Here is a 144,179-nt window from a genome sequence, read left to right as displayed (position 1 = left end):
TAACCAACAAAAATACACTTGAAAGACTTATCATTTAATTTTCTACATTGTGTTTGTGGCACCAAAGCACATGCCAAACAACCAAAAACACGCATGTGCTCAATAGAAGGCTTTCTATCATGTCGTGCTTCATATGGAGTATAGACTGCAAAGCTTTTGTAGGACACCTGTTAAGTACATAAGTTGCACACATGATGGCCTCAAGCCAAAAAGAATGTGGCAAAGCTTGACTTTTGACAATACATCGTGTCATTTCTATAAGTGACCTGTTTTTCCTCTCAGAAACACCATTTTGTTGAGGTGTATAAGGCATTGTACATTGGTGTTTTATCCGCTACTAGCCAAAAATTCATTAAATTCATGAGACATATACTCCCCCCCTCGATCAAAATGGATATTACATTTTGAGACATTTTTAGCCATAGCCAGAAATTGTTTGAAGCACATAAAAACTTAGGACTTTATTTTAAGCGGAAATACCCATGCATGCTTGTAGTAATCATCAATGAAAGTATTGAAGTAAAGGTAATTGCCCAAGAACAGAGTTTGCATGGGCCCACAAACATCACTACGCACAAGGTACAACCTACATGTGGCCCTAATTGAACCATTCTTTGGAAACTTTTAACGTTGCATCTTACCCACAATACACCATTCAAAAACATGTTTGACAGGTTCTTCAAGAGGCGGCAAAGAAGCAACCATATCAGATTTCTGCAAATACAGCAAACTGAAAAATTCAGATGACCAAAACATGCATGCCAAAGTTTGCATCTTAAATATCCCTTGAATCTGCAATTGCATTTGCAAAATTTTGTCGATACTTGTCATACAAAGTGAGCTTATAGAGTCCAGTACACAAAAGGCCAGATGCAACAATTTCATCACTAAAACTGAGATCATGAACTGTACATCTATCATCCACAAATTTGACTACAAGTCCAATTCTAGCAAGTGCAGGTACATAGAAAAGATTCTTCTTGATCCCATGTACATAGAGTGCATCAACAAGTGTGAAAGAACAACCATTTGCAGCAATAATCACAATCTTTCCAACTCCCTAAACCGGATAAGAGGCATTGTTGGCACAAGTGACTAAATCCCCATGAGGGACAGACTCGAGAGAGGTGAAAAAATCATGATGTGAGGTAATGTGCTTTGTAGAACCAGTATCGAAATACCACACATGTGAATCTGTAGCAACTGCCATGATGTATCATGAACAACAAGATTGTAAGTGCACTCTGCACTAAAAACACATTCTGCATCAACATCAACATCACAGTCTTCTTTCACAGTAGACTCAACAATGGCTGCATTTGTAGTGGAACCAAAATTTGCAGTGGAATCACCCTCTTTCTTTTTAGCCTCTTTGGCCTTCAACTTAGGACACTGCTTGATCAAGTGAACATTAGATTTACAATAATGGCAACGCATCTTTTTTTTGCCCTTATTACCAAAATTTCCAAAAAAATTGCTACCAGCAGAAGCATTAGGAACATATGATTTTCCACTCACAGAAAAACCCTAAGAAGTGACTGCATTACTGTTACCACCCTTTCTTTGAGAAGCAATAAAAGCCTGTTGAGCTGCACGCTACCTAGTCTTGTTTTTTCTATAAAGGGACTCTTGCAACAGCAATGTGCACAATGCATCAAACTTGACAACTTCAGGATTTCCTTGGGTCATATGTCTCCGAGTACTAGCAAAAGTTTGGTAAGAATCTCGTAAAGCATCAAGAACAGTCTACACAGGGAAACTGTCTGAAATGACTTCACCTGCAGAAAGAAGTTGCTCATTGATATCCTTGACAACAGTAAGAAAAGTGTCCATATCATCTTCCTCATGCATAATCTTTGATTCCAGCTCTTTATGCAGCAATGCAATTTTTTCCTCATTGCAGCTTGCATAAGGCTAGCTAGAATATCCCAATCCTATTTTGCAGATCTCGCTGAACGAATGTGAGGAGTAATGGTGCGATTCAGAGATGACACAATCAATGCATGAGCTTGTGCATCTTTTACATCCCAATGAGTTTGTTCTGCTGTAGGCAAAACAACTCTAACAGCAGCAATCCTTGCAACAAGACCTACCACATCCGCAACATCGGCTACTCCTCAGAACCAAGATGCACATCAATGTCCTGCACAATATTCCAAATGCCCTTTGACACAAGAACATGTTGCATCATGTAAGCCCACAGAGGATAATTTTCCCCATCCAATCTGTCCTTAGTAGCAAACATCTTGAATACATCTGTGTTGTTGTCATCCAGGGAAAATGCTTGCACTTGATGTGAAAACTGCCGGAAATGAGGAGACACTGAGTGAGACCAGTACGTGCTATACAGCACAACCTGCAGTAGATTGTATGGGACCTGTTATGAGGTATTTGACACTGACAAAAATTTTGCACAAAATGACGAAATTGCTTGTGCAAACCTAGCTGTAGTGAAAACCAAGGCCGAAATGAGTCAGAATTAGAAATCTAAGCAGACTAAGCTTTACGAGGTCTTTCAAAAATTTTGTCGACCTGCGAACGCTAGCCAAAGCTCACTAAAATCAAAGAAAATGAGCAGGCGTGTATTGGCACGGTTGGCGACTAAGCCCGAGAGGACAAATCCTGCTCTAATACCAATTGTTGGAATTAGGGTTGCACAAAAACACACACGGCTTGGAGAATATGAAGGAAGCTCAAGGCACACAACCAAGAGTGTATTAATTAGTGTGCAATGGAAAGACAGATATCCCTAGAGTGATGGCCGTATATACAATGCACGGGGGAAAAACCTTCTAAGGAGGAAAAAAATGCCCCGGTGGTCCTAGTGTGTTCACACACATCACTACCACATGTATATGGTAACATTTTTTGCCAAGATAATGATACAAATAGGTAAAGCAACTCAACTTAAGCTCTCTAGCAAAGTTTCACAAAGTTTGGATAAACACTACTCAATTTGTCAGCAATTTTGTATTTGTAGACTGTCTTTACAAAACTGGACACAATTTTCCACTTTAAAGATCCAAATCTTACCAAATTGATGTGAGTGCTCAATACAACATGATAGAACTTGTGGTATGCTTGGTTGGCCAAAAATAAGGACAAAAGTAAATTATCGTGATTATTTACTTTTGACAAATATTAGCATATTTTTTATCATCTGAGCATACACAAATGTTAAACACTTTAAACTAAGCCCCTCAGTCAAGTTTCACCAAATTTGAACAAGATTTATCAAGTCAAACTCATTTTCTCGGACAATCAGTACAAATTCCAATTTTTATCAAGTTTTTGGTTTGTTTGTGATTCAAATTCTATGAGCCTTCACAAAATATGTCTATAATCATGAACAGAGTCTCTGGTATCAACCTTTATCAATTTTGAGCTAAAAGTAAACAATCATGATTATTTACTTTTTGCCTAAAATGAATACTTTTTGTAAATTTTTCAATGATCAATCTTTTTGTGGCATGTTTTAAGCCTCTGAGTCAAGTCAAAACTTAATTAGGCCTAAATTCTCAAGAAAATGTAAATAATCTGAGTTTTTGAAAACTCCTGAAAATTTAGCTCAAATGTATCCTTATGCTTACCCACTAGTTCATACAACTTTTATGAGCATAATCTTCAACTGGGTTCAATGGTTGACAGTCTTTTGATGTTGTTTCAAGCCGTAGACCTAGAATTCTGCGACTTCACATAAACAACTCACAGATGATTCCTTTGGAGTGAGCAATGATTTGAGATCACACCTTGGATTCTACTTACCCTACTTCTAGGTTCTGTTGTAATTGGGTTGTGGAAGGTGTCCACAAACATTTGTTTTCTTGTTTTTCATGGTTTCCTGAGCATTGATCTTAAGACTTGTCCATCATCATTCTCAAAATCCCAACCTAATCCTACAATCCTTCAAGGTCAAGTACAATCTACTCCCAAGCTTCCTCTACATAGCAAAAGACGACATTCTTAAGCTATGAGGTTTTGAAGAGAAAGTTTAACTCTAGGTGATCCTAGAGGAAGTTAAATGACAACTACACTTTTAGGAAATAAGACGTAGCTAAATAGATAATTGAGCAGATTACTTAATGGAGAGAGACAAATTTACATACACGAGATTATAGAGCAAAGAGAGAGAGAGAGAGAGAGAGAGAGAGAGAGAGAGAGAGATTACACACGATATACGTGGTTCACCCAATGTGGGCTACGTCCACGGGAAAGCAGCCACTCAATGACTTTAGTACTTCAAAACAAGAAGTAGTTTACAAAGGGATTATACCCTTAATGGAGCTCCCGCCTTGCTTCACTCTCACCACCTCACACTCACCTTGTTGCATCAACTTTACACTATGAAATGTGTGTAGAAATGGCCTACTTTTATAGGCCAAAAGGGCTGCCCTCTCTTATGAGAGGCAGCCATGTGTAGCCGCCCTTGTGTGAATAAGTCCAAATTGGACCCTCCAATCCGTCCATGTGTGGCCGTCCTTGTGTAGACAAATCCGCTTTGAATTCGGCCACCGGCCATTGAATTCAGCCACCGGCCACCGGCCATTGACTTCTTTCGACCACCGGCCACCGCCAATGACTACCGGCCAACCGACCGCTTTCCAGCCGTCGTCCAGCCATAATATTCCGGCGAAAAAGAAATATTTCGGCGAAGCAAAAAAAAAAGTCTCAAGGGCTTCCATTCCCGAGGCCCCTAAAGTTGCCCTTGATTCTTGGCCGTGAAAATTTTGGTTTCCAGTGAGTGATTTTCCTTCACGCACGATGGCTTCTCCTCATAATGGGGGCCTTACAAATGTGCGCTTTTACCACAGAAAATTACAAGGGGTAAATCAGGCTCCATACTTAACAATCTCCCACTTGGAGACTGATCTCCAAACCAAACCTGTGACTGCTTTCCATCCTGGCTTCTTATCCTTGAATGCCGATTGAAGATGAGCAAAAGCTCAACTTCTCCTTGTTGACCACCTTTGTAAACATGTCTGCAGGATTTTCACTTGTATGCACCTTTCCTAGCTTTAGCTATCCCTCTTCCAAAAGAGTGAGTATGAAGTGATATCTCACCTCAATGTGCTTTGTCCTTGAATGAAAGGCTGAGTTATTTGCAAGATGGATAGCGCTTTGGCTATCACTGTACAAGACACAAATGTCTTGTTTGAATCCAAGCTCTTCTAACAATTTGTGAAGCCACAAAATTTCTTTGCTTGCCTCCGTCATTGCTACATACTCTGCTTCTGTGGTAGAAAGTGAAACCACTTTCTGCAGCTTTGAAGCCCAGCTTATTGCTGTTCCTCCAACCGTGAACACATAGCCAGTAGTGTTCCTTCGAGTATCTTTGTCACCTGCCATATCTGCATCAGCATACCCTTCTAGAAAAATATCAGTTCCTCCAAAATACAAAGCATTTATTGTTGTCCCTTTTAGATACCTAAGTATCCACTTCACAGTTTTTCAGTGTTCTTTACCTGGGTTGTCCATGAACCTACTTACAACTCCCACTGCATGTGCAATGTCTGGCCTTGTCCAGACCATAGCATACATAAGAGAACCTACCGCTGCAGCATATGGAACTTTAGACATATAGGCTATTTCCTCTTGTGTCTTTGGACACATATCCTTCGTTAATTTAAAGTGACCAGCCAAAGGTGTAGAAACTGGTTTTGCATTTTGCATTGCAAACCTTTCTAGTACCTTCTTGATGTAATCCTCTTGAGATAGCTTTATTGTCTTCTTCATCCTGTCCCTTGATATTTTCAAACCAAGTATCCTCTTTGCAGCACCTAAATCTTTCATTGCAAAAGATTTAGACAGCTTCTCTTTTAGGTCTTTGATGTCCTTCATGTTAGCACTTGCAATCAACATGTCATCAACATACAACATTAGGATGATGAATTTCCCATCTTCGTGTAGACGCAGTGATCCGAGTTGCGTCTTGTGAATCCATGATCCAACATCCATCGATCAAACTTCAAGTACCATTGTCTTGATGCTTGCTTTAAACCATACAAGCTCTTCTTTAATCTGCAAACCATTTTCTCCTTACCTTTTACTTCATACCCCTTTGGTTGAAGCATATAGATTTCCTCCTCTAAGTCACCGTGAGGGAATGCCGTGTTTACATCCATTTGCTCGAGATTTAGATCATGAGCAGCCACGAAGCTTAAGACAAGACTAATTGAGTTCATTTTTACAATAGGAGAAAATATTTCATTGAAGTCAATACCTTTCTTTTGAGAAAACCCTTTTACCACAAGCCTAGACTTGTACCTTTTCTTCCCACCGTCTTCTTCCTTCACCTTGTACACCCATTTGTTTTGAAGTGCCCGCTTACCTTTAGGCAACTCAACCAATTCCCATGTTTGGTTGCGATGTAGTGAGTCCATCTCCACTTGCATGCTCTTCGTCCATTCTTCTTTGGATTCATGTTGCATAGCTTCTTCGTATGATTCCGGCTCTCCAGAATCTGAGATCAAGAGATGGTTGAAGGAAGGAACAAATATTTTTGGAGGTCTACTTGCTCTTATGGATCTTCAAGGAATAGGTTGAGGCTCCTCATTTGGTTGACGTTGTTGCACATTGTCACCATTTGCAGTCCTTGAGTCTTCACCGTCCTCAAGCTCCATGTACACATCACCTCTTTCTTTTGTTTGTTTTCTTTCCAAGTAATCTTTGTACATATTTTGTTCGTTAAAAATTACATCCCTACTCCTTGAGATTTTATCATCTTCAGGATTCCATAGGCGATACCCAAAGTCACCTTCTCCATAGCCAATGAAAAAACACTTTTTGGACTTTGCATCTAGCTTTGATCTTAGGCTTCTATCTATGTGCATGAAAGCCTCACACCCAAACACTTTGAGAAATGCATAATTCACCGGTTTACCTATCCATGCCTCTTCTGGAACTCCCCCATCCAATGCCGTTGAGGGTGACCGATTGATTAAGTACACTGACGTACTTACAGCTTCCGCCCAAAGCTCAAGCGGTAGGCCAGCATGTAGCCGCATGCTTCGTGCTCTCTCCAAGATTTTTACAAAGCGTACTAAGGCTAGGTAGAGAGCGAAGTGAAGAAATGATCTTCATACCTCACAAGAGAAACACAATCCGATCACACCAAAGAAAAAAAAAAACCTACTTAAGTAAGATCACATTCAACAATTAAAGTAACCCCGAGTCATTAAGACTTCTTTATGATTAAGACTTTTGAGACAACGCTAAAAAATAGGTCCATACCAGATTCATTGTCCTTTAATCTAGATATCCTAAGTTACTGACCATCTTCAATCATAAGTTGACCAAAGATGGAGTATGTCTACTCTCTAAAGCATGTCCCGAGCTAAGGAAAGCTCTTTCTTTTTGTTGGAGAGTTTGTAAGGTCCCTCCCTAAACCCTAGAGCCATTCAGAACATTTTTCAGCCTAGAAAATAATTTAGAAAAAGCAAGACCGACAAAGAAGTCATGCGGACAACGAGACTTTACTCCATAATGAAAAGACAAGGATATTTTGGATAAGAAATTACGTCATCCGTATATTTTTCCAAAAAGATTAAGATTATTTTTATACTTCTTTGCGAAAATCCGTGTGGGAACTGATCTAGATCGAGAACTAGGAGAAAAAGGGACTAACTTGATTGAAAGATAAAGTTAAGAGATAAGAACTAAGAAGAAAATTGGGGTCCAATAGGAATTAAAGAAGAGAATTGAGGTCGAATAGCATTTGAGAAGAGAAATAGGGTCCAATAGCATTTGAGAAGAGAATTTGGGGTCCAATAGGAATTGAGAAGAGAATTCCACCTACCGTTTCCTATATAAACACCCCCTCTCCTTTGTATTTGGACACACACATATTGCTAAGCTACTTGCATATTTGCCATGCTCAAGATTATGCTTAAGTAAATAAAGGTTTCCATTAAACCTTGCTCTTGCTCTCTCCCTCTCTTAAAGGCCAAATCCTCAACTCTCTTCCACTCTTGAAGGCCAAACCCTTGACGGTTTTGTGAAGAAACTCCTCTCTCCTTCCTCTTCATCCTAAATCCCTTTCCTTCCTCCTTGAGCCTCACATCTCTTCAAGAAGGACTTCAAACCCACTCCCCTCTTGCTTAGAGGAGATAATCTTCATTTCTAGTAGGATTAATTAATCCATGTGTTTTAATACTAGGAAGGTTTACGTGCATCATTTTAGGTTTAAGCTTTAATGGTAACCTTGGAATTATGGTTAAGTATTAATGGTAGCTATGCATCATTAAATTACGCTTCAAAGATAGATTTGCACTCATAAGCTAAGCTTCAATCGTAACTTTGCACTTAGATGTAAGCTTTAGTGACTACCTTGTATTTTTAGGTTTTAAGCTTTAATGAAAACCTTGCAATTAGGGTTAAGCGATAAGAGTATCTATGCAACATAAAGTTAAGCTTCAAAGGTAGATTTGCACTCGTAAGCTAAGCTTTAATGGTAACTTTGCACTTAGATGTAAGATTTAGTGACTACCTTGCATTTTTAGGTTTTAAGCTTTAATGAAAACCTCGCAATTAGGGTCAAGTGATAAGAGTATCTACGCATCATAAAAATAAAGCTTCAAAGGTAGATTTGTACTCTTAAACTAAGTATTAATGGTAACTTTGCACTTAGGTGTAAGCTTTAGTGACTACCTTGTATTTTAGGTTTAAGATTTAATTGAAACCTCGCAATTAGGGTTAAGTGCTAAGAGTATCTATACATCATTAAGTTAAGTTTCAAAGGTAGATTTGTACTCTTAAGCTAAACATTAATGGTAACTTTACAATTAGGTGTAAGCTTTAGTCACTACCTTGTATTTTAGGTTTAAGCTTTAATAGAAAGCTCGAAAACTCATAATTATAGGACGGACCTTCTAGATTCTTAAATGGAAAGCTAGGCACCATAAGAAAAGAGTAGTTTAAGCTCAATAGAAGTAGTTCAATTTTTGGTATTGAAGAGTATTTCAAAAAGTTGTCAATTTCAAGTTTGTTTGCAATACGGAATGAGGGAAATAGGGGATAACTTCGCGGAATTGATCTCCGTGTTGTTTGAACTGAAAACTCTACAAGCTTCCATGGAGATGCCCCATGGATGGCAAAGGATTGCAAAAACCTGGGAATCGACAAAACGGAAATTGAACTTAAAAAGTTGCCATTTTCGTACGGACATTAACCATCAAATGCCTATGGCAAAAACTCGCTTGTATTTTCTAAATAAACTTGGCTGGTAGATAATTAATGAAAGTAGGAATTAATGTTGATAAATGAATGAACTTGGAAATTACTAACTAGGAGTTAAAAAGGAATCTCGAGAGATGATAAGGATCTAGTGAGCTTATCTCTTGCACTTGTTAAGTATGGAGCCTGATTTACCCTTGTAATTTTCTGTGGTAAAAGCGTACATTTGTAAGGCCCCCATTATGAGGAGAAGCCATCGTGCGTGAAGGAAAATCACTCACCGGAAACCAAAATTTTCACGGACAAGAATTAGGGGCAACTTTAAAGGCCTCGGGGGCGGAGGCCCCCGAGACTTTTTTTTTTCGCCAGAATATTATGGCTGGACGGCGGCCGGAAAGTGGTCGGAAAACAACCGGTCGGTTGGCTGGTGGCCGGTAGTCAATGGTCGATGGCCGGTGGTCGGAAGTCAATGGCCGGTGGCCGGTGGCCGAATTCAAAAGCGGACTTGTCTTCTCAAGGGCGGCCACACATGGGCGGATTGGAGGGTCCGATTTGGACTTATTCGCACAAGGGCGGCTACACATGGTTGTCTCTCATAAGAGAGGGCAACCCTTTTGGTCTATAAAAAGAGGCCATTTCTACACACATTTCATTGTGTGAAGTTGATGCAACAAGGTGAGTGTGAGGTGGTGAGAGTGAAGCAAGGCGGGAGCCCCATTAAGGGTATAATCCCTTTGTAAACTACTTCTTGTTTTGAAGTACTAAAGCTATTGAGTGGCTGCTTTCCCGTGGACATAGCCCACATTGGGTGAACCACGTATATCGTGTGTACTCTCTCTCTCTCTCTCTACTCTATAATCTCGTGTATATAAATCTGTCTCTCTCCATTAAGTAATCTACTCAATTATCTATTTAGCTACGTCTTATTTCCTAACAACTGGTATCAGAGCAAGGTTTGCTCGTAGCTAAATTATCTTAAGGAAAGGATTCCTTGAATTGAGTGGGAGTTATGGCGGAGGAAGGGAAGCTCAAGATTGAGAAGTTCAACGGCAAAAACTACCAACATTGGAAGATGCAGATTGAAGACTATCTCTACCAGAAGAACCTCTATTTGCCACTAGGCGGTCTTGCGAAGAAGCCCGCAACAATGGCAAATGAAGCATGGATTGTCCTTGATCGAAAGGCATTGGGAACAATCCGGTTAAGCTTGGCGTCAACGGTGGCCTTCAATGTTTCGGAGATGAAGACCACGGAGGACTTGATGAAGTCACTTGACGACTTCTACAAGAAACCATCGGCATCCAATAAGGTATTTCTTATGAAGCGCTTGTTCAATCTAAAGATAGCAGAGAATGGTTCAGTTGCAGAACACCTAAATGACTTTAACGCAAACATAAGTCAACTTCGATCAGTGAAAATCAATTTCGATGATGAAGTGCAAGCTCTCCTTATACTATCATCTCTACCGGATAGTTGGGACAGCCTTGTGATGGCTGTAAGTAATTTTATCTCTGGCACAAATACTCTTAAGTTTGATGATGTTGTGGGTGTTCTCCTAAGCAAGGAAATGCGAAGGAGAAGCACAGGAGAATCATCAAGTGCTACACTATCAGTGGAAACAAGAGGAAGGCTTAAGGAGAGGTTCAAAAACCAAAAGGGTCGTGATCGCTCAAGACGGAGCAAGTCACGCACAAAGTCAGTTCTTGAATGTTGGAACTGCGGCAAGAAGAAGGAGACAGAGTCTCAAGACAACAAGCCAACATCGGAGGCCAATGTGGCAGGCAAAGTAGAGCAAGATGCTCTAATTCTTTCATTAGACAATGTGTCTAATTCTTGGATAGTAGATTCCGGGGCTTCATTCCATGCGACACCACACAAGCAACATTTCCAAGACTACACCAAAGGTAATTTTGGGTATATATACTTGGGAGATGATGAAGCTTGTGAGATTGTCGGAAAAGGTACAGTTTCTGTCAAAACTGCTAACGGAAATGAATGGAAGCTTAAAGATGTTAGGCATGTTCCTTCTCTTTGCACAAATTTGATCTCTACAGGACAATTGGACGATGAAGGTCACAACATTGCATTCGGAAACAAACGGTGGAAGATCTCAAAGGGATCTTTGGTGGTTGCCAAGGGTGAAAAAGTCCGTACACTTTACTTGTGTACTGTTAGCACGCAACCTTCAGCTTGTGCAGCAACTACAGAAGTTGACAGTGCGGTGTGGCACTACCGACTTGGGCATATGAGTGCCAAAGGAATACAAATCCTTCAAACAAAGAAGCTTCTACCAGGTTTGCAAGAAGTGGACTTAGAGTTCTGTGAAGATTGTGTTTATGGTAAACAAAAGAGGGTAAAATTTCAAAAATCAGGAAATGAAAGAAAAAATAAAAAAACTTGAGTTGGTTCATTCTGATGTTTGGGGTCCTGCAACACCATCACTTGGTGGCTCATTGTACTATGTAACATTCATAGACGATGCGACTTGAAAAACATGGGTTTATGTCATTATGAATAAATCCGATGTATTTTCCATATTTCAAAGGTGGAAAGCCTTTGTGAAGAATGAAACAGGTACCAAGGTTAAATGCCTCAGATCCGACAATGGAGGCGAATATTGCAGCCAAGCTTTTGAAAGCTTTTGTGCTAGCAATGGCATTCGGAGGCAAAGGACAACCCCAAGGACACCTATACAAAATGGGATTTCGGAAAGGATGAGCAGGACAATCATGGAACGAGCACGAAGCATGCGGCTACATGAAGGCCTACCGCTTGAGCTTTGGGCGGAAGCTGTAAGTACGTCTGTGTACTTAATCAATCGGTCACCCTCAACGACATTGGATGGGGGAGTTCCAGAAGAGGCATGGACAGGTAAACCGGTGAATTATGCATTTCTCAAAGTGTTTGGGTGTGAGGCTTTCATGCACATAGATAGAAGCCTAAGATCAAAGTTAAATGCAAAGTCCAAAAAGTGTTTCTTCATTGGCTATGGAGAAGGAGACTTTGGGTATCGCCTATGGAATCCTGAAGATGGTAAAATCTTAAGGAGTAGGGATGTAATTTTTAACGAACAAAATATGTACAAAGATTACTTGGAAAGAAAACAAACAAAAGAAACAGGTGATGAGTACATGGAGCTTGAGGACGGTGAAGACTCAAGGACTGCAAACGGTGACAATGTGCAACAACGTCAATCAAATGAGGAGCCTCAACCTATTCCCCGAAGATCTACAAGAGCAAGTAGACCTCCAGAAAGGTTTGTTCCTTCCTTCAACCATCTCTTGATCTCAGATTCTGGAGAGCCGGAATCATATGAAGAAGTTATGCAACATGAATCCAAAGAAGAATGGACGAAGAGCATGCATGTGGAGATGGACTCACTACATCGCAACCAAACATGGGAGTTAGTTGAGTTGCCTAAAGGTAAGCGGGCACTTCAAAACAAATGGGTGTACAAGCTAAAGGAAGAAGAAGGTGGGAAGAAAAGGTACAAGTCTAGGCTTGTGGTAAAAGGTTTTTCTCAAAAGAAAGGTATTGACTTCAATGAAATATTTTCTCCTGTTGTAAAAATGAACTCAATTAGACTTGTCTTAAGCCTTGTGGCTGCTCATGATCTAAATCTCGAGCAAATGGATGTAAACACGGCATTCCCTCACGGTGACTTAGAGGAGGAAATCTACATACTTCAACCAAAGGGGTATGAAGTAAAAGGTAAGGAGAAAATGGTTTGCAGATTAAAGAAGAGCTTGTATGGTTTAAAGCAAGCATCAAGACAATGGTACTTGAAGTTTGATCGATGGATGTTGGATCATGGATTCACAAGATGCAACTCGGATCACTGCGTCTACACGAAGAATTTGGGAGATGGGAAATTCATCATCCTAATGTTGTATGTTGATGACATGTTGATTGCAAGTGCTAACATGCAGGACATCAAAGACCTAAAAGAGGAGCTGTCCAAATCTTTTTCAATGAAAGATTTAGGTGCTGCAAAGAGGATACTTGGTATGAAAATATCAAGGGACATGACGAAGAAGACAATAAAGCTATCTCAAGAAGATTACATCAAGAAGGTACTAGAAAGGTTTGCAATGCAAAATGCAAAACCAGTTTCTACACCTTTGGTTGGTCATTTTAAACTAACGAAGGATATGTGTCCAAAGACACAAGAGGAGATAGCCTATATGTCTAAAGTTCCGTATGCTACAGCGGTAGGTTCTCTAATGTATGCTATGGTCTGGACAAGGCCAGACATTGCACATGCAGTGGGAGTTGTGAGTAGGTTCATGGACAACCCAGGTAAAGAGCATTGGCAAGCTGTGAAGTTGATACTTAGGTATCTAAAAGGGACAACAACAAATGCTTTGTATTTTGGAGGAACTGATATTTTTCTAGAAGGGTATGCTGATGCAGATATGGCAGGTGACAAAGATACTCGAAGGAGCACTACTAGCTATGTGTTCACGGTTGGAGGCACAGCAGTAAGCTGGGCTTCAAAGCTGCAAAAAGTGGTTTCACTTTCTACCACGGAAGCAGAGTATGTAGCAATGACGGAGGCAAGCAAAGAAATTATGTGGCTTCACAGATTCTTAGAAGAGCTTGGATTCAAACAAGACAATTGTGTCTTGTATAGTGATAGCCAAAGGCTATCCATCTTGCGAAGAACTCAGCCTTTCATTCAAGGACAAAGCACATTGAGGTGAGATATCACTTCATACGCTCTCTTTTGGAAGAGGGACAATTAAAGCTAGGAAAGGTGCATACAAGTGAAAATCCTGCAGACATGTTTACAAAGGTGGTCAACAAGGAGAAGTTGAGCTTTTGCTCATCTTCAATCGGCATTCAAGGATAAGAAGCCAGAATGGAAAGCAGTCACAGGTTTGGTTTGGAGATCAGTCTCCAAGTGGGAGATTGTTAAGTATGGAGCCTGATTTACCCTTGTAATTTTCTGTGGTAAAAGCGCACATTTGTAAGGCCCCCATTATGAGGAGAAGCCATCGTGCGTGAAGGAAAATCACTCACCGGAAACCAAAATTTTCACGGACAAGAATTAGGGGCAACTTTAAAGGCTTCGGGGGCGGAGGCCCACGAGACTTTTTTTTTTCGCCGGAATATTCTTTTTCGCCGGAATATTATGGCTGGACGGCGGCCGAAAAGTGGTCGGAAAACAACCGGTCAGTTGGCTGGTGGCCGGTAGTCAATGGTCGATGGCCAGTGGTCGGAAGTCAATGGCCGGTGGCCGGTGGCCGAATTCAAAAGCGGACTTGTCTTCTCAAGGGCGGCCACACATGGGCGGATTGGAGGGTCCGATTTGGACTTATTCGCACAAGGGCGTCTACACATGGTTGTCTCTCATAAGAGAGGGCAACCCTTTTGGCCTATAAAAGGAGGCAATTTCTACACACATTTCATTGTGTGAAGTTGATGCAACAAGGTGAGTGTGAGGTGGTGAGAGTGAAGCAAGGCGGGAGCTCCATTAAGGGTATAATCCCTTTGTAAACTACTTCTTGTTTTGAAGTACTAAAGCTATTGAGTGGCTGCTTTCCCGTGGACATAGCCCACATTGGGTGAACCACGTATATCATGTGTACTCTCTCTCTCTCTCTACTCTATAATCTCGTGTATATAAATCTGTCTCTCTCCATTAAGTAATCTACTCAATTATCTATTTAGCTACGTCTTATTTCCTAACAGCACTCTCCCATCTTTAAGGGATTTCTTTTGGTCGGACTTTAAAAAAACACTTGGTCATCACTTGCACTCTTAAGATTCTTTCTTATGACTTGCAATTTGGAAATCCAATTCTTCACTTGATTAAAAAAAAAACCCTTCTGTCTGAAGGTTATCTTGGTACGATTTACAGTAATCTTGGATTCTCATGAAGTCCCAACAATAGAAAACTTGGAAAATCCGCAACTCTTGCGCTCAACAAGACTTCTTTAATTCAGTGGTGGATAAGTACTCAATTTTTCCTTGTATTGATGTAAACAAAAATGCCATCCTTGCCATTCCATGTAATCTTCCAATCCTTATAAATTCCAACCTTCATAAATCTCTCATTTATGAGCTTCCTAAAATGTTCCAGCATAGCGAGCCTTCGCTCTAGCATCGCAATTTCCATCCTCTCATGGATAATCCGTTGAATTTCTTTTGACAAATCCCAAGCCTTCTTGAAAATTTTTGAATAATTTATTGGAACATCAAGACTTCATTTGGTAATATAATTGAAATTTGGGTGCTAGACTAAGTTGTTTTTCTCTCATGCATTAATCTTAAATCCAAAATTCTAGATTCCAAGGTCCAAGATTCAAATTAGGCTTTGATACCACTTGTGAGGGCCATACCCAGACTCGAATCTACTCACCTCCCTCAGTCCTCCAGACCGTTCCAGGGAATGACGTAGATCTATCTGCAGGTATCCCTCCCACTTGGGACCGACACTCAGACAGGACTCTAGTCTATTTCGAATGCCAACCCAAGGGGGTACATCCCTTACTTCAATGATTCTATTCGCTTCTCATAATCAATCTGTCCTTGATAGCTTTTCGCGCCCAACATCGTTGTCCTTAGTCTTGATTGTCTTGATCTTTAACTTGAGGATCTGCTCTTGCTTTCTTGTTCTCCCTTGGTTCATGGTGATAATCCCTTTTTCCTGATAAGAAGACACGGCAGTTTTCACTTTCCCCTAAGAAGAGGGATCTTGCAATCCTATCTGGTCTCGCTCGTCCCCGATTACCCATTTTTATCCCACCTAGTCCTAGCGTTTAACATAAAATTTTAAAATCAACATTCAGCCATCTGACCCTCCGGATCCGCCCACCCACCAAACCATTTCATGAAAATCCCTTCCCAAGGTAGTACTTAACTACTACAAAATGAGGGAAGATAGTCTATCAGACATTGTCAGACAACAAGCAGTATGTAAACTATTGCATACCCTCGTTCAGGGAAATTCATCTGGTTGTTCCCATCAGATCTTTATTTAGAAACTTTTAAATTCATTTCCTTTCCTTTATCTGCTATAATTGGCTTGTAACTAGTTTTATTACTAATCATGCAACACATTTAGTTTCAACCAATTCATCTTGCCTCCCCATTCATGCCAAGATAATCGGTTACAAGCCATCAAAATGGCAGCACCTTCACAATATTTCGTAGAATTAAGTGTTTGGGAAAGGCTCATCAAGTAATTTAATCATTCCTTCCTAAGCATTTTATTTCGAGAGGTATAGCACCATCTAGTGACAGATGCACAGGATAGCCCCTATATTCCTAGCCTTTCCAGTTCCTTTTTAAGCAACCAAGTCGAACAAATTTCCTTAATTAAATTCACATCATCCTCCCTGAGTATAACCTTCTCATCCAACTATTGGCATCAGGCCATACCCGGATTATGGCCGATTTCCAATAAGATACCGCGAATACTTCACCCGGCCGGGCAAAAATAAAACAAACCCATTCATCCCTTATCCCTCGGGCATGAATGACCTAGGTATAACAACTTGCCGGTTACGCTGCCCTAGCCGAAAAGGGCCAATCTCTGACAAGTTCCCGAAGAGAATCCTCTCAATGGGCCGACCTTTCAATCAAATTGACCCCAAGAAGATCCATCTTGGTTTCCGGTCATTTCCAGGCAATCTTCAAAACTCCTAGTTAAATCTATGTTTTGCAATGGGCTATCCCTATCATCTCTCGAGATTCCTTTTTAATTCTTAGTTGGTAATTTCCAGGTTCATTCATTTATCAACATTAATTCCTACTTTCATTAATTATCTATCAACCAAGTTTATTTAGAAAATACAAGCGAGTTTTTGCCATGGGCATTTGATGGTTAATGTCTCTTTGAAAATGGCAACTTTTTAAGTTCAATCTCCGTTTTGTCGATTACCAAGTTTTTGCAATCCTTTGCCATCCATGGGGCATCTCCATGGAAGCTTGTAGAGTTTTCAGTTCAAACAACACGGAGATCAATTCCGCGAAGTTATCCCCTATCTCCCCCATTCCGTATTGCAAACAAATTTGAAATTGATAACTTTTTGAAATACTCTTCAATACCAAAAATTGAACTACTTCTATCGAGCTTAGACAACTACTCTTTTCTTATGGTGCTTAGCTTTCCATTTAAGAATCTAGAAGGTCATCCTATAATTTATGAGTTTTCGAGCTTTCCATTAAAGCTTAAACCTAAAATACAAGGTAGTCACTAAAGCTTACACCTAAGTGTAAAGTTACCATTAATGCTTAGCTTAAGAGTGCTAATCTACCTTTGAAACTTAACTTAATGATGCACCTCGCAATTAGGGTCAAGTGATAAGAGTATCAATGCATCATAAAGTTAAGCTTCAAAGGTAGATTTGCTCTCGTAAGCTAAGCTTTAATGGTAACTTTGCACTTAGATGTAAGCTTTAGTGACTACCTTGCATTTTTAGGTTTTAAGCTTTAATGGAAACCTCGCAATTAGGGTCAAGTGATAAGAGTATCTACGCATCATAAAATTAAGCTTCAAAGGTAGATTTGCACTCGTAAGCTAAGCATTAACGGTAACTTTGCACTTAGGTGTAAGGTTTAGTGACTACCTTGTATTTTAGGTTTAAGCTTTAATGGAAACCTCGCAATTAGGGTTAAGTGCAGTCTCGTTGTCCGTATGACTTTTTTGTCAGTCTTGCTTTTTTTAAATTATTTTCTAGGCTGAAAAATGTTCTGAATGGCGCTAGGGTTTAGGGAGGGACCTTACATTATTGCTTTGATTACCATTTTTAGCAAGAAAAGCTCTCTCTCTCTATATATATATATACATATATATACATATATATATATATATATATATATATATATATATATATATATATATATATATTCTCTCTCTCTAGAGATAGAGAGAGGGACACACACACACACAAACACACACAAAGAGGGGAGGTAGAGGAAGAGAGAGAGAGAGAGAGAGAGAGAAGAGAGAGAGAGAGAGAGAAAGAAAAAGATAAAATAGCTCACTCCAAAAGCTCTTGAAGCGAGCTTTTTTGTTAAACAGGAAATCTTGTAGAGAGAAATAGAGAGAGGAAGATGTAGAGGGCTACAGAAGGGACGGGACGGGGAGAGAGAGAGAGAGAGAGAGAGAGAGAGAGAGAGAGAGAGAGAGAGAGAGAAAAATATATATATCACTCATAAAGCTCTTGGAGCAAGCTTTTTTTGTTAAATATGGAATCTAAGGAAATACAAGAAAAAGACTCACTCCAAAGCTCGCTACCTTCCAATTCCCTAAATAGGTTACATCACCTCAATTTTGGTTTTTCCCATAGAAAGTTAAGTTTCTTAGTATGAAAAGATGGAGACATCACCATGTTATAGTGGTGGAACAATTACTCTTCAATCTAAAGATAACCATATCCAAAAGTTATCTTGAAATTTATTAATCAACAATCCAAGCCTTTGAATTGATTTTTCTCCATGAAAATTGGAAAGGTATCAAGAAGAGTAGTGGTGCTATGACCACATCTTGACACGTTTCCAAACATAGCGTTCACCATATGCTACAAAAAAAACGGTCTCACTAGTTCATCCATACCTCCACTAGTACTCGCAGAGTGATTTTGCTACATTATTTGTGTATAGTCAGTTACTCTCAAAGATGTCCAACATCCAATGCCATCATTTAGCACAATGTTTCTATGGAAGTTTCCACGACCTCTTTGACTCCATTTTCCTCAGAAGTTTCCTCTATCATCTATGTTCTACCTTTGATTGTCAGCATTGATTTCCTTGATTTAGGTTTTGACGACCATGACCACCTATTTGAATCTTTGAAAGTTCTCACTTGTTGAGGACTAGAATTCTCCTCGGGCAACAATGGTGTGTCTTCACGTTCACATTCAACATACTCCTATTAACTTTTATCTATTAGGAAATTGATCATTGAAAACTTCCAAGCATGTAAGTTATTTTTGTTTAGCCTCTCACTGACAATCATTGATTCCATCATTGCTAGACATGTTCACAGAAAATCAAAATAGTGCACAAAGCCTATAGTAGCTGACCCAAAATAGCATGTGTTTGTTTAAACATGTGACTACAATATGCATACATATACACAATACGACACTTTACATTACTATATTGTAGTTGTGAAAACTACAACACCCACTGATATTCTTGCTACACCAAAATATGTAATTTGCAAAACTCCGAATCTTTATGTTCTTGCACATGAACACACTCCAACTAAAAAATGGAGGCCAAAAAATTCTCAAAACTAGAATATGGCTAAAAAAATGTACTCCTAGAGAATACACAAATTTCTAAGCCATACAGTCTCCTATAGAAATTGCCCAAATCAAAGGCTGCTCTGCTGCCGACACCTCTTGAAAATTCATGTAGTACTAATGCATAAGAGAGGAGAATGGAGAAACCCTTACTCTCAACTTCTTCTTTTCTTGCTTTTTCTTGCTATTTTTGAGTGCGTGATGCATGCATACGTGGTACAAGAAGGGGAAGAGGAGAGACACTTTGTGTGGACAGAGAATAAAGCAGTAAGCTCTATCTCCTTATTCTTTGTATATTGAAGAATAAAGTAGGTTAGTGCAATTAGTAGGCAACCGGACACCGGACGTTTAGCTTAGAGCAAAGGGCCCATCTGCCTTGAAAACTCCCACTTAAAGGTGAATGTGCCGATAAGTAGGTCCTACTAGCTAAACTACTAGTATGTACAAGAAAATAGGTGAGAGACTCTCTCAGCCTACACCCAATGGATTGCTCACTCGATCTCCATGCATCTGTATTGGCTCTAGTGATAGGCAAGTGTGAGAATCCATGTAGACATCTTCGACTTCCAATTGACTCCAATTGGCAATCAAAGCACAACTCCCCTCTTCTCATTGGGGGCACCGATTTATGTTAAGGATTAAGGAGCTGATCTCTACAACACCATAAACCACCACAATGCAAAGAGGATGAAGAGAATAGCTTAGTCAAAAGGATATGGTATGATCTCTACTCACAAATTTCCTCACCCCTATTTACATGTAACTTTGACTAGCTTCGACAAACTTTCCTCTAAACCATAACAAATCCTATTATACTCTATTGCATTCAAGGAATCAAAGGATTAGTTATATCAAAGGAAAAAATGTGAAAAAAAGAGTCAATACCTTTACTTGTGATGACACAAGCCAAGGACTTCACTCTATTTCTCAATTCCCCTTCCATGTGCTATTAGGGACTCCGTATGCACTCACATATATACCATAATTTGATGAAAATGCATACTGATCATACCCAATTCAAAAACAAAATAGGTTTAGCAAAATAGCTCAGACAAAGTAAGAAAAGAAATGGGGGATTCCTTGCTCTCTCATATGTGTATAAGCAAGGTAATGAAGGCAAACACTACCCTCGTAATACACAACATAGGTTTGGTACCTTTAAGAAAAACGTTCGTGCACCGGAGTCCAACGAGAGCCTCTCTCGTGATGCAGTCACCTACGCAAGCATCTTTAAGGCATGCGGCTATGTCGCGCAGAATCCAGTGAGAGCCTCTCTCCAAATGTAATCACCTACGCAGGCATCTTGAAGGCATGCGGCTGTGTCACGCTTTTTTAATTGTCGCATGCAGAATCTTGATGCGAAGCAAGGGCCTCTCTCAAGATGCAATCACGTTTGTTAGCATGTAGTGGGATTTAAAAATCTGGCAAGACGTTCGTGCACCTGAGTCCAGCGAGGGCCTCTCTTGTGATGCAGTCACCTACACAAGCATCTTTAAGGCATGCGGCTATGTCGCGCAGAATCCACTGAGAGCCTCTCTCCAAATGAGATCACCTACGCAGGCATCTTGAAGGCATGCGGCTGTGTCACGCTTTTTTAATTGTCGCACGCAAAATCCTGATGCGAAGCGAGGGCCTCCCTCAAGATGCAATCACCTACGCAGGCATTTTGAAGGCATGTGGCTCTACGCAAGATACTGATATGGGCAATTCTGGCTCCACGTTAACCCACGTGGCTGCTCTGATCGCTATTTTTACTTTGTTAGCATGTAGCGGGATTTAAAAATCTGGCAAGACATTCGTGCACCTGAGTCCAGCAAGAGCCTCTCTCCTGATGCAGTCACCTACGCAAGCATCTTTAAGGCATGCGGCTATGTTGCGCAGAATCCAGTGATAGCCTCTCTCCAAATGTAATCACCTACACAGGAATCTTGAAGGCATGCGACTGTGTCACGCTTTTTTAATTGTCGCACGTAGAATTCTGATGCGAAGCCAGGGCCTCTCTCAAGATGCAATCACCTACGCAGGCATTTTGAAGGCATGTGGCTCTACGCAAGATACTAGTATGGGCACAAAAATTCATAGTTTGTTGGTAGTGAGATTCCATCTTGTGACATGGAATACCATGATTGGAGACTATGTCGAACATGGGCATGGAGAGGAAGCTATTGGTTGCTTTGAATGCATGCAACGGCAGGGAATCTTTCTAGATGGGATCACCTTCACGTTTCCTTTGAAAGCATGCGGCATCTCTGGAGTAGTAGGCAAAGACAACAACTTCAATCATAAGTTATCAAGAATGGACTTTTAAAACAAGACAACTTTGTAGATATCGTACTGTTAGATATGCATGCAAAGTGTGACATGTTTGGAAAAGCTCGAGAAGCCTTTGGCCAGGTCACAACTCAAAAAGGGGTCTCATGGACAGCCCTAAGCGATGTGAGGGCCTCTTTCCAATTGCAATCACCTACGTATGCATCTCGAAGGCATGTGGCTCTGCGCAAGGTGTTGATATGGGCACAAAACTTCCCAATTAGTAAGAGGCTATTGAAAAAAGATGTCATGCTCGGGATTGTGTTGGTCAATATGTATGCCAAATGTGGTGTGCTTGAGAAAGCACAAAAAGTGCTTGAGGAGCTTCCTGTCCGGAATGTCGCCTCTTGGAATGCACTGGTTGCGGGATTATATTGTTAGTCCGAGTATGTTGAAAAAGATGTCGTCCTTGGCACTGTCTTAGACTATATGTATACAAATTATGGTAGGCAGAGCAATGTACCCAAAAGCATGGCAACCACCTGCCATGTGAATCCATCTCAAGCTTCGACAACTCGGTAGTGGCGATGGAAAACGCTAGTTCATGTTGGATTTGAAAAGGGTACATTGGGGTCTTCTCCTCTCTTCAACCGATGGACTTGTTTACACTGGTGAAATAGTTGCAAAGAAAACTTACAACAGGGCACCAAAGAAAGACGAGGAGGGAGAGGAGCTCCACTTTGAGAGCAGTGACAAACTTTACTTAGTTGAAGGATGGAAGCACAATCAGGACTTTTTTTTCTCCTTGTTAAAGGAATGTGCAAAAAAAAGGGATTTGCACAGAGACAGTCTCATGCATACACAACTTGTCACCAGAAGTTTGCTATTGAAGCACATTTTTGTTGGAGAGCTAGTCAACATATATGTGAAATGCGGTGAACCATCGAAAGCTCAAGAAGTGTTTGGTGAGCTTCCATCTTCGAATCTTGTAAAATGGAATCCCATGATTGGAGACTATGTCCAACATGGGCGACGAGCGTGGAGAGAAAGCTATTGGTTGCTTTGAAGGCATGCAAAAATATGGAATCTCTCCAGATGGGCTCACTTTCACCTTTCCTTTGAAAGCATGTGGTATTCTGGAGAAGTAGGCAAAGCCAACAACTTCATGCAAAAATTATCAAATAAGAACTTTTAAAACAAGATAATTTTGTTGGTACCGCACTATTAGATATGTATGCAAAGTGCGACATGATTGGAAAAGCTCAAGAAGACTTTGGCCAACTCACTATTCTATATGTGGTCTCATAGACATCCCTAATTGCAGGATATGCTGAACAAGGGTATTGTCAAGAAGCTTTGATGCATTTTGAAGAGATGCAATGAGGAGGCCTTTTTTCCAAATGCAACCACCGTTTTATTTGCTTTGAAAGTTTGTGGCAGCGTGGGAGACTCAAAAAAGGGTCAAGAACTACATGCTCAGATTGTAGATAAGGGACTGCTCGATCAAAATATCATTGTTGGAACTGCATTGGTGGACATGTATTGCAAGTGTGACCTTCTTGACAAGGCACAAGAGTATTTCAATTTGCTTTCAGAATGCAATGTAGTTGCATGGAATGCTCTTATTTTAGTGGGGTACCCTCAACATGAGGGTGATGAGGATACATTCAATTGTTTCTATAGGATGCGATCTCGGAGTGTCCCTCCAAATGTTGTCAGAGGCTGTTGGAAAAAGATGCAGTGCTTGGCACAGTCTTGGTCGATATGTACGCCAAATGTGGTGCACTTGAGAAAGCACAAAAAGTCCTTGAGGAGATTCTTATCCAGAATGTCGCCTCTTCAAATGCATTGATTGCGGGATGTGCACAACGAGAACATAGCCAAAAAGATCTAGACTATTTCCAGCAGATGCGAAATGTAGTGTCATCGCGATAGCACGAGAATTTTTTGATGGGTATCCTCTCTAAGCTGTCATCTCACTCCAGAAGCATTGCAGGCAAAGCAACATACCCAAAAGCGTGATATCCACTTGCCATGTGCATCCATCTCAAGCTTCGACAACTCGATAGTGGCGATGGCAAATGCCAGTTCATGTTGGATTCAAAAAGAGCACGCTGGGGTCTTCTCCTCTCCTTAACCAATGGACTCGTTTAAGCAGGTGCTAGAGTTGCAAAGAAACTTACATCAGGGAGTTGCAAGGAAACTTACAGCAGGGCAAAAAAGAAATATGATGAGAAAGAGAAGGGAGAGCAGCTTCACTTTGAGAGTAGTGACAAACTTTACTTAGTTGAAGGACGGAAGCACAATCAGAACTTTGCTTTCTCCTCAGTGGGTTGAAGAATCCGATGCTAGACAATGGCGTGCCGGTTGGGTTGCAGACTTGCACGTCAACCACTAGATTTTCCTCGCTCTAAGAGGCTGTCTTCTCACCATCCCCAATCGGAATGAGGCACAAGCGTGCTGCGTGTGCGCTTCTACCGGCGACAAGCCGTTGCGCATTGTAGATTAATTTTCTGGGTCAAAATTGAGCATCCTCCTTTTTTTTAATAGTAAAGATAGATAAATAGGTAAATTGAATTTTTTGAAGGTTCCGAAATTTACTTTAATCTTGAAAGCAACACTCAATCGCCGCGAATAGCAGAATAACAACAGACGGACACAAGACCATTAATGCAGCAATGGCGGAGGGCAGCTGGTGGGGGCCTCTCCTCGATTGGCTCAAATCGTTCCTGTGGAAGGAAGACATGGACGTTCCCCTAGTGGGTCTTGACGGAGCAGGCAAAACGACGCTCATTCACACGCTTGTGAACGGCTATGGTTACTCCACAGAAGTGACACCCACACAGGCCGGTCCGAACATGAAGAGCTTCACCAAAGGCAAGTTTAGAATCAAGCTGTGGGATGTCGGGGGCCAGCCATGCTTCCGCAGCACGTGGGAACGCCACTGCTGCGGCACATCTGTCATCATCTATGTCGTCGATGCTGCCGACCGCTGCTTTATCTGCCCTTCCACAGAAGAGCTCCATGCCCTCCTTGACTGCAGATCGCTTCAGGGCATCCCCCTTCTCATCATTGGCAACAAGATTGACCTCCCCCATGCTCTCACCCGAGAAGAGCTTATTGAATTCATGAACCTTGAGGCTCTTGGTAGTGACAGGGAGGTGTATTGCTTCATGATCTCCTGCAGGAAGCACACCAACATCAATACAGTCATCGACTTCCTTATCAACCGCCCCAGACTGACTGTCCGCTAAAGTTGATTTCATGAGGTCAAGCAAGGGCAGCATAAGAATATGGTCCCCCTTGTCCCTTGGCTGAACACTTGTTGTCTAAAGGAACACTATTACAAAGATTAAAGTATTTCATGTATTCAATCCTGTTCTTCCAAATTCCTAAGCTGATGTTTGCTCATCTCTCTTGTTGGTCCTCTCTTGTTTTTTAAGAAGTTTTCTCCAAATCCCCATTGTAATTCCCCGCTTGTGGATCACAACAATGTTGTGAACTACTAGAAGGCAGAGACTGCAGGCTTAGCTACGTACACGCAGATGGGGGCTCGGGATTGCCCCTGCTGAGGGTCCACAATCATTTGCTCCCAACCCCAACAAGAATGGAGTCCCTCCCCATCAGTTTCGCTCACGATCGCAATACCTCGTGTGATCATGGCCTTTTGCATGATTGTAGTAAACTCTATGCCTAAACAACCTCTCAACATATAATGGATACACCTGCGATAAGTTTTTGATATAATGAATACATCCACAGATTATTGACACATTCCCTCTGTAGTGGTTTACGACAGATCATGTGCTACTACGAGGAAGAGACAACATACTTGGCAAGTGTGTGGGGGCCAGCAGTCTGCTGCCCCCAGCTGCACCTAGCTGGACATGTGCTCCCTTCTATGCAGCAGCTCATAGTAGCTCAAGCTCTTGATACTAGACTGAGGGAAAAATTGGGGACAGAGCCCTTACATGGGAAAATGTCCAACACTTCCCTTTACCCAAGATTTTCATTTTCTGTAGGTCTCTTATTCAAGATGTCCTTCTGTGATCCTTGTGATAAGACATAAATTGGTGGATGACAAAAGGGATTGTCGATTTCTTTTGACACATTTTCATCAGATTTATAACATGATCGCATTGTGGCAATCAGCACAGATTCTGCGATTCTTACTTACATGAAGGGTCGTTCTACTCAGCGTGCAAATAAGCCAAAAATGCGACAGCAAGCTTCTCATAATTCCACACAGTGATTTCTCATTGTCATCACCCTCGTTCAAAACCAACTCCACAAGTGCTTCATACCCCTCCTCGTTCATCTTGTCTTAGCTCTTCAATGCTTCACGGATGACTTTCCACCCACAGAAAATTGATGAGCTTCTATGTCTAGCTCCATGACAGTTTTGGCTGGCTTCCAAGCATTTCCATACCTTTTGAATAGCTCTACTTCCTCAGCGTCAGCATACATGCCTGCATGTGCATAGATTTCAGACACGAGGGCATAACCAGAGGCATTTGCAAAGTCCATAGTGTGAAAACAATGAATGCAAGGTCTGCATCTGGCATGAACTAAGCAAGGATGTCCACGCTGTGAGATTCAGTGCAAAACGAAGTGTCTCAAGTAGATTTTCGACCTCCTCTAGCCATTCACCATGTCCAAAGAGGTCTATCATGGAGTCGTAAATATTCAAAAGTAGGCATAAGATGACAGTTATCCCTCATTGATTTGAAGTGATGACATCGAGAAAACACAAACAAAAGTGGCATGATTTGGACTCGTGCTGACATCCTCAAGGCACTTGCTAGCTGGTAATCATTATGTTGGGCACATGCTGCAATCAAGGCATTCCATGACACATGAGCATCAGATTTAGAAATATAATCCTGTTGATCTCCTGTAAGCATCATTTAAACTTCTTGACTGGCAATTATGAACAAATGACATTTGAATGAATCGCTGATTACGTTTGAATGTATGTCTATGCCAAACTAGAACATGCTTTCAGGAGGCACTCACACATGTAGCTTCATCTGCTCCCATTGAATTTTCTCCATGTTATACATATCGTGAGATCATTGCATCCTGTAACTCGCACTTGCTGATTCTAGACCACACATATTTATGCATCTGTTTTTGCCCTCGTCAGGGCCGCTTGCATGGAGCACGCCTTCAAGATGAGTACAAATGAAGTGGTCCGGTTGGTATGGTCTGCTTGCATTTGCATGAGAAGCTTGACAGCTTGCGGAATCAACACACTCCATCAGAGCGCATAGGCACCCCAATACTGACTTTCACCTGTTCCATACTCGTCAATAAGGGTGTTTCCAAGTGACAAATCTGCTTGCGACAATGTCACCACGTGCAAATGTGACCTTGCGCAGTCTAGCCAGACTAGCCCCACCAATAGGGTAAAGGGGCCAGTTTAAGTACACTTAAGGAAAGCGATGGCGCGTTCTTCCTGTGCTGCTCCTTTTTCACCATAGAGGGGCACATTCGAATGGCATGTTCAAGCGCTAAATGCAGCATAAACATCGAGGCATTCCCTGCCTGAGACAGCTCCATACCGTGTAACAAAACGTGGGTTCAAAAGCGCGACCACGCGGGCCCAATCCAACGGAAAATCAGCCAGCACGGATCGAACTCAGATTCAACCGTTGAGACGTCGCCTCAGCTGCGCTAATAGCTTGAGTGTTGGTTGCATGATGGCCTACATCTGGTTCTTACATTGCTTATAATTTGAGGGGCGACGGGTCCTTCAAGAGGGACCTGTCCCATTATTGGAGCAAGATGGGTTCCATATGACATCCCCGGTAATCGCCCTCGTCACTAATTGATACGCCCCCACGGAGGTGGGATCAATGCCCGCTTATCGGACGTCACTAAGGCTCGCCCAAGTTTTTGGTAGACCCGGAAGTCGCCTTCTCTTTTTGGTCCTCTCCATGACGGCCACGTCTCAACAGCTCCCCTTCCAAACTTTTTGTTGCCATCCCGTTTGAACCCAACCTAATTGATACGCCCCTAGGGAGATGAGATCACTCAGGAGGTTTGTGCAACACACCATATTTGGTGTGAACTCGATGTGAACTAAGTGTGAACTTGGGAGGATATGTACACCACTAATGGTGTGAACTAATCTGCGACGACATGATCTATAAACTTAACACACACACACACACCTTTCGACGAGTACCCGATAGTTTGATTGTATTGTACCAAGTCGCTCTTGATGGGAGAATCTATAATACAAATGCCTTTTGGAGAGGGGACCGGCTCCAAGTAAATCCAATCCTCAACTATTGTCATGTTCACCAATACTCTCTCTTGCAAAAGTATTGTTCATGCCAAGTTAATTAAGTACTATGTTTATATTGCTACCATCAATTAAGTTCACCTTCTATGCTCTCAAAGTAATCCCACAAAAATGCTCACTCTAATTCTCTTAATTCCGCTATTCTCAAAGTTCATAGGCCATTTCCATTACATTGGTATCATAGCATTTGGGTTCTCTTTTTTTGCTTAAGAAGAGAGGTCCTTAAGTAGCCTATTAATGGTTGATTTTGTTAATTATATTAGGGTAAATGGGACTGGGATCTATTATCGATTTTGTTGAGTCCATTATGTGGGATATGGTGCACACCTCGGGAGCTTTGGTTTTAATAATGGGGTCTTTTTAGACTTGCCTACGGCTTTACCATTATTGAGCCATAAGAAGTCCGAAAGGTGCTAGCCCTTGACAATTCTGCATATTAGACCCACTCCACTACTCTCTATAATAACCAATTCGAGCCGTGGATGTAGATACTTAAGTGTTGTTTTTCAAAGGCTAAGAGGAGTAGCAACTAAGGTTTTGAATTGCCAAAGAATACACTAAGTAAACACATAAGTATAATGAGAATGACTGACAATAACCAAGACAGTAGAATGAATATTGATAACTTTGATGCTGCACATGAAGGTGCTAATGATGATGCCCCATGTTTGTCAATTATCTTGTTACTAGGTTGCAGAAAGCTATGGGCAACCTTGCTTTGCAAGCCGAAGTTACTCAACAACTTCGCGCTTATGGGATTTCCCTTCCTCTCCAAGAGGAAGAGAGCTTAGGAGGTCTCTTGAGATGAAACCCCCAAAAGAAGACTCTCCCATACAAGAGGAGGAATCAAAAGAACAAGAAACTGAGTAATGAATCCCTAAGTTCCTTTGAAGATGTGGCTCCACGAAGACGACGGTCTAAACGATCGCCAACTCCTTCCAAGAGGAAACGGTCAACACACAATCCTTCTCCTCGTCACTTGAAAAGGGAAGTGAGGAAACAAAGGAAGAAAAGGTCACCCTCTTCTCCTTCTTCTTCACCTTCCTCCTCTTTTGATGAAAGCTATGACTATTCTCCTAGAGAATACAAGAGGGGAGGACATCACAAATCATACCCTGCATGGCGAAGGTCACAGAAGCTCAAGAATTTCAAAGAGGAAGGAAAGAGTATCTCTTTTCTCACCTATGATGGCACCTTTGGTGCCACCGACAAAGTACTGGCCTTCATCCAACAATTTGATGCGGCGTTTGGAGACGAGGGCTTCACGGAGTCCTCCAAGCTATGCCATGTAGCTATACACTTCCAGAAATCGGCCTGTCAATGGTGGGCTAGCCTTCGGGGCGATGGCGAAGCCCCAAAGACATGGAAAACTCTACGAGTTTACATCATGAAGCAGTTCCTTGCAAGCGATGCAAAGAACAAAGTACTTACCGAATGGCGCAGTTTGAAGCTTCTCTCCCATGAGTCTATTCACAAATATGTGGACAAATTTTGGGATTTACATCTCAAGGCTACTATCTTTCAAAAGATAGATGTCGCCAAGCAAAAGCAACAATTTTGTGCGGGATTACCTGAAGAAATGACCGAGTATGTCAACTCCCAATGGCCTGGTTCTATCATCGAAGTAATCCACCACACCATGGTTGCTTCCTGCATCAATTTCCAACAAGGGGCTAGAAGGAATGTCAAGCCCATGGAAAACAAAGACAAAAGTGATGCAAAGGGAAAAACCAATGCCCAAAATACTTCCCAAGGAAATTCCAATAACAACAACAACAACAATCGGTCCAAGGAGAAGGGAATTAACAAAGGTAAAAACAAACTCTCTCCTGAAGAGCTTGAAGCTTTTTGCAAAAACCATAAGTGTTTTAAGTGTGGGGAGATTTCATAAAATCTAATATCTAGCTTACCCAAATGATTTTCTCATGTTAAATTGATCATTTAATGTGGGACAATAAACGGGAACAAGAGTTAGAATTGAGACATGTGCTTCTAGACCTACCTCAGCAAGGGACCAAAAGGAGAGATGGTTGCATCTCAATACAGATCCAAAAGGAGACAGTCTACCAAAGAGAAATGTGCAATAAGTGCTTCTAGACTTATCTCAACAGGGGATGTGGGATGGGTGTCTATCCTCACTCCTATTTTATTGCAGATTTAGCGAGAACCATGATTAAATTGTCAATCCATGGGACGAAGCTGACTCGACTAGTGCATAGAGGCTACAAGAGGTTGTCAATCTCTCGGAAAACAACAAACAAATCGCATCTAACTCAAGCTACACTCAAGTGACTGAAATCACCAAAAGACAATCGCTCATCGGAAAACAAATCACATCAGTTATAGCATCAAATGACATCCAAACGTAACGAAACTTCTAAGACATGTTTATAAGACGTAAGCACATATGCTTATGGTTTCAAATCCCACTTTAGGTCAAGTGCAAAAATCGTGATTATTAACAGCAGTGGATTTTTGAACAGCTGTTTTTGGCCCAAAATGCATCTAAATGCTTAGCAATGATGTCCCAATACCCCGTCTATGCTTAGTTTTTTATTTTGAAGTGTAAATTCCTACTTATGATGAAATAAAGCCGCGGATCGGCGACGCCAACAACTACAAAATACTGTGAAATGCTTACGTCAATGTGCAAAGCTCTTACCTGCGGTTGCAATGCAATAAATGGGACTGCAATGTGACAACCGGGGAGGGAGTAGGAAGCGCGAGAAGGAGAGAAGTGAGCGCCGTTACCTCACACTCTGTATTTCATTATCCAAAACTTAAAAATAACTTACAAAAATTGGCTTTTATACCTTACCTAAGGTGTCTGGTGTTCAAAACCAATAATCTGGGAGCTCTAACTAAAGATGGGTAATGACAGGTTGATACAATCTGGAAGCTTGTAGCCCTGGCCCATCAATTACAAAGTTTATCCAAAAAATAAGAGTTACAATATTTTTTATTTTTCAAAATAATAAGTGTTTTTATAATGAGAGCCAACAAATGGTATCCGAGTTAGCTTGCTGCTAACATTCCCCCCCTCCTTGCCTGTGTCGTCCCTTGACACAACTTTATGGGCTGAAATAGTCTTCGGAATTGACGGCTGGCGAGGTGATCTTTAAGTGCATGCAAAGCCTTTTTGTATCTGATCTTTCTCTCTTTGTCTAGCACTTGCAAAAACTGCATAGTGACTTTGTTTTTCAGCTTGACGGCGGAGTAGCAGACGAATCTTGAAGTCAGGTTGCTGATCATTGGCCCAAAAATCTTCATACGCTGAGTGAAGAACCCTCTGTAGAACGCTTTCTCAAACACCAACATATTATGAGAAGGTAAGAACATGCATCGGACGTAGAAGCCATAGAGGACTTCTTCGGAAGGTTGACCGCTGAGATCGTAGCATAAACCTTCATTACCCTCGAGGAATGACATCCACGGGGCTCCTGCTTGCTTTGGCTCATGAAATACTTGAATGCAGATGAGCAGCATTCGTCAAATTTTATAAAGCATCGCATATGATAGATCGGGAAGACTTTTGAAGAATGACATGGCGCCCGTTAGGGATTTCACCATGTATTCTTCTATCGGAGATCCCTTTTCTGGAGCTGGCAATCTGGGGCAATTCAACTATGTTGGTCGCTTCTTTGTTATTGCCTCATGTGCCTGGCATGTCCTTACTCTTGGTACATGACAAAAAGTTGGATCCTTTTGAAGTGCTACAGGTGCTCTTGTGAACAGAATCCGGTATCTTGGATTCTTGTTTAGCCAGATCTGCGCCTTCTACTTGCTTGTCTTTATAAAGTTGTTCTTTGATCTGGAGCAACTCCATCTTTATCAAGGGATATGGAAGGATTGCTGATGCCATTGTGCATTGATTTGATTGGGAGTGAGTTGAGTAACATTGACAGAGTGAAGAACTCTTAACTCCCAATCTATCGCTGCTTTCGACTGCTCATCTGTCTCTTGTGTAACCTTTTCTTTGAGTGCATCTTCCTTAGCTTTTGACAGTTGGACCATTGGCACTTCATCTGCTTCGGTTAATGGTACTCGGAAATCCTCTTTGCCACCTAGCCCTTCTGCTGGCTGTGTTTCCATCTCAATAAAAGATACTGGGGAAATATCTATATGTGGCTGTTCTGAAGTTCTTGCTTCTTCATGAGTTCTTGCCCTCCATCTCTCAACAGCTGGTTGACTCTTTTTAGCTCGGCTATTTCTTTGAGCAGCTCTTCTTCTCGTTGCATCCGCATTAATGCCAGGTCTTGACGTTGAGACTGCTCCTGCTTTAGCTCTAGCTCGAGGGCTTTGTTCTTTTTCTCTAGTGATTTGTACACTTTGTTTGTTCCTTTGATCGAGGCAACTGCGGGATTTTCTGTATCTGTCGCAAAAGATTGCCTGATCATTTATTCTCTGATCTGAATATTGCAGGGAGGCATTCGCTACATCTAACTGCACTTGAATCTTCTGATCTGACAGAGTTGTAGTTAGAAGTTTGTTAGTAGCCTCTTTCATCTACTCTTTTGCAAGCATCGATTAACTTCATGAGAAGTTCACCCAACTCCTCCATCTCCTTTTGCTTTTTATCTCTTGCTAGCTGATGTTGTTCAGCTTCAGCTTTCAATTCCTGAACTTGTCCTTGCAAATCTGTGATGACATTGAGTCTGTCTTCTAACTCTCCTTGGAGAGCGTCGATCACCATTTCTAGTTCTTTAGCCTTTGTGCTGCGGCTAAGCACTGTTGATCGAAGTTTTTCAGTCATATCCTGCATTTGCTTTGAATATTCATTGACTTGCAAAATTACCTCTTTGTTTGTCTGCCAATCTTCATTTCTCGTGAGCTGCCTATATGTTTCGGCAGTCTCTTGTGACTCTCTTGGTGGAGTTGTGGCGGCTGGTTGTTCTTGCCCTTGAGGCTGTGGTTGGCTCTTCTGCTCTGTCATCTTGAGGCTTCGTGGATGCCTCTATAGTTTCGTGTTGTGTGGAGGTATAAGGGGTTGCCTTTTTTGTTTCCTGTTCTTTTGTCTGCTCAAACTTGGTTGACTCATCTTGTGCATGACTTGCGTCTCTTTTCGGCTCTGGTTCTTTTGCTTTAACTTGCTCCTGAGTATTGACTGCCTGTTGTGTAGTTTCTGCCGCTTCTTTTTGATCTGGCTTTGTTTCCTTAGTGGCCTCAGTTTGTGTGGTTCTATCTAATGGTAATGGTGGTGGGCTTGGCATGGGGTGGTCATGTTGTTCTGTAGCAGGTGAAGAAGGTGTGGGAGACATGTCACCTTGTTCATGCTGGGCTTCTCCTTGTGCGGTTGGTTCTTCTGCTTGTTTTTGCTGCTCCGCCATCTCTTTAGCTTTTTGTTCTACTTCTTGGGCTTCTTTCAGCTTCAATGCTTTTGCCTCCTGATACATTCTTTCCAATAGATCCTTGGGATCTTCGGCCTCTTTCCTAACATGGTGCTTTGTTCTTGGTCCTTTCACTTCAATGGGTACCCATTTTGCAGGGTCCTTTCCTTGAGCTTGGTGCTTTGTTCATAGGAGTGATTTCTCTCTCAAATCTTGCCTGCTTCTATTGTGGATCCTCTTGATGTGCTGCCACGGCTTTTCTTTTCATCTCTTCCCTTCGGACTCTTTTTTTCTCATTGTCGAAGCTTTCACTGCTATGCTGTTTTGGAGAGCTCTCGACAGATTCTTCATCGGATTTATAAGTTCTCTTGGTTGATCTTGTGGCTCGAGGGGATGGTTGTGCAGACATGATCCATGTGTTCTGATCTGGGGCAGGCGGCAAGTTGTCTACGATGCCGATAGCATGGTAGGCAATTCGTGTAAGTACCTCAGGTGCTCCCAGATATGTTATTTTACCCTCTTTCTTTGTCCCCTTTAATGTGGACAACACATAATGTGCATGGTCAATGGGTTGCCTGGTTGTCGACTTTAAAACTTGTGTAAATGTGGTCGCAATTGCATGATTGGGTGTCGTGTACCTTGGCGGTCTCTCTGCGAGGAAGTGGAAGTGTTGGTGGTATAACCTTGCCGGTTCCTCCACTTGCTTCTGGATAACATCAGCAACTGTCATAGCAACAGTTTCCTTGGTGAAAGTGCCTGCTGTTTTTTTGTTTCTTGCTCTCATTGTCATTTCTTCTGTTTGCAGTTTGAGAGCTTCGGCCATGATCTCTTTTGTAATTACTACTTCGACTTTGTTCCCTTGCTGGTCAGAGATTTGGGTTGTCCCATCTTCCTTGATTGTGGACAGGAGCTCATAAGCTTTTTGGAAATCTACTCTACATGGCTCTTGTTCATAGAAATCTCTGAGCCCCAGCCTTCCGTTAGCTTCTTTTGTCTCGGGCTTTGCTGCGACATCATAGAATTCTTGGGTAGAAGTTGTAGTTCTACCTGATGTCCATCTTTGCTTTTAAATCTACCTGTGAATACTGTCGTGTTATTCTCTTCAAGCTGTTCTTTTGACAGGTAGGTTGCTTTAGCTGTTTTTACTGAAATGGGGTCCAGTTGGTATGGTGGTAGCTCTTGCAACTTCTCCTTTTGAGAGACCCTCTTCTTGGCCTTCTCTGCTGCCTGCATGGCTCCTGTTAAGTGAATAGAGTGTCAAAGTTAGTAAATTTGGCAGATTCTTTTCTGAAATGTCCTTCAGTCTGAATTGCTAATAAATTGAGTCCAGTTTACTTCAAAACAATTTTTGAACATGCATAAATGCATAAAAACATGTGAATGTCAAATTCATGAAGTCAAAACAAAAATTACAACAAAAGTAAATAATCGTGATTATTTACAACTGAGTTTTTTTTTCAACTTTTTGCAAATTTGACATTATAAGCTTGAAGTATATACCAAATAGATACTCTGAGTGAAATATGGGCTCATTTGAGTGCACAGGATGAAAATGGTGCCAGATTTAAGCTTTAGGTCTCTGAAACAGTAGATGTGAAGGAATTTTGAGATTTTGAGCTCCAAATTTGTTCAAACTTGGCTAGTGGGCTTAGGACATCATGTACTTTGGTCCCATGATGGCAAAGTTGTAATTTTTTCCCATCTTGGCCAAAAAGTAAATAATCACGATTATTAACTTTTTCATCAAAATGAATATTTTATGGTACAACTTGGTTCTAGGCATGGTGTAGACCCTGTGTATGTGATATGAGGTTGTTTGGATCCAAAAATGTGACTCATAATTCAGAAATTGGTTTGCAAGGAATTCATTGCGTTTTTTGGCAATTTTCCAAGTTATAATTGATCATTTTTGCTCATACTTGAAATTTGGCATGTAATAGGTGTGTACAAATGATAGGTGAGGTGATGATATAATTTTCAAGCCAAAATATTGCAAAAGTAAATAATCATGATTATTTTTTTCTTGCAAAACTTGAAAATTTTGACCTAAACACATTCTATTTACCAAAAAATAGTCCTAAATTGAATTTGGTACAATTTGGTCTTGTTGGCATCACTTCGTACTTTGTCGAGTCTGAAATCACCGATTTTTGTGACTACATGGCATGTAGAGTTGGTTAGTCACTTTTGAGGCTATGGACTTGTCTGCAACATAGTTCTAAAGCAGCTCATCCAATTTTGGCTCATTTGGAGTCAATTTGACTCCGTATGTCAAATTTAACGCTTTGTAGCCTTCAAGCCGTTTTTTGCTTTTCGAGGGCTTGGCTTGATTGATTTTATGAAACCAATCATATACATTGTGTATAGACCTCATACGTAAGTTGTCTATGGAGTCAGAATCCAATTCTGGCATCTGCCAAAAACCTAGCTTTTCTACTTGGGACCCCCTCGACCCTTGCCGAATGGTCATCTGGTGTTATAGAAGTGTTCTATTATATTGGGGCATGCTACAATTCAAGTCTCATCTAATTTGGCTGAGTTGACAGGCTGCTATGGTCGATTTTTGGTCGTAGGTCTTCGTGCACTGCTCGGATTCTAGGGTTTTTTCCAGGGGTTTTAGAATGGATCATTGATAAGTATAGAACTTACCCCTCATGTCTCGTGTGAGACAACGCTGAAAACAGGCAACTGTGGACTCCAGAAAATGCGCGAGAAGAAGGACGAAGAGCTCTCTCTCCAAAGGCGACAAGTGGAAATGAGGTGATTTTAGCCTACCTTGGGTATCTATACTCGGACTTCCCGAACCATTTTTCCCAAATTCCCCCGTTAGTCCTACTAGGCCGTGAAATCTATGTTAGACTCAACAATTTTCCCAATCGGATTCCTGTAGCTCATTCTGCAAGAATTCTGCAAAAGTAGGTCCGGTCGCCTAATTTAGGCTTCTCGCTTCCATCTATCAATTTGATTGAATTTTTTGTGCATGTCCGCCTTGTCTTTCTGATCATCAACGTATCTTCAATTTTTCCATCTGAGCTCATTTGGTATTTATTATTAATCAAAGACAATAACAAAATGTGCTAAAAAAGCAAAGGAAAATCCATTGAAAAACGTAGCTTTATCGTTTTTGCTGGATTCCTCCATTTTTAAGTCTCAATATCAAGAAAAATGATGAAAAATAATCAAAAAGGACTATTTTTTATGATTTTCTGATAGTATATATACTATTTACACTAAGCGGGGAGATATTATTAGTTAAATTTTCTCTTGTTGATGATTTATAAGGGCATTAGGTAATTTTGCAAAAAATCACACGTTAGCATCAAACTTTTTCCTCTCTCTTCAAACATTGCCCTTAATTACTTAGTGCCTTTCCACCCCTCTTAGATGGCATACTCCGGGACGACTCTGTGCATGGATTGAACAATTGTGTCTATGCATAGCCTTGGTTCTCTCTACCATGCTTTGAAGATCAATGCAGTTCAAACCAATATGCTGGCAAGAGTTGGGTCTTGAGTAATTAACTCAAGGGTTTCTGATGTCGAGGCTTTTGGATGTTGTCTTCCAAAGAGAAAATCTTGTAGCTTGTGTGCTCTCTGCTTGATTGTACAATCAGGATGCTTTAGCATGCTAATTGCCCAAGCTGTTGGTATCAATAATGATTGTTGTCGAGCTTTTACTCGCCATTGGTATCTTGGTTCGTCTTGGTAATTAGAATGGTGTGGTTGTGTTTTATGAGACTTAACTTTCCATTGCTTGATTGGTTTCACGGTTTACGGAGAAGATAAGTGCTCCTTTTTCTTCCAAATCCATTTCGTGTTAGGTTCCTTGCTTGAAGATGCTCGTCTCTATGTTTTGAACCTTGGAACCATCTTTGGTACTGTCGATGATGTTTTGGGCACCCAGATTTAAATCGGCTTGTCCTTAACCTGTGCTTTTGGTACCCAAATTTGTCCGACTCCTTGCATGCTACTTGTAGCATTTGCTTGTCGATAGGATGGAGAAGATTGACTTCTTCATGGTTTGCTCTGCTGGTAACTTCCTTTTCATTCCTCCTTGCTTGGTGCAATTGGAACAATGAGTTACCCGCCTTTAGGTAATAGCTTGAGCTAATTTATATCCCAATCTGGTACTGCCTTGTACGTCCGCATCCATGAGATTCCAAGAATCATTGTCTCATTCATGTGTTCATCTGGTAAGCATACAAACTAAAGAGGACATGAACATCCATGTACTATCACATTTAAGTTGCATCCTTTGATAGTCGCTATTCCTGCCGCCGTCAAAGACTGACTTATTGCTTTCTTGTACGTGGGATAACTGATTGCATTTACTCGAGCTCCTGTGTCGACCAATGCATTTGTGCTGTGATTGTTGAGATTTACTTTGATGTGAAGGTCCACTCCATCTAACCATTCATTATCTGTTGACATTGCATCTTTCTGCAATTCCCATTGTCGGTCATCTATTTCCAGGGTGTTGATGGGAATAGGTATTTGTTGATTCTTGAGAACAGCTTTTCTTTTGAGTATCCGAAGCCGAGATTCTTCTTGGGCTTCATTAATAACCTGCTGTCGTTTTATCTTCCTTTGCTTAGCTGCATGCATTCTTTCTAGCAATTCATTGGTTAGTGGCGAATTGTACTTCTTTAAATGACATCCACCAATCCAATTAGCCATCGGTTCACCATGTAGGGTGAACAACTTAAATACTCCAGTTGGAGATACATCTTCAATGATAAATGGTCCGTTTTCCTTTTTCTTAAACTTGGGAATGTGTTGCTTAAGGGAATAGACTAAAACTAAGTCCCCTTTTTGGAAGATTTTTGTAATTAGATGGGAATCAAAAAATTGTTTTTGTTTTCGTTTTTGTGCATAGATATGAGCTACAACAGTTAACCTTTGCGCATCTAGCTTCTCTAAATCTTCAAGTCTCTCTGACAATTCATGTCCAGTCCACTCAAGATCTTTCGCTACCCTTAGTGTCGGCAATAGAAACTCTATTGGCAATATGGCATCCAGAACATAAACAAGGTTAAAGGTTGTATCATTTAAAGCTGTTTTGAATGAAAATCGATAAGCCCATAGAGCAGCATGGAGATTCATTTCCCAGTTTGTCCTTCCTGAACTCACCACTTTGGTCAATACCGAGCTAAGAATTTTATTTGTATGCTCAGCTTGTCCGTTTGCTTGTGGGTGATAGGGAGTTGATTTGTTATGGATGATCATAAGTTCATTAAGTAGATACTCTATTACCTCATTGAGGAAATGAGTTTCCTTACGGCTGACAATTTACATTGGTACTCTATATCTTGTGAATACATACTCATATAAGAATGCGGCAGTGGTTCTGGCATCATTATTTTGCGTTGCTTTAGCCTCGGCCCACTTGGTCAAATAGTCCGTAGCTACAATGATATATTGAGCTTGGGTTCTATAAGCAGGTGGCTGTATTGGCTCAACAAAATCTATACTCCATTTTGCGAAAGCTCTAGCCCTCATCATTGGTCTTAAGGGCATGCTATCTACACTTGTAGGCATTTTTGTTCGTTGATAAGAATCACATCTCCGAACATATTCTTTGGCATCTACAAAAAGTGTTAGATACCATATGCCTGCCATTAAGATTGCTCTTGCGGTGGTCTCACTAGAAAAGTGACCTCCAGCTAATCTAGCATGTGCTTGTTCCAGAATTGGAATATACTTGTCTTCATTTGCACAAAGACGCAAATGTTGATCCTTACCTCTTTGATACAATTGGTTTCCAATAAGAGCATAATCTCTTGCTTCAGTTTCAATTTCTCTCTGACGACGTTTATTCATATCCTCAAGAAATGTTTGACTCGATAAGTAGGTAACTAGATAGTTACTCCACTTAGGAACATGCGACATTTGGAGCAATGTTACAAGAGGTATGAGTGTTTTTTTTTTACATTGAGGATAATTTTTTACAAAAGAGCGAACATCATTCCTCATAGTTGGCCAAAATACTTCAAGTATCAAGATTCGTCACATAGTTTGATCTTTCGCAGACTTAGGTATTGGGTTTTCTCCTCAGGATTGATACATAAGAGAATTATTCCATCCCGGTTTCTTTTGTATACCTTCTAGCTAATAATTGATACATAGCCGATTGCTCAATTTATCCGATTGTAATATGAAGTGGTATTTGCGAATCCACTTGAGCTATGGTCATCAATGATACTATATTTTTGAACCAACAAGATATCATTTCCACGCAGAGCAAATAGGCATCTGGTAGATCATTGTCTACTCCTTTAGGTGATTCTCTTGAAACAATCCTTGACAAATGATCTGCTCTTTGGTGTGTAGTGCCCTTTTTTACAGCCGCAGTGAAATCAAATTCTAGAAGAATGATGAACCATCTCACTATTCTTCCTCTACTGCATGGCTTGTTGACCAAGTACAATAAGGCTTGGTGGTCCACAAAGAACACAAACTAGTTTGATAATAGGTAATGCCTATACTTTTTTACGACATAGATCGTTCCTAAACCTTCCCTTTCAGTGGTGGTGTAATTCTTTTCCGCCATGTTTAACTGGCGGCTAACATAAGAAATAGGAAAATCAAATTTTCCGTCTCCTGGTTGAGCTAGTATTATACAACCGATGGCAAAATTCAAAGCATCTACCTGTATGTTGAATATCTTATTCCAATCTGGTGCTTTCAATATTGGAGCTGAGGTGAGAGCTTGCTTAAGCTTCATGAAGGATTCTTCACATGCATCAATCCACTCAAAGTGTATAATCAAGATATACATGGGTTTTGCAATTATAGCGTACATATAAATGAACCGTCTGTAATATCCACAATGTCCCATGAAGGCTTGAACCCCCTTGGCTATTGTTGGTCTAGGAAAATCAACAATGACATGAATTTTATCTACATCAATAGCTATGCCATTTTTAGACACTATATGTCCAATAACTTTTCCTTGTCTACCCATGAATGTACACTTTTCAGGATTTAAGTAAACCTATAAAGTCTACATTTTTCGAATACCTTTTTGAGGTGTTCAAAAATGATCAGCCCAGATTGATGAATGTACGCATAGATCATCCATATTTACTTCGAAGAATTTTCTAAGACATTCTTTAAAAGCATGGCTCATCAATCTTTGAAAGGTGGCAAGAGTATTAAAAGTTAACCCAAAAGGCATAACCTGATAGACAAAAATACCCCTTTCCGTTGCAAAAGCAGTTTTATGACGATCTTTTGGGTCAACCAAAAGATGATTGTATTTCGAAAAGCCATCTAAGAAGCTGTAAGCTTCTTTTCCTGCAACTCGTTCTAAAACATGCTCAGTGATTGGAAGAGGAAAGTTTTCTCTAATGGTAGCTACATTCACTTTCTTGAGGTTGACACACACTCGTAATTTTTCATTTTTCTTGGGTACTACCACAATTGGAGACACCCAATCTGTGTGTTCAATTTCATAAATGAATTCGGCTTCCTTTAGTTTTTTCAATCCCTTCTTTGATTTTTTGGCAAATGTCTCATTATATGTATATGGCCTTTGTCTACTTGGTTTCGCATCATCTCTCATGGGTATGGTATGTTGACAGATTTTTGGATCAACACCCTTGAGATCCTTGTAAGACCAAGCAAAGATATCTCTGTATTCTTTCAGTAAGCTTAACAAAAGCTCTTCTTCTTCTTCTGTTAGGTCATTTGAATTGTAAGCAGGTCTAGGCTCTTCTCCTGGTTCAACCAGATCTATCTTTTTTGCGTTTTTCGATCCTTCGTAGGACTCGTCCTATTTTTGTAGTTCTCTAATAGGTTGTTCGACTATGATTTTCCGATCTTGGAGAGTATATTTCTTGTAATGGGATGAAACACTCATTACATCTTTACCATCCTCTTCTGTGGTTTCCATTTCAGTTGTATATATCTCCTTTAGAGCTTTTTTCAACACTTGATATTTCTTTTTCCGCTCAACTCGTGTCATGGTTGACTCCTTGTCCTGTTTTTTTGGCTTCGCTTGAGTTTCTTTTCTCGTTTTTCTCGACGTTTTTGTCATTTCATGTTCTTCATTTAAAGGATATCTACCAGTGATTTTATCCTTGACACAATCATGTGCATCTATCTACATCAGGAACTGTGTTCTACTGGAGACTGATGGCATATGTCTAGCTTTCAAATTTCTAGTGTCTCTTTTTTTTCTATACCATTTTTGTCTTCTCGATTTTTCTGGTTAGGACAGTCAAAAAACTTTTCCTCCCCTCTTTTCATGAGTAGCTTAGCTCTCACTTGTTCTTTTTCTGACCCCGAATCTTTTGAGGTAGCTGAGTGTTCTTCTAACTCATCTGCTGCATCGTAGTAGAGGTCTGAAAGGACTTGTTGAGCTTTCATCAAGTCCTTGGTTTCGTGAATTTCATCTTCAATGTGTAGGGTTGAGATCATTTGTATGGGAATTATGTCATAGCCGTCCTCATTGCAAAATTGAGTAGGCATAGACGTTGTGAGCGGGATGAAAACACACACAACGCCTCTATAACGACCCGACACACACTCTTGGAAGGATATACACACACTCTATGGGGCACCACTCGGCCTACACAACACACCTGGCCGAGACAGGGAACACACCTCTAGAGTGAGAGGAGAGAGACTATCCACTTGCCCACTCCACACACACACACACACACCCAAAAAACTCAGCTCAAAAGAGGAGAATTTCTGATGTTTAGATACAATTGAGCTTGGGCCAACACCAATGGGGCAAATAGCTCACACAATATTGAAGAAATACACCAGATACAACCACAAAGTTAAGCAGAGGCTTCACTCACCGGAGAAGATTACACAGAAAAACAGCAGAAAAAGAATGAGGAATTTGGAAAAATGGACAGCCCCAAATCCTAGTCTACAATGTCAAAGTGCTCAAATCCGACCTCGGATGAGCAGTTTACGGCCAAAACAGGCTCCGAAAACCCCAAAAACAGACCTGCGGCTGTTCCTCCTCTCTTCTCCACGTTTTTTCTGGTCTTCTCTCTTTTTTTTCATTTCCCACACTTATCTTTATTATTTGGGCACCCGTGGCCTTTTAGATGACCTCAAACGGACCCCGAACGGGCCAAAAACTGACCTCGCAGTGCATAGTTGTCACCTTTTTGCATTATCCGCACACCTGGCACTCAGTTTTTCCAAATAATGCATCCCGCAACCATGTGAAGTGGCCCCAAAAGGTGGTCCTCATGATGACCTTTCTGCATAAGTATCACAAGAAAACACCCACATCGTGTCCGTACTTCTCCGCGTACAAGTATTGACCCCGTTCGACCTCCTGACGCCACTCAATGCCATATGACGCACCTGCTTACCTCATGTCATCGGCCCGCGGATAGCTTCCTCGAGAAGTTTTACACGCTACCAACTCCTCCTTATTGTAGAAAAAACACAGCGGTACTGGTAATAGTGAAAATCGATGCACTATGTACACCCTGTCCTACCTGTACACATGTGGGCCCCACGTAACCACCTGGCTCTGAAAAATGGGTAATTATTTATTTGATGCACCATGCATGGGTATGTACATATGCGCAATCCCTTTCTCCAAAAAACTCCTGACAACATATTCATACATACATCCATTGTCGCTAAAATTTTGAGTCCACTAAAATGGCTCAAACAAATACGTTGGAAAGGGTTCAGGTACATAAGCTTTATTTGTGCAGTCCCTTTCTAAGATACATTCTTCTCTTTAAGCTCCCGTTTTCTGAAGCTCCGCACATCCAAATAGGAGTGTCTTTGTTCAACCAAGATGGAAGTTTAGTTTCAACAGAAGAGATTGAATCCAACTCTTGTATGAGCGTTTTCATGACGTCTCTATAAGTGTGATCTTTTAGATTAACCCTTGTTATTGATCCCACTTGCTTCAAGTACAGATAATTTTTTCGCAGTCTCTTGGATGAGTTGTACTTGTCGCATGAAAGGTCTTCTCAAAATGATTTCGTAATTGAGTTTCTTCCCAAAGTCTACTATGGCAAAAGTGTGTTGATATTCAATTCCAGAAAATTAACTATCACTTTTTCAAGTAATCCTAATGGTCTTTCAATGTGTCCATCAGGCAATTGCAACTTCATTCAAATTTGTCTAATGGCTGGCTGTCCCGAGGATTCCCATACTGCTTTTGTGGCTATGGTTATGCCTGCCCCACTATCCAGTATTGCCATGGTTTCTATGTCATTATATCTCACTGGAAGGGTTGTGTTTCCTTCTTCCCCTTCGTAGTATTCTCCGACTTTGTTCATTGGAATAGATTGAATCTCTTTGTTGTCCATTTCGTGCTTCAATTTTTCCAAATTTTTTACGATTAGCCCCATTATTCCCACCTTCTCTAGGGTTTTCTGTAGATCATTCCATAAATATGGTCTAATTTTTAACAGTTCTCCTAAAGTAAGTGTACATTGGATGGGTGTAGACATGATTGAATGAATGTTGTCTACTTCTAGGGTCTGTTCTTCTCTTTTTACCTGAGTGGTTTTATACACTATGGATTCATCTTTGTTATCTCCCAAGTAAGAGGGAAATGTTTTCAAGGTCAATGGTTTAGACATTCTTGAATCTTTAGATCAGCAATCCCTTTACAAGGATTGTACATCCATGTCCATATCAAGAGGTAGATTGTCTAACCAAACTTTCTCTATAGGAGCTGACTTTAGAGTTAGGATCCCATCATTGATCTCTCTAACTTTTTCCCATAAGTGTCCTGGCCAATCTTCTTCTACGAATGGAACTCCGTCTAAGGCATCTTCGCTGTCTGGCACTATCTTTTTTTTCAAGGTGGGGTTCTACCACCACTTTGGATTTTTCTTTATTGTCTCTTGCCACAAGCTCTTCAGGTTTTGTCATACTTTCAAGCTTGGGTTTTTGTTTTTTTAGCATCTCTTGCGTGATTCTTACCAAATTTTGATAAGCTTCAAGCTTAGCTGCTTCCATGTTTGGAGAAGGATATTTTTTCCATTTTTTTTCATGTATTGGCCTGCTTTAAGTCCCGCTTGGTAGGCTTCCAAGGCTGCATTAATATGCTCAAAAATTTTGTCAACCAAAATTGATCCTCCAGATTTCATGGTGGTTTCCTTGATTTTGCTTCCAGTTTCTTTCACCTTTTCCTGGAGTAGCTACTTTGCTTTCTCCTTGATTTCAGCCTTTTGTTTTTTCTTTCTCATTTCATACCATATGTTTCTGCTCAGTTTGGTCTTTTGAGAGGCAATTTTGGTATTCTCTGAATCATCAGAGGAGTTATGTTTCTTTTTCTTAGCCTAGGCTGGTGATTACCTTGATTGGAACAATCGGTTCACTCTCAGATGAGCTACTAGGTATCAAATGGACTACATTCACTACTATTTTACCCTTGTTTAAAGGATTTTCACGACAATATTCTGGGAAGTGTCCTCCCTTTTTGCAACATTGTATGCAATAAGCTTCAACTAGATTGAGGTTCTTGTCAGGCTCTGGGCATTCATTTTTTCAATGATCATCTGCACCACAGTTATGTCAATTTCTCGTTCTTGGCTTAATCATTGGTCTTACCATAGGAGGTATGACACCTTGATTAGCCACATAATACATTGGTGCAAGATTTGGTGGAGCATAAATCACAGGTTCTTCCATTGGTGGTGGATGTGAATTATATCAATCTCCTTCTACCATTACTGTAGATGGACTAGGATCAACATAGGGTGTAACAAGCACTAGTGCTTGTTCATCTATGACTCCCTCTGGGTGCATGTACTTTACAAGCACTGCATTATGTCCTGGATATGGAGGTTGTTGACCCAACACGGGTTGAGGTCTTTCCATACCCATAGGTGGTCTTTGAGCTAGGGCCATATTAAGCTGATATATGTACATGGGTTGTCCTTGTGGCCTCATAGGCACATAGTGAATATTCCCATCATACTTTGGTCGGTAGTATCACTCATTGGTCTCATGGTTGGTCCATTTACCTTCAATTGCACACCATTTTTGCGGCCTAATTGGTTGTCCCTGCTGAGGTTTTCCTTGTTTTGGTCCTCTCATAGGTGCTTTTTGCATGTTATTCATCATGTCATTCATCCTTTTAAGCATGTCTTCTATGGCTGAAAGTGGTGCTGCAGCAGTCATTCCCACTTGTGCTAGTTTTGTGGATGCTGTTTTCTTGCTTTGGTTATATTTAGGGACATCTTCTTTGTTGAAAATATCACAATTGTCTCCTAAGTCAATAGCATCTGACATACACTCTTCTAGGTTTGTATGCTTCTTGCTATACAATATAGCATGAAGTTCCTTGTTTAGCAGTCCCTCTAGAAACAATGATACTAGTCGTTCTTCTGCCGGTATCTCTAGCTATGAGCATCTGGCAATGTATTGCTTCATTCGAGTTGCACAATCCCTAATAGACTCACCTTGTTTCTATTTAAAGCTGTAGATTGAGCTACCGTATTGTGTTTGATTCTCGTTTTGGAACAAGCAGCTACAAATCCTTGAGCTAATGTGTTCATGTCCATGATTGGCCTTGGTGGAATGTTTTGGAACCATGTCAATGCTTTTCCTTCTAATGTCATTCCAAATGCCTGGAATTGAGTATGGAAATCAAATATGCGTTCTGCTCTTAGCAATTGCTTAAAGCTTGCTAAGTGGTCGTATGGATCCCCTGATCCACTGTATTTTCTGATCCATTTTTGAAAATCAGCTGTTCTGACACATCTATTTGGTTCAACTCCTGGTTTCTTGGCAGTTGGTCCTGTTCCGAGTCCTTCAAACTAGTTTGTTGAAAATAGTGACTCATATAGCCCTGGAATGGCTTTATTGTCATCCGATTTTCTTTGTAATGAGGTGGTTTTTCATTTCTTAATATTACTCTCATAAGATCTCTCACAGTGTTCATCTCTTGGAATAGTTTATGGTCCTTGGCCCAATATCTAGTCCCTTATGGAGTACCCTTGGTATTTGGTTTGTTCCACCTCCTCATAAGTCATCATAACAAAGTTGTTGTTATAACAATCCCTAAATAGGTACGTTGGTAGATCTGTTGATCCCTTGTCTTTGATCTTGAAGATATAGATGATCTTCGTGGGGGTGTTAGTTGTCCTGATTTGGCATGCAAAGTCCACAGAAGATCCTTGACGTTTCAATCCTCCCAACAATAGACTATGTCTGTACCAAGCTGTTTCAAAGGCTTCAAATCAAATTGATCATATCCCTTGAGTTCTAAAGTTGGTCGTCCTTCTTTTGCTTCCAAATCTGGAATTATGGTGTTTACTTCTAGCCCCCATTCATCTATCACGTCACGGTTTTTGACTTGTAAATACTGAGTTCCATTTCTATCCATGTACGTTTTTCCCTGTTTGTTTGCCCTTATCTCCTCTTCGAACTCAATACCGTGGTCGTCAATGCAAATAGCATACTCTTTGTTAGGATCCACGTAAACCTTAGCTCCATGGTGATTAGTCTTATAAAATGAGAGTATATGCTTGCAGCGCATTGTCATTCCGGTTTCTGAGTGAGTCGAGTAGAACGACATTTCAGATGTTGAATTTGAAAAAGTGTATGAGACTTCTTCAAGGATAGTGTGCAAGGGGTTGCCTTGATTCACACTTTCTTCAATGGATACTCTATTGGAGGTTTCTCCAAGTATGCCTTGATTTCCCAGTACACGACCAGATCTAAGGTTCATAAAGACTTGTGAAGCTCTGGATAGAGTACTTACCTTTGGATTGACTTCTTGTCAATTTCTTCCACTTGACTTGATAGCAACTTCTGTCAAGCTGCCGATTCCTTGTCTGCAACCTGATTCCTGTATCAATTTTGATCAAGTTAGCTATTCTTTCACAAAGACTGTATAGTTTTTGCTAACTGTTGTGATTGGTCTATGTATCTCACTTCAAATCGAGCTAATTGAGTCAGTATTTGAGACTTTCAGATTTGACTTTGGCAAAAAATCAAAGGACTAATCTGCAACCTGGAAACTGAGTGAGCATGTACCAATTTGGATCCGATTGAACCCAAAATTTTCCGGTGGCCTTGTATTATGTTGGTCTAACATTGTACAAGTTCAAAAGTCAAAATTGGTGTCTCTGTGTAGCAGTAGTAAATAATCGCGATTATTTACTTTTGTCAGTTTTTTGCACTTTCTGGCTTGATTTTCCAAGTGTACAACCTGTTAAGGTCCCTGGACAATTTTCATCAAGTTTGGACAGTTTTTGTCAAGTTTATCAACTGTTTCGTGTTCGTAGACTCGGTTTTCAAGAATCTGGCTTAAGTCTCACTTTTGTGATCCAAATTTCACCAAAATTGATTTGTATGGTCTACTTGATATGCTTGACCTTGTGGTATACTCAAATGTGCAAGATTGTCAATTTTTGAAGCAGATGTACATAATCGCGATTATTTACTCTAGCTAATGTTTTGCAAGTTTTTTTCCCAATCTTGACACAGATCTGTTAAGCACTTCAACTTAAGGTTTCTAGCCAAGTTTCATCAAGTTTGGACAATTTTTGGTCAAATGGTCATCAGTTTTCTATCCGCAGACTGACTTTCCAAATTTGGTCACACTTTTCAATCCAATGATCCAAATCTTACCAAATTTGGTTTGTGGGCTTATTACAACATGGTAAAACTAGTGGTATGCTAACTTAGTCAAAAAAGTTGAAAATTGGAGCAGATGTAAACCCAAACATTTTGAGATATATCTATGTTTTCAACATAACATGTCTTTGTCATTATGATGCAACTACTAGTTGTTCCTTGTCTTGTCCATTAACACAAGGATAGCGACCTGATGTTTTCATAAGCGAGATGTATGAGTTCCATGCCCCGATGATGTTGATCCTTCTTCTCTCTTGTAAAATCTACCTGGCCTTCAATTAAAAAATGTTGATTCCAAGTTGTTATAAGTTCTCGTCTTGCATAAAATGTCGGTCATGTTCACTCAGTTTCCATGTTGCAAATTAGCCCTTTGGCTTTTTGCAAAAGTAGAATCTGAAAGTCTCAATTGCTTACTCACTTAGCTCAATTTGAAGTGATATAGATAGACCAGTCACAATAGTTAACAAAAATTGTACAGTCTTTGTGAATGAATAGCTAACTTGATTAAAACCGATACAAGAATCATGTTGCAGACAAGGAATTGAAAGCTTGACAAAAGTTTCAATCAACTCAAGAGGAAGAAGTTGACAACAAGTCAATCCGACGGTAAGTACTCTATCGAGGGCTTCAGAAGTCTATATGAACCTTAGACCTGGTCATATACTAGCAAACCAAGGCATATTTGGAGAGACCGCTAGTAGATTATCCACCCAAGAGAGTGTGAATCAAGGATATCATTTGGACACTATCTTTGAAGAAATCTCAAACACGTTTTCAGAATCAACATCTAAAATCATGTTTTCCTATTCAACTCATTCAAAAACTGGAACGACGGTGCGTTATAAGCACATACTCACCTTTTATAAGACTAATTGCCATGGATTTGAGGCTTACCTGGATCCTAATAAAGAGTATGCTATCCGCATTGATGACCATGACATAGAGTTTGAAGAGGAAATCATGGCAAACAAGGAAAAATGTACATAGATAAAAATGAAACTGAGTATTTACAAGTTGAAAACCCTGAAGTGATAGACATATGGGGGTTGGAAGTAAATACCATAATTTCATATATGGTAGTAAAAGAAAAACCACCATTTTAGAATTTGAGGGATACGATTAAGTTGATCTGAAGCCTTTAAAACAGCTTAGCACAGATAATCCTAGGATCGGAGTCTATTGTTGGGAGGATAGAAACGTCAAAGATCTTCTATGGACTTATCATACCAAATCAGGACAGTTAACGCCCATGAAGATCATCTATATCTTCAAAATAAAAAACAAGGGTTCAACAAATCTACCAACCTACCTATTTAGGGATTGTCATAACAATAACTTTGTTATGATGATTCTTGAAGAGGTGGAACAAACCAAATACCAAGGGTACTCCATAAGGGATTGGATATTGGGCCAAGGACCAGAAACTATTCCAAGAGATGAACTCGGCAGCAGATCTTTTGAGAGCAATGTTAAAAAACCTCATCACGAAGAAAATCGGGGGACACTAAAGACCAATCCACGGTTACATGAGTCATTATTTCCAATAGATTGGTTTGAAGGACTCGGAACGTGACCAATTTCCAGGAGACTTGGAGTTGAACCAAATAGACGTATCAGGCCAGCTGATTTTCAAAAATGGGTCAAACAATACAGTGTATCTGGGGATCCATATGACCACTTAGCAAGCTTTAAACAAGTGCTAAGAGTAGAACGCATATTTGATTTCCATACTCAATTTAGGGATTTAGAATGACATTAGAAGGAAAAGCAGTGACATGATTCCAAAACATTCCACCAAGGTCAATCATGGACTTGAATACATTAGCTCAAGGATTTGTAGGTGCATGTTCCAAAACATGGAGCAAACATAATACGGTAGCTCAAATCTATAGCTTCAAACTAAAACAAGGTGAGTCTTTTACGGATTGTGCAACTTGAATGAAATAATACATTGCAATATTCCCAGAACTAGAAATACCTACGGAGGAAAGGTTAGTATCAATATTTCTAGAGAGACTGGTAAATAAGGAACTTCATGCTATATTGTATAGCAAGAAACATATGACACTAGAGGAGTGTGTGTCAGATGCTATTGACTTAGGAGACAATCATGATATTTTCAATGAGGAAGATGTCCCTAAGGATAATCAAAGTGAAAAAATAGAATCCACCAAACTAGCACAAGTGGGAACGGCTGTTGTAGCACTCCTTACAGCCATAGAAGGCATGCTCAAAAGGATGAAGGAAATGATGAATAACATCCGAAATGCACCTATTAGGGGACGAGGGAAAGGGATACCTCAACAGGGACAACCAATTAGGCCACAAAAATGGTGTGCAATCGAGGGTAAATGGACCAACCATGAGACCAATGAGTGCTATTATTGACCAAAGTATGATGGGAATGTTCAATACGTGCCTATGAGGCCACAGGGACAATCCATGTACATATATATGTGTGAGTGTGTGTGTGTGTGTGTGTGTGTGTGTGTGTGTGTGTGTGTGTGTGTGTGTGTGTGTGTGTGTGTGTGTGTGTGTGTGTGTGTGTGTGTGTGAGAGAGAGAGAGAGAGAGAGAGAGTACATTCCAAGATCTAGCTTGTCCAACCAAGCACCCACACACCACACCTCTCCCATTAGAAAGAAAAAAGATGGACATCTTCTGTACCCACCTTTGGACTCTTACTTCCCACATTTTATACAGGAGGAAGAACTTACAACAACCTGGACTCAACATTTATTAATTGAAGGCCAGGTAGATTTTACAAGAGAGAAGAAGGATCAACATCATCGAGGCATAGAACTCATACATCTCGCTTATGAAAAAATCAGGTCGCTATCCTTGTGTTAGTGGACAAGACGAGGAACAACTAGCAGTTGCATCATAATGACAAAGACATGTTATGTCTAAAACATAGATATATCTCCAAAATGTTTGGGTGTGTGATGGTGTCTAATCAAAATCCAACTGTGGCTTATGAACTATTTGAAACAAGAACTAAAGATCAAAAGTAGTGAGCTACAATCCTACCGATAGAAGAGCATACATAGTAACAAGTGATTCTTGTGATTCTGGACTTGATATAGAAGAGTTGGCATCTTTACAAAGAAAAGGAAAAAAAAATTAGGTGTATTAATAGACTTTCAATGATTGGTGGTTGGTCCGGATTACCTTGCACACGTTGAGGCACATTATTTCTTACTTTATCGATAGAAAAAATCCTTCCTATGTCAATAATCATGCAGCAATATAGAGGTGTACCTACAAGGATAACTAAGCATGAAAGCAGAGAAAATAACCAGCAACAGCTTTGCGATAAATCTTGCATTCTTGATTTGGCCACTAGTGGGTTTTCGAGCCCCAACATTTTCAAAGCCCTATATTCCCTTATAGGTATTATATCCTGTGGCCATAGACTACAACTTAGGAGCTGCAAATTACAAACTGATAACTTAGGATGGGGGGGGGGGGCGGCTAGCTTATAATGGACCAACATGTGTGCCCCCTCAAAGAGTAGTTGTCTTATAGTTTCATGCGGGCTTTGACAAAAGTTAGGGTGCCGAGACTAAAGCCTGTGAGAGCTATTAAAAACTTCAATGAAGAGGAATGTAGACTTCACAGAACCCATTGATACATCTGGTCCAGAGCTTGCCATGAGTTTGGAGGATCCTAATATTGATCCATCTATCGAAATGGAGTCCCTTCTACTCCAAAACTTACTTTACTGAACTCACTTAAGACAGATGTGGATTTTTCAGCACCTACTTTGCAGAGTGCCCAATGTGTTGCAACAATCCCAAAGAAAAAAGAGGCAGTTATTTATGAAGACCCTACAGTGATTGATGAAAGGCTTTTACATTTTGCAGTGTCTTCTGGGACTAGTGATATGTTTAACTTGGTCTCCTACATTTTTAATACTCCATTTAATCTTGATGTGTTTATAGCTGAAGATTGAGAAGGTTTGTGGTGTTGCCAAAGGTTCTAAAGTGCAATGATTGCACATGAATGTAGCAAGTGAAAGTCTTTAGCACTATAGATTAGATTGTGAGCATTGCTTGTAAGGAATGGGATGAAGGCAAGGGATACTATAAAATTTTGATGATAGTTTATATGGTCGCAACCCTTTTCAACCACCATGTAATTTTTTCTTGTTGTGTGATAGATCTTGCTAGCACCTATAGAATCATTTTATTGGAATTTAAATGTGTCGTTACTATATTTGTACCTATCTAGTATCTCGCCTTAGTAAAAGGAACACATTGCAAGTAGGCAGTTTTCTTGAGAGAAAACTCCATAGCCAAAATTATCGGGACTCAGCATGACTACATGAAGATCTCTCTCTCTCTCTCTCTCTCTCTCTCTCTCTCTCTCTCTCTCTCTCTCTCTCTCTCTCTCTCTCTCTCTCTATGTGAAGCTAAGATCTACCACACAGGCGCAGTAGCATTAGCTCAACAACAAGTCTTCAACAAGTCTCCACGCAATGCAATTTCTGTCAAGTCTCCACAAGGCGTAGATTTTGTGGGGGAATTTTAGCAGCAAGCTAACCCATGCAACATTTTTTGAGAGCTTCATTGTAAAAACACTTATTATTTTCATAAATCAAGAATATTCAAATTCCTATTTGACGAGTGGATATTGCAATCTATAAGCCGTGGCTATAAGCTTCCAGATTGTATTAGTTAATCCTTTGTTAGAGCTCCTTGATGATTAGTTTTTACCTAAGAAACCTTGGCTAAGGTATAAAAGCTAACTTTGTAAAGTATTATTAAGTTTTTGGATAAGAAATACACATCGTGAGCTTACGATGCTCTCCTCTCTCCTTCTCCTGCTTCTATCTCCCTTGTCGGTTTTCACATTGCAGTGCCATCTGTTGTATTGCAAGCACAGGTAAGAGCTCTACACATTGATGTAAACATATCATGATAAGTCGTAGCATTTGATGTCGCTGACCTGTGGCCTATTTTCAGCATAACTAGGACTTTAAACTAGCAAATCGCAAAGTAAGTATAGGCCAGGTATTGGGGCATTATTGCTAAGCATCTCATGGATTCAGGGTCAAAAATGACTAGGTCAAAATCTCACTACTGTAAATAATCACATTTTTTGCACCCTTATTCTTCTCAAGTCTTTGAATGATCCGCAGAATTTGTGAGCTTATGGATAATCCGTTGAATTTCTTCTGACAAATCCCAAGCCATCTTAAAGATGGGAATTTCATGCATCTAGTGCGCTTGGTTGACAAAGATGCATCCATAATTGGACATGTCTATTGGAACATGAATGAGGCTATTTGCAAATAAAGGAGAGTACGCCCTTTACAGTACAAGAGAAAACCATGATGGTGTCCTTTGCTGAGAAACGTTGGGATCAATTACACACACATTTAAATGGGGAAAGTTTTTTGTGCTAGATCTGATGTTTCAAATGCACAATCAATCTGCTAATAATTTCAAGAAAGCGTGCACATAACTATTAGGTGGTGTGAATGGCAAAGTAGCTTACTTGCATAAGATAGACTTGACCAATAGAGAAGGATTGTTTGGAGATCCACTGTGCATTAAATGAAAATAAGACACTAAGTGCACTTGTTTGGTGGAAGGAATATCATGGGAAACTGGAGCTGTTGTACATGGTTGTTAGGTTCTTGTCAATAGCCGCCTTAGTGGAAGATGTGAGAAAAATCAGTCGTCTTTTGTTTTTATGGACACAAATAAAAGAAATCAATTGAGTCCAAAATGAGTTGCACACTTAGTGTACGTCTTTTGCAACATGTGACTAATGCACAAGCTTGCAAGGATAGCCACAAAAAGTACATAACAAATCTTCAAATGTTTCCAGACCCACACAGCAATTGCATGCGAAGGTCACTCTGATGATGAAGTTGAGTGGGATTTGGAAGATGTGGATTGAGAGTGGTCAGATGTGAAGGAAGTGGGTGATATGGTGCCTATGATAACGCTCCAGATAATCTATGAGCAAGTTTATATTGTGGCAGAGAACTGTACTTTTGTAACGATTATTATTTTTTTTCAACTACACTTATGTAACACTTCTGTATATGATGATTTAGAGATGTACTCCACATTATATGATGGTTCAAAGATGCATTCCATTTCTATAATGACTAACACTTTTGTATACGATAGTTTAGAGACACACTCCAGTTTTGTAATGATTGTAGAGCCATATGTGGGTGAGAAATGCAACATATCTTTAATCCTGTTATTTTTTGGGTGTCAAATCTCTCTCTCTCTCTCTCTCTCTCTCTCTCTCTCTCTCTCTCTCTCTCTCTCTCTCACACACACACACACACACACACACACAAAGTTGTTGGTCACACAAGTTTTATTGATTTGGTTGCTACAAAGAGCGGGTTTTTACAAAAAGAGGCTTTTACATCGAAAAGACCTAGTTTAGATCTTGGGCGTAATCTTTCACAATAGCTAATAGGAAAAAATCATTTGTGTCCATGGAGTTTCTTAGACATGCTTCCGACATATCCTCTTCCAAGGGACTATCCTCTTCCAAGGGACCGAAATTTGCCTTGTATCTTTCTAGTTTGTGCTTCAATCTAGCATTCTCAGCTTCTAGTACCTTGCAACGATTGTGTGGTCTCTCCTTAGCTGGCCAGTCCTACGCCTTCAGTTGCCAATTTCTCAAGGATTGTCATCTCCTCAGGGAGATAGGTGAAGCCCTTTCCGTGGAGGCTCTCCTTGATTATCCTCTCAAGCATGAACTCGTTTTGCTAGGCGTCCCTTGCCCACCTCTCCCATTCTAGGAGAATTATTGCAATCTACTTTGCACCTCAAAAGGTAAATATTAGAGCAGTGTTGCACAAAGTAAATGGCTATCTTAATGTTGTTAGGATCTTTCTTATAAATGTATAAAAATCTTGTGTGCATATGCTTTGCCAAAATTGTACTTTGCAAGTCAGATATATTCAAAGGAGGGGAGCCCCTTGCACTAACCAATGATTTGGACACAAGTATTTGCATTGCTTGTAGCTCAATGGCCCTCCATCCTGGTCTAACTCGTCCTCTTTGGACCTTGCCAAAGCTCTCAGATTGCCTCTAGCAACCAGAATCTCCTCCTCTGTGTAAATTTGTTGCACTAGTTCATGGTTTGAGATTGGGATCCTCATGCACATTTTGATCATACTATGGTATGCCATCATGCTAAGGTATGTCTTCCATCTGCACATACTAAAACAACATGTGCTAGCGTGGCAAAAAATCATATGCACTTTAAAGCTTTAAGTATTTTAAAAACCCAACTTGAAACGCTTCTACAACTAAACTTGAAATATTTTAAAGACACCGCTTGAAAACTTGATAATATCCAACTTCAAAAAGAATTATACAGATGAAACAATGGCATAATATTTATGCTTCTTTGACCATTCAATCATCGGTTGGTCGTAGGCCAAAGTAGGTTACAATATTGTAGCCAGCATTACGGGCTCCATTCATACAAAGTGATAGATCCCATGCCTTAGACCTATTCAAGGGAGTCCTTTCTTTTCCTTGGACACTAGGTTGCAGTACATTGCACAAAAAAGCTTGTTTGTCACGTTAAGAAGGCTGTGGGATAAACAAAACCAAATGTTTAAGAATCCAACATAGGTTATATACATCAGAGGCATTTGTGAAATTCTTGCTTATGCCTTTAGGAGCTACCCATGGATAATCTTAGTCTTGTTGTGCTCTTGCCTCTAGGTAACAAGCGGGGAAATGTCTTCTTGGTGTTCTGTTGCAAAATGGCATGATCTATTTTGACCTTCTTTAACTCTAGCAAGTACTCATCACATTAACTCTACTACCAATGTAAAAATATGTGCAACAAATTTAAAAATATTATACCTTTACAAAATCTTGCATACTATGTAACCAAGAAACTAGACAAAAACATAATGAGAACCTCTTACATCCTCACTTTGACCTCATCTTTCACAACAAAGGCATAGAAATCCTACAAGCTTTATTACAAGTTCCTTTATACAATATTATGGAAATCATGCATCTCTAAAAATTACCAAAAGCTTCAATAAATACTCTAATAAACCATTTGAATCTTCTAATTAGAAACACATCTAACAACATTCAAAGCATTATAATTGGCGACCTTAACATTGACACAAAAAAAAACAAAGCTTACGATGAACTATCAGCTACACTTACCATTAAAAATAATGAACAGACAATAGAGCAAATAACAACCATCTACAATCAAACTTTAAACGTTGTGTAACTTTCTTGCCACTACATCGTGTATCTATCGAAAGATTTTGCCCTTTCATCAATACAAATATAATGTTCTCAAAAATGTGTCCACAAATTTAGAAGATTGCTCTTCAACATATATTCTCTGAACCATAAATTTTTTCTGAAAGGCAGGCCTAGTGATTTATGAGCTTGTATGCCTATGATGAAATTTTCTTGAAGAACATCTACATGTCATGACAAGGGTCCTAGGGACTAAGGCTAAATAACCAAGAGATAAGGCCTACTCCTAAAACCAAGGCTAAAGGTAGAGGTTACATGCAAAGGGATTCCTAAAGATAGAGGCAGGGCTTCTATAAGAGGAGTGACTAGGTGGATAACCCATTAGCTATTTGCTCCACTTGTGTGATGGCGTGCCATTGGTATCAAAGCATCATGTTGAATCTATGGGCGACAAACACTCTTCTCTTCATGGCGCAAGATGACAGACTCTCTCCCTCTTCATAGAACCAAGGCATTTTGTTCAATAAGCTTTTGTTTGAAGTTTATTTTTGGAGCTATTTTGTTTTGTTTGCTTTTCTCTCTTGAAAAGTTGTCTGCACAATTTGGTTAAGGATGGAGATGTGAGATGTTGGAAATATGCTATTGTCATGATGCCTTATGTATTATAGTAGCCCATCATCTATGGGAGGAATAATATAGAAAATTAAAACTCATTGTATTTGATGAAGCCTCTCTTATTGGTAGGCAATTGCTTTATGTTATTAACGCTCATCTAAGAGCCATAAAACATAATCAAAAGGAACCTTTTGGGGGCCTTGATGTAATTTTCTTTGATGACCTGTACTAAGAAAGCCCCATATGTGATCATTGGAAATTTTCAATAACACCACAACCTCACAATAACATTTCATGCTTTTAATGCCACTCCTTCGTGAAATGTTATGAGCTTTACAATCAATTACTAGATTCATTGATGTTCTAAATCACATACAAGTTGCACAACAAACAATTGAAGACAACGAACACTTAATAAGACATTTACAAAGAAATAATTTTATAAACAATATATTCCTCATTAAGAAATAAACACAACCAGTTAATATTTCAAAGCACAAATAATGGAGCATACATTGTGCATGCTAAAGATAAAATAAATAAAACATGTTCTAGAAAAAGCACAAATAATGTGAACATTCTTGATCCCAAATCAACAATGCAAACATGTACACACTTTTTACCCAAGTGTATCAAAACGTAAGGTTGCGAGCATGCAAATCATTGTGTAGGAAGTAGTGGCTATGCAAAAACTTCAGCATCTGCAAGAGAGAACATGTAATTGGCAAAATATTTCTCAATAAACTGTTCCAAGGTACGAGTGTGTAGGTTGAGCTTGTAGGTCTTCGCCGTGTATACTGCATCCTTAAATTTTGGATGCATCATTCTCGCTTGCTTGACAACAACAAAATGACCTTCATCCAATGCAATCCTCTCTATGCAACACATGCCTATAGAGATCCATATACCATCACTACCAAACAGAACTCGAAAATCTCCCTAGGAAGTTTCTGAATCGTTTGGAGTGTTCAAAACATTCATGCCATATCCATGTCTATGAAATCATGGCCAAGAAGTATGTTGTGAGAGAACACGTAGTATGTATTTCACCTATGTTCTAGGATACAATATATTAATTCTATCAAATTGAAGCAAAAGTTGTGGTGAGACAAGGGAAAACGAGAGAGAGAGAGAGAGAGAGAGAGAGAGAGAGAGAGAGAGAGAGAGAGAGAGAGAGAGAGAGAGAGAGAGAGAGAGAGAGATAAATGCTAGACCGAGAAGATGGAGAGAGAGTATGTGTGTACAAGACTTGCGAGGGAAAACTTTGCATATAAGAGAGACTACAAGGCTCCCAACTATGCCAAAATGCTAGGGAACCCCTCTCCCTACATAGTAGACTACAAAATATGCCCAATCAACCTAAAAAATACTCCATGTCAAATAAATGGAACTATGAAGGGTCAACAAACAATAAGTCCAACCAACCTACAAAATACTCCATGTCAAATAAATGGAACTATGATGGGTCAACAAACATGAAAATAAGGCAACCAACAATAAGGCCACAAGTGGCACCCCATACAAAATTTGGGAAATTCCCCCATGATTCATAGACTCTAAAAAAATCCTCACAAGGCTCGGTGTAGCCATAAAGAATCCCTCACTCACAAGATTTGGACAGAAATACCACAAGATGACCTCAAAAACTCTAATACCCCTTCTCAGATCCTGGGTACACAACAAGACTAGGGATCTAGGGCCTCCAAGAGAGACAGAGGAATCTATAAGCCTAATCCACCATTGCATCAAGCACACATCTTTACAAAGAACCACAAGGCCTAGGATAGACAACCATATCCACCACCGGTAACCAAATGCACACAACTACCATTAGTGTCCTCTAATCTCTAGAAACATTGTCAACCATACAAACTAGAACACCACTACATATATGCCATGTTGTGTGGGCATGTCATCAATAACTATAGGTTAGAGGGAAAAAAATGTGAAGGGACCCACTAAATCTCCAGCGACACCAGCTTGAGCAAACTTACTCTCTAGAAAAATGTCACAATGCGAACAGAGAACATGAGATAAGCGTCTTGTAACTAAGGACCACAAAGATGAACAATCCTTGCCTCGTCCACTATAGCATCACAAAGGATTGATTATGGCATGTAGGCATTGCCAAGAAGGCTACAATAACTCCTTGAACCTCCCGAAAAGACAAGATAACAGGCCTATCCACATCCAAGACTCTAAGTCCAACCTTAGAATCTCCCTTTGGAACTCAATCACCATAAATCCTACAAATAGTACAATTTAATGACTGGAGACCATGTGCATCAAGCCGATTAATGCTTCTGAACATAACGTAATGTTTCTGAACATAACGTTCCATCCCACATGTAGAACATAAAATCTATAGTCTTTCCAATTCACGAGATCTAGAACAATCAACAATCCTCTTGGGTAGAAAACTCTTTTGTATCTAGGCTTGTGGTATGTGTAAGAGGTACCACTTTGTAATCCAAAAGTCATGAGGTAGTCGCAAATACCTTCTAGCCAATATCATCAATCCAACTACTTTATTTAAAGTATAAGTAACAAGATAACCTCCCCTTCCAAACAAAAATTTAGGACCACCATACAAGGGATATGTAGAATCCCAAGAAAACAAGACAAGCTCCTTGCAGAATCCACAATACATCATCGCCCTTGGGCCAAGAGCTACTCTACCTGACACCAAGAGTCCACATTTTGATCAATACGGCATAACTCATCACGTTTTTAGAAGAACAAGTACAAGCTATAGACCTACATCCACTTGAGAAGACCATTCAAACTCAATGCAAGTCAGAACCACTATGTCTCTATTGGGATACTGCAATATAAACTCTCCACAATCCATCTCCGCCATATCATGTGGATGCCACAACATGAGAGAATGTCCATTGTAGACATGTGAAAATAGGGCTTCAAGGCTACAAGAAACCTTCCACCGAAAGAGATCTCCAAACTCCTTAGTACGGGCAAGTACATTGGCTAAAATCCATCCAAAATTAGCCCACTCTATCGCACCAAAAATCTCCAACCGACTGGCTAAAAATCAATAAAGGTATTAGACACTAACCGTTTCACTCGACTGGATGTGAACCCTTGCACACGATTCACCTTGTGTTCTCCAAAAGATAGCCCAAATCTCATCCAGCACCTCACTAAAAATCATCAACCCTCATTGGTCCTGTCCCAACTGAAAATGTAAGGTTCTTTATGATGAAATCATAGTAGACATCGCTCACCGTCTCTTGATGCAAAAAATCCATTCAAAGGGTGCTTTTCACTATGAAAATGCAACCTGAAAGCCTAATTTATGTACACCATATGTTCAATTTGTAGTCTCAGATTTGAGCATATTTATAGCCTAAAGTCTAAGCATTGTTGTAGGCATTACTTCAAGAATATTCTTATTGTGGTCTTCACAGTAACCATATGTATGTATAGCTTAGATTAGTTATACATGACATTCGTAATGTGTATGAGTACACTTAGAATGCTACAACACATGACATGCAAATGAAATATGTGCTAGGAGTGATCACTTTTGCAAAAAGAGGTCACATATTTTTTGAGTTTCAAAGAATTCTAAACATTCAAGATAGGAGGCGTTAAAAAAGGGACCTAACTTTGACTGAGATGGGTTTTGATGTCTTGGTTATAATCTTGAATTTGAATCGCAACCAAAGATTGGAGAAATATCTAAGTTCTTCCTCAAATATGGACCTTTCAAAAAAAATTAGAGAGATAATTCTAGCAATCTAGAAGTTGGATCTATTGGCTCACTCTTGTCCATTACTCTTGTTAACATTGAGTGTTCCATATGCCGCATTAGTGGATTTTATTGAACTCTTAGTTCATATATGAGCCAAAGATATCTTTTGAATTTCACAAGCAATGTGTGCTATCATGGAAAAAACAATTAGTTGAATGGAAAAATAGACCTAGACCTCACGAAGGTTCCACTTTGGAAAACAAGATTTCTCAACTTTATTTTTGAGGACGAAGAACGTCAACATCTGAATGATATTAGGACCGCTGTCACATGGGTCTCAAGAACTGAATGATTACAAAGGGGATATGGTTATAGATAAGTAAGCCCTCATAGCACACTATTACAATATATAAAAGCATGTTCATTAGGGTCTCTAAATCTAAAGCAAAGCTTGGAATGTTGGAGAAAAGAACCATGCAAAGGTTCCTTTCCACTGTTTATCCTAAAAATTGCAAGGTAACCATATGTAGCATGCACACACAAGCACATAATCCATAACTTAAGACTAAAAAGGAAAGAAGCTACAGCCAGCAACTTGTCATAAAAGGCTAAACACCACATTGACTGAGATGAGCTTGCATTGCCATGTTTAGAACCATATAATAGAAAATTCATTTGGAAGTTCGGCAAAGTCCTAAAAACGCAAATCTTTTTGACAAAAACTATTTCAAAATAGTTGATTAGGCTAAACCGGCAATTTCTTAAAGTAGTGCTAGACTGTTTTAGGGGAAGATAAAGTTTCTATGGAAGTTCCATCAGATGAAGCCTGTTGCACACTGGCCGCATTTATGGCCCTTGAACGGATCCAAAAACATGCAAAAATATTTTGAAATTGATCCAAAGGCTAGTCTAATTTTGGAAATTAGAGAATAGTTTACATGAAGAACTAACAAACCCCCACAAAGCAGCCCTATTATAAGGTCATTATTTTGTCTCATTTAAAAGAATCTATAAGTTCTTACTGAACTGAAATTCCTCAAAGAACTATTATTGCCCAACTCAAATGAATGAATACTTTGATTGCATTTGTGTATGGCACAGAGAGAGAGAGAGAGAGAGAGAGAGAGAGAGAGAGAGAGAGAGAGAGAGAGAGCATAGGTCATTGCAAACCATGTACATGGAATCGCACAACCGATCTCTTCTCGTACAACTATGAAAAATGGTCCAAATCCACATTTGATTTTCCAAAGCTGCATTTAGAAGGCCATCACACAACTGCAGAGGCAAGAGCATTGCCATGGATGCAGTTAGAAGATTGTTACCCTTCTCTGTTCTCGTAGCTTTACCTTAACAGCCTCATTCCTGCACTATATCCATGGACTTGTATGGTTGCCACAATCTATCCCATGCACTCCAAATCTTGAAGTTCCCAACGTATCAGATTCATAGACTGCTAAAAGTCAATCAAAAGTCTCTTTTTCATCCCTCATGAGAACAACAAAACAAAGGCGATTCGAAAGCAGAAAGGTCTCCAATCACGGTGATGCTTGATACGAACAGAAGATGCCTCAAAACAAAGCAGTCACTAAAGAGCACCCCAACATTGATCCCAAATTACCTGTGCCTAGCCTTGTTGATCCTTGGATACCATGTACAAGAAAATAAATAAAAAATTATCTCCTCTCACAAAATATTCTTGTAGCAAGGACCCTATTTGACTTTGTCCCATATGTTAGAAATCTGAAATCCCATCCACAAGAAGGCTCCTTTATCACCTTAAGCCAAAACATTCTCAAAGCTAAAGCATGCATTCTGCTACATTACAAGGATTTATAAGTGCAGTAAGGCTTCGTACCATGTTTTAAGTTCCCACAATAACTGTACATATACAAGCCAATACAGCGTCGATAAAAGATGTCACCTGTTGGACCACTGAAACTCAATTTCGAGGGTTCTAGGGCTGCCATCCCGATTAGAGTCCGGAACAAGATTGTATTGCCCACTCACTTTCCCTAGCATCACAACTCGATCTATTTGTATAGTTACTTTTCCCAATGATCCCTGCTATTTGACAAGAAATGACAACTCTCTCTCTCTCTCTCTCTCTCTCTCTCTCTCTCTCTCTCTCTCTCTCTCTCTCTCTCTCTCTCTCTCTCTCTCTCTCTCTCTCTCTCTCTCTCTCTCTCTCTCTCTCGATTCAAGCGGCAAGGGAGAAGGGGAAGATGGCCTTTTACAGAGATGGTCGGGTGGTGATTGTAGAGCGGCGCTCAAGCGGCAAGGGAGAAGGGGAAGATGGCCTTTTACAGAGATGGTCGGGTGGTGATTGTAGAGCGGCGCTCTACATGACGGTGCGAGACCTATGGGACCACATTGAGGATGGCGACTTGGAATTGTAATGGGTCTATGAGGTTGGATGTTGGTGCCTTTGAGGACAGTTTCAGAGACAAGGACATTGTTTTCTTTTCAGAGACTCACCAGGCCCCTGGCCAACTGTTGCCACATGTGCTGGGATACAAATGGGAGACAGCCCACAGAACAGTCACGAGATCTGAGCATGGGAGTAGAGGTTCAGGAGGAGTAGCGGTGTTGTTTAGGGAGGAGCTACAGCCACTACTACATATTGTACGGAGAGATGATCAAGCTAGATACATGTGGGTGAGGCTGAGAGCTGACACAGGTCGATTTCTATATATTGCTATATGTTACTTCCCCCCCAGTACGTCAGTATATGCTGTATCCAGAGGGCAGTCGCCTTTCTCAATTCTAGATGATGATATATGGGAGTTTTCTAGGGATGGTGATATCATCCTCCTAGGAGACTTCAATGCTCGAACGGGCAACTGTCAGACAGTCTTCTACGACACTTCAGATGAGATGCTTAGAGAGTTGGATGTGGGTGAGCTGGGGTTTGACAGATGCTCACATGACAGAGAGCAGACTGAGTATGGGAGATACCTCACGGAGATGACGACTACACATGGGCTAGCCATACTTAATGGCTTACAGCGGTTTCCTAGAGCAGCAGGCTTCACATGCTTTCCACACAGACATGGGGCCAGTACAGTGGACTATGTTATGACACAGCCGAGCTTTATTCCTTGTATTCAGGATTTCACAGTGGGAGCCAGACCAGTGGGCGTAGCAGTGGATCATGCTCTCTTGACACTGTCCGTATCTTTTCAGTTTAGTACAGCCCAGAAATCAGGAGGCAGGTCACACACCCGTTATACATTTACACCAGAGACTGACTCAGTTTATACAGAGGCGATCTGGGATCGTCTATGCACAGTTGCTCCAGGCCTCTCAGTAGAGGAGTGCACTACTTTACTGACTGAGACACTACATGATGCAGCATCAGAGGCATACCCACACACTCAACCGGATCGGAGGCGACATTCTGGGAGCATGCCCCAGAATAGTTGGTATGATGAGGAGTGCAGAGAGATGAGAGCCCAGCTTCAGAGGGATCTTCATTTAGGAGTCATCACCTACAGACAGTCGCGGATTGCTTTCCGGCGCCTTGTGCGAAAGAAGAAACGAGCTTACCTGGCCCAGATGGAGCGAGACTTGTATCAGTTGTTCTTGAGTAGAGACTCAGGCGAGGCATGGCGACTCTTCCATGAGCACTCCCCTCCCCCAGTGATTACTTCTCCTGATGTGTGGGGCCAGTATGCGACATCGTTATATACGGTTCCTGGGCAGGATCCCCTTCCAGATCCTACAGAGCCATGTCCACCTATGAGCACCTTCTTTACCACTGAGATGGTAAAGAGAGCCATTGACAGGATGAGGACCAGGAGGGCTTACGATCATGACGGTCTAGTAGCGGAGCACTTTATACATGCTAGGGATATGCTGATGGAGGTTCTTGCAGTGTTGTTCAATCGTGCCATGTGTGAGGGATTACCTGAGACTTGGAGGTTGTCTACTATTGTGCCTATATTCAAGGCAGGTGATCCTACAGAGCCTGGAAATTACCGCACTATTATGGTTGGACACACACTGGCACGATTGTATGCATCCATTATTGAGCAGCAGTTGAGTAACTGGGCAGAGGGTGAGGGTGTACGGGCAAAGGGACAGGCAGGTTTCAGGAGGGGTTTCTCCACTCTTGACCATATTCTGACACTCAGAGCTATCATTGAGGAGGGCAGGTCACATGGGAGACGGATTTATTGTAGCTTTGTGGATTTCCGCAAAGCATTTGACATGGTACCGAGAGCTCGACTGATGCGCAGACTGCAGGAGATGGGGGTGCCCACAGTGTTGATTTGGGGGATTATGGCTTTATACAGATCAGTGATGGGACATGTACGCACCCCAGAGGGGATATCTGACTTAGTTCACTCCACTATCGGGGTGAAACAGGGTTGCCCATTGTCTCCTACTCTATTTGGTATGTATGTTGATGAGGTGTCTGATTACATTGACAGAGAGGGTGATAGAGGTGCCCAGCTGGCAGGGACGTGGATCCCATTGTTGTTATATGCTGATGATATTGTCTTGATCTCTGACTCACCAGAGGGTATGCAGCGACAGTTGGATGCATTACACAGTTTTGCAGAGGATAGTGGATTGTCTGTAAACCTTGGTAAAACCAAGGTCATGGTGTTTAACACCACACCGCAGTGGATCAGGAGATCGGCACCGACCTTCACGTATGGTCAAGAGATTGTGGAGTATACAGATGCATACACTTACCTTGGGATAGTCTTCACTGGGCCGAGGTTTTCTTTGGGGAGAGCAGCAGAGACTAGACTGACCAGAGCTTATGCGGCCTTGGGAGGCTTGGAGAGGATGTGTTCGCAGGTTCAGTTCCAGGAATCTCGGACAAAGTTATGGCTCTTTGATACTTTAGTAGCCTCAGCTATGATGTATGGGGTACAGGTATGGGGACCTTCTGTAGGCCAGGATGGTTGGAGACGTATGGAGAGGCCCTTGGTATCTATGATCTCCCGATTGATTAGAGCCAAGGCCTCCGTACCTCACGCGATCATTCAAGCAGAGCTAGCTGCCCCCCCCATGGAGATTGAGGCGCTTACCAGATCAGTGTCCTTTGTGCACAGCCTATGGGATACTACTAGAGACAGATATGCTAGACTGGCCCTTGAGTCTTCCAGACAGTTAGCTCTACAGGGGGACACTTCATGCTGGTATGCACAGATGACTTCATGGTTTCAGACGCATGGCTTCACCATGGACAGGTTGCCCCCTTTCCAGTATTCTCTTCAGGCACCCTCGCTGTCTCTTACACGGGTGGAGATCACTAGACTCATTCGTCAGGACCTGATCCAGCTCGACACCAGGAGGACATGGATAGAGCCGCCTCAGGAGTTGAGCACGAAGATGGCTTTCTATAGAGAGCATCTTCTCCACCTCACAGGAGATGGGTTTGTGATTCGACCCAGCTACATGGACACACATATGTCTCATGGTTTGCGTTGTGCCATTGGTCAGATACGCACATCCTCACATCAGCTCGAGATTGAGACTGGTAGATTCAGAGGGATACCAACAGACAGCAGGATATGCCGATTATGCCAGAGAGAGCCAGAGACAGAGTTGCACTACATATGTCATTGCACAGTGTTCTATGAGATACGGGGGCGTTTCCACTGCTTATTCAGAGAGGGTTTTGGTCCTCTATCTAGGGTCATGAGTTATGAGGATCAGAGATGTCTTGGACTATATCTACTTGAGTTACACAGGTATAGAGACACTTTACTGGGGAGAGCTAGAGAGAGGCAGTCCCAGAGACACATTACAGATTTCTTTTCACTAGATATGGGACAGCCAGAGGAGCAGCCACCACTGCAGAGCTCGTCCCACACTCATTCGACCACTACTGGCACTCTCATCGACCGAGCATTGGAGCTACAGAGATACAGACGACCGCGACTGAGGAGAGGAGCTACACAGCATCGACGGAGACTACAACAGAAGATTCGAGCCATACTCTCTCGACATCCAGAGTGCAGATGAGGATGGATCCTCACCATTTCTTCCATCTTTGTTTCACACACTGTTACATCCAGTTTACCGGGTACCTATTGTATCAGCTGCTACACCCACGTAGTTTTAGATTGTAGTAGTAGTAGTAGTATTTTGTTCCACTTCTAGTTCTTTTCTAGTTCTTTTGTACCCAGACATGGTATTAGATTCACTATTTTGTAACTGATTGGTCTCATAGGTCATTTTGGCCTTTTGAAGACGTTAATATAACATTTCATTTCATTTCTCTCTCTCAGGTGTGTGTACCAGAAAATTCAAGAAGAAATCTACAAAGAGTCTAGAAGGGGAAGAGTGCTACAATAAGATACAACAAACCAAAGATGCTTTATTGAATTTATTTGCAAAAGGATTACACATATTATATTCAAAGTACACGACTTGACGTTTTTTTTTTTTCATGTAAAGTATGTAGCATTGCCAAAAAAAATGTATATGTTTTATTCAGTATTAGAAAGTTTACACTAAAGCGTTATGGACAGCCCATATAGGTTAAAAAAGGCCAGCTCTACTATTTTTTGTTGATAACAGGATGCATTTTATGGTCTTGCTCACTCTCATCTCTTGGAAGTTAAGTTTTGGAATTGATTTTAAGTTTTGAATCTTGATGATTTGTTCAATAAAAGTTGAAAATTGAAACTGTTTATGAATTTTCGGGTTAAGTCATAAAATTCATTACACATATATCATATCCTACCTAGCTTATGCCTGGGGCTATAGAAGAAAATTCTACAATTAAAAAGAAAACCACATTCTTTATTTGGGGTCCTTGAATAGACGTCTAATACACGTACTATACTTCGACGTATTATACGTCCCGTCTTGTACCTCGCTGCTATGATTACAGCCAAGCCTCAATTTTACGATAGAGCATACAAAAGGATTTCAAAATGACCATGCATTCACCATAGGGCAAGGCAAGTCCCTCCTACCTACCACCATCAGAAAACAACCACAAGAATATTAGATTGTTACTGTGGCAGATAGGTGTTGACAGGGATTTCCACGTCTTATTGATGTACACTCTATCTAGAAAGCATAGACGAAGAGTGACTTAGGTGTGCTGCTTCATGGCTAGCTTTGAAGATGTTGTGTATGGCCCAAAAAACTTTTCTATAAGCTTGCACGTCCTCACATTCTTTGCCACTACCCTTAAAAATAGAAATGCTCTACCTTTGCCAATTCTTGGAGCACTAAGTTTTTTGCTGCCATGCTTAGTCCTTAAAATAGCGAGCGGGTCCAAGACCACGTCGATGGAGCACAAGTGATGTAGCAAAAGACACCGTGCACACACTTACACCTTGACACAACACAAAGAACTCCTTTTTTCTCCTTACCTCACACAGAACCACTCAAGAGTTCAGTGACAAACCTCCCCTCACTCAACTCCAGCTCCAAACTTCTCGAACCACAAGTTCCTGCCTACCCGCAGACACTACGGAGTGATTCGAGTTTATCAAAGCTTCAAATCACAGTTGATGGCCACCAAAAGACACAAGAAGGACCATCAAAAACACAAAAAAACTCCAACCAAAAAAGGCCCTCTCAAACCATTGCAAAAGTAACACCAAACTCCACTCTGTTGGACTCTTTGGTGTAGCCTCAACCCCAATGGCACTAATCCACGGTCAGCTTGTCTTGCAGAAAGCCATACCTTCTTCCCTCAATTCCTGGCACGCGCACATCCATGGAAACCTCAGAACTTCCATAGACTCTCCCAAAGTGCAAAACTGAAGAGAAGAAACCCTCATTCACTCATCAATACACTCCAGAACAGGAAGCGAACAAGTCGAGATTGCATAGAATCACCTATAGAAACCCTACTCCTCCTTACACACAGAGAGGTGAAACTGTTGATATTTGGTAAAGCAAGCACCCCCCAGCTTGGACACTCATGACACCATGAGTGATGTGGCAAATATAAGCCTTTTCACACCATTTGGACCAATTTTTCGGCCTTTATAGGCCCATTTTTGGCAAGTTTTGACCCCCAACGGACAAATGCAAAATGGACTCCAAATTTCCCCCAATTTTGTAGACTTGCTCCTTCACACTCAAAATTCATGGCCACATACCAAAAGCGATTTACGCATCATTGCATATCGAGCGCCGCAAATAGACATTTGTCGCACGTTGTGAAGGATTGAGGGACTGGCCTGTACAACACCTCAAACCACCACAAAGAAAAAAGGATAAAGAGAATAGATTTCTAAAAAGGACATGAGCAAATCTCCTCTCACGAACTTTCTCAACCTTACACACACTCAACCTTGACTAGCCCCGGTCCCCGACTAGCTTCCCTCTACACCGCTACAACTCCCACTATACTTGGTTGCACTAAAGAAAACAAAAGAATCAATAAAATCAAAGAAAAAATTTGAGGAAAACCAATGGAAATCTCTGCACTTTTGCTAATAAAACCAAGGGCTTCATTTCTTTTCAAACGCCCTTCCATGTGCTAGTAGAGACTCCATAGGCGCTCTCATATATACACATAGCTTGACCAAAACCCATTTAAATCAAGTCCAATTTTAAACCCCACAAAGTTCATCCAAAAAACTTTTGAAAAGTGATGGAAAACTTGGGGAAAATCATGCGCTTTAGCATATGTACAAGCAGGGTATTGCAGCATATAGTCTACCCTCGACTAGTTGCACCATAGGAAGCGGCACACAACATAGCTACCATACCTCAAACCAAGATGAAGAAAGTTAATATACACAGCTAAGCACCCAGATTCATCAACCCATTGAGGAGAGACACACTTAACTCATCACACTAAGCTTTCGCAAAACAAGAGGGGCATCTCCATAGCAAAACCCCCATCCTTCACCGTAGGCTACCTGAACATAAAGTTTCTTCTTCCCTGATCACTTCCACCCTTCACTCATGACCCAAAGCTAAGAAAAAGTTCAGTTTTCTTCAAATTTTAAGCGCACTTCTGTTTGAAGCCTCGACACTTCTATGTACTATGTACATAGTACATAAAACTATGTACTCTGCGCAATTGGCCCGCATGTATACACTTTGTACGAGCATAGTTTATTTACATCCATGAGGTCCAAAAGCACTAAAAAAACATTTCTCAAAGTCTTCGAGGTGGCTCACATCATTTCATAAAAACACGTCACAACGTGTCAAACTCCTCCGGCAAGATGAGTATACCCACACTTCCCACTTACATTATTCACATTCTAGAAAGCTGGAAAGCACACCCTTGAGCTGAAAGAAGCCATTTGGCACCACATCCAAGACTCCGACACCATGTCCAAGTATGTACATGTGCGGCTACTCACACGCAAACATGACTATTTACAATGTATACCTTGTTCACCATATTTGAAACCCAATATCAAGTTGACAAAGCCTACAAATGCATGCATTTATTGTTGTCTGTACACATGCACATGCATGTACACACTACTATGTACACTCCAAAAGTTGATTATCATCCTTCCCAACCCCCAAGTTGAGCAATCATGCTCAACACTTGCATCAAACAATAACATAAAACCTCAAAAGTGACAAAAAAGTTCCTCCTGGATTATATGGAAACTCATCAACTTGCATAGCACCACCAAAGTGCCCAAGCATGCCACTCACACATAAGGGGAAGGCATCTATTTTCTTGCCACATCGCCACCATCCATCTTTATCCTAAGCATGACACAATTTCTCTCCAACCTTGATACATGTCACAATCAATCAAAACCATAAGCCGTCACAATCAATCAAAACCATAGCTATTTCAAAATGCATCTGATGACTGGAGCTCATGCCAAGCACAAATTTCACAACGTCTTACGGATGCATCAATCGCTTTTCACTCCCTACGTAAAAGAGACCATCTCTCCAACCACTAGTAGTTCCATTCAATAATTGAAAATGCACCTCAGAAACAATACCACTAGCATCTTCTTCTACATAGGGTGCCTACCACTTGAAAAGACATGCATACAAAGTCAAACAAGATGTCATAACCAAGCCTTCATTATGCCAACCTGCCCCAGGACTTGCTAATGGCCAATCAAGATCTATGCAAATAAAAGGATACGGCCCAACCATATGTTGAAGCACCTAAAATGCATCCATGAGATCACTATGTAAGCAAAAGACCACTTTGACTTCCTTTACTATCAAGATCTATGCAAATAAAAGGATACGGCCCAACCATATGTTGAAGCACCTAAAATGCATCCATGAGATCACTATGTAAGCAAAAGACCACTTTGACTTCCTTTACTATCACACCCTTTAGACTTTTGTATTGAACAACCAAAGGATATGTATCACCACCAACATCCCTCAGAGACGGCACTAGCATTAAATCCTTGTATACATAGACTTCATTTGTATAGCATTCATGAACCAATACCTTTGCATCACAACCACCAGAGGATTGCCTTGTCCCCAGCTCTGGCAAATCACATATACTCAAGGTCAACTCAACAAGCATAGCATCACTCTCTCCTACATCAACTTCATTTAGTGTAGAAAATCCCCGACTATAGCCCATCGTCTCATCTTCATTACAAGCATCCACGTCTTGTTGCTACAGAGCTCCTTCCCAAAACATACACTACTCTTTATGCAAGGGTACCATGTCTTTCATTGATGGATCTTATAACCTATGTCATCATCACATACAATCCACACGGACTCTCACCAACATCAGACGTGTCACCATCGTAGGCCGCCTCGTCCTTCTCAATTTCATTTCCCTCACCTCCATTTTCCACGCTAGCGCTGAAACTTTCACATTTATTTATTATGTTTCTGAAATTTTGCACAAGAGGCACTTGTATTGTTTCCACAACCGCTCTACTCACTTTATTTACATCGACTTGAAGCACATGTTCATTTGCACATGTCTCTTATCCTTGCCGAGATGAGCATTTGCAACCGTGACTTTATGCACATAAAGGTCATCCACACTACCCATAACGGGTATAGACAAAGGGTACTTCATGCCTATAGCAATACATAGCTTTCTCTCTTTCCATAGCGCTATATTCAATGCTTCACGAATCACAAATGAAATTGGGCTCTTTCTCTCGCACTCACTCTGAATACCTATATTCTTTGGCTATTTGTAAAAGCGGAATAAAATTCCACTTTACTGCAAACACGCAAACATGACTATTTACAATGTGTACATTGTCTACTATATTTGAAACCCAATATCAAGTTGGCAAAGCCTACAAATGCATGTATTTACATTTGTCTATACACATGGCCATGCATGTACATACTACTATGTACACGCCAAAAATTGTTTATCAATGTTTTCTTTTCCTAGTTGCATGGGGGGTCTTCATCATAACCCTTAGTGGTTGTAAGGTTTGCAGTCTTATAGGATACACAAAATATTCTTTTATGATGGTTTATCAGGCACGTCTCTTGATTGACTATGAGCTTAGTGAGGGGTGGCTACCCGTCTTAGTGTAATTTTTTGAAAGTTTTAATGGATTGGAGTGAGTTTTGATGAGGGCTGGTCCCCATGTGTAAATGGCCCACCAACCTTCCCACAGTTGGGATTCCCAACTATTCGAGGTCCTAGTGCCCGCCAATATTTACCTGAGTCGGCAGCATCGTGTTAGGTGCAATGGAAGTAGTGATAATGATAGCTCAAGATGAGTTCTCAGTATGTACACAAGGTTTCTTTAGAAAAAATTTGTGAGTGAAGATATTGTGAGTCAAAGAGAGAGAAAGAAGACTTAAACACCAGATGGGGTCCCAAACCCCCCCTCCAAGGGAGAGAGAAGAGAAAATAGGTCCGTTAGTGAAGATTCTGTGAGTCGGAGAGAGAGAAAGAAGACTGACACCAAATGAGGTCCCAAATCCCATTAAATTATAAGAGTGGTAATTGCTTAGATTGCACAAATGCTGTTACAATGGTTCTAGATGCTGAGATACTTATGGGATCATGCCTTGAATGTGGGACACTACGAGGCTATGGTCTGAAAACTAAAAACGCTAATGACTTTGACATGGATCTACAAACTGTGACGAGGCTATGAGATAAATGTCACAAGACGGGCAGCATGTGCCTATAGAGAAGAACAGACTTTTAGCACTTCAATAACAACTGAACTGAAAGAGAGGGACGACACGCGACACGGAGTGGTGGAATTCCACCCCAAAGAGTATTGGCCCCAAACCTTGGCGCCCCTTTCAATATTTCTTTATATTGCATCAACACAGTACAAGCCGGTACTCCAGACTCTGCACCTTCTCCACGAAGCATGCCAGAGAATAAGCCCTAGCCTCATATTTAAAGGCCCTAGGCCCCAAAAGCAATTTTACATAAAAAGCCTTCAAACTCAAAAGCTTCTAGTCCAAAAGCAAAGCCAAAAAGCTGCCAGCGTAAATCACGGAAATTCGTACAGCCTGCCACGTCTTCAGCCAGCGCAAAACGCGAAAATCCGTACAACCTACCACGTCATCATGTCAACACAATTTTCGGAAATTGCCACATCATCAATTGCCAGTCCTGCTTTATTTTAATCTTTATGTCACTTGGGGCCCCATCGGACGAGGTCCCCATAAGTTGGTAGGACTTCTTCTTCTGTTACTTGTTCTCTTAGGGTTTAGGCCCCTCGGCTGGTAGCTCCGTTCTTCACTAGGTCGACATGTCAGCAGTTTGTGACATGTTCCCTTCTTGAAAGAGAGTAATCGTCCGCGATTACAGCATATCTGCAAAACAACTCAAGTTAGCTCAAAAAGTTTCCGAGGGTCATTCCGAGGGACATTCAATTTGCTCTTTTTGTTAAGGAGTTAGCTTCTCCTTTCAGCTCTTTTGATCGAAGACTTAGCTTCTCCTTTCGTCCATGTTAGAACTCTTGACATTCCGGCGTAGTAAAATTAGCCATCACACCTAGACCGCATTGATCTTCCACGGGTGTCTTGATGCACTAAAATTACATACCCAAGAATTCTCATCCAATTAGGAATATTCAGTGGTTGGCACGTAACAATGCAACACAAATGCTCACATATGCATGTTACAAAACATAGAAACAGAAAGCCGCCGATGAACACTTCCCCCGCAAATAACCATCCAGGTCAGGGCCGTGTCTGAACCATGAGATATAGAGGCCTTTTACAACCAAACGCCCCCCAGACCACAGCTTGCGTCGTTTGGAGGTGCTGAGAGTAACCACTGCTTAGACTTCTTAATACTCCTCCCGCATAACCATCCAGGTCCGGGCCATGAGTAACAACAAAAATACTCCCCCCGTAAATAATCACAAGGGTCCGGGCCATGAGCAAAAATAGCACTTTTCAATCATTCAATACTCCCCCTGCAAATAACCACAAGGGTCCGGGCCATGAGTCTGAACAAGCATTCTCAAACTTCATTTCTCACTACTCCACCTGGGAGTAAAAATCACCAATCATTGAAACCAGTATTAAAACCAGAGTCAAACATTTCAAATCCGCACCAAGACAGGTTCAAAACAGATACCATCCATTTCAAACAAATTTTAAACAGGATCACCAAACAAGTTCTCAAACAGATTTCAAACTTAAAAAGCAATCTCGACACTTCTAGAACTCGAAAAGTCGACCGACTTTCCATCCTGAAACCTGCACCAAAAATTAAGGTTGGGTTCATTCCATAAGGTCGTAGCCGAGCACACTGCACAGCATGGTCCATCAGCTCCTGGACAGACAGTGTCTCCTTGGCGGTGATGGTAGTCCCACGATAGCAATCGCACTGGACCTCCAAGGTCATCTGCTCGTGAAGAGACATTTACTAGGAGACGTCAAGAAACTTCAAGTTATAATCTGCTAGGGTTTCCATGGCAAGCATTTTAGGATACCCCACTCTGCCAGAAGTTGCACTCCGAAGGAAGATGTCAAAAACCATGTAACTTCGGGTAAATTTTTTTTTCTTGAAAGCTTGCCAAGTCCTTGGAAGTGTGCGGCTTGGTAGCTATAGACATCTGCATGGTACTGTCTCTGTGAAAAACAACAGCTCGAAACAAATCTTGGATCCTTCTCCTACAAGTGATCTTAATGGCTTATGCCCTGTAAGACATGAGCGGTGAAGACGGAAGCGCGCCCGATGCGCAATGAAGTAAGGGTGGGAGTGGCTTATAAGTCCGGGTTGAAGGGCGAAGATACCTCGAATAAATTCGAGAAGTCTGCTCTTTTGTGGGACCGGTATGCTTTCAGAAAAGCACACGCCTGATGCTCTGATATCATTGTCACAAGACGGGCAGCACGTGCCAATAGAAAAGAATAGACTGAACAGACTTTTAGCACTTCAATAACAACTGAACTAAAAGAGAGAGACGACACGCGACACGGAGTGGCGGAATTCCACCCCAAAGAGTATTGGCCCCAAACCTTGGCGCCCCTTTCGATATTTCTTTATATTGCATCAACACAGTACAAGCCGGTACTCCAGACTCTGCACCTTCTCCACGAAGCATGCCAGAGAATGAGCCCTAGCCTCATATTTAAATGCCATAGGCCCCAAAAGCAATTTTACATAAAAAGCCTTCAAACTCAAGAGCTTCTGGTCCAAAAGCAAAGCCAAAAAGCTGCCAGCGTAAATCACGAAAATCCGTACAGCCTGCCACGTCATCATGTCAACGCAATTTTTGAAAATTGCCACGTCATCAATTGCGGGTCCTGCTTTGTTTTAATCTTTATGTCGCTTGGGGCCCCATCGGACGGGGCCCCCATAAGTTGGCATGACTTCTTCTTCTTCTGTTACTTGTCCTCTTAGGGTTTAGGCTCCATTCTTTAGTAGGTCGACACATCAGCAGTTTGTGACTCTAAACCTGAAATCGCTGATGTTGCTTATGGCTGAAAATGTTAACGCTTGCTGATCAAAGGGGATGCCGATGAATCTGATTTGGCAGAGGAAAAAACGCTAAGGCTTGCTCATAAAATTGCTAATGCTAGGGCTGAATCTACTGTTGCCAGGCTGATTTGGTCCAAAAACGCAAGGGGTGCTATTGTTGGTCTTGAGGGTGAAAACGCTGATGGGCTGAAAGTGTAGATGTTAAAAATGCTAGGATGCTGAGGGTGTTGAGGTGTTAAGCCCATGTGGTACTAATCTGATCATGGAAATGTTGAGTCCCAAGCTCACCTTTATAGGTTTGCAAAATGGGGTTGAGCAGTTGTCACAAATTGCTAACGTGTCAAAGCCCTGAAGAAGGGAGCCAACTTGCAAATGTCGGCCAAGGGGCCTAAACCCTAAGAAGAACAAGTAACAGAAGAAGAAGTCCTACCAACTTATGGAGACCCCGTCCGATGGGGCCCAAGTGACAAAAGGATTAAAATAAAGCAAGACCTGCACTCACACAAAAACTGATGACGTGGCAGATTTTCGAAAATTGAGCCGACATGATGACGTGCAGGCTATACGGATTTCCGCGTTTTGCGTTGGCTGATGACATGGCAGGCTGTACAGATTTTCGTAAAATACGCTGGCAGCTTTTGGCATTGCTTTTTGGACCAGAAGCTTTTGAGTTTTAAAGGCTTTTTACTATAACTGTTTTTCAAGCCAAGAGCCTTTAAATATGAGGTTAGGGCTCATTCTCTGGCATGCTCCCTAGAGAAGGTGCAGAGTCTGGAGTACCGGCTTGTACTTTGATGATGCAATATAAAGAAATACCAAAAGGGGAGCCAAGGTTTGGGGCCAATACTCTCTGGGGTGGAATTTCGCCACTCCGTGTCGCGTGTCGTCTCTCTCTTTCAGTTCAGTTGTTATTGAAGTGCTAAAGGTCTGTGCAGTCTGTTCTTTTCTATTGGCACATGGTGCCCATCTTGTGACAACAGTTCTGGATTAATAACCCACGACTTTATTCATGCAAGGTTACTTATTGATAATATTAGTATTATTAATAAGAGTTGCTTCGCATGCTTTAAAACTACCTAGGTCAGTTCGAATGCAAAGGTTCTACAACGTAAACACTCCCTAGTGCCTACACATAGCACACATCGGCACATGCTCTTGTGCAACTAGAGGGTATGCAACTAGCTAAAGTGGCTGGACATGCACGTCCTGCAAATAGGCTCACAAAGGTCCACTTCCTAGGCTGTCCTAAATCCTAGCAGTAGGAGTTATAGCTTGTCTACATGCACATAGGGTTAGATGTGCATGTGACATTCCCCCCTTTTTAAGGTGAGGTATTGGTATCAAGCTACATGGCTTCCTTGTAGTCTGCTTACAACTCTGGGTAATCTGCAAAAAAATCTTCATCAACCCACACTGTCTTGTGGGTTCCATGATTCTTGAACTTCAAAAGGTGTTGTCGAGCTTGCTTCTTGGAACCGTGCCAAAAGCGATGTAGTAAAATCTGCTCAAGCTCCATGACTTCAGCTTCATCTACAATCTAGGGTTCATCTTCTTCGAGAATCTTCTCCCTAAAACGACTTCAGCGAAGGAACATGAAAAACGTTGTGCATTGACCACGAAATAGGTAACCACAATTTCATAGACACGTCATTTATCTTTGTAATGATTGGAAATGGATCATGCATCCTAAAAGACAACTTGGTACTTCTTTCCTACTTGTTTAAGCCTTTGCTTCATGATTCTAAGATACACACAACCCCTTCCTTGATAGTAACATCCTGACGATGATTGTTAGCCTCCCTTGAATAAGATTCATGAACCTTGCTTAGCTGAAGCTTAACACTCTCAGTAGCCTCTTCCAAGGATTGGCTCTTAGCAATGACATCAGGCAACTAACCAACTGATCTAGTCAACAAAGACTAGAACGGACGACCAAATGTTGCTGCATCCAAAGTTCTACCAATGGCACTAGAATAGGAGTCATTCAAAACTGCTTGTACTAGTGGGAGTCTGGAGATGTTGTTCCCAATGAGATTGTTGATCATGCACATATGACGTCAAGACATCAAGGCTAATTTATTGTAAATCTTAGTTTGACCATCTGATTGTGGATGAAATGCAGATAAAAATTTTAACTTACTTCCAAAACTTTCAAAAAGTGACTGCCAAGGTTCTAGTGGATTTGTCCGAGAAGAAAATGTCCTAAAAACAACCTCCCAACAAAATTTCTTCTACACAAGACGCCCTCCAACAAGGGAGTAGAAGCAAGTCCGTGCCAAAAGCATTGAAAACTTTCATTTTAAGATGGGGAATGGTTTAGAGAACCAGACATAATTTTTCAACATCAAAACTCCTTATAAATGGCCCCTGATCCATAATTTTGGTGTCCCAAGAGTAATGCAAGAACTTCAAGTACCTACTTGCATAGACCCTAATGCGTGAGATAAAGGTGCTTGTTCCCAACGTGATCTACACCACCAATAGAAGGTCCATAAAGTAGGGGTCGACCCCTCCACAAATGCTAGAAGGAGTGCATGTTAGCTATATTTAGCGGCTCCTCTCTCTCACACAAGCCCAGGTTTAAAGTAATTAAAATCTCTGTCTTTTGTTTGTGCAAAGCATGTGTGAGCACCGCTGTTGTGCCATGGTTGCATCCATTTGTATACCTAACCCTTGTTTCCATACCATACGTACCATGCGCACCTTATGTATTCTATCAATCGGTTTATCTCCCACATTACATTTTTTTTTATTAGGAAAGATGTGGCAATAGAGCCATACTTCACACTTTCAAGTTCTCTTTTATAGTTTAAATGCATCATTGTAGCCTCACTTAAAATATCTATTCAATGTACATTGTTTATATGAACTTTTATCTTTGATCAACAATGTAGAACAGGGTTGTCATTGTACGGTCATACTGTAAAGTATGATAAAGTTTCGTACAAGAAAATACAATGTATTTGGAATTATATCATATGGTTTGGATAAATATGGTTTTTTTAATGAAACCTCTTTAAATCCATAAAAGACATCTGTAAATTACCTCATGACTTAGGACTATACCTAGGTCCAAGGTTGAAGGGCCTAACAAACTTATTTGAAATGACCTAGGGCAAGGTACAAGCTACATAGCTTTTTTAAAAGGGTTGGACTGTATTTGTATAAGTACAGTATACATTCATACGGTCGTACGAATGTATACTGTACGACTGTACAATATGGGCATTCGTACGGCATACGGAAACTTCCAAGGATGTGATTTTCTTTCAATACATTGCGTATCTTACGTACCTTATCCGAGGGTGACGAGCAATGCATGTATCAAATCCATACCTAACTACCTTGGGCTCTGCTTACAATGCTCCAAAAGCATCCTCCAAAGCTCTATGTTCTCCTCCTGTCAGTTTTAAGTCTATAATAACATGGTAAACAAGAGGGTTTTCATTATTCCATTAGTAGCGTAACGCTTCTTCGTTATAGCTATAATCATGATTATTTACTTATCTTCAACTTGTAACCCCTCTCAGTCTAGGAAGTTCTCAACCTTAATCCTTTTATCATCACTGTCTGCAGACTAATCATTGCCATTGGTGTCCTCCTTTGAGACTTCTATCTCAACCTACTCCTCCACCATTGGCGGAGTTCCCTTCTAACACAGATAGACCCCTGAACTAGGTGCCCCTAGCGGTATTTCTTTATTATATACTGTCAAGCAACATAGAGTAACACTTTTCTCTTGCTCCGAGAGACCACTTTCACAATCTGATTACAACTGGCACAATGCCACACTCATAAACTTCACCGATTTGCTAAAAGTAATCCACAAATCGACTGCTAAAACAACGGCCCATGTAGGGGCACAAAAGCACAACTGTAATGGCTGCCCCTTAAAAGCATCCACGTGCAACTGCCATATCAGCAGCTGCCCTACGGCCTACCACGTAATCACTGCCTCTATTCAGCCTGCCATATCAGCAACTAAGCCATCAGTACAGGTTGCAACATCAGCAGTTCAACACTACCACGCCAGAACTTTGTGACAGCCCGCGCTTGTTATTACAAGTGGTAGCTCCTCAAAAACTTCCAAGTGCTCAGCATATAGCAGCCCCCACATTTTACTCATAGGTGTATAGTCACCCACAGATTACAGTATCAACTCACATAATTGGATAGGTATTTTGTTGGTACACTCTCATCTATAAACTCAATCTCAGCATGGTATAAATGTTCCACTAGTAGCCCAACACATGGGAGGTACTCTAGCAAAACGTGCAAGTCTAGAAAATTCTTGAACCAAATGTTCCAATCTCAGCATGGTACAAATGTTCCACAAGTAGCCCAGTACACAGGAGGTACTCTAGCCAAACGAGCAAATCTAGAAAATTCTAGAACCAACCCGCCCATCTCTACAAATTATTTACAAGTCAGTGGACGCAGTCTTTGGCAGTGCTATCAACACTATTGTTGCCTCGAGGCTCATTAGAATTAGAAAAACCTATGCTACAAGATTGGCACACTTGTTCTGCGGGTCACAGGTCAAATAGAATCTGCAAAAAACAGCAAGGAAAAGTTGCAATAAGAAGAATGAGCCCCTCTAAGATTATTTCAGAGGAAAAATTGCTGAAGTGGCAATCTAATGTAAGGATAAAGGTGCTGAACTGAGTGTAAGCTACTGGTGTTTTGTACTATGGCTGGCTTTTCCTACACAGGTTGAAACTGAGAAGAGAATGACGCGGAAATCGTTGCAAATGCTGCATATGCAGCACTGACACAAGTTACAGTGCTTGATTGTAACCATGATATTGAAATCATTTTCATCTGGTGTATTTGCTTCATACATACAGCAGACCCCTTACAGTCAGTTACATTCTGGCTTATCTGGTTACACATTCGCAATAGGCCTGACCAATTCCTTTCCTCCTCATCTTTGCAGCTACTATAAAGTTGCAATTAAATAGATACCCTAACGGCCTCCAGAACCACTCATAAAAGCCATGTTTACAAAAACAATTGTGTATCAGTCTTGAGATGGCATATCACAAATGTCTTCTGTTGTATCTTTAGTATATGTTTATGATAGTCCTCCCTTAAGGCTGGAAACAACTGAAAGACATTACCATTTATGCATTCAACTCCCTGATCCTAAACCGAAATGCTGTTCAAGAGGATTCAAAGCGTAAATTTTAAAAAAAAGCTGCAAATTTATGAAAGTTCCTATTACCTTTCCAAAAGCATTTTTACTTTTGCAGGATATGCGAAGCTTTTGACCCTTCGGAGGAGTATCAAATGCCCAAGCAAAGTCCTGATTCCATTCTGGAGAGCTGTTACTGGAAATCACCTGTAACAGTAGGGAGCCCAAGCATTTCAAACAAGCCTGACAGGACAACATGAAATAATCTCAGGAGAAAACAAGCAATAGGGACAAACCAACCTTTGTTTGTCTTGGAGCCCCATTGCCTAGTGTAAGCTTGCAAAAAGCATTAGTGCTTCCCATGGACTGTTTCAGATTATGACCACGTTTAATTGTAACAACCAAGTTTCCTGGCAGACACTGCAGCAAAGCCTCTGCTTTTTCTTGGAAGTGCTCTGGACCTGATCTCACTAACATTTGCAGCACAGGGATAGCATCCACCATGGCCATAGATTGAGTTTTGCCTACTTCAGTTGCATTGGCAGCTGAAGACCATGCTTGCCGTAACAATAATAGTGCATCGAGTGCAGCTTCCTGGGCAAGCTCAGTGCCAACCTTGAGTGCACCAACCAACTGAGGTATACACAATGTTGCAGCCTCTGTACCTCTAAGCCGAGGGAAATTGTAGAAGAGAATTTCAATTGCCTTCAGCATATCTTCATTGACTGTTCCCGTAGCCCAAAACTCCCTCTCTAGAGAAGCTACATCAAACAAGAAAGAAATTAACCCTCTCTCTCTCTCTCTCTCTCTCTCTCTCTCTCTCTCTGCTGCTGCTGCTCCGCGCCCCTGCCTTAGCTCCTGCTCTCACCCCCCCTCACGCTGCCCCTGCTCGCGCCCTTGCCTAGCCTCTCTCTCTCCCTCTCTCGGCCCCCTGCTCCCGCTGCTGCTGCTCCACGCCCCTGCCTTAGCTTCTGCTCCCGCCCCCGCTCACGCTGCCCCTGCTCCCGCTCCCCCTCACGCTGTCCCTGCTCCCGCTGCTGCCCATGCTCTCACTCCCGCTGCTGCTCTCGCGCCCCCCCCCCCTCGCGCTCCCCCCCGTCCCTCGCGCTCTCCCTGCAACCCCCAACCAAGTGGAGAGAGAAAATGAAATGAAATGAAATGATATATTAACGTCTTCAAAAGGCCAAAATGACCTAGGAGACCATCAGATACAAAGTGGTGAATCTAATACAATGTCTGAAGTACAAGTACAAAAAGTACTGAAAGTAAAAATGAAAACTGAAATGAAGTGTGAAATGTGAGATGTGAAAATGTAGAATAGGCCCTCAATGACAATCTGGGTGTCGTGCTAGAATGCCTCTGATCTCCTGCTGGAGTCTCCGTCGATGTAGTGTGCTCCTGTGTCTCAGTCGTGGTCGTCTCGATCTCCCGAGCTCAATCGCCTTGTCAATGAGGGTGCCTCTGGTATGAATGCGGGTACAACTCTGTGCTGGTGGTTGGTCTCTTGGCTCCCTCGATCCAAAGAAATCTGTGATCTGTCTCTGCGACTGTCGTACTCCATGTCTCCCCAACAGACTGTCTCTATGTCGGTGTAGCTCAAGTACATATAAGCCAAGGCATCTCTGGTCCTGATACCTCATGACTCTATCTAGGGGTCCAAAACCCTCCCTGAATAAGCAATGGAAGCGCCCTCATATCTTATAATACACAGTGCAATGGCATATGTAGTGTAGCTCTGTCTCTGTCTCTCTACCACATAGTTGACATATCCTAGCCTCTGGTGGTATCCCTCTGAATCTACCCGTCTCAATCTCCAGCTGGTGTGAGGATGTGCGAATCTGACCAATAGAGAGAGAGAGAGAGATGAATAGCATAGAGAGAGAAAGTGTTGAGAGAGAAAACCTGCCCACGTAGAGAGAGAGAGAGAGAGAGAGAGAGAGAGATGATGATGATGTTGTATTTACGTCCTCGGGGGGCCAAAATGACCCATGGGACCACAAAAGGTCTACAAGATGTTCCCCTCATGTGAGAGGGGGTAGTGGGCTAGTAGCTTTCTTGTGTGTGAGTGTTGTGTGATGATCCAATATGTTGGCAAAGTAGATGCCTAAAGCTACCGGGGAGGGGTGTATCCGAAAGAGAAGCTCCTCAAAGGTGACATTCCCTTGAAAGAGTTGTGGAAATTCAACACGGATGTGTGCGTATGCTGGGCACTCAACGGTGACATGAGCCTCGCTTTCCACTTTGTTCAACTTGCATTGTGGGCATGTCCTCCTATTTTCCTTAATATTCAGCCACCCTCCCGTTTCAATCTTGAGCATGTGTGATCGCGTCCGCACCAAAGTAATGGCTCGTCTTGCCTGGTGGGACATGGGTGTCTTTATATGCATCTGAGTGTCCCCAGTCTTGTAGGTCTCCCAATATTGTGTATTGATGTGCTTGTTGTAGTACTCAAATTTGGACCTGTGTACTGCTGTCTTCCATCTGGTGTGTAGGGCTTCAAGTATGCTTATGTCAAAATTCAGCCCATGTTCATGTTCGGTGTGTTCCTCTATATGCATGTCCACATGGTCTCCCACATTCCATCTAGAGAACCATTTCCGTATGTCTTCTACAAGACTAGATGTGAGAAACTTACTCTTGTAATTCTTTTGCGGCTTACATCCGGTTTGCCATGCCTTGTGGGGTAGACGGCTCTCTGGCATCATCTTAACTTTCATGAGGTATCTGTGTACTCTCTGTAAGGCTTGCACTTCCAAAGGTCTCTTGCCTGTCTCCAAAAGCATCACTGAGTATGGGGTGGTAGTTTTGATCCCCGGGTGTCTACATAGGAATTTCTTCTGTATCTTTTCAATGTCATTCCAAGTGCTAGCGGGGATACCCCCCCCCCCATACCTCTACACCATAAAGTATTGTTTGGACCACACATGCATCAAATGCCATAGACTTAATTTCCCATCGACTCTGCTTGCACATGTTCTCAAATTCATAGTATTTTGCATGTCCTGCATCAATTCTGTTTTGCACGCAACTCCCCCATGCATGGTTTGAGGGAACATAGATGCCCAAGTACTTAAAACTCTCAACCGCTTGGAGTGTTTGCCCGTCATACGTGATGATAGGTTGATTCTCATTTCTACATGTGTGGACTGACATAATCTTTGTTTTGGCTACATTGACCGACACGCCCGTTGCATTGCAAAATGCATGTACTACATCCAGAAGTCTCTGTAGAATGAGGGCATTGTAGGCAAGGAGAACTACATCATCGGCATATATGAGGAGAAGCGTGAAAGTGCCAATACTAGGGTGATCTCCCCCCTCTCTCATAGCCTCGTTGATGAAATCATCAAGCTCGTCTATGCATAGTCCGAAAAGCGTAGGTGACAAAGGGCATCCTTGTTTAATTCCCATGGTGCTCCTGAATTCTTGTGAGGAAACCTGTTTTTGTCTTGAGTTTGCATCTGACCTCTTGGTATAGGCGCCCTACGGCTGCCCTGATATGCATAGGAACTCCTAGAGTTTCCTTACGTGACCATAGACCTTGACAAGGTACTGTGTCAAACGCTTTCTTGAAGTCCACAAAACAGCAATACAGAGTTTTGCCTTTTAGCCTGGCTTCTTCCATCGAGACCCGGAGTGTCATCACGTGGTCTACCGTGCTATGACGGGCTCTAAATCCTGCTTGTCCAATGGCGCGTTTCCAGTTATTTTCAGCCCATGTGCTAAGATCTTTCTCGATAATGCTTCCAAAAAGTTTTGCCATACATGAGCTCACCATGATAGTGCGATAATTAGTAAGCAAATTGAGGTCACCTCCTTTAAAGAGCACTTTCACCCAGTTCTCTTGCCAATCTTGAGGTAGGTATTGGTTGATTGCTTGATTCATCATATGGTGTATCCATTTCTTAGCCTCACTACCTGACCATTTCAACATTTCAGAGTTAAGATGTAATGTGTCAGCTGCTTTCCCATTCGCCAGGCTTTTGAGGCCTTTAATGATTGCCTGGAAGGTGATGGGCTTTGGATATTCAGCCTGAGGCCCTGTGTATATCACCTCTTGAGCCCCCGGCGGGGCATACAGAGTTTGTACATAAGCATACATTTCGTGTGGGCTGAAATCTCCCATCACGTCCTCTTTCTTCCCCTTCATGTTACGCCAAGCTTTCTTTGGCTCTTTCTTGAACCTGCTCAAGTCTAGTTGTTCTTTTGAGAGTTCATACATGCGTCTCTTTTTCCTCGTGAGTGTATCGTATTCTCTAGCAGCACATTCCCATTCATTTGAGTGTTGTGATAGGCCTCTCATCTTACGTTTCGCCTCCTTGCATTCTGCATCAAACCAAGGATTATGAGGTAAACCCTTCCTAATCTGTTTGCCACTTTGATATTTGCCCATAATGGTTCTTGTCGCTTCCTCCATTGCATGTTGGAAGATCTTCCACGTCTCTTCAATGTCACAAGGCATGTTCCGGTCAAACAGTAAGCTATCTAAGAGACTAGCATAGTCCTCTTTTTTCGTGAGTTGCATCTTGTATGACCAGTTCGGTGTATTCATTATGTTGACAATAGGCATACTTGGCATGTGTAGGCATATATGGATTGGTGTATGGTCTGAGGTCGGTAACCTGCTACCCACTTCAAAACGGTGGACCAAGTCCAATGCATCGTATCTCACCAAGGCATAATCATTTGTACTCCTCCCATGTCTTGCCGTGTAACAAGTGTATGATCCAGAGTGTATGAACTTAACTTATCCGCACCATTCATGGCTACAAGCTGCATTGAGTTCATCATACTTATCATAGCTGACCCCTGTGCATTCATGATGTTATCACTTGAACATCTGTCCCACATAGGACCAAGCATAAGTTCTCCATTCTTATCCGCAGGGTGCAGTGAATGGTCCGTCAATTGTACCTGTGTGTTTGCAATCCGGGCATTCAGATCCCCAAGAATGACTACTGCTCCCTCACGTGCATACATTGCAATGTCTCTACATAGGTCAGCAAAGGGATCCTTTTTAGGTAGCTGGTTTGTGTCATAAAAAGGTGACTCTCGATGCAGGATATAGCATCCTGCGATAAAGATCAATCCTTTTGATGAGCAAACCTTAACCCCATATATAGCGTTTGTGCTTGTCAACCTTGCACACATCAACCATCTTTTGAAGCTCTTCCTTATATATTACAGCTATACCTCCTTGTCCTCGCATTTTGGTACCAGTCCACCATACTGAGTGCTTGATGTACCCACTAATGTCCGGCAGCCTGCATGTGTTTTATTCCCATGTTTCCAATAGAAAGACTATGTCAGCTTGTGGTAGAATATCTACCAACCCTTCTCCCTTATGCCATGGGAAACCTCTACAATTCCAACTCGTAACCTGTATGGTCGTGATCCCATGGGTCGCGTGCCCCTATGCATCCTTAGATGGTGATGTCGGTTTTTTCTCCTTGAGGCGTTCCTCATATGCTTTCCTTCTTGCTGCCTGTTGTGCCGATGTTCTATCTTCACTTACATAGTACTAAGTGCCTTTCAAGTATTAGCGTGCAGTTTCCAAAATTATGTTCCTTTTACGAGCTATACCTCCTTGTCCTCGCATTTTGGTACCAGTCCACCATACTGAGTGCTTGATGTACCCACTAATGTCCGGCAGCCTGCATGTGTTTTATTCCCATGTTTCCAATAGAAAGACTATGTCAGCTTGTGGTAGAATATCTACCAACCCTTCTCACTTATGCCATGGGAAACCTCTACAATTCCAACTCGTAACCTGTATGGTCGTGATCCCATGGGTCGCGTGCCCCTATGCATCCTTAGATGGTGATGTCGGTTTTTTCTCCTTGAGGCGTTCCTCATATGCTTTCCTTCTTGCTGCCTGTTGTGCCGGTGTTCTATCTTCACTTACATAGTACTAAGTGCCTTTCAAGTATTAGCGTGCAGTTTCCAAAATTATGTTCCTTTTACGAGCATCCAACATTGTGCATACAACTGCCCGATGAGCATCAGTCTTCTTCTAGCCCACTCTATGTGCCCCATATACTCCTACATCTTGCATGTCAAGCTTTTCTGCTAACAAGGTGGTAACATCTACGTTCAATGACATGATTGTTTCCCCCTCAGGTTCTGGCATGCCTCGTATCACAATGTTTCGGGATCTTTTCTCCCGTTCCTTGTACTCAGTAGGATCCTCATGCGTATACATTTCTTCTGCCATGTGCCCCATAGTCTTCTCTTGTTTTACTATTTGTGCCCAAGATGGAGGAGACCCCTCCGGTGCATCGATTACATTATTGGTGACATGTGTTATGTCATTTCCTTGTTCCAGCACTTAGGATTGCAACGTTTTCATGGTGTCTTCTTGTTGCTGAAGCTTTAGAGCTTGTAATTAAATGGTATGATCCAGCTCTTGGTTGCGCAGTGTCAGGGCTTTGATGTCGTCACTTTGACGTGAAATCACCTAATTCTGTTGTCGTACCTGTTCCTGGATAGACAGTAGCAGTCCCCATATGTCCTGGGTAGTACATGTAATTGTCATGTCCCTTGATTCCTTGGGGGGCGTGGGGCTCGTGTCCTTCGGCATTGTTTTGATAGGTGATGAGCTCACTGTTCCACCGCTTCTTGATATCCTTTGGTTAATGTGCGATGATTGCATAGAGTCATGCAATAGCCACACACAAGTACATGGGTGTCTGAGAGAGAGAGAGAGAGAGAGAGAGAGAGAGAGAGAGGCAGTAGCTGTCAGGTGGTCATGGCAGGGAGGCAACGCCCATGGCGGGCTGGTGCACAGGTGGATTGAAGCGCGCAGGCGCGCGCGCACACACACACACACACACACACACACACACACACACACAGAGAGAGAGAGAGAGAGAGAAAACTGCAGTGTAGAGAGAGAAAACTTGCGCGCGTAGAGAGAGAGGGGAAAAAAAAAGTGGATACCCAGGTGATTCTTCTCCCCCCCAAGTGGATATCCAAGTGCGGGCCTTACACATAAGGATATGTGGCCTCAGAGACCAAGATAACGTGGATGAAGAGGTGAAAGAACTCATGACTCTGGTGGGGGTTAACGAGCAAACACATACGAGGGGTTGGAGAGTGGGCAATTAAAAGTGGGAGCAACGGAGAAACCTCGAAAGAAAAGGTACTCATCCTCCGTTTTCCCTCCATGGAAGTGAAGGACTTCTTGAAGAAGAGACCGACTCTAAAGAAGACTGGCATCTTTCTTGGAGATGACCTCACCCTCTAGCAGATTGCTCATATGCAAGAAGTAATGCCGGAAATTAGAGCAGCAAGGGAGAAAGGGAAGATTGCTTTTTACAGGGATGGAAGGGTGGTGATATTGGAGCGACGCTCCGCTTGACGGTGCGAGACCTATGGGACTACACTAAAGATGGCAACCTGGAAATGTAATGGGTCACTACGTCTTGATGTAGGTGCCTTTGAGGATACTTTCAGAAGGAGAGACATCATTTTGTACTCTGAGACGCATCAAGCCCCTGGGCAATCCATGCCACAAGTGAATGGATATAGATGGGAGACAACCTGCAGACAAGAGACCAGATCGGAACATCAAGGACGAGGCTCAGGGGGAGTGGCAGTTCTATTCGGGGAGGAGTTGCAGCCATTGATATATATAGCACAAGGATGAACAAGCTAGGTACATGTGGGTGAGGCTCACGGCAGAGACGGGCAAATACCTCTACATTGCTATCTGTTACTTTCCTCCTAGTACGTCAGCATATGCATCACACAGTCCCCCTTTGCTATTCTGGATAATAACATATGGGAGTTTTCCAAGGATGGTGACATTATCATACTAGGGGACTTCAATGCTAGGACTACCCATCACCAAACAATATTTTATGATACTTCCGGGGAGATGCTTAGGGAGCTCAACGTTACAGAGATGGGCCTATCCAAACTATCACAAGATGAGGCGTACACTAAGTATGGCAGATACTTGATAGATATGGGAACTGCACATAGATTGGCCATTTTGAATGGCCTACAAAGATTTTCGACAACTAGAGATTTTACTTGCTTTCCACATGGACATGGTGCTAGCACAGTGGATTATGTTATGGCCCAGCCAGGTCTCGTTCCATTTTTTCAGGATTTCATGGTGGGCACTAGGCCAGTTGGAGTAGCAATTGATCATGCTATCTTGTCTTTCACCCTAACGTTTCAGTTCAGCACAGCTCCATTAGGAGAGGCCACCACGCACACTCGGTATAACTTCATGAGGGAGACGGATTTTGTGTATATGGATGAGATATACAGGCAGCTATGCACTCAGGAGCCAGGACGGCCACTAGCTGAACTCACTCAGATACTGACAGAGACGCTCCATGATGCAGCAACAGAGGCATACCCCCACAGCCAGCCTACACGGAGACGATCTGGGAGCATGCCCCAGAATAGTTGGTATGATGAGGAGTGTAGAGAGACAAGGATCAAATTACAGAGGGAAGTGCTCATAGGTATTACCACACATAGACAGTCACAGATTATCTTTCGCCACCTAGTGCGACGAAAGAAAAGGGCTTAACTATCTCAGCTAGAGCGGGATCTGTATCGGCTATTTATGAGTCAAGACTCAGGCGAAGCATGGAGGTGTCACGTGACACATCCCAACCCTATGTGTTCGTGGACAAGCTACACCATAACAGGGTTCCCGTCAGTCAAGTCAGTTTAGATTAGCAGTGATCTGGCACTTTTGTGAGTCTATTCGTAGACCGTGCATGCCCAGTCACTTAGCATAGATGCATATCCTCTGGTTGCACACTGCATAAGCATAAGCACTTCCATCAGATTCCATCAGAGTCAGTTTGGGGATTTGTCAAGTGACTTTATCCCATTTTTCCCTATTTTTAACGTTTTTCACTTATTTATTAAGTGACTTTTGTTGGAAACTCAGTAGGGCAAATTGGGTAAGTTAATATATAAGCAAACCCAAGTTAGCACAAGAGGGCAGATGAGGAAGGAGCAGAGCAGGCTTCCCGAAGCAACAGGTGTTCCCTCCCTTTCTCAACAAGACCCTCCCCAAGCCCCTTGGCGAGACCACTCCACCATCAAGCCAGCGTTTTTCTCATCGCTAGCCCCTCTCCCTCCCTTGGCGTTTTCCCAATTTCAGCCCATCGCCATCCAAGTACCCTCTTTCCTGGCGTTTTTACCCTCTACCGGCAGCAGCATCAGCGTTTTACTAACGCTATCCATCCTTGCAGATTCCCACCGATATCAGCCACAAAAACGCACCTGCAGCCCTGCCGTAAGGCAGCGTTTTTTCAGCCCTCGACATTAACACAAAAACACAGCATGACCTTGGCCAGAACCTCAGCGTTTTGTCATCAGTAGGAGCCTCTGCAAATCAGAGAATTTCAGCCATCGAAACAACAGTAAAACAGGGATTTTCAGCCGTACAAAAACAGCCCAAAATCTTCCAGATTCTCAGCATTTCCCCCTTTGTGGACAGCAGATAGAAGAGGACCAAATTCAGCCCTAAAGTCATCATCGTCGTCATCGACATAGCCCCCATTTGCATCAGTCCATGCATCATCATTGTACACCTTTGTGCAATCAAAGTTAGAACTTAGACCACTCTCGCCGACGAGAGTGGGACCTTCCGAGGAGGGTTTTACAACCTCTCGGGTGTCGTATCTCTTTTCTCTCCTTCTCTCAGTCTCATTCACTTGCACGCACAATATCCACTCACTTTGTTCGTGATCATAGCACTCTCCATAAAGACGGAAGGCTCTCTCCTTCCCTAAGAACTAAAAGGAACCTTGAGCAAATAAAGATCACTAATCTTGAGAAAAATACAACATTCATTCCGCTGCACCTTACATTGGTATCAGAGCTTTGGAAGTGTTCTGCATTACTCAAGGAAAGAACCACAAGAATTTTTTTTGCTTGTTGCGGTCGCACGAACCCAAGTTTACTTGGGCGTGTCGATTCCTAATCGTGTTTTGTTGAAGAGTGACAGGAATCCCAAGAAAGAAGGGCTTGTCCAACCTCCCCTTGTGTCTCTTTTCACTCATTGAGAGCGGACCGTGCACTTAGCGGCTGGCCAATTGACGTGAGGTCGAAAAAAGCAACCTTGGTGTGAGCGCAAGGCCGCCAAGGGGTGCCAGAAAAGAGTAGAACTCGGGTGAAGAGAAGATCCTTCTCCAACGCGATTTGCAAGCGAAAGAACACCTCAAGAACCTCAAGATCCTCAAGAACCCAAGAACCAAGACCCTCAAGAACCCAAGTTCCTCGTGAACTTAAGAACCAAAGATCCTAGTGCATGGTCGTCACCCAAAGTGGAATGGATATTTCGCATACAAGTGATGAGCATGAGAGAGGCGACGAAGGATTCTCCCCACCAGGAGATTTTTCCAACCCTCCCCCTTCGCCATCTACGCCACGAGTTGTTCTAACTCCTATGGAGATAATGGTCAAGTCAATGATGGACATGATGCTGGCACAACAAGAAGCGACTCGCGTCACTTTGGAAGCTAATCGCGTTGCGTTGGCACAACAAGAAACCAATCGTCTTGCTTTCGAACACGAGCGCGATGAACGAAATGAACGAAAAGCAGAAAGAGACGCCGAGCGTGAAGCTCAAAGGGAGCTACGCACTCAAGAATTTATTTCCCACGTTTTAGCCTCGAAGACCGAACCACCCAAAGATCGTGGAAGTTCATCAAGTGGCGCAAGCCACGATGCGAATTCCAACCATCCGGTCACAGAGAAGTTGACTTTCAGTAAGTATGACGGTAAGATGGATGCTACAGTTATTCATTCTTGGTTGCATCAATTTAATGCTTATTTTGCGACAACTAAGAAGACAGGAAATAGCAAAGTTTTAACGGCAGCTATGTACCTTGCCAGTGATGCCATCAATTGGTACCACGCATGGCAAGAGGCACAGCTAGCCGCGCACCTAGAGGCAGCCGACGGATTCACGTCCCTTTCCTTTGATTGGGCTGATTTCCAAGACAAGCTCAAGGCGCGGTTTATGCCACCTCAGTACCTTGCACGATTGAAAGAGGATTGGCGTAATCTCAAGCAACATGGTATGCCAGTCATGTCTTTTTCTAACCGTGTTTTGCAGCTAGGCACTCAATTACGCAAATCAGATGATGAGCGCAAAGAGGCTTTTCTCTTTGGGTTAGACGAATACATCAAGTTTGATGTTGAAGTCTTTGACCCCGTGGATCTCAACAAGGCGGCAGCAATTGCTCTCGCCCAAGAGATGAAGCACAACAAGGGAAAGCCTAAGGAGAACAAGACTTCCACAAGTACCTCGCAGACTTCTCAGAACCCTCAAAACGGTAAGAACAGTAAGAATGGTAACTCTTCTAACCAATCTTCCAACAGTCTCTCATCAAAGAATTCTTCCAATGAATCTAAGGGTAAGGCTAACACAATTGCTAAACCTAAGCTTACTACAGATGAAAAGGTAGCACAAGGAATTGTAAGAGGATACATCACTTCGGAAGAACAAAGCACTTACTCTAAGGAAGGTCGTTGTTTTCATTGTCACATTAAGGGTCACATAAAAAGAACATATCCTAAGCTTGAATCGAATGAATCTAAAGAACCCACAGCACCCACTTCCTCTATCAATGCAATGAATGATAACACGAGTGTGCCCCAAGTTTCTGAGGACCCTCCCATTGATGAATCTCTCATTAAATGTTATGGTCGTACGTCGGGGCACCGTTTTGTCATATTGTTTGACCCAGGTAGTATGCATGATGTGATCAGTTCCTCTCTTGTTGAGAGAGCCCGCTTCGAAGTTAGTCCGAGATCTCCTATCAAGGTCTCTGGCTTTCGTCCCGATATGGACACTCTCATCACGGAGGAGTGCCTTGATGTGTTGTTTGCAATTCAACAAACTGCCTTCACTAGAAGATTTGTTGTTTCTCCTCTCTCAGGATGTGATATGATTTTGGGCATTCGATGGTTTCATGAGACTAACACTCTCATTGATTGATTTTGAGGCTAACACTTTTAACTCTCAATGCCAAAAGTGATTCTCCTACTATCTTTCATGGAGAGGACATTGCTCCTTCTCCATCTCTCATTGCTAATATGCAAGACAAGATTGAAAGGATTCGGGATAAGAAGATTCTCTCAATCTCTTTTTCTCCACAGCATGACACACAGGATTTGCATGATTATGAGAAGCATGATGATTTGAATGATAATGATTTGCATGATGATTTGGATGAAAAAGAAAAGTATGATGAATTGCATGAAGATGATGTGATTGTTCACAAGGATGATGTGTTAGTGGATGCTTTTCCTAGCGAAGCTAACCTCGTTGTAGATTCGATCAATCACGAAGATCCAATCTTGGCTCTCGAGTCGAGGTCCATAGAACCCCCCATAGTACGATTCGATCATTCAAGAAGAAGCGATCTTGGCTCTCGAGCCTAGGTCCAAAGAACCCTCACAGGAAGTATTATGTGTCCACATGATTGATACGCACGCATTGTTCGAATGTTTCATTCGTGATCGTTTCCTGTATTTTAGTCAGCATCGTTATGTGATCCCTTTTATTAGGCATGACATATTGTATATTGAGCACGTTTCTCTCATGGATGAGCACGAATGTATGCGGATTTTTCATGAAAAGCTGAACAGTATGCATGTAAGGAAGTCACATTCCATGTCTCTTCCTTGGAATGACACAGTTGTAGAAAGAGCACATGAAAGTATGAGCACCAAGCGTGGGCATTTCCATTGTGTTTTGCCACAGTTGATTGCTCTAGATCAAAAGAGAAAGATTTGATTTCATTGTTTGCATGTGTTTGTTGAACGGGTTCTCACTCCGTCTCTATGTTCATCTACATTGCATACACAGTCTTTAGCGAAGACAAGATTTTTTCCACTCACTTTACATGAATTTGCGTATGTTCATGGTTTTGTGTTGGAAATGGTTTCAGGAATTTTCAGCCATGGAGATTCTTGAAGATGGAAGAAGCAGGGCTCTAGACGAAGTTGAAGCATCGAAGGAGCCACAGAAGACTTTGTGTCGCTTTCCGCGTGGCCCAAAGAAGCAAGCGTTGCAAACCTTTATGAACTTTGAAGTTCAAGTACCGCACGACCCACACATCAGAGTGAGCCGACGAAGAGTCCCTTCCAGGATTCCGGATGCTATTGGCGACCTCACTTTGAAAAGGAGGGGATGTCACGTGACACATCCCAACCCTATGTGTCCATGGACAAGCTACACCATAACAGGGTTCCCGTCAGTCAAGTCAGTTTAGATTAGCAGTGATCTGGCACTTTTGTGAGTCTATTCGTAGACCGTGCATGCCCAGTCACTTAGCATAGATGCATATCCTCTGGTTGCACACTGCATAAGCATAAGCACTTCCATCAGATTCCATCAGAGTCAGTTTGGGGATTTGTCAAGTGACTTTACCCATTTTTCCCTATTTTTAACGTTTTTCACTTATTTATTAAGTGACTTTTGTTGGAAACTCAGTAGGGCAAATTGGGTAAGTTAATATATAAGCAAACCCAAGTTAGCACAAGAGGGCAGATGAGGAAGGAGCAGAGCAGGCTTCCCGAAGCAACAGGTGTTCCCTCCCTTTCTCAACAAGACCCTCCCCAAGCCCCTTGGCGAGACCACTCCACCATCAAGCCAGCGTTTTTCTCATCGCTAGCCTCTCTCCCTCCCTTGGCGTTTTCCCAGTGTCAGCCCATCGCCATCCAAGTACCCTCTTTCCTGGCGTTTTTACCCTCTACCGGCAGCAGCATCAGCGTTTTACTAACGCTATCCATCCTTGCAGATTCCCACCGATATCAGCCACAAAAACGCACCTGCAGCCCTGCCGTAAGGCAGCGTTTTTTCAGCCCTCGACATTAACACAAAAACGCAGCATGACCTTGGCCAGAACCTCAGCGTTTTGTCATCAGTAGGAGCCTCTGCAAATCAGAGAATTTCAGCCATCGAAACAACAGTAAAACAGGGATTTTCAGCCGTACAAAAACAGCCCAAAATCTTCCAGATTCTCAGCATTTCCCCCTTTGTGCACAGCAGATAGAAGAGGACCAAATTCAGCCCTAAAGTCATCATCGTCGTCATCGACATAGCCCCCATTTGCATCAGTCCATGCATCATCATTGTACACCTTTGTGCAATCAAAGTTAGAACTTAGACCACTCTTGCCGACGAGAGTGGGGCCTTCCGAGGAGGGTTTTACAACCTCTCGGGTATTGTATCTCTTTTCTCTCCTTCTCTCAGTCTCATTCACTTGCACGCACAATATCCACTCACTTTGTTCGTGATCATAGCACTCTCCATAAAGACGGAAGGCTCTCTCCTTCCCTAAGAACTAAAAGGAACCTTGAGCAAATAAAGATCACTAATCTTGAGAAAAATACAACATTCATTCCGCTGCACCTTACAGGAGGCTATTGCCACGAGCATTCACCACCACCAGCGGTCACCTCCACAGAAACATGGGGGGGAATATGCCACATCTCTCTATACAGCATCAGGGCAACCACCTTTGCTGGACCCACTAGAGACATGCCCGGAGACATGTTCTTTCTTTAGGGCCGAGAGGGTAAGGAAAGCCATTGACAAGATGAAGACAAGGAGAGCACATGATCATGATGGTCTAGTAGCAGAACACTTCATCCATGCCAGAGATATGCTTGCAGAGCTCCTTGCTATGATGTTTAATCGAGCCATGTATGAAGGCTTTCCTGAGACTTGGAGTATGTCTACGATTGTGCCTATTTTCAAGTCAGGAGATCCCATGATTCCCGAGAATTATCGCACCATCATGGTTGGTCACACATTAGCTAGGTTGTATGCATCCGTTCTTGAGCAGGAGCTGAGTACATGGGCAAAGCGAGAGGGCATACGAGCACCGGGGCAAGCAGGATTCACGAGAGTTTCTCCACTCTTGACCAGATTCCGACACTAGAGCTATTATTGAGGAGGGTAGACACCACGGCAAGAGGATCTATTGTAGATTTGTGGCTTTGCGCAAGCTTTTGACACAGTGCCGAGAGCCAGACTTATACGCAGACTATAGAACATGGGTGTGCCTACAGAGCTGATATGTGGTATTCTGGCTTTATACAGGCCGGTGATGGGGCGGGTACACACTAGTGAGGGAATGTCTGACATGGTCCACTCCACTATTGGAGTGATGCAAGGATGCCCCCTATCTCTGACTCTTTTTGGGATGTATGTGGATGAGTTTTCAGACTATGTAGAGCGTCAGGGAGACAGAGGGGCTTAGCTAGCAGGGGCATGGATTCCGTTGTTACTATATGATGATGATAGTGTTGATTTCTGACTCTCCAAAGGGGATGCAGCATCATTTAGATGCTTTGCATACATTTGCTCGTGATAGTAAATTGTCTGTCAACCTGGGGAAAACCAAGGTTATGGTGTTTAACACCACACCACACTGGGTCAAGAGGTCAGCACCCACATTTACGTATGGCCAGGAGACTGTGGAGTACACAGATGCATATACTTATCTTGGGGTAGTCTTCGGTGGACCGGTGTTTACACTGAGGAGAGGATCAAAGACTAGACTTATGAGAGCGTATGCAGCCTTGGGAGGACTCGAGAGGATGTGTTTGCAGGTTCAGTTTCGGGAACCGCGAACAAAGCTCTGGCTTTTTGACACTCTAGTGACTTCAGCTATGCTCTATGGGTTCAGGTATGGGGACCCTCAACAGACCATCATGGGAAATCTGGCAACACAGATGGATGGAGATGTATGGAGAGGCCTCTGGTTTCTATGATCGCTCGGATGATTCGGGCTAAGGCCTCAATGCCGCATGAGATTATTCGAGCCGAGCTAGCCAGCCCCTCCCCTCGTGGTCAGTATCCTTTATACACGGTTTATGGGATCTCCCTAGGGACAGATACGCTCGGCTTGCCCTAGAGTCATCTCGATAACTAGCGCTACAAGGCGATACAGCATGTTGGTATGGACAGATGACAACATGGTTTCAACATGGATAGATTGCCTCCGTTTCAATACTCCCGGATGCACCCTCCCCGTCTCTCACAGACAGAGATCACCATACTCATACGCCAGGATCTGATTCAGCTAGATACCAAGAGCACATTGATACAGCCGACACACGAGTTGGGCACGAAGATGGCCTTCTACAGAGAGCATCTTCTCCAACTCACGGAGGACGGTTTTGTGACTAGACCTGCATACATGGATACACACTTATCTCATGGGATACGATGCACTATTGGGCAGATATGCACATCCTCACATCAGCTCCAGATCGAGACTGGCCGATTTCGAGGGGTGCCAACAGGGGCCAGGATACATCACCTATGTAACTTAGAGCCAGAGACAGGGCTGCACTACACATGTCATTGCCCAGCGTACTATGAGATATGCGGCCGCTTCCACTGCCTGTTCAGAGAAGGTTTCGGACCATTTTCTAGAGTCATGAGATACGAGGATCAGAGATGTCTCGGATTGTTCCTGCTAGAGCTGCATAGACTTAGGGAGAGCTTGCTGAGGACTTCAGTGGTAAGACAGTTTCAGAGACGAATCACAGATTTCTTTACACCAGCCAGGGGAGAGCCAGAGGAGCAGTCATCACAGCAGATCTCAGAGCCCACCCACACTAGAGGTACATTGCTTGATCGAGCCACTAGGCTAGGCAGATCCAGACACTCGCGACCTCGGGGGGTCTGCCACCATCGACGAAGGCTGCACCAGAAGATACAAATCACTCTAGCTCGACATGCAAGACACCCAACAAGAGTACTAACCATGGAGAAGGTTGATGAGATTCGACAGTGACCGATGAGAGATTTCATTTGAACCCACCAAACACCCCCACCCCTCCCCCCCCCCATATCTCGTCTCAATTCCAAATCAGCTTCAGATTCAACTTTTTGGTCTCATAGGTCATTTTGGCCTTTCGAAGGCGTTAATATACATTCCATTTTGTTTCGTTTCTCTCTCTAGACAGTCACGGATTATCTTTCGCCGCCTAGTGCAGCAAAAGAAAAGGGCTTATCTATCTCAGCTAGGGTGGGATCTGTATCAGCTATTTATGAGTCAAGACTCAGGCGAAAGCATTGAGGCTATTCCATGAGCATTCACCACCACCAGCCGTCACCTCCATAGAGACGTGGGGGGAATATGCCACATCCCTCTACACAGCATCAGGGCAACCACCTTTGCCGAACCCACTAGAGACATGCCCGGAGACATGTACTTTCTTTAATGCCGAGATGGTAAGGAAAGCCATTGACAGGATGAAGACAAGGAGAGCACATGATCATGATGGTCTGGTAGCAAAGCACTTCATCCATGCTAGAGACATGCTTGCAGAGCTTCTTGCTGTCACAAAAATACGAAAGCGTAAACTGACGTTTAATTGCACTTCAAATACTCAAGAGAATTAGAGAGAGAGAAAGCTTGACACTTCATTGGGGACCAGAAGATGGGCTGGTCCCCCCCCCCATAAAGAGAATATCTTTATTACTAAGGGAGAATCTTTACAAGCACAGGAACGGGGCGAAAACCCGTCCTCTATTCTTTCTTGTCCTTTTTCTGCTTCTGACTTAGAGAGTAGAAGAACTGCTCTCTCACTACTGAGAGGATCTATCCTCTTCTGCGAGATTTTGGGAAGCTCTCGTAGGGGAGAGTCTACCTTCCACCAAACTCATCAGAAGCTCTCACGAATGAGGGTCTATCTTCCGCTAACTATGCCACTTTGGGCGTAATCATTCCTGCAATTAACCAACCACAAAAACATGCAACACACACACACACACGCTTGCTGTAATTTTCTGCATATAACCAGAAATTGTTACCTGAGCGCGTTCCAATGCCAAAATGGAGGTCCTTTTCGCGATGGAAATGCTCCAAACTTGGTGTATGTGTAGAGTAGGTAGTGGGGAATGAGATTCTATTAAGACTTTGCTGAAATTCACCCTAATACAAGTGATTAGGGGCTGAAAACAGGGAATTTTCAGCAGCTAGACAAGGGAGAAAGAGAGTTTTCTACTACTTTACGCGATGAAACTTCTCCCAAAGCTGCAAGCAACCATGAGAGGCCTTGTTCTAGGTGATGGGTGCTCAGAGGCTCCACATACACCACAAGGTGCTGCTCTCAAGCTTCAATGGAGAGCTTCACTGCGTAGAGGATGGTCAACTTGGGGGGGTAGTGCACTGCCAACCTGGCAAGAGGGGGAGGGGCTGCTCTCTTATAGCCTCCCAGAAGAGGGGGCGCTAGCATGAAGAGAGGGAGAGAGAGAGAGGGAGAGAGAGATTGCATGGGAAAGTGTGCCAAGTGGCACACTTACTTTAAAATTTAAAAACCATTCAACTTTTGTCTTTAAAAATCCTAGGCTAGTTAATGAAATGTGCAATTTTAAGTGCACAACTACACACATAGATGCAACAAATGAAAACTTTATCTGCTCCCTAGCGCATTGCCGTACCAACAATGCTCTGGCATTACCTGTTCGCACTTGTCCGGCCATTTGGTCCAGTGCAAAATCACTTAAGAATACTTTTAACTAACTTATCCTAAGGCCGTAAAATAATCAAGCCTTAGGGTTAATAGTCTAAGGACCCCATCTCATTCCTGTGCTTGCACTAGCGCGCGTAATTTTCTGAGCCTGAAATCTGAGGCTACTATCTACCCCTTCATTGAAGACCCGATTTCCCAATCGCTAGGGCTTCAGGGTATTTTCTGCTAGGGTCTCCCTGAGGTGCATTGACCCAAACTTGGGCACACCTGAGGCCCCAGAACTGCTAAATCTATTCTGATGTGCACACAACTAATTAGATAATTCTTTTCTCGTAAATAAATTAATTATTTACAAAGTCTGACTTAGTTACACTTGCTATGATGTTTAATCGAGCCATGTATGAAGGCTTTCCTGAGACTTGGAGTATGTCTATGATTGTGCCTATTTTCAAGTCAGAAGATCCCATGATTCCCGAGAATTATCGCACCATCATGGTTGGTCACACATTGGCTAGGCTGTATGCATTCGTTCTTGAGCAGGAGCTGGCTGCTAAGTAGATGGGTAGAGCGAGAGGGCATACGAGCACCAGGGCAAGCAGGATTCAGGAGAGGTTTCTCCACTCTTGACTAGATTCTAACACTTAGAGCTATTATTGAGGAGGGTAGACACCATGGCAAGAGGATCTACTGTAGCTTTGTGGATTTCCGCAAAGCCTTTGACACAGTGCCGAGAGCCAGACTTATACGCAGACTACAAGACATGGGTGTGCCTATAGAGATGATATGGGGTATTCTGGCTTTATACAGGACAGTGATGGGGCGGGTACGCACAATTGAGGGAATGTCTGACATGGTCCACTCCACTATTGGAGTGAAGCAGGGATGCCCCCTATCTCCGACTCTCTTTGGATGTATGTGGATGAGTTTTTAGACTATGTAGAGCGTCAGGGAGACAGAGGGGCTCAGCTAGCAGGGACATGGATTCCATTGTTACTATATGCTGATGATATTGTGTTGATTTCTGACTCTCCAAAGGGGATGCAACGTCATTTAGATGCTTTGAATACATTTTCTCATGACAGTGGATTGTCTCTCAACCTTGGGAAAACCAAGGTTATAGTGTTCAACACCACACCTTAGTGGGTCAGGAGGTCAGCACCCACATTTACGTATGACCAGGAGACTGTGGAGTACACAGATGCATATACCTATCTTGGGGTAGTTTTCGGTGGACCGGTGTTAAACTGACGAGAGCATATGCAACCTTGGGAGGACTCGAGAGGATGTGTTCGCACGTTCAGTTTCACAAACCGCGAACAAAGCTATGGCTTTTTGACACTCTAGTGACCTAAGTTGTGCTCTACAGAGTTCAGGTATGGGGACCCTCAGTAGACCATCATGGGAGATCTGGTAACACAGATGGATGAAGATGTATGGAGAGGCCTCTGGTCTCTATGATCGCTCGGATGATTCGGGCTAAGGCCTCAGTGCCGCATGAGATTATCCGAGCCAAGCTAGCTGCCCCCCTCCCCCCCCCCCCCCCGATGGGTGAGGCATTGACTAGATCAGTATCCTTTATCAACAGTTTATGGGATCTCCCCAAGGACAGATATGTTCGGCTTGCCCTAGAGTCATCTCGACAACTAGCGCTACAAGGAGATACAGCATGTTGGCATGGACAGATGACAACATGGTTTCAGCATGGATAGATTGCCTCCGTTTCAATACTCCCTGGATGCACCCTCCTTGTCTCTCACACGGACACAGATCACCAGACTCATATGCCATGATGTGATTTAGCTAGATACCAAGAGCACATGAATACAGCCGACACAAAAGTTGGGAACGAAGATGGCCTTTTACACAGAGCATCTTCTCCGACTCACAGAGGACGGTTTTGTGACTAGGCTTGCATACATGGATATGCACTTATCTCATGGAATACGATGCGCTATTGGACAGATACGCACATCCTCACATCAGCTCCAGATCGAGATTGGTCAATTTCGAGGGGTGCCAGCAAGGGCCACGATATGTCACCTATGTCACTTAGAACCAGAGACAGAACTGGACTACACATGTCATTGCCCGGCGTACTCTGAGATACGCGGCCACTTCCATTGTCTATTCAGAGAGGGCTTCCGACCATTTTCTAGAGTCATGGGGTACGAGGATCAGAGATGTCTCGGATTGTTCCTGCTAGAGCTACGCAGACTCAAGGAGAGCTTGCTGAGGACATCAAGGGAGAGACAGCCTCAGAGACGAATCAGAGATTTCTTTACACAAGCCAGGGGAGAGGTAGAGGAGTAGTCACCACAGCAGATCTCAGAGCCCACCCACCCTAGAGGTACGTTGATTGACCGAGCCATTGAGCTAGGCACATCCAGATGCCCACGACCTCAAGGGGTCTCCCACCATCCACGAAGGCTGCAGCAGAAGATACAGATCACTCTAGCTCGACATGCAAGACGCCCAACCAGAGTACTGACCATGGAGGATGTTGATGAGATTCGACAACAATCGATGATAGATTTTATTTGAACCCACCAAACCCCCCCCCCCCCCCCAACCCCAGCCCCTCAATCTCAATTCGACATCAGCTTCAGATTCATTTTCTTAATGTTTCTAGTGTTAGTTCTTTGTACTTTCCGTACTCATACATGATATCAGATCCACCAATTGTAACTTTTTGGACTCGTAGGTCATTTTGGCCTTTCGAAGACGTTAATATAACATTTAATTTCATCTCTCTCTCTCTCTCTCTCTCTCTCTCTCTCTCTCTCTCTCTCTTTTTGGAAAAAGTCAGGGCTGTATATTACTGAGTACAAAATAATCCCAGCGGATGCCAAAATAGCCTATCACGTGGGGTGTACAAGTTGAATGTAAGGAGGAGTGCCACTATAGTGACTACTCGACTAGAACAATCTCATGGTGGTCGGTGTGAGGAGTGGAGGAGAAACCACTGAGGAGGGGCATAATGCCAAGTAATCTGACCACCTGTCAGTGTGAAGAAGAGTGGGGATCTTGCCCAACGCCGAAGGAAGGCAAATCGACAAGCCTCGGCTGCTCTCTCTCTCTCTCTCTCTCTCTCTCTCTCTCTCTCTCTCTCTCTCATCATAGATGGGGGCAATGTGCAAAAACAAGAATTGAAGCAGGACAAGCAAGGTATTACGAGTTTAAAAACATGTGCAAACAAAGCGTCAGTAGAAGGTGGGAAATAAAGTCCATGGCTTTCAATGCGTGTGTGGTCCAAACGCTATTGTATGGGGTAGAGGTATGGGGACCAAGTATTCCGGCCAACACATGGAATGACATTGAGAAAATTCAAAAAAAGTTCTTATGTAGACATATGGGGATAAAAACCACAACACCATACTCAGTGATGCTATTGGAGACTAGACAAAGACCATTGGAAATGCTTGCCTTGCAAAGAATGCATAGATATCTCTTGAAGGTGAAGCTGATGCCTCATAACCGCTTGCCTCACATAGCATGGGAGGTAGGATGTAAGCCGCAAAAGAACCACAAAAGCAAGTTTCTCACCTCTAGCCTTGTTGAGGACATCAGGAAATGGTTCTCTAAATGGAATGTGGGAGCACATGTGGACATGCATGTAGAGGCAGGTACCGAGCATGAGCACGAGCTGAATTTTAAACTACAATTACTTGAGGCCCTCCACAGCAAATGGAAGAATGCAATGCACAGGTCCAAGTTTGAATACTATTGCAAGCACATAAACACGAGATATTGGGAAGAGTACAAGACCGGGGAAACCCAAATACATATCAGGACACCCATGTCTTACCGTGCGAGACGGGCCATCACCTTGATGCGGACAAGATCACACATGCTCAAAAGTGAAACGGAAGGATGGCTGAATATTGATGCAAACATGAGGAGATGCACTCAATGCAACTTGAACTCATTGGAAAATGAGGCACATGTAACCCTTGAATGTCCAGCATATGCACACATTCGGGTCGACTTTCCCCAACTTATTCAAGGATGTACTACATTTGAGGAGCTTCTCTCAAAAACACATCCCTCTCCAGTAGCACTAGGCATCTATCTTGCCAAAGTGCTAGAACATCACACCACACTCACAAACAAAATCACCACAGAATCATGACACGTCCCCTCCTTCACATGGGAAGGGGGGAGTCTCATATATGAGATTTTGGGTCCCATGGGTCATTTTGGCCCCCCGAGGTCGTAAATACATCATCATCATCTCTCTCTCTCTCTCTCTCTCTCTCTCTCTCTCTCTCTCTCTCTCTCTCTCTCTCTCTCTCTCATGCGCCGCCTCCATCTCTCTCTACCCCACGTGCTGTTTCTCTATCTGCAACCCGTCACCAGCCGAGGGCTGTGAGCTGTGGGTTGCGTGGGCTACTCACCTCTTCCCAGCCCATGCGTCAGTCTCCCCCTTGATAGGCTGCTGCCAACAATGGGTTGTTAAGCCCCTTCTTTTTCAACCTTCAGAATCAGCAATGTAAACCACGATTAGTTTGTCACCAATATGATAGTAACGAAGGCAACGTTCATGGTCACAAACAAACGTAGAACGCAAGTGGAAAAAGAGACGAATGGAAAATGGAGACAAAAGGATGGCAGACGGAGAAGGCCAACCTTCTCCAAATGTTTTTCAATGAAGACGAGCAATGGAAAAAGGAGAAAGAGGACCTTCACGCAGAAATCCAAGAACTTAAAGAGGAGGTTTCATCACTCAAGCGAGAGCTTGCCGAGACTAGAGCAAGCGGTGGACTTGAAGAAGGAGAAATCCAGCCTTCGATGAGATCAAGGAGGAAGAGAAGCAACATGAGGCAAAAATGTCCTTGTGGGTGGATGTGATCACGAAGACACAAAAAAAGGTGGATGAGGCCGAAATGGATAGAAGTCGCCAAGAAAGGGAAAGGGAAAGAAACAACAACCATCTCCACTCCCACAATTATCAACATGACCTTAGAAGAAGAGCAGAGGAGGAAGACTATAGTTTTACATGTACAAGTATCCGGTCTAAAAGACCGTAAAGATGTGGAGGGGGGAGTCAAGGAACTTCTCTTCATGATGGGTAGTGAGGCTACTCACACAAAGGCATGGAGGGCGGGGAAGAAGAGAGAAGGAAATGGGTAGACTTCAAAGAAGAGAGCATTGATCATTCATTTCCCCTCCATGGAAGTGAAGGACTTCTTGAAGAGGCGTCCTACACTAAAGAAAACAGGGATATTTATTGGGGATGACCTCACACTCTCACCTCTTGCCCATAGAACGAAGTTATGCCCGAGATAAGGACAGCTCGAGAGAAAGGGAAATTGGCTTTATATAGAGATGGAAGTGTGGTTATTATGGGGCGCTCCGCATGACGGCGCAAGACCTACGGACCATACTCAAAGTTGCTACTTGGAATTGTAATGGATCTATACGCCTTGATGTAGGTGCCTTTGAAGATCGTTTAACCGAGAGGGACATCATCTTCTACTCTGAGACACAACAGGCCCCTAGGCAGTCCATGCCATGCTAGCGGATACAGATGGGAGACAACTTGCAGTCAGGAGACTTGATCAGAGCATAAAAGACGGGGCTCGAAGGAGTGGCAGTTTTATTTAGAGAGGAGTTTCATCCATAACGTATAGCCCGCAGGGATGAGCATGCTAGGTACATGTGGGTGAGACTGAGGGCAGAGACAGACAGATACCTCTACATTGCTATTTGTTATTTTCCTCCTAGTACGTCAGTGTATGCATCACCTAGAGGACAGTTCCCCTTTTCTATTTTGGACTATGACGTATGAGAGTTCTTCAAGGATGATGACATTATCATCCTCAGAGACTTCAATGCTCGGACTGCCCATCACCAGGCACTAATCCATGATACTTCAGAGGAGATGATGAGAGAGGTTGATGTCAAAGAGATGGGCCTATCTAGACTCTCACAGGATGAGCACACTGAGTATGGACGATACCAGATAAACATGGGGACTGCGCATGGATTGGCCATTTTGAATGGCCTACACAGATTCCCGACAGTGGGAGGTTTTACTTACTTTCTACAACAACATGGTGATAGTACAATGGATTATGTCATGGCGCAACAAGGTCTCATTCCATCTTTTCATGATTTCATGGTGGGCCCCAAACAAGTTGGAGTAGCAGTTGATCATGTTGTCTTGTCTTTCACTCTCACGTTTCAGTTCAATACAGCTCCATAAGGAGAGGTCTCCACACACACTCGGTATACCTTCACAAGGGAGACGGACTTTGTATACACAAATGAGATATACAAACACCTATGTACTTAGTAGCCAAGGCGGTCATTAGATGAGCTCACTCATATACTGACAAAGACGCCTCATGATGCACCATCGGAGGCATATCCCCATAGTCAGCAAACACGGAGATGATCTGGGAGTATACCCCAAAACAGCTGGTATGATGAGGAGTGTCGAGAGACGAGGATCATATTACAGAGAAAGGTGCTCATGGGTATCACCACACATAGACAGTCACGGAAGATGAGCTCACTCATATACTGACAGAGACGCTTCATGATGTAGCATCGGAGGCATATCCTCATAGTCAGCATACACGGAGATGATCTAGGAGTATACCCCAGTATAGCTCGTATGATGAGTGTAGAGAGACGAAGATCAGATTACACAGAGAGGTGCTCATATCACCACACATAGACAATCACGGATTATCTTTCGTCACCTAATGCGATGAAAAAAGAGGGCCTACCTATCTCATTAGAGCGGGATTTGTACCAGCTATTTATGAGTCGGGATTTAGGTGAGGCATGGAGGTTATTCCACAAGCACTCACCACCACCCCCCATCACCTCCATAGAGACATGGGGGGAATATGCCACATCTCTATACACAGCATCAGGGCAGCCACCCTTGCCTAAGCCACCAGACTCCAAAGACATGTACTTGGATCATGATGGTTTAGTAGCAGAGCACTTTCGTTCATGCCAAAGATATGCTTACATAGCCTCTTGCTATGATGTTTAATCGAGCCATGTATGAGGGTTTTCTTGAGACTTGGAGTATGTCCACGATTGTGCCTATCTTAAAGTCGGGAAATCCCATGCTTCCTAGGAATTATCACACCATCATGGTTGGTCACACATTGGCTAGGTTGTATGGATCTATTCTTGAGCAAGAGTTGAGTAGATGGGCACAGAGAGAAGGCATACGGGCATCAAGGCAGACAGGGTTCAAGAGAGGTTTCTCCACTCTTGACCAGATTCTAGCACTCATAGCTATTATTGAGGAGGGCAGATACCATGGCAGGAGGATCTATTGTAGCTTTGTGGATTTCTGCAAAGCTTTTGTGTCACATGCACATCTAACCCTATGTAGACAAGTTGTACTTACTTCTAGGGTTTAGGTCAGCCTAGGAAGTGTTCTGGCACCTTTGTGAGCCTATACGCAGGCCGTGCATGTCCAGGCACTAGAGTAACGGGGTACCCTTTGATTGCACAACCATTAGCACCAGCATCGGTACCCTGCACCAAGCATAAGCATTTTCACCGCACAGAACCTTTTTCCCCAATTGCACGTGAACCACCTCTTACAGGGCTTTTTACTACATGGTGACTTTTCATTTACCCAAATCGTGGGATTTGTTGGGATAGCTGCCCCGACCCTGTTTTATGCACCTATAAAAGAAGCCCTTGGGTGACCAGAGTTAACCAGAGGAGCAATGAAGGAACCTCTCAAGAACCAACAGAACCTAGCACCCGGTGATGGTCATCATCACCAGTGTTTTCCACATCAGCCATCAGCGTTTTTCAGCAGCAGCAGCGTTTCTCTTTTCTCGGCATCCCGCCGCAGTACCGCAGAAGATCAGCCACAACCTCGTCGCGGTCGCCCTTTCCATCGCGGCCAAGACAGCGTTTTCAGTTCAGCCAGCAGTCCAGTTGGCGTTTTTCAGTTTTCAGCCATTGTCGTCGCCAACGACAGCAGATCAGCCCGTAGCCTCGCCGCACTTGTAGAAGTCCATCAGCATATATCTAGCGTTTTCAGATTTCAGCCCATTAGTCTCAACATTGTCATTGTCGTCGTCGTCGTCGTCAAGCATCAGCATTTTAGAACCATTGTACCAAACTTTGTGCAATTCAAAACAAATACCTCTCTAGCAATAGAGAGGGGGGCCCTTGGAGGGAGAAGGAGTGGCAGTTTGGTATTTGCAAGAGATAGAAGCCAACGCTGACAAGTATTGTGCAACAACGAAACCCCACCACACCAACGAGTAAAGGGCACAATATGCCAATCACCAACAGCCAGAGCGGTAACCTGAGTGATTAGACACTGGATTGACCTTGCTGAGGGAAAGAAATCTCCCAACGCTGAATTCTGCAACAGCAGCACCTCCAGGAAATTGCCCAGGCAACTGGCTGCTGCAAAGAAAAGATCTTGCATAGTACGAGATACAAGAGGATCTAATCTAAGGAATCTTACAGTAAATGAGCCAAATAACTCGAACATGATCTATAATTCTCCAAGAAACACAAGCAAACACAAGGTTCATACATCTTAAGAAGTCCGACCCACATAACAACTAGGCAATTCCTCATGACCTTGACTTGTATGTAGCAAGAGTTTTAAAAATGTTAAAATACATATAAAAACAAATGAAGAAAAGAGAGACCAAAAGAAAACACAAACTTACCGGTCAGTGCTCTGATTATATCACTTGTTGCATATTCTTGAATAGTGTGGTTTGAGAAGAGTAGCTTAATCAATGCTGCTGCTTGTCCGGCCGTTTCAGTATTGCTTGAATTGAGAAGCTCTTGCAAAACTTGCACCCCACCAGCCTCAGCAACTGCTCTTTTGTTAGACCTGCTGTGCATGACAAGATTTTGAAGAGCACAGACTGCAATCATTTTCATCTCTTCTGAAGGCTGATCTTCCAGCAAACTCACTAATGCACGGCATGCTGACACGGCATCTGTTGTGCGGGCAAGACCGTCATGTTGAAAAAGATCACCCAGAGCGAGAGCTGCCAAGAGGCGAGCTGGCTGAGCCCGTGTTTGAGGATCAAGAAGGTACTGTGAAAGAGGAGCAATTGCAAACTTTGCTCCTTTCATATCTCGAACCTTAACATTATTAAACAATGCCTCAAGAAGACGTGCGGCAGCTTCTTCACACTGATGACACCTCAAAAGTTCAAGAAGTGCTTCTACAGCACCCGCTTGAGCCATTTCTTCTGCACTAGAAGCATCATCTCTTTCCAAAACGAGCAATGCATTGAGAGCAATAACAACAGTGGCTTCAGAGGTTGACTTCAACAACCTTACAAGAACAGCAAGAGGCACCTGTAGGTAGTATTGAGAACTAAACCGCAAAATGTTTGAGAGAACATAAGCAGCTGACTCCCACAGTGCATGGGGTGGCTGGGGATCAGCTTGCACAATAACTTTTGAGAGCTCAATAATGCCGCCAGCATCAGCTACAGCATTAGGCCAGCTTTTGGAAGCTTTTTCGAGTGCCTTGATTGCTTTCTGCTGCAGACTTTGCACCCCTAGTCCTGTTATACGTACAAGAGGAACAATTGCATGCTGGGTAATGACATCCCGCTGAAACTGTTCTTGCACTAAAAGAAGTGAAAGAAGCTCAGCAGCAAGCTGCTGCACAGTCTGAGAAGGGGAATCCAGCAAAGGAACCAGAGGCTCAATAGCCTGATTTGGAGTCAGCCTTTCCATTGAGGACCGCTGAGGCTTCTCAAGAATATTAACAAGCACTTGCATTGCACTGTGTTGTCCAGATGTACTAAGACCTGGCCTAGCTAAAACATGAAAAAGAGGCTCAATTACTTGTGCTGCTGATGCTCCCTTTGCAATGCTGCTGTTGTTAGTAAGTATTCGTAAGAGTTCAGCCATCAAAGCGCACAAACTATCTGGTGCATCAATAATGATCTCTATAACACTATCTATTATTCCAGCTTTAACCATGTCTAATTTACAAAGAGGTCGGTCTTTACCCAGCTTTGTCAATGCACTAATAGCAGCCTCATGCAGTGCATAGTTATCACCACTTACAAGGCTGACAAGAGGAACTACAGCACCTTCTGCAGCAACTATCTCAGCCTGCTGTTCATCATCTAGTAGATTGTCCAAAGCACATGTTCCAGCAAGTTGTGTTGAGTTGGAGTCTGCGGTTAGAAGCGCAATAAGAGACTGGATACAGTTTGATGCACCTGGCATTGTCCGAACTCTTGAATTACCAAATAGAACCCTGCAAAGATCAGCAGCATCTTCTTTCAGCTCTAAAGAGCTCTCAGAGCACAAGACTCTGCAAAGGCCCTCTACTGCATTTGCACCAGCATCGGCTATTGCCAATGCCTTTGGAGGGTTCTCTGCAGATAAACTAATAAGTGCACCAATTGCAGCACGCTGCTCTTTCTCAGAGCCAGAATTCAACATCTCAACTAGTGGAGGAATAGCTTGTCTTCCAGCTTCTCCAGAGCGAATATTCTCTGCAGTAAAAAGTCCCTGTAGTGCCCTTGCTGCATTATACCTTGAACCCCTAGTTCCCAGGCGGAGCACAGCAACAAGCTGATTCACAGCTCCCAGTGCAGATTCATGTCTTCTAAGATCAGTGCTACTAAACAAAATTCTCAACAAATCAGCTGTAGCTTCTTCAATTGCATCTTGAGGACCAAGTGAAAGGTACTTTGTCAATGCATCCAGTGCTCCAGCCTCAGCCATGGCCAGTTTATTTGTTGCGCTTCCTTTAGCGAGCTGAGTCAGCAAGCTAAGGGCCAATGATGGTGCGCCAGGACGATCTGGTATGGGCTTCAAGAGATCCACCAAAAAAGGTATGGCTTTTCTAGCAGTTGCACCAACTCTAATGTCGTCTACTCTAAAGAGCCTCTCAAGTGCAACCTGATCTGGGTTTGGAACAAGAGAAAACTCCTCTGATAAAGCAACAAAGTTTGCTATATCCGACTCCAAACTACCTAAGAGTGGTATCAGCCCTCCCGCAACTCCCGAGTTTGCAACCGCCAGAAGAGTCCCACGACTTCCATTGCATATGAGACTGGCAAGAGCTTGTGCAGAAAAATATCGATCAATACCTTCCTCTGATCTAAGTAAAAAAGCAAGAGATGAGATTGCCCGCATTGTTCCAGGTGAACGTGTGACATCCCGATGCTGGAAGAGTATTGCAAGTAGTAGCATGCTAACCCATACACTGCCATTATCCTCTACATCTGCCTGTAAAATAAAGTGACCCACAATCAATTTGTTGGTAAGTTAAGAACCTTCAATCCAAACTAAAAAAAATTAAGCTAACCGGAACAATGTTAGAGACCACATTTGCCAACTTCTCTGCGAGCAGCTCGATTGCTCCTGCCTCCATTATTGCAACTTTGCTACTGTCATCATGTGATGCTATGATAGATAGCAACCATAAAGCAGCTGTGCCACCTAGCATTGCAGCTGGATCATGTTCCAAATGAGTTTTGTTGTCATCTATTTGATGGTCAAAAAGCTTCTCTGATCTTCTTAAGTGCTGACCTTCTTGCAGACTATAACCCTTCTCTGAATGGTCCTCTAGAGCCTTAACACCAAGCATGTCAACAAGGGATTGAATTAAGAGAATGAAAGACCCAGATTCATGTAGCCCCTCGATAGCTCTCTGTCTGTGTTCCTTAAACGCACAAATAAGAAGCGCAGTTCCTCCGACTTTCACCTCAATCCTTCGTGAGCCAATCACGTGTTCTGCAAGGGCAGCTATGCACTTAACTGTACCTGCAATCAGGTCACCTAGTACAATTGGCTGGTCACGGCAGAGCCTGGACAGCACTTCAATCGCTTTCTCTTGCATGATTGAATTTCCAACAGCTACACAAGTGACAAGTGGACCCAGACTGTAAGGAATCTCTGCTAGAACTGACCAGGGAGGCTTGCTACAGGTTCCAGCACACTTAGCTCTAGCAAGGGAGGCAAGAGCTTCCAAAGCCTCTGATTTTGAGCATTCTTCAAGATTGGTGGCTGCCAAAGCAGCCACCAAAGCGACAACTGTATCACAGCTTTGAATGCTTTCAGAAAGCAAGTCATCAACAGGACGAAACTTAAGGAGCCGTGCCAATGCACCAGCAGCATGCTCCTTTCCCTCATGTGTGCCTTCTCGCAAGACACCTGTGAGGGGCATAATCATATCCTCTGCAGGAACCTCTTCAGATATATCAGCATCCATCAGAAGGTTTGCCAATGCAGTAGCAGCCACCTCTGCCACTGCTATATCAGGTGACTTAGTCAGTAAAATTAAAGGCAAAACAGACCCCTTTGCAAGGTGAGCAACCTCTCTGTTCTTTTCTATTGACACGAATAGGGTAGCAAGGGCTTTAGCTGCTTGCATAGCAATCATTTCATTTCCCATGCTTAACAACCCTACAAGTGGCTCAAGACCCTCTACAATCAGGGGGGTTTCTCTGAGATCCTTCCTGGCATCAAAGACTTTTGCCAACACTGAGGCAGCATGTTCTTGAGTTTCCTCGCTTGTTGAGTGCAGCAATTGTAATACAACCTGAAAAGCATCATTAGCAGCTGCCCCTTCTTTCAAGATATCATCTTGAGATGCAACACAAAGCAAGCATCCTAAGACATTCAGTACATGGATTTTTGATTGCGGTAAATCGCCTTGAAGTAAAGCAGCCAACTGGCTAATTGTGCTGGCATCTGAGTCTCTAACTAGCTGAGTCAAAGCCTTGGCTGCTATGTCCTGGCCCTTAGTGCCTGCATTCTTCAGCAACCACAAGAGAGCTGGAACGGCATCAGCTGTTTCGACACATGCTCTTATATCTTCACTGTGAGTGCAAAGATTTCCGAGTATAAGGGCTGCATCTTCCTTTGCCCTAGCAGAGCCTGTCTCCAACAGCTGTACCAGAGGCGGTATGCCACCAGCAGCAGTAATTGCCCACTTGCTACCATCAACCTCCTCGGTGAGGATAGAAAGCAGAGCGACAGCATATTCTTGTTGTTGTTCAGAAGACAAGCCCAATAAGGAAATAAGGAGTTGAACACCTTCCCGTCCTCGTAAGGCTTGCCAAAGAGTCATTTTGTCATTGCAAAGGTTCCTCAAAGACTTCACAAGGTCTTCTTGGACCTCTGTATTTGCCATGGTAACCAACCCAACGAGCATCCTCTTTCCTTCCGCGTGATTTAGACCCTTTTGCAAAACAGCATTGCCATAAAGACTTGCCAGAGCTTCAATTGCCCTATCTTGGACTAGCTGGGGGACTCGAGATTTAAGCTGCTTTATGAGAATATGCTCAATCATTTCCGGATTCACAAGATCAGTTGAGTTTTCATTGTCATCATACACCATAAGAGCATATGCAAGAGCACCAATGACATCAGCCATCTGAGCATCGGGCTTGCTAGACTCGATGTTTTCAGCTATACTTAAAATTACAGCAGACATTCCATTAAAAATATTTGCCAAAGCATTCATGGCATTCTCTTGCAGAGCCTGTGCAAACCTTCCTTGCATAAACTCTTTAGATGGTGCCACTGTAGCGCTAATCAAGATAGAAATTGCTCCAGCTTCTGATAAAGAAAGCCTAGCTTCCTGAAAAGATGCTGAGAGAGCTCTTAATGCACCAGCTGCCTCTGCCCGAACTGATATGTCATTGCCATTGCCTACGAGCCTGAGAAGTGGTTCCACAGCTCCCATTTTCAGAACTTGCCTACTGCTTGATTGAGAAGCCATCATGAGACTTGCAAGTAGAGAGGATGCATTAGCTTGAGCTATGGAGCTTCCATGATGCAATAATCTCACGAGTATTTCAATTCCACCTGCGTCTAAAGTTGCTGGCCAGAAACCCTCAGTGTTACTGCACAAATTTTGCAATGCTCCAGTTAGTAGACCTTCAACCGAACCATCGAGCTTTTGCTTCGGTTGCAGCTGTTCCCATAATTTGGGAACAACCCCCTCTGTAGCAAAAATTTTACAGCCCACATGATCTGTGACTCCTTGTGAAACTGCATAAATGGTTTGTGCTGCTGCAAGTTGAGCATCTGGAGAGCTTGCCCTCAAAAGAGCAAGCAAGGGAGGAATGCAGCCCCCAAGAAGCACTTTAACCCTCAGCTCCTCTTCTTGGCACAAGGATCCCAGGATCACTGCAGCGTTCATTTTGGCAGCTAGTGTACCTGATCTGACCAAGGCCACCAATAAAGGTATTGCTTGAGAGTGTGTCCCAATTGCAGTCCTTCCTTCCTTCTTTGTCTCTGTAAGTTCAACAAGCTGCTTTGAAATTGATTCTTTTTCACGAGGAGTTGAGGCATTTGCTCGCAATTGTTCAATGCTCTGAGCTACACTTGCAAAAATCCCATCTGGATCCTCCATCCCTTGAGTGCCATTCCAGTCCCTGCAAAAGAAAAACAAGATGATGATCTTATGCAGACTAATGAGAAGGTTAAACTTCAAGTAGCACTAGACTCTTCCTTCCTCTCTTGCAGGCTACACACTTCTCTGCATCAAAACGACTTCATGCCTTTGCTCATACTAAGCTTCAAGCTAGCTTTGGCACATTTCTCACACTCAGACCGCAGTCTACATCACAGCATGCTATGCTGCAGGCAGTGTTGAACCTGTCATGCGTGTGCAGGAACATTCATCAACGTGATACTCTTTTCCAAATCATAACCTTCACTGCTGTTAATAGCATACTGACATTCTTAGCCATACGTTCACATCATCCCAAGAACAATTTTTATCATTTTTTTTAGCAGTAAGCTGTTATCTTAACCTAGCATTGCTGTACTTAGCAATATGCGATCAGGGTCCATGCTGATTGTCAAGCTATGCTCCAAGATAGTTGGCACACCCTGGGAGAATAATTCCCATCACTCATGAAAATTATAATCTCCCATATTTTCCCCTCCCACCTTTTTCGCCCCATCAGCAAACAGGCTCAAAAAGAGAGAGGTTTGCCCACAACCTTGATGACAATACATCAAACTTTCTTTTGTAATGTACACACGATACACATAAAAGGTCAATCTGTCAACTTTTGCTTGTGAGGAATTCCATGACTAAAACCTGATGGACATTGACAAATGCTCTTATAATCTCAAAGACTGGCTTGTCTTCAACATTCAGACACACACACACACACATTATCTCAAAGGTCAAAATAAGGTGATCAACCATAGTTATCATTATCACCTTTCCACTAAAGTCTTGGTCCCTTTTCGATGAAGAGATTCCTTCATCTTAAGAGAGGAGAGATGGAGGAAAGATGCGAAAGGGAGGGATACATACTACTTTCACGGGTTGTCTTCATTGGGCTCCCAAACTGTTTTGTGGATGTGAAAAAGAGAACTTTCAGCAAGTTTTCTTCATTGGGCTTCCATACTTTTTTGTGCATGGAAGGAAAGGTCATATGGTAGTTGAGTGCTCTGCTATACTCATCCTAGAATATCTGAGGGCAGAGACAGCATACAGTTGAGCAAGAGGTCAGACCAAAGGAGTCATTCAAACACTCTTCAAGCACATAGGCTAGAAGAAAAGAGGCAAAAGATGGAGGTCAGACGAGATTTTTCTTGTGACGATGTGCCACATGGATATGCTACTATGACTTAAGAGCCAACTCGTAGACTAGGAAAGCGTAGATGAACGTATATCAGCGCCTTTGTGAACCTATTTGCAAGCGTCCAGGCAGATTTATTCGAGCAGAGAGACCGCAAATTCAAGTATTTATGTCCTTACATATGATTCTATTTGCATAACTGATTGTACAACGGACAATTGAGCAAACGGCAGCTTTACAGTAGTCTAGGACTAGTAGTTCGCATGGTTGCATCGCATATGAAACTTGTCCATCATCACGTGTGCAAGCATTTGTCTTCTTAGTAAATCTGAAGACACAATTGTATTGATGCCGAAGCTACAAGCATCATGAACCTACATTTGCAGCCATATACGTTGCAAAGAGGAGCATTCATCCATAGCTTCCAACGCCTGCATATCCAATAGAGGTCCCAAGAGAAGCCTGTATCTTTGAAGAGTGTCTTGGCGGTTTGCAGAATCAACATCCTATGCTGATCATCTTGAGGTATAAGACGGAATTGGGCACCACTGCCTCACCTTCAGCAAGAGGGCGGTGGAACAGGTACGTAATTGGGATTTGCCCAAAACTACATATGATGTGCGTTCTTTTCTTGGTTTATGTCAAGCATATAGTTCGCACATAGAGAATTTTGCACGCATTGTCGCACCTAAGACAGATGTTTTGAAAGGGCGTGGATTTACCCGAGGCAGCCATTGAGGCTTTCGCAACTCTCAAGGTTGCGGTGACAAAAGCGCCGTGCCTCATCCTTGCCTCTTGGGATGACCCCTTTGAGGGATGGATGGATGCGAGCAATGTCGCCATAGGCGCTGTGCTTCAACGGCATGGTCGTCTCGTAGCTTTCCTTAGTCGGAGGCTCAATAGTGTAGAAAAGAACTATTCAGTTTATGATAAAGAACTTTTGTCTGTCATTCACTCTCTTAAGCATTGGAAGCATTTTTTGTATGGTAGAGACTTTATAGCACAAATCACCAAGCCCTCAAGTAGCTCCAGTCTATGCCTAGTGCACATTGGAGTGATCGCCAATGTAAGGTGCAGCGGAATGAATGTTGTATTTTCTCAAGATTAGTGATCTTTATTTGCTCAAGGTTCCTTTTAGTTCTTAGGGAAAGAGAGAGCTTTCCGTCTTGTGGAGAGTGCTATGATCACGAACAAAGCGAGTGGATATTGTGCGTGCAAGTGAATGAGACTGAGAGAAGGAGAGAGAAGAGAGACGACACCCGAGAGGTTGTAAAACCCTCCTCCGAAGGCCCCACTCTCGTCGGCGAGAGTGGTCTACTTCGATTGCACAAAGGTGTACAATGCGTATGCAATGGACTGATGCAACGGGACTATGCCGATGACGACGACGATGGTGACGACGACGACTTGATGGCTGAAATCTGAGATCTTCTAATCGCTGAATTTCGGGACTGTTTCGGTGGCTGAAAATGACTGTTTTGGCTGCGTTTTTCTTGGCTGAAAATGGGGGGAACATCTGCAACCGTCTAGGGGCTGATCTGCTACTGCGTCATAGGCTGAAAATTGCGAGAATCCAACTACTTAATTTTGCGTTTTTGCTACTGCTGAGCTGGCGTTTTTGGCAAGGCTGAAAAAACATTGAATCTGCAATGATGCTGGCGTTTTTGTCAAGGGCTGAAAAACGTTGGCTGGGATGTATCTGCTGAGGTTGGAAAACGCCAGGCAAGAGGACTTGTAGGCGATGGCTTGCTGAGAAGAAACGCCAAAGGGAAGGAGTGGATGGCGAGGGTCTACTGTTGAGGGGGGGGTACTGCTGAGAAGTTGCATGTTGAGCGGGAAGCTCCTGCTGCCTCTTCTGCCAGAAAGTGCTAACTTGGGTTTGCTTATATATTAACTTAGCAAAATTGCCCTACCTACTTTTGTTGGAAAGTCACTTAAAAATAATAAGTGAAAATAACCAAAAAATAGGAAAATAGGCTAAATGCACTAGAAAATTCCCCTAACTGATGCTAATGGATTTTGATGGGAATTCCGACGATCATGCTGTGTGCAACCGGAGGATATGCATCTATACTAAGTGACTCGGCATGCACGGTCTACGAATAGACTCACAAAAGTGCCACATACTGCTGATCTAGACTTGATTGAACTGACTAAACCCTGTTGTGGTGTAGCTTGTCGACGGACACATAGGGTTGGGATGTGTCACGTGACAGCCAAGCACGGTAGTCACAATTTTTTGAGCAATTTGGAGGTTTGATGGAGTATGTGCCTGGAAAAGCTAACCCTGTTGCAGATGCGTTAAGTCACAAAGGACAGATTTTGGCTCTTGAGTCACGATCCACAGTTTCTCTTCAGGGTGTGTCTTTTGACAACATGAAGAACCAATATGCGGATTCCAAGTTTGGTAAGCAATGGTTGCACGCTCTTGTTTCACAAGGGCCAAGCAAGTTAGTAACTATCTCATTCGTGATGGTTTGTTGTATTTTCGTCAACGTCTATGTGTGTTGCCCTCTCTCAGGACAACCATATTGCATGATGCACATGACTATCTCAAGGGTGGGCACAAGGGAATGAACACCATTTTTGGAAAAAAATAGAAAGATTCTTTTATTGGCCTAAAATGCGAAAAGATGTGTTTCGTTATGTCACACAATGCACTATATGCCAAAAGGTAAAAGCTCCTCAAGGTAAGCAGCAATGCCTCTTGCTTCCGCTGCCTATTCCCGATGGACCTTTGCAAGATATTTCCATGGATTTTGTGACTAACCTTCCACCTAATTTATATTCAAGGAACACTCAATGTTTGACAATTGTTGATCGTTTCAACAAGTTTTGCATGGTGAGGCCACAATCACCACACAAGTTGTAAGGCCACAATCACCACACAAGATGTAGCACGGTTGTTCATCAAGCATTGGTACCCCCTCTGTGGTTTGCCAAAATCGATTGTTTCAGATAGGGATGTTAAGTTCACGTCCATTTTTTGGCGCACACTCTTTGAAAATTTTGGCACTAAGTTGAATTTTTCATCAGCTTTTCATCCACAGTTAGACAGAGAATTACAATCAGTTGGCTTTTGATGTTTTAAAGTCATATGGGCATGATCAACAGCCTCTTTGGGAGCTCTATCTCACATTGGTTCAGGCTATTTTAAATGACTCTTTTTCCTCTGCAATTGGTCGAACTCCGTATGAGGCAGCTTTTGGCTGTTCCAATCACTTTTGACTCGCTCGGTCAGTCATTTGACTGATGTGAATGCTGAAAGTCAATCGTTGGATGAGATTTCTGAGAGTGTGAAGCTTCGACTAAGCAAGGCTCAGGAGTCTTACTCACGGCAGGCTAATAAGCATCGTCAGGAAGTTTCGATCAAGGAAGGGGATTGGGAGTATTTAAGAATCATGAAGCAACGTCTTAAGCAAGTTGGAAAGAAGTGTCCAAAGTTGTCTTTTCAAATGTATGGTCCATTTCCTGTCATTAAAGAGATAAATGAGGTTTCAATGAAATTGCAATTGTCTAACTCATGGTCAATGCACAACGTTTTTCATGTTTCTTGGTTGAAAGTGTTTCAGGGAACACCTCCAAAGGACATTTCGGAAGAAGAAAAACCGGAGATCATCAATGAAGCAGAAGTCATGGAGCCGGAGCAAATGTTGTTGCATCGGTTTAGCCATGGTTCAAAGAAGCAAGTGAGACAGTACTTTTTGAAGTTCAAGGATTGAGGAACCCACGAAACAGTGTGGGTGGATGAAAAGTTTTTCAAAGATTACCATGACATGTTGGCAGCCTACAAGGAAGCCATGCAGATCGGTACCAGTACCTCACTTTAAAAAGGAGGGGATGTCATGTGCACATCTAACCCTATGTGCATGTGGACAAGCTACTTCATGACAAGGGTTCAGTCAGCCTAGCTTAGGAAGTGTTATGGTACTTTTATGAGTCTGTTCGCAGATCGTGCATGCCCAGGCACTTAGAGTAGATGTATATCCTCTGGTTGCACACCGCATGATCATCAACATTACCATCAAAATCCATCAGGAGCATTTTACAGTGCAAAAAACCTATTTTTCCTATTTTAGCCATTTCTCACTTGATATTTTTAAGTGACTTTTGTTGGGAAGCTGGGTAGGGCAATTTGGCCAAGTGACTATATAAGAAACCTAGCGCTAGCACTTTCTGGCAGAAGAGGCAGAAGTCCACAACAGAAGTGCACCTTCTCAGCAAGATCGGCAAGAAGACTCGGCGTTTTCAGCCATCCAAGACCAGCCAGTGTTTTTCGTCTACCGCAGAAGGAGCTAGAGTTTTTCAGCAGTAGCAGCCAACCTGGACAAGAGTTCCAGTAGCGTTTTTGCAAGAAGATACAATTTCAGCCATAGCGTTTTTGGACCAGATTTTCAGCCTAGCGTTTCCATGAAGATGAAAGAGCAGATTGAAGATGCAGTGGAGATAGCACTTGATGCTGTTCGGGAGCAGTATTATATTTTTCAGGGATATGATCCAGAAGGTTTTATTGCATGTTATGAAGCTGAGATGAAGAGCCGAAATGTTCCAGAAGATCGGATGATTACAGCTTTTGAAGAGGCTGTAAACTTGGATTTTAAACAGCAGGTTCAAGAACTGGCAGAAGAATATCCGACACGGTGGGAGTATTTTGCAGAGGAATTTATTTACGAAAGCTCAAGGATTCTAGATCAGGAAATAAAGGAGATTACTGAACGAAGTAAGGTTGTCTTCAGTAAAGGTGAAGGAGATCAGATGCAGATCCTCAACTATGATGGATTCTGGGAGCATATTTCTGCAAAAAGTAAAGCCAAAGAAAATGCTAAGCTGGAAGTAGCGGATTCAGTTTCAGAGGAACTTAATTTGAGCAACGAAGAAAAGGTAAACAAGTGGTTCGCAAGCTGTTGATCTTGACATGGGTTATTCTCAAGGAGTTCATCAAGTAGATGAGCCTCTACATGATATTTTTAAAACTATCAGCACTATAGACGAGTAGGACAATATGTTTGCTGCAGATGATTGCATAAACAAAGCTATTATATACACAGTAGTAGCTGATAAAGTGACCAAGATTGTGGATCCAGCACAGGATGAGCCTAAGGATGTCAATGAACCTATGATTGCTACTACAATATGCTTGCAGATGTTGCTATCACATAAGAGGATGCTATAATCGGTGAATTTTTGTCTAGATCTGAAGGAGATGGTTATGACAGTATAGAAGAGCTTTCTGATGTGTGTACCTCTTCAGAGGGGGTGCCAGATGAGCCTTTGCAGTGCTATGATGTATTGCTAAGTAACATGGATGCAAATGAGAAAGCAGAGAATTATATGGATGAGTATGAAGATTGCTTAGATTATGATGATTATGAACAGGATATTGACATGGATTTTACATCTATGCTTATATATGGGTTGCAAGAGGATCCAACTCCTAAAGCTTTGTTGAACGTTGAGACTTCCAAGGGTGATTTTTCCAAGGATGTTATGGATGAAGATCTTCAGGATAAAGCTATTATTCATTATCAACCTCAAAAACTAGGTAAAAATCTCTCTGATGATACAAGTCCAAGAAGTCCTAAGGTTTTTTGTGATGGCTATGAAGCTAGAGGGGGTGACGCTGCTAAATCATCCCTGATACAGCATAAAGTGCACAAGATTTTTCATTTTCTTGGGCAATGTGCCAAATGTGGCTGGATTTGGATATTATTCCTATTAATTCTTATGTCAATGATGTCCTGGCTACCAGTAAAAGGGAGTGAGAATTCTTTAATTCTTGCTGGTAACGACCTTAAGTTACCAAAAGTTTATGAGATGTGGCTGTTGCACTATGCTTCAGGTGAAGCTCTAGTATATTGCGGAGGCCATCAATACTATGTGATCTTAATGGTATTTGATCCAAGTGATTCGAAAGATCTTCAAAGGCAGGTTCATTATGGATGGGTATTTTTGAGTATATATTGTGGTTTCTTTTTGCTAGATCCTGGAATAACATATTTGGAGCAAAAATTCTTGAAGTTGATTGATACAGGATGTGTGTGCTTATGTGGAGATTATGCTGCTCCACTATTGGGGCAATTTCTTATTATCCCATTTGATCCTAGGAGCTATTGAAGAGCAACTTGCAGATTCAGAGATATCATTTATTTTCCTGTAGGCAGGTTACAATGCACTAGGTTTTGTTTTTGGATTTATGCTATCAAGAAAAGAGTATTGGATTTTGTGGTCAGTAATCTTATATGGCTAGCTTCTAGTTGACATCTTTGGACAATTGATAAAGTATCTTCACATCTTTTGAGTTGGTTTTGCTACCAGAACTTGAAGTAATGGACTTGACGGCTATTCCGTGTGCAGACAGAGTAAGGTATACTTGAGCTTGACAGGGTTCCCTAAAGCGAGCTTGATGGTCAAGTCGTATGCATCATTAACTGGAGCACTTGAGTCTGGCGGGGTTCACTAAACAAGTTTTTCATAATTAAATGCTTTGGAGACACGACATACATGGTTCAAAGATTTGCGATGGACAGCTACGAAATAATTGAGCTAGACCATTGATGATATGGTTTAAGCCTTATTTTGTTTTACATATACTTACCAGTTATGTGATATTGATGGCAAGTCGCTTAAGGTGATTATAACAGATATAGATTGAAGATCGGTTGGCACAGACCGGAGGCTGTGCAGGTTCAGAGGGGGTGGATGTTGTGCTGCTCCGCTTCCACGATGGAAAAAAGAGTAAAGAGAAGCAGAAAAAGTCTATTTGAAGCTCACATATTTATTGAGCAATGACCAGGGCTCGAAAACAAGCAAGGAGATCCAGAAAGTGTATGCTTTATGTGGTTATGAAAGCCTAAACGTAGAGATTTTATGCTTGAAGAAAAGGTTTTACATGTGAAAGAGCTCTTAGGACATATAAGGCAACTTGGGTAGAGGAAGACAAGTGGTCAGTGGTAAAAAAGAAAGTGTGTGGGAGACTTCCCATCTCTGCATGAGGGAGGCCGAAAAAGTCCTATTCTGGAAATTTATTATAAAACAGGTTTCTGGAGAAAACGGCCCGCGATGGCAGAAGGAAAAGGGCGTTTTGAGCATTTTTGCCTCTCACGCACAGAGGCTAATTCTGCACCGATTAGGAGATATTCAAGTTTCCGTGCTCTGTTGTATTGGCGGGGAGGAAGCCATAAGCTTTGAGCACTCTAATCCTTAAGCCAAGCTTCCATAGCCCACTCTCATCCAATCTTCCATAGCCAATCTAATCAAAGACACCATAAGCCACTCTAATCCAAGCTTCCAAGCCACTCTAATCATGGAAGGAGTTTAAATAATGTAAGCAGTGGTACTGTTAATGATAATCAAGACTCTCCCTTCCGTAAGTAAAAGGAACCCTTGAGCACAGTTCAAAGCACTAATCTTGAGCAAAGTTCATCATTCACATCCGCTGCACCTTACACTTGAACTCCTTGTTCTTCTTATTCTTTTTCTCACTGTCTGAACTATCAGAAGAGGGCAAGCTCTCCTCCTCTGAACTGCTAGATGGCTTTTTGTGTTTTTTAAGAATCTTCTTTTCTTACTTTTCTGGTTTTTTTCTCCACTTCTTCCAATTTTTCTCATCCTCTCTAGAACTAGAGGAAGACAAACTAGCAAAACTCTCTAAAGACGAAGAAAAATCAAGGTCATCCTTGAAACGAACACACTTCTTGGATTTGCTTACCACCTCGAAAGTCAACTTCCGACCCAAATAACAGGGAAAATCCACTGATTTCCTCTTCTTTTAAGAGTGATTTAAGCTTTTCATCAACCAGTTTGTCTTCTTTTCAAGCGCTTTATCAAACTCTATCTACGAGTACAATTTCTGTTTTTCTGCACTCGGCTTTGCTTGCTACTTCATTGAGAGGAGAATCAACGGCCTCTCGCCATCTAGAGTGAATCTCGTCTTGCACAAGACAAATTGTATTGTGTTAAGTGAATGCAAGAGAAGGCACTCCTCGCTGCTGCTCTTGCGCACTCCCCCTCGCCTACACTTGCCTCCCCTCCCCTCGCCATCGTCGTCCTCCCCCCCACTCCGCCCTCGCACTGCGCACTGCCCTAATGCGTACTGCTCTACCTGCTCGTTGTCCAGCCTGCTCCCCCCCCCCCCGCCCCTGTTCGCTGCCCGCTGCCCCCCACACACATTGCCTCCCCTCCTCGTTGCCCGCCTTACTGCCAGCCGTTGAGAACCCCTCCCCCCCCCCCCCCCTCCCGGGTTTTGCTTGACTGATTGACCCACCTGCACATTCGTTGTTGGTGCGCTCTCTCTAGCGGGACTTGGTATCGCCTCCTTCATATCTTCCACATTCCTGTTAGCAGCAGACATAGATGGAGGATTCTGCCCCGCCACAAAGGGACTCAACGGAAGCCCCCTCGCCCGACCCCGCGGAACCCACCATCCGACTTGCTCTTTCGCGGACAGAGCAAGCGAGCTGAGAGGCAAAGGTGGCACGCCTTCAAGGCACCTCTATTATCTGCAAGATTCTCGGCACCAGACCCAGCAGAGGCGAGGTGCGTGATCTCCTCAAAGCCCACCTTCTAGCAGAGATGGACAAGATCCTCGACGTTCAGCTGCTCGAGCATGGCTACTACCAGATAGAGTTTGAGACCCCGAGATGGCGTCCAAGGTCATTGCGATGAGCACCATGGCTATCCGAGCAGTTCGAGCTCATTTTCGACAGTGGCGCCATGGTTTCTACCCAGCTATTGGCGTTCTTGTCAAGGAGGCAGACCTTCCCATCTCAGTCTGCTTCCCCGGCCTGAGTAGGAAGTACCTTCCGCTCCTTTCCAAGAAAGGCTCAGAGATTGGGACCTTTCTGGAGACACCTCGCACGGTAGCCTCTATAGCTGCCTTGGCAGCTGGCATTGCTTCATTACGTTGTCAGCGGGATGAAAACACACACAGCGCCTCTATAACGACCCAACACACACTCTTGGAATGATACACACACACACTATGCGGCACCACTCGGCTTACACAACACACCTGGCCGAAACAAGGAACACACCTCTGGAGTGAGAGGAGAGAGACTATCCACTTGCCCACTCCACACACACACACACACACACACACACACCCAAAAAACTCAACTCAAAAGAGGAGAATTTCTGATTTTTAGATACAATTGAGCTTGGGCCAACACCAATGGGGCAAATAGCTCACACAATATGGGTAAAAGATACCAGATACAATCACAAATTGGAGCAGAAGCTTCGCTCCATAGAAGAAACTTACACAACCAAAACAACAAAAAAAGAGTGAGGAATTTGGCAAAATGGACAGCGCCATCGCGTCCGTAACGGTCCAAAAACCCCAGTCTACAATGTCAAAATGCTCAAATCCGACATCGGATGAGTAGTTTACGACCAAAACAGGCTCCAAAAACCCAAAAACACACCTGCGGCTGTTCCTCCTCTCTTCTCCTCGTTTTTTCTGGTCTTCTCTGTTTTTTCAGTTCCCACACTTAGCTTTATTAGTTGGGCACCCTTGGCCTTTTAGATGACCTCAAACAGACCCCGAACAGGCCAAAAACTGACCTCGCAGTGCATAGTTGTCACCTTTTTGCATCATCCGCACACCTAGCACTCAGCTTTTTTCCAATAATGCATCCCGCCACCACGTGAAGTGGCCCCAAAAGTGGTCCTCATGATGATCTTTCTGCATAAGTATCACAAGAAAACACCCACGTCGTGTCCGTACTTCTCCGCGTGCAAGTATTGACCCCATTCGCCCTCCTGACGCCACTAGATGTCATCTGACGCACCTGCTTATCTCATGTCGTCGACCCGCGGATAGCGTCCTCGAGAAGTTTTACGCGCTACCAACTCCTCTTTATTATAGAAAAAACACAGTGGTACTGGTAATGGTGAAAATCGATGCACTATGTACACCCTGTCCTACCTGTACACATGTGGGCCCCACGTAACCACCTGGCTCTGGAAAATGGGCAATCCTTTATTCGATGCACCATGCATGGATATGTACATATGCGCAATTCCTTGCTCCAAAAAACTCCTGACATAATTTGCCCACCCCCTAGCCTGCTAGAGCATTCATGCTCAGCAGCAGCACTAGTAGATGCTCATTCCACCTGGATCAAAAGGCCAAAGGCATATCGCCTGATTCACAAGAAGCATCATAACACCACACCTACATTTGTCAACAATCAACCAAAATGCACCATAGGCATATCCAACTAACACATCTGCCCTGTCTGGAGTTCCAAAAGCATAAATATTGCATGCCACATTCAACCCAACCGATAGAGACAACTCAAGTGACTCATCACCTGGCATCTTGGCTTCACCAGCCATAGCAACAACCTGCAAATCATGCATCCAAGTAGCTAAAAGCATTGTGTGAAGGTAAAGTTGTTGATATCCAAAGCACAAAAGTATCCCCGCAGCACACATATCCCTAGCATAGGCATCCACATAGCTGAGATTGGACTCATATATGCCAAACCCCTTCTCATCATCATAAGCATACTCATCATCACACATAACTTCATCCACATCATAATCATGGCTATCACCACTATCCATAGCTTCTAGCATGGGTTCATCAGTCTCCAAGAATACAGATCCCTGCTCTAAACCACAATCATGCTCACAAATCGATTCAATCACTGCACATACATCAAAATATGGCTTCAAAACAGGCTCCACATCCAACAAATCCACAAAATGGCTCTCAACCTTGTCCTCTTCCCTAATTTCCAAGGAACTAGTATCCAAAGATACGTGCTCATCATCAATAACCTCAACCCATAGTTACCAAGAACGGGAAACCGGAACGGGAACGCGGAACGGGAACATGGAACAAAATGCCATTCCCTATTACGGGTACTCACGTTTGAAACACGGAACGGGGATTCGGAACAGGAACTTGGAATGGGAACGAGGAACGGAGACCTGAAAACGGCCATTCCCTGTTACTATGCCTCAACCTCACACTCACACCCAGAATCACAAGGTACACAAGTAGCCAATGCATCCTCTTCAAGACTTTTCAATCCTGTATCCAAAGCATTACTCACCCTTTTAGGCTCTTCCATAAACCTGTCAACCTACAAGACCTCTTTACGCTTCACAATAGACCTTGGGAAGAAACGAGAAACATCATAGGATAGGCTACTTTTCACCTGCTTAGGCTTAACTTCATCTTCCATGCCAAATCCATCTTGCACATGCATACCTGTACTGATACCATGTTCCTCAAGACGCTTAAACTTCCATTCCTTGTGCTTTGCAATGCATACCGCATCTTCAAAAGACTCGGCCGTCTTCAACTCAACCTCGAACCGCAACCAAGGTAACAAACCATCAACAAAAGAACTTTTCTTCAATGAACAAGGGGGGGTCTCATCCTTAAGAGCAACACACCAACGAGTCCATAAATCTGTAAAACCGTGTACATAGGCATCAACACCTTGACAAGAACCTTGCTTAAGAGCATTGACAGAGTTTGGCAGGAACCCAAAATATAGACTGTATATGTATGCATAAACTCTCAACAATAGAACCTGAGCATCAAATAGGAACCACTAATACATAGCCTATGGCGAGGTCACGAAAAGGGTGCTCCAACTACCTGTATCACCGAAAGGATCTCCATATTTGAGAATCCCCCAACTCAATGAAACCTCACGCTATCGACCCTCACACGAAGGCTAATGCAAATCACGTATAGTCAAGTCTCAGAAATGACTATCTTCCAGACCAAGTCTCAGAAATGGCTGCGACTGCCAAATAAAACCAAATATGGCTCCACAAATGCGTACAATGGCAGTTTCCACGTACAATCCAGCAGACAATGCGCTCAAAAAGACACCAAATGATGCATACCCACAACAATTGCAAGTGACATCACTGCTAGTATATCACTGTACTCCAGCTACCTGTACCTATGTGAATCACATGTACCTGTACCTGTCCCTATAACCTGTAACCTGTAGTCTGTAACCTGCAACCTGTAATCCCGAATCTCGAAGCTTGAAGCTCGAAGCAGAAGGTACTCGAAGAAGATCCTCCATGGGGACGCCAAAAGAATGTGAACGGGATGAAAACACACACAACGCCTCTATAACGACCCGACACACACTCTTGGAATGATACACACACACACACTATGCGGCACCACTCGGCTTACACAACACACCTGGCTGAAACAGGGAACACACCTCTGGAGTGAGAGGAGAGAGACTATCCACTTGCCCACTCCACACACACACACCCAAAAAACTCAGCTCAAAAGAGGAGAATTTCTGATGTTTAGATACAATTGAGCTTGGGCCAACACCAATGGGGCAAATAGCTCACACAATATGGGTAAAAGATACCAGATACAATCACAAATTGGAGCAGAAGCTTCGCTCTATAGAAGAAACTTACACAGCCAAAACAACAAAAAAAGAGTGAGGAATTTGGCAAAATGGACAGCGCCATCGCGTCCGGAATGGCCCAAAACCCCAGTCTACAATGTCAAAATGCTCAAATCCGACATCGGATGAGCAGTTTACGACCAAAACAGGCTCCAAAAACCCAAAAACACACCTGCGGTTGTTCCTCCTCTCTTCTCCACGTTTTTTCCTGGTCTTCTCTCTGTTTTTTCAGTTCCCACACTTAGCTTTATTAGTTGGGCACCCTTGGCCTTTTAGATGACCTCAAACGGACCCCGAATAGGCCAAAAACTGACCTCGCAGTGCATAGTTGTCACCTTTTTGCATCATCCGCACACCTGGCACTCAGCTTTTTTCCAATAATGCATCCCGCCACCACGTGAAGTGGCCCCAAAAAGTGGTCCTCATGATAATCTTTCTGCATAAGTATCACAAGAAAACACCCACGTCGTGTCCACACTTCTCCGCGTGCAAGTATTGACCCCATTCGCCCTCCTGACGCCACTAGATGCCATCTGACGCACCTGCTTATCTCATGTCGTTGACCCGCGGATAGCTTCCTCGAGAAGTTTTACGCGCTACCAACTCCTCTTTATTATAGAAAAAACACAGTGGTACTGGTAATAGTGAAAATCGATGCACTATGTACACCCTGTCCTACCTGTACACATGTGGGCCCCACGTAACCACCTGGCTCTGGAAAATGGGCAATCCTTTATTCGATGCACCATGCATGAATATGTACATATGCGCAATTCCTTGCTCCAAAAAACTCCTGACAACGTGTTCTGATTCGGGACACCTACTCTCTCCCGAAGGTCATTCTACTACCTCGAGTGAGTGGTGGTTGATTCCGCCAAAGCGTAGAGTATTCGGGCCTCCCAAATCAATGTTTCATTTGTCGTCAGATGGGCCATCTTGCGAAGGCCTGTCCACGGAGGAGACCCCGACCTTCACATCAGGCTCAGCCCCAGCCTCCAAGGGCTGGCCAGCAGCACCAGGCAGAGTCACTGGGTACGCAGGCAGAGCCCCCCTCCGAGTCTGGGGCTCAGGCGGAGGAGGGCTGGCAACAGGTTCGTTGTCGACGTCAACAAGGGCCACCACGTCGTCCTGGCACTCAGAGATGGCCCCCAGGCTTCAGGCCAGAAGCAGTGGGTTTCCGCAAGGAACCGTTTTTCGACCCTCTTCAGTAGGAAGAGGTGTCAGCTCCACCCTCCACCTGTTAGGTGCAGTGGAATGAATGTTTGCGCTTTGCTCAAGGTGAGTGCTCCGAACTATGCTCAAGGTTCCTTTTGTTCTTATAAAGGGAGAGCCTTCCGTTCTTAATGAGAGAATGCTATGATCACAAACAAAGTGAATGGACACTGTGCGTGCAAGTGTATGAGACTGAGAGATAGAGAGAGAAGAGAGATACGACACCAAAGACGTAAAACCCTCCTCCGACGGCCCCACTCTCGTCGACGAGAGTGGTCTACTTATGATTGCACAACTTGGTACAATGGGGATGCATGTGACTAATGCAAGTCTAAGCTATGTCGACGATGACGACGGTGATGGCGAAGTCGACATAAGGGATGAAATCTGCAACCTTTTATCTGCTGTCCAAAAACGCTATGGGCTGAAATCTGAGATAGTCCAAAAACGCTGATTTTGGGGGCTGATTTTGTGGGTCTTTGTCGCTGAAAATCTGCAGGTTTAGGGCTGAAAACTGAGGTTTCTTAAGGCTGAAAACTGACGGTCTATCCGGGCTGAATCTACTACTCTTCTAGTGCTAAATTTGCAGGTTCTTCAATGCTGAAAATGCCCTGCTGAAAAGTGCCAAAAACGCTAGGCCAGAACTGATGTCAAAAACGCTAGGTTGCTGAGCTTTGCAAAAACGCTAGCTGATGGGGATCTGTGGCGATGATGCTGATGCAAAACGCTAGGTCTGAGCTTGCTTCTGGCGATGATCTGCTGATGAGAAAACGCCAATGGGGGGAGGTCCTTCTTGCTTGGAGGGGGAAGCCGCCAAGGTGTCTTGTTGAGAAGTTGCTTGCTGAGCTTGGCTCCTGTTGCCTCTTCTGCCAATTAGTGCTAGTCTAGGTTTGCTTATATACAAACTTACTCAATTTGCCCTACCTACTTTCCAGCGAACGTCACTTAAAAATAATAAGTGAAAAATGTCAAAAATAGGTAAAATAGGCTAAATGCACTGGAAAATTCCCCTGAAGGATTCTGATGGGAATGCTTATGATCATGTTGTGTGCAACCAGAGGATATGCATCTACACTAAGTGACTGGGCATGCACGGTCTGCGAACAGACTCACAAAAGTGTCATAACACTTCTAATCTAGACTGACTGGACTGACTGAACCCTTGTCGTGCTGTAGCTTGTCCACGGACACGTAGGGTTGGATGTGTCACGTGACATCTCTCCTTTTCAAAGTGAGGTACTGGTACCGAACTGTATGGCGTCGAAGGAGATCGCCAATAGCATCCGGAATCCTCCTGGAAGGGACTCTTCGCCAGCCCACTCTGATGTGTGGGTCGTGCGGTACTTGAACTTCATAAAGGTTTGCAACGCTTGCTTCTTTGGGCCGCGCCAAAAGCGACACAAAGTCTTCTGTGGCTCCTTCAATGCTTCAACTTCGTCAAGAGTCATGCTTCTTTCTTCTTTAAGAATCTCCATGGCTGAAAATTCCTGAAACCATTTCCAACACAAAACCATAAACATACCTATTCCATGTAAAGTGACTGGAAAAAATCTTGTCTTCCTCAAAGACTGTGCATGCAATGTAGATGAACAAAGAGACGGAGTGCTAACCCTTTTACCACACACACGCAAACAATGAGATCGAATCTTTCTCTTTGGATCTAAAGCAATCAACTGTGGCAATTCACAACATAAATGCCCATGCTTGGTGCTCAATTTTTCATGTGCTCTTTCTACAGACTACAACTATGTTGTGCCACGGAAGAGACATGGAATGTGACTTCCTTGAATGCATACTTTTCAGCTTTTCATGAACAATTCGCATACATCCGTGCTCATTCATGAATGAAACCTGCTCAACGTACAATATGTCATGCCTAGGAAAAGGGATTACATAACGACGTTGATTAAAATACAGGAAACGATCACGAATGAAACACTCGTACAATGCGTGCGTACTAATCATGCGAACACATAATACTTCCTGTGAGGGTTCTTTGGACCTAGGCTCGAGAGCCAAGATCGATCCTTCGTGATTGATCGAGTCTGCAACGAGGTTAGCTTCGCTAGAAAAAGTATCCACTAATACATCATCCTTGTGAACAATCACATTATCTTCATGCAACTCATCATGCTTGTGAGAAATCACATCTTGATCATGCAAATCATCATGCTTGTCATTGTCATTCAAATCATCATGCAAATCATTGGCATTAAAATCATCATGCTCATCATTATCATTCAATTCATCATGCTTCTCATAATCATGCAAATCCTGTGTGTCTTACTTTGGAGAAGAAGAGACTGAGAGAGTCTCCTTTTCCCGAATCTCTTGCATCTATGCCTGAACTTGAGAAAAGAGTTGCAACATCTCTTGCATTTTTGCTTTGGTCTCGCGATCAAATCTTTCTTGACTTTCTTTTTCTTCCAAGTCGTACTGACGCTCTATGGCTGCCACTTCTTCTTCGTAGTCACGATCTATGGTTGCCATTTCTTCTTTGTAGGCCTTTCTTTCTGCTTCTCTTTCTTGGTCCAACTCCTCCATAGGAGTTAGCGCAATCCTTGACGTAGATGGGGAAGGGGGAGGGTTACTGTGGTCTACTTATGATTGCACAACTTGGTACAATGGGGATGCATGTGACTGATGCAAGTCTAGGCTATGTCGACGATGACGACGGTGATGGCGAAGTCGACATAAGGGCTGAAATCTGCAATCTGGGTACTGATGCTACCAATGCTGGGTACTGAAGGTACTGATGCTATTGATGTTGGTTCCAGGTCGATGACGAGGTATCATGCGGACTATGTCGACGACGATGAGGTACTGATGGGGACTATGTCAACGACGACGGGGTACTGAGATTCTATGTGGAGGACGATGATGTCGACAACAAGGTACTATGTCAATCAAATCTGACCGATCTCTAACGGACGTCTTGATGCATTAAAACCACATAGTCAGTATATTTCATCCAAATTGGAAATTTTGATACACTAGATTTATCCATACTAATCATCACATCCAGTTATAACTCGAACTCCACAGATGTCTCATGAATTAGTACACCATCAAGGTAGAATACTGCAACCATTCCATCCAATCATACTCAATCAAATAGTAAGACATCGGTCAAAATGAGAAAGTAAATCATTCTTGTTGCAACTTTCATCAAAATACATAGTGATGGTAGAGTGCCATCAGCTTGGCACCCCTAAAAGCCAAAAATAAAACCAATCAATAAAAACCATTATCAACTATTTGTGTTAATCTGTGACAAGAAAGTGGAATGGCTCTCCTCTTTGCAACAGATCCTATGGCAAATTTCCCTACAGGCAAACTCCAAGCAATTTTAACCCACGTAAACAAAGCTCAAATAATCCCCTCAAGGAATCAATCGGGGATAATCACTCCACATCACCCCTGCAAGGGATCTAGTGGCCAATACACCACCTTGACATCCCGACTTATCCCATCTTGGTTGGCACCCGGTAAAACGCAAGTTAAGCCCTCATTTGCCCACGATCCAAATGGTCAATCACGATGAAAATTATATAGGCATGTGTGCTATCTCCTGCATTATCATCCTAGAGAATATTGGTGAGGCAAAATTTGAGAAAAACGCAAAACCAGTATTTCAGCCCTATACGTTGGTGAATTTCATAGTAATTCAAGTGCATCTGTGTTATCCACATCATTGATATTGTTCTCCTTTTCATCTTTGCATGAGTTTTACTTTGAAGCCATTGCGCTCTGCTACTATAGCAAGGATCGAATTGTTCGTAGAAGAACAATTCACTGAGCTTTGATACCATTGAAACCTTTTTGTACATTAAAACAGATAGTGAAACACAATAGCACACACTTCAAATTGAAAAGAGAGAGAAAATGAAATGAAATTAAATGATATATTAACGTCTACAAAAGGCCAAAATAACCTATGAGACCAAGAAGTTACAAACTAGTGAATGTAATATAAAGTCTGTGTGCTCAAAATCCTTAACAAAATGTTAGTGAAAGTGAAAGAGGGGAAAGACTAGAGACTCTCTAGTCAATACAAAGGTACAAAATAATAAGGGGTGCAAGAAACTTAAGCTACTAAGAAAGGGATAATCCTCCATCTCAGAGTAAGTCCAACATCGGTCGGTGTTGGATCTCCTCAATGTTCTCCATGGTCAAAAACCTGACTAGGCATCGTGCGTGGTGCGCCAAAATAATCCGAATCCTCCTCTGTAATCTTCATCTATGCTGGGATGCCTCTTCTACAATCGTGGACACTTGGATCTCCCTAGGTCCATCGCACGGTCAATCAGTGTGCCTCTAGTGGAGGTTGGATCCGAACTCTGCTGCAAAACCTGTCTATCTAGATGTTTAGTGGTAATGGCCGGCTTGAAATAGTTTGTAACCTGTCGTTGAGTCTTTCTCTCTGGTTGCCTCAACAAGCATTCTCTATGTCTCCTCAACTCAAGCAAGAACAGACCCAAGCATCTCTGATCCTCATCTTCACAAATGCTCAAAGAGAGAGATCGCCCAAAAACTGATGATGGTTACAAATGCCCCCAAGAGGTCTTTATATAGGTACTAGCCTATCCTTTTGGGTGCCCCTAACCTTTGACTTTTCAATTGTCCGACCTTTGGCTTTCAATTATCCAATCCCTTGGCTTGTAAAAAGCACTTTTAGGGCTGATTTGTGTTATACGCCTCACTTTTAGGGCTAATTTGTAACAATATCAACAGTCATAGGGCTACCTAAGCTCCCTCAACCTCCATACGTGTTGAGGAATTTTTCTCTGGCATTTTTCCCAACCCTTAGCCATGGCACTTTCCGCCCATCGCCATCCGCTTGCAGCCCCATACCCTGGCGGTTTGGACAGCCATTGCCCTCTCTCTTCGGCTCCCTCTCAGCCCTAGGAGACACAATCTTCTGCCCAACATCTCGATTCTCAGCCATAATCTTCTCCATGACCTTCCAAGTTCCTCATCATTAGCTACTATTGCCCCCAATTTTCAGCAATCACCATAGCTGACAACATTCAACCATAGATCCTGCTCACATAGGGTGGGAAAATTAGTCTGAGACCTTCCCTTGGATAGCCATCAGCAGCCCACGTCAAGCTGGATTGAAACCCTTCATCAAATCACCCTGAAGGTGCTTCATTCAAAGAGTTTCCACATCGATAGTCTCCCCATTAAGTCAAGCCGACTTGTGCACTGAGGTACTTTCATCAATTGTAAATTCATCTAATGCATTAGAAAACCGTTCCGGAAACAAGATGGGGAGCCCTTAAGAGGGTTGGTTGGGAGTCAATCTGGGTATAATCTCCTCCTCCTCATCTCTCTTTCTTTCCTTCCTCTCATTCCAAATATCTCTACAATATCTATTATCTACATACTCAGATCTATCATTCTCTATAGCAGATCTTTCCATCTATGAAGATTTGCTTATCTCCATTGAGAGACCTGTCTCTCTATTCACATCTCTCACGCTATTCCCTTGTCACTACAAAGCGTTTCACCCTCGAAACATGTTGTATCGCTATGAAACATTTCAATCAAATGTTAGAGCACAATGAAACGTGGGACCAGAACGTTCATAGATGGATTTTGGAAAGCCTTCAAACCTAGAACTATGGTAGCTTGCTGTTAGTGAAACGGCATACGTTTTACTTGACAAGAGAAGCGTCTCACCTATCTAGGCCCGCCAAAACTCATTTCATGGTGACCATGCCAGTCTATTTCATAAGGGAAAGAATTCACAATTAATAGCATACTCACCACCCAAAACAAAAACGACAGAAACAAGAACGGAAAAACTGGACTTTCAACCAGTCAAAAGATGGTGTCTTTTTAAATAAAAATAGCACAATGTATACGGCCGATCGCTCTTATGCCTGTCATTTACAATGTTTTGACTAAAATATAGCTTAATTGTATCAAAGGAGTTTTATATTATGGTTTGTCCCTTTCAGTATGGCTTTATGCTCCATCGATATATCACAGATAATATTGCTTGCAAAAATAACTAATCAAGATGTTCTTGTATACAAGTTAACATTGCAAAAAGCTTTTGATTGTATTCACTGGGATTTTATCATGAAAACGCTGTTTAAGTTGGGTTTTGGTCCTCATACGCGAAATATGCGTTATGTTTGTAATATGGATAATCATAGTGTCATTAGAGGTATTATTGATGGTGATCTTGGCCTCTTGAACCTTCGGTTCGTCAAGGGTGTCCTCTGAGTACACTATTCTATGTAATTGCCTCCCAACTGTTATTACTTTACATTGGTTATACGACCACTATGAATCAACTGCATGGGTTGGTTTTACCTTGTAGCATTCATTTTGCCAGACAAAGCCTATGTTGATGACTATATGTTTATACCTTGAAATGATCCCTCTCATGTATGCAGGACTAATAACTGTGAATGCTTTGGATTTGTATGCTCTTACGGACGACATGCATGTCAAACTTCATAATTCAAAGCTGCATATCTTGAATGTTAAAAATTGATCTGCGTCTATGTGGACCGGTCAGACAACCTACTGACATTGTGTATCTACTTTGGCACGGTGTATTACTTCTTCTCGATAATAAGTGGAGTGGGTTCTTCATAACGTATGTCACAAACAGCATTATTGGAAACTTTCAACTTGGCCACTTCATGTCGGTCTGTGGATTGTACGATCTGCTTAATTGCCTTCATTCAGTTCTTTTTGCCACTAGTGCATTGGCCAGCTAGTTCTATTGATTATTTCTTGCTAGAAATCTTGAAAATTTTTGGCAGCTAAGCATCATAAGAAAGTCTTGCGCTTGCTCTCCATGAAACACGGCATTCTGGAGGGTTGAACAATTGAGTTTACATATTCATGTGTTGCTCTGCAAGGCTATGTTCTTGATAGACAGTACTCAAAAATAACCTTGGACTCAAATGTTTGCATTTGCGTTCCTCTACATTTAGACATTGGCATACCTCGTTCTGGAATGTGATTTTCAGTCAATTTTCTAGCTCAATACCTCATCCATATGCCATTCAACTTGTTGCTAATTGGAAAAAAGTCACTTTCCACTTATCTTGGCATCCCGAACTATTTTGGCTAGTAGTTCTTTTCATTAGGGAAGTTTACATTGGAGCATGGATTTTCCAGCTATATTTATTGATCTTCTTCGTGGGTTTTCCCTCATCTTGAGGTTTCCCACAGTAATATGAGTGTTACCCTTTATAAAGTGTGTGTGTGTGTGTGCGCGCGTGAGAGAAACAATGTGTGTGCGCGTGAGAGAAACAAAAAGCCATTTACCTTGATCTCATCCCTAAACCTGCACGAGGAGTCGAGGACTCTGCTTTGGGAGACTTTGAAGACTGCATCATTTACTCTGTATAATGTACAATTTGCCCTGCAGTAGGAGAAAAAAAGTTCTGACTTCACAATTGTAAACATGTTGTTTGGCTTATTCAAAAGTAGTCAACAAATGAAATTACAAATAAAAACTATGCATATTGATCCTTTTGGCCACTACCTTAACTTTTTTAACGTTTACATAAGACTTAAATATCCATGGAATGCCCATATCTACAAAAACCCAAGTCAAAGAAGCTAAAACAAAGGTGAATCTAGGATAAGCTACACTAGCTTCACAATCAACCATAGAACCAAGCCAATCCGTTTTAAGATTGAACTGAAGCAGCACAATGATCAAACTTGAGCAGCACAATATGCAGGCTTTTTAAAACCTAACCTACAAGCCTTAGCCCATCAACCCAAACTATTGTAAACTATACAAACCTTTCTTTTTTCAGCATTTTCATATGTCACTTTTCTTTTTCTTTAAACTAAACGTCTTGGCTAATTTCAAGTAGAAAGTTTCAACTTGAGCAAAGTCCTGAAAATGGGAATTTTGCCATATACATCAAGTGCAGGCTGGATCACATCAAAATGGTTTCAACATAAAGTTAATACAATCACAATCCATGGCAAATAATTGTCATTGGTGGTTATGTGTGTTATTCTTCCAGTAAAAGACCCTTCAATTTCCTCTTTCCCTGTTTTCGTGCATCCACTTCAGTCTAAGTTTCATTCGTGGATGAGAGAGAAAATTAAATGAACCTGGTTGAGAGTCTCCACACGCTTCCTAACTTCCTTATTTGTGTTTCCCTCCTGTACACATCATTTGCAAAGACCTTCACCTCTGCACTATTAGTCAGTGTCATGCTTAGTATGTTAATGTCATTAAGCAACTGCTCCAATTGCAAGTACAAGGTATCCCTTGTGCTTCAAAGTCCACCCATCCCGCATTTACAGGTCCTTTGAGATTGGTCACAGTTGTAACTTGTTATACAGAAACTGCTGGTAAAATAGCAGCTCTCGTTAAGACCAGCTATTGCCTGCTGTGACAGGTTTAGGGGTTAAGATTTCTGTGACTAGGTCGCAGACTCAGCTCATCACTGCTTCCGCCTGTCATTCACAATAATTCTCACTTCCAGAAAGGTGGTCCTAGACTAACTTTGAATCAGACAATCTCCCGGTCACTGGTTTAGTTTCCTTTCTCCTGCTTTCTCTCCCTTGCTTTCTCTCCCACAAACCCCTTGGCCCAGTGTGCTTTGCGTTCATGCTTTAACTCTCATTCTCTCTCTTGATTTTAGAATCCTTGAGTGTTTTTATGATGGTTGATTTTATGTGCCAGACTTGTGTAGTATGTTTTTGTCATTGCGTGCGTGTGGGCTGTTTTGAGCTCGTACTCAGAGTAGAGGTGTGAGAGATACACCCCAAAAGCACTCAGCTTTGGCCACCCTGTTTTTGGGCCTTCTAAAGAACTCCAAGGCCCAGACTTGAGAGAATTAGGGGTGGTATTGGAGAGCACCTACCTAAGACCCTCTTTGCTGAAGGAATAGCCTTGTAAAAGACTCCAAGGCCCCCCGATTTGTAGACTCAGAGAACTAGGGGTGGTATTGGAGAGAACCTACCTAAGACCCTCTTTGCTGAAGGAACAACCTTGTAAAAGACGCCAAGGCCCCACGATTTGGAGACTCGGAGACCTCGTGGTGGTATTCGAGAGCACCTACCTACAACCCTCTTTGCTGAAGGCATAGCCACTCCAAGAGTTGCAACCACACACTCGGTTAATTAAGAAGCACCCAAGCGATGCTGCTGACAGCAGCAGTTCAGGGCCATTAATTATCTGTTGTGTAGGAGCATCCTGCTCCCCCATCTTCTCTCTCTACTCCACTCTTTAAGTACAGTACAGCATTTGCAGCTCATCGAGATGATAATTAAAGTACTGTTCATCCTGCGATCTACAGATAGAAGATTCAAGTGATTCTAGACTTTAGTTACATCGATTCATAGTGCACTACTAATAGCCCTTCTGTCGAGGCAGAAGCCCATATCAACTTTCAAACTAATCCTATGAGAGGCTCCAAATAACAATTAAGAAGAAAATCAATGACAAAAGCTGCAGAAATGACAGATAATAAGCAGAAATAACAAGTGACTTATCCTACAAAAGGCTTCAAATAAGAATTAAGAAGAGAATCAAAGAAAAAAGCTGCAAAAAGGACAGATTAGCAGCAGAAATAGCAAGTGGCGAATAAGCAAACAGTATAAACAGTCAGTAGCTTTGCCTGTGTAATATCCACCAGAATTTGCCCTTGTGGTGGTAAAGAGAGCTACTAATGTAGCTTCAGTGTTCACACAAGCTAGACAGATCGCATACGTAGATCTAATTAAACTAGACATCCTGATTGTGAAAATTAATCAGTTCACAAAAACTTGCATTAGAACAGCTAACTTGCCTGTTTTGACCCCTTGCATGCCCATGTACATGCTTAGATAAGGATCGCAGGTATGTGATATTTATGTGAAAAGGAAAAAAATAACGAAGTGCCTATTAACTGCATTCATTTTTTACTCCTCCAGCAAGTGGTCACAGATTTGTAGATAAAAATCCCATTATGGATCATTTTGTTCAGTTAATGAGCCGATGAGAAACCTAGGTAGGTAAGAAACCACGGAAATGAAAATTGGGCACAGGTATACCAAGTCAGTCAAGTCTGGAAAGAGCTCAAATTGAGAATGTAAACAATCAAAGTAGTCTGACCACGCATGAATCCATGGATCTAACAAAACTATGTGAGCACAGAGCTCGGTTGGCATGTCTCCCAGGAACCATGCACCAAAAATAATGAAGCTCACTAAGTGCATTGACAGATCAGTGAGGCTTGAACGTGCAATCTACTTCTAGTGAGCAAAACCAAATCAAATTGCAAATTCTATGCTGCTCCAACAGCCAGATTATTGTTCGCATTTGCAAGAAAACCTGTAAAAAAGCTTTCTGCGATGCATGTTATCATGGAGGTAACTACCTCTTGAACTTTTTCCGCATGGAGTGAACAACATAGGGAAAAAAAAAAAGCATAAGCATTGCAGAATGTATCACTACAGAACCCCAAAAGAATGTGAAGCTCAAAAATACCTGAGATGTCATAACAAGGTTACCATCGCCACCCAAAATGTATAAGGAAGTATGCTAATCGTCTCCATGGATCGATCAACTATGCAAGACAGGGAACTCGATCTTGGCCAAAAGCAACTGGAGTACGTAGGAACATGAGCAAGATTTTACGAGGATTATATTTGAAGGCAAAGAAATCTTAAAGCAAAGTGAAGACTGCGTCTTCTTGTGCGCATAGAGGCGATGGCAGTCGCATGCTTTTCGTAACGAAGGAAAGCGAAAGCTGCAGGAGCTATGGGGGAATGGAGCGCGATAACTGTGCTATGCATCGGGCAATGAGGACGGGACTGCTCATTTGAACTTGCAATGAGCTAGACTTTCCAATGTCAACTAATCTAATCAACCCCCCCCTTTGCTAGTATGTTAGGTGAATTGGTAATGTCACTTGGACTGGTTTTGACATTTAACAACGATGTCTCTTTGTCTTGGTCGTAACAGCATCAAAAGAGTCCATGTCTTCACAATGTCGTCCAAATAACATTGCGCCCAAACAAGCTCCACTTCAAAAACCAGCCAAGATAGTGGTGACGTGATGCATAGTTATCAATTACTTTTTGAAATAGATGCACCTCATGCATGGTCACACATGCACCTATGCAAGGCTTTTTGTAACTAGGTCGATTTTGGCATAGTTGCATCAATAACTCATGGCCACATTCTATTTAAACTCTAAACCAACTAATGGATTCGATGAACTTGAATTGAGAGGGGTAGCAACATCGTCGGATATTGATCGCAATTGCACTTGTTGAACATGCAATAATCTAAGTGATAATTATCCTCCTCTCATGTTGTGAATGTGTCCCTTTGACGTCTCCATAGGCAATGGCTATGCCATAGTTAAGAAAAGGAAAATATAGGGAGCTAACAGCCACCTCCCGATCGTACAAGGCTACATACTATTACTAGCATGACTACAATAACATTGAAAGAGATGAGAGTGGAGCACATAGTTATGGCCAGATCTCTCTCTATCTCTCTCTCTCTCTCTCTCTCACACACACACACACACACACAAAAGAAGAGAGCAATAATTCGAGAGAGACAAAATAAGATGAGCGTCACTTTCATATGATGTTGGGACAAAATCTTGAAAAATAGGGTGCGCTAGGGCCAAAATAGGGCATGCCTGCTCATGAGGTGCTTATTTGAACAAAATCAAGCTAGTAAACTAATAAATGGGTTAACATACCATAAAAACTAGCAATGTGAATGAAGTATGGTTGCAAACATATCTAACAAACAAAAATAGACTAAAGTAGATATTCAAGGCAAATGTGGGTGTACAATCATGAAATTGAGCCTAATGCTACCATGTAAAAGTTGATATAATCTCCAACACTAGATGATGGGTGGTTCAACTACCTCATACTGACAAGGTCATCCAAAGAAAGTTGCATATTAACAAGATGGGATACCAAGATGATATGTCTTCTTGGTGTTGTTTGCTTGGCCATTAGGTGCATAGTAGACGGTATAGATTATTTATTGCATAATCATGTGTATTGTAGTTAGTTCTCTGTATCACCTTGTTAGAGAAAAACCGATGTGGAAGCTTTGTTGTCCCAAGAGCTAGAACATTTACGCATTCGAAGTCATAGTTTGCGGTGAACTATGATCAATATGTATTTATTTTCTATTTGTTAACTACTCGTTTTATTGGGTCCGCAAGTCCACTACCCAATTGGGGAGGGTCTCTAATAGTAGCATTGGTTTATGGCTCATTCTATCTAAGAACATTAGTGGGTGTAGGGAGGGTCTCTAATGGCAACACTAGTTTATGGCTCATTCTATCTAAGAACATTAGTGGGTGTCCCTCCCTCCCTGACATTGTAAGGGATTGTTAGCACAGACTTGTGTATTATTTAATGTAAAAGACCACCATAATCACACTTAGAGGAATTTTTGCTCTTTGATTTCTCCAAAAAAGGAGGCCCTTTTTCGCAACATTCTTTATTCAAACTACACATCTTCTTCTCACCGATCAAATCTCATTTTGTAGAGAACTCTAGCAATTTCTAAGAAAGATTTTATCTTTCCATCTAGCTTCTTCCTAGAATCTTAAATCATACTTGCAAGGAACGACTAAAATTCATCATACCAACTATAGATGGTGGCAGTTTGGATCCAAAATAGATGCATGTAGGATCTAAAGTCTATATAGGTGACTCTCAATTATATATATTTCATCTCGAGTAACATGCTATCAAACTAGTTTTTTCAAGTTTATGGATTATAGAGTAAACAAAGTCCCATAAGAGCAATATCCATCCACCAATCTACGTAACACTTCAAGTTTTTTGAGCATATAAAACAAATCTTGGCCTCCAAAAACTATGTCAAGAAGTATGCACTGCGGCTAGGAAAGGGCCAGGCCTCTGACTATGAGGGTACGGAGCAAAATCCAATAAATCAAGCAAAAGACACGCTTGACTCCATCCATGAAAGCCTCGCTCTAAAATACAACCAAGATCAACTCAAAACTCTTGTGTGTGTGATGATTTGGTGTAGCCTCGCTCCCAATTACACAGATACAGTGCTCTTTTGTCCTATTGAAAACCCTAAATCTACACTTCAATTCTTGGTCGTCACCATTTCATGGAATCTTCAAAACTCCATTAGACAAGCCCAAATTCTTATTTAAAGAGAAAAAACCCTAATTAGTGGCCGCATAGCCTCAAACATGAGGTGAAAATAGCACAAGATTGCACTAGCACCACTAATTAGAACTGACGTATCTCCTTCATTAGATGGCCAAATGACTTCATTTTTGGCTCTATTATCTCCCTCCCCCTAGCTTGAGAAACAATGACACCATTGTCGATGTGGCACTTTGAGCTATTTTGTGCTAATTTGGGGTATTTTTAACCATGTTTTGGCCATTTTTAGCCTAAAAATGTCCTTTTTTGTCCGTAAAAAGCCCAACGAGCTGAGAAAAAACCTTAATGTGTGGAAAAGTTCCCTTTTGCTCAAATTACATGTTAAAATTTATTTTCCCACTTGGCAAGAACTTTAAATACATCATTTACTGCTACGCATGACACCTACTATTTTTGGTCGAGATCACCAGACACACCGCCACTTGCTTTAGCCAAAGAGAGGCTTGTAAGCGACAAAGAGGATCAAAAGGATCTCCCTACAAATGATTTGGACCCATGATTTGGAGTTTAAGTTATTGGTGTTTGAAGTCGCGGTTCGGAGTTCAAGGCACATGCATCTGGCATGGAGCCAACGCGGTGTATACAAAACACTATGGATGTGTACATTCATTGTTTTTGGTCGGATTATGGACAATATATGTTTCAAAGTTCATTGTCAAGTTTGGACGTGGTGTGCTCACAATCCACAAATAGGGATTCTTGGACGTATTGTGGTCTACAATTCATTTTTTTGTGAGGCAATCAGTGCTCAAGATGGCATTCTTCTAAAGCAAAAGTTGGTAGTACCATAACCGAGGTGTATTTAGTATCCCACTGGGTGTTTGAGTGTCCATGTTAGCTTTTTCATAGACTTGTTATTCCTACATGTGTCCACTATGAGCTGTAGAGAGGGTATTAAAGTAAAGACATCTCAAGTGAATGGCCAAACACGATAATTATTTTATCTTTAGGTATTTATTTAACTTATTTGTCAAATTCTTGGGTATGGAAATTTGTTGAGGGGAGTATATAAGCACACCCCTAGTTCCCATTGTATAATTTTCATTGCCTAGTTGGTTGGTTCAACTCTCTCTCTCTCTCTCTCTCTCTCTCTCTCTCTCTCTCTCTCTCTCTCTCTCTCTCTCTCTCTCTCTCTCTCTCTTTTGTGTGTGTTCTCTCGAGCGCTCTACGCTTCTCAATCATTGACTTTCATAGGGGGGCTTCCAAGCATCTTGCACCATTAGCAAAGTCAACAGACCAAGATGCACTAGAGCCCAGTTTTTCCAAATGCTATTAACACATCCTTCACCCTAGAAAAGTAAAATTTTTTAACTAACATACCATGCCCTCTTTGCGTCACTGAAAGACACGATCCACTCTACCTAGAAAAAATTGTTTTCAATTTTCAAAGACCGTGAGAATTCTAGCTACATGAGGAAGTAGTGCATGCTCGATTCTTCTACCCAATAAATGAAAGCTTCAAAAGTGAATGGTTGGAGGCCTACACCAAACAATTTTCAAAGAGCAAGTGATCAATTTTCATTCAAGCTGCACTTGTTTATTTAAAAGGGTTTCCACAATTTGCTCTCATCTTCTTGCAAATACAACAAGAACCTCACATTAATGCCAATACAAGGGACGTAGTAGACCTGACTAGTGTTGGGGTTCAGGCCAACTAGCTGCCGGACACCCCATCTCACTGAACATACTACTAACCTTATCTCTACTCATTGGTAATATATATAAATAAGGACTAGTGAGGCATCCAATCTAATCCTCACTAAGACCTCTATCCAAATGCATCTGTGTTCTCCTGCAAAGCGGATTTGAGGTTTAGAGCTTTTGCAAGGCGCTGTGATTCACTAAGTACTGTAGCTTCGAACAACATGTTAAAGAAAGCAATAGTAGAGCTGAAAAAGAAGGTCTGAAAGGCTTACAGTAGTGTTGGAGCTTTATGTGAGTAGGAGCATTCTCAGATTGCAACACGTAGCGTTAAAGCAAGGCAACGCCGGACATTGAGATCAATTACAGGTAGGGTTGGTTTTCTAAAGGCTTGGTAGCACTGGAAATTGTTGAGGGGATAAAAAAGCAACACCATGGTAAGAGAGAGAAAAATGTAATGCTAAAAATCTAGGGAGCTTACATTAGCTCTAAAGCGGCAAATCAACAATGCTTGTGTTTTTCCTTTTTGAAGGCAATGCTAAGAAATCTATAGTATTACATCACAAAGAGCAAGGAGAAGAGCAAGTGACATTGTGTGTTCGTGCATACATATACACATACCCGGTTTTGGTAGAGAGTCAGCGTATTTTCCTTCTTTGGCATCAGAAAAAGCAATTGACTCGACAAGAGTGTGTGTTTGTGCATGAATACACACACACACAATTCTTGAGAGAGAGAGAGAGAGAGAGAGAGAGAGAGAGAGAGAGAGAGAGAGAGAGAGAGAGAGATCTTCCTTGCCTCTCTCTCATGGCACACACACTTTGAGATCTCACTCGTCATTGGTGAGCTACTACTCTTGACATTGGATACACACAATCTGTTTTCAGTATCAGCTCTCACAATGATGGCATCATCTTTTCAGATTGCGGCATCGGTGAGGAATCTTCATGGCTTTTGCGGTGTTGGCATAGCGAGTGATAGAGAGCACATTGGCTTTCTCGACACTCAGTATTGGTGATGCGTATTTTGTCTGGCGATGGAAATTGGCATTGACATCCAACGGTTTTTTCTCGGCACCAAATTCGGCATCGACATTGGCACCAGATTCTACATCGATACAACGGTTCTTAACTGCATCATTAGAGAGAAATTTTGAGTTATTGCTTGGCTTTTTACTGCTATGTTTTGCACATTTTTTTTTTATATAAGTCTTCATAGCTACAAGTTTTACAAGTTTTCTTGGTAGGCTTCCCACTATGAGTTTGTTGTCCTTACACTTGACATGTGCCAACTACCATATGCATGGCATCTGTGGT

At 42.5% G+C, this 144,179-nt stretch overlaps 2 protein-coding genes across 9 annotated transcripts; both read right to left on the bottom strand.

Annotated features, from left to right (window-relative positions):
* Window positions 1-24,242: 24,242 nt before the first annotated feature.
* LOC147460967 (uncharacterized) lies at window positions 24,243-27,355 on the bottom strand. Its single transcript, XM_086508633.1, has one exon. It carries the CDS (start codon window positions 24,965-24,967, stop codon window positions 24,437-24,439), a length of 531 nt encoding a protein of 176 aa, XP_086364759.1. The 5' UTR covers window positions 24,968-27,355; the 3' UTR covers window positions 24,243-24,436.
* A 30,513-nt stretch (window positions 27,356-57,868) lies between these two features.
* LOC147460966 (protein CELLULOSE SYNTHASE INTERACTIVE 1-like) lies at window positions 57,869-138,904 on the bottom strand. 8 transcript variants are annotated; one of them, XR_015187555.1, is made up of 9 exons: window positions 138,524-138,904; window positions 135,352-135,448; window positions 110,194-113,272; window positions 107,570-110,114; window positions 80,715-81,175; window positions 80,505-80,621; window positions 62,375-62,514; window positions 59,815-59,934; window positions 57,869-59,726 (listed from the first exon to the last, which is right to left on the bottom strand). XR_015187555.1 is itself a non-coding variant. In XM_086508629.1 (8 exons), the coding sequence occupies exons 2-8, from the start codon at window positions 135,420-135,422 to the stop codon at window positions 59,910-59,912; spliced, it is 6,438 nt and encodes a 2,145-aa protein (XP_086364755.1). In that variant the 5' UTR covers window positions 135,423-135,448; window positions 138,524-138,904; the 3' UTR covers window positions 57,869-59,909. The 8 variants fall into 8 exon arrangements, 4 of the variants coding, with proteins under 4 accessions (XP_086364755.1, XP_086364756.1, XP_086364757.1 ...); XR_015187556.1 differs by having other exon boundaries at window positions 57,869-59,779; window positions 59,856-59,934; XR_015187557.1 differs by having other exon boundaries at window positions 59,815-59,925.
* Between the last annotated feature and the right edge of the window lie 5,275 nt (window positions 138,905-144,179).

The sequence above is a fragment of the Adiantum capillus-veneris genome, chromosome 3 (genome assembly GCF_014529385.1).
Source record: "Adiantum capillus-veneris isolate H3 chromosome 3, ASM1452938v2, whole genome shotgun sequence".
Classification (NCBI taxonomy): Eukaryota; Viridiplantae; Streptophyta; class Polypodiopsida; order Polypodiales; family Pteridaceae; genus Adiantum; species Adiantum capillus-veneris.
The sequence above is the reverse complement of the archived record's forward strand: the minus strand, read 5'-3'. Positions and strand labels throughout refer to the sequence as shown.

Coding starts and splice junctions, on each gene's coding strand:
- LOC147460966 (XM_086508629.1), bottom strand. CDS start 135,422: ATGATGCAGTCTTCAAAGTCTCCCAAAGCAGAGTCCTCGACTCCTCGT. Junction 113,273..135,351: donor GGTTTAGGGATGAGATCAAG/GTAAATGGCTTT, acceptor TTTCTTTTGCAG/GGACTGGAATGGCACTCAAG. Junction 59,935..62,374: donor GAGTTTCAGTGGTCCAACAG/GTGACATCTTTT, acceptor TTACATTTTCAG/TTGGGACAGGACCAATGAGG.
- LOC147460967 (XM_086508633.1), bottom strand. CDS start 24,967: ATGCTGCCCTTGCTTGACCTCATGAAATCAACTTTAGCGGACAGTCAG.